A 144,179-nucleotide genomic window follows, 5' to 3' on the forward strand; every position below is an offset into this window, starting at 1 on the left:
GCGAGCAAGAACTGTTTGCTAATTTCATGTGTATTAAAAATCTGCAAAATTAATATATTATTCATACATGTGACGCACATTAAAAGAAAAAGAAGCGCAAACATTTATTGCAGCAAAAATGGACCTTGACGGCCATTAGAGAAATTAAGTTGCTGCCAAAAAATCCTGTTTTACAGTAATTACTCAAGACTATTTTACCTGGTCTCAAATTGGCCAGATGCAATTTAGTTTATAGTTAAATGGTCTGTGTGGAAAATTGACTATTTTTGTGGAAAATCTACTCATGGAGATAGAGAAAGCCACTGGCTATTAAAACTAAAGGGCAGGGGATGCAATCATAAATGAAAGAGGCATTCATTTGAATGTTGGGAACATGTTGGTTCAATCTGAAATTGTATGTTTAGCAAATGGTGCACAATGGTGTGTCGAATATAATGTTTTTCTTATATGCTATAATTAAGCTACTGTTATGCTGCAAACAACAAACATGCTAGTGTGCATCATCAAACATTATGTAGCCTGGCAAAAATTATATAAATAACATATAAATAACTATATAAATAAAGTATTGGAATATGTATTACACTTAATGATTAGGTTAGTCCCAGGAAAGCATTATGCAGAAGGTTGTTAGCTTTTCCATTGCTATAAAACCATCAATGATGTCTTGCACCTGTTACACAATCAACCTGTAATATGTCTCATTGCCTCTTTCCAGCCCCAAATGTACTGTTCAGCTAGAGATTTCAGAAGAGGTCCTCAAACAGATTATCCATAAATAAATGTTAATCTGGATTCCCGGCTATAAATGAGACCCGGAAAAAATCAGGAGATAAAGAAATGTGGTTTTGTAGAGTTCTGTCAAAGTATACAGTACATTCTTGGAAGAGTAATGCTTATTTGTCTCTTAGAAGTTGACGTTGGCGAGTGGGGTTAGGAAAATCGTAAAGGCTTAATAGATTTAAATTACCTCCAGGCTATTAACGTGTGCCTGTCCTCAGATTGGCACACAGTAATGGAAATACAAGGAGATAAATGCATGAAAATACTTGCAAACAGATGAGAAACAAATCTAAATGTGGCATGTCTGTGATAGCAGCAAGGTTTTTAGTACCAGTTACCTGTCTATAGTATCACACTCCACAGTGAAAATATAATTGGCTTGGACACTTTTACTTGTGGCAACTGGTGGAGCAAAGGAAAATGAACTTTGCACTTTCCACATCACAAACAGGACGGTTTGATGTTTTGGTTTTAAATAAAACTGTGTTTGGATGGAGGTAAGAACACAACGTCACAACACTGGCTCCGAGTAGGTATTGCTAACATAACAGGGTTCTGTAAAACTTAAATGACACAGGAAGTGTTTGTCGTTATGGGGATTTAAAATCCACTGTTAATGGTTCCAAACTTTTTGCGGTGTCACAGGCTGATCTTACTGATACAGCTGATTTCATGTCTAGACATGTGGATGCTTTATTTCATCTAATGCACGCTTTTAGTTCAATGCAAGGGTGTTGTTTAAAGTGTGTACTGTACTTGATTGTGGCATATCACAAATTGAAATAAATAAGTGTAAACAGCGATTTATTTATTGTTTCTCTTTCACAGCACATCTTGATGTTAAGTGGCAGATGCATTGTTTTGATATGACAGCAGTGGAACAAAAATCCTAATCAAATAATCGAGAGGTCGTTTGTTTACAAATGAAGCGAATGCAGGCTAGTGTCATGACGTAGGAGGTCCATATAGGAGCTATTCAATTCAGTGTTCTGTTTCCATGGTAACACAGGGTAGAATGTATCTTGTGATGGTTTATCATCATCCAGGAGGCAACAAGAGTCACCTCCATTAACCTTTCTGACACCTTCCATTCTGATTTCACACTCCCACACACCACCTGGCTGTTTGACTGCAATTCGTGGTCTGTACCCTAGCGTTGGGAGGATAGGTCATTGACACCTGGTCACAACAGCACAGCACAGGGAGCACTAGGCATGCATAACGCCTATCTTACATACCAGCCTGGGAGAGAATTATCTGATCTTGTTTGTGCTGAGATCCTGTCAGCTCGGAACATCTTAAACCAAGTAAGAGTGTTCTTTGAATGGTAAAAGTGTTCGAGTTTATTTCACATGAGGCAGTGATTTGCTGTCGAAGGTCCTTTTCCATATCCAACAATGCAGCTCCCACCGCATCTCCTTTGTCCAGGCTTGATTTAATTTGCTCCATAATATGAAGATTGGCATGTTCAGCAGAGTGATTCACTCCAAAGCCAAATTGGATGAGGGCATTAGAGCCTCCCTGCCCAATAACCACTTAACAGCTGTTTGAGCTGCTTCTACACAGGTCACAGAATCAGGAGGTGGTAACATGGAACAAAGCAGATGCAGATGCCTATAAATATGCACTTTATGGATTCTAGTTATGGTTAACACATTTATTGAGGTAAAACAAAACAGCAACAAAAAAACGAGATGTTTATCGATGGCATTTATTTAACAGAGGTTGTCAATGAATAGCAAATATACTATTAGGGAATGTCTTTAATTTTTGCTCAACCCCCTCCTCCACTTGTTGTGAAATATTGTTCCATATAGAAAGCAAATATATATTATTAGTACATATATTCATCATATATTGCAAATCCATATATTTGAAATGGATGGATGGCATGCACCATTTATATATATATATATATATATATATATATATATATATATATATGCGCCTTGACCAGTTTTACCTGGTCAAGGCGCATGTTGAGTTGATGTTGTTGTGAGTTGTTTTTCCGTACATTCCATTTTCCATGAACACGTTATATAACGTTCTGTTTAGTGCATAATTACACTCAGCAATTTCAAAAGGCATCTAACATGCAGAAGGATTATTTTTAAATATAGAAGACACTGTAACTGGGTCTTTTCTGGGTATATTTCCTGTCCTTTCAACTAAGCCAGTCTTAAATCAGCTGTTTAGATCTCTCCCAAATGAATAATAATAATGTAACATCAGGATAATGTTTTGCAGAACAATACACCAAACACAGTCGCTGTTCAGCCAGGAAAGTCAAAGTATATTGGTGTCAGGGGAGATGTGAGCACATGCATAATTCAATGGGTTTTTTTCATGCACAAAACTAATTTGTGTAATGGTCTAGTTTAAAAACTTTGTGGAATTTACATAATAAAGTACTTTAGTTTGTATTGCTTTGTATCCAGAGTTGAAGGCTGTATGCCAGTTTACAGACCAAAATCTACTTGTCTCTCCAAACGTGTGTTACTTCCCTAACCTGTTAGAGTAAGAATAGGACCCAAGTCTAATGTACTTACTGTGTGTTCGCTTCAGAACTGTTACTTATTTTAAATAAAATAATTACAATGGGAACATACAAATATTAATCTGTCTCCCAGTTAACCCATTAAGTGCCATTGTCCTAATATGAGGACAGGCTACTTCGCAATTTTTTGGAGTATTTTTTAACTGGCATCTACCTGTCATTTAAATTTTCTCTGTAACTATTTTGTTATGATAACTTGCTCTGATTTTGTTAACCGCAAAAGTTAAGTCTAAATGTAATGTATCAAATTACATGAATACAGCTTTTGTTCTGATTTTTTCTAAGATAAATGTATGCGGTACTTAAGGGGTTAAATCATACTCTACAATTAAAGACTAAATTAAAGACTAAACTAGATTAAAGACTACAATACGCTTACTGTACAGTTATAATGTAAATGTTATATTACTGCAGTTACAAACTTAATGAACATTACAGTTGCAATATACAGTGCCTCTGCTGGTTTTGTTTCAGAAACTATAGTAAATAGACAGTACTATTTGTGTTCCGCATTATTATTATTATTATTTGTTTATTTAGCAGACACCTTTATCCAAGGCGAATTACAGAGACTAGGGTGTGTGAACTATGCATCAGCTGCAGAGTCACTTACAACTACGTCTCACCCGAAAGACGGAGCACAAGGAGGTTAAGTGACTTGCTCAGGGTCACACAGTGAGTCAGTGGCTGCGTTGGGATTTGAACCGGGGGAATCCTGGTTACAAGCCCTTTTCTTTAACCACTGGACCACACAGCCTTCTGTGAGGAGAATGACATTAGGGGGTTAGTGAATAAAGGGCCATGGTAACACTGTGATATGAAGCATTATGCTGCTTCTAAATATATTTGTATATTATAAATGCCTATACTATTTTTGTCTTTTTTACAATAAACGCTCACTGAGTGGATTTATCTATTCATTGTTAATTGGTCACTGCCTACCGCATGCATGTTCATTCGTATGTGTCGGTCTTAAAGTAATATCTTAAAATACAATAGCTTCAATTCCAGTGGCATCCTATGCAGAGAAAGGTTCACAGGCACTCGTTCATTTAAAAATAAAGCCCTTCAGTGAGAAACTCAATTAAAGGATGAGCATATTTTCTAACATGGCACTGCCATTTCACAATAAGAAGTTTACTAGCAACCTCACATCCCAAACTCAATTAATGAGTGAGAATTTTTATTTTTCAGGCAGTACAACATATTCAAAAGTTGGGCGGGGGCTGAACATCAAATTAAAAATCACCGCACATAGATCAAAGGAGTGCAGAGGTGATTTCCCATTTTTGTGGGGATGCTGATCAATGATGTTTAATTTATGGATTGTCCAAGTATTGATTGATTGATTCGGGTCTAGGTGGAGTTCAATTGGTTTAATTAAACAATTTAGAACAGGAGTGAAATGGCACTCCAGGACTCTGCTTGGTCAGTCTTGAGGAGGCTGAGCAGATACATACACTAGTACTGGTAGATCTGGGTCTGAATTTGGCTAGTGCCAGTAGTCGGCAATGAATGATCTCAATTTGAATGAACTTTTGGATCAAAGCAATTCTGAAACATAATAAATACTGAACATTAACAGTTATAGACTACTTTTTATATGAAAACATATCAATACAGCAAGTATTGTTTGCCTCTGTGTAAGCAAATCAGTGGAATTATATAAAGATATGATAGGCCTAAACCTGTGGACCATGACAAAATCTTCTGAAAACTACTGTATGAGAGGAGAAATAACAACTAAACATATCCGTGAGATATATAGAACAAAGGTCATCTTGAAGGCAGAAAAAATATGGAGAGTGCACAATAAAAAAAATAAAAAATACAAATTCCTGACAATAATTGATGAAGCTCAGCACCTCCAGGAAAATCAATAGGGATTACAAGAGGTACTGTGGTGGTTTTTAAGAGGTTGAAGGAAATGACATCAGCCATCCGGTAAAGGATAACTGACTGAGTTTACTGTGTAGCATTAACCCTCTGTATTGATACAGGGAAATAAAATGAAGTGACAAGGTAATAGACAGACGGAAGACCTTATATTCTATTCTGCATGATTTTATTTTCTTAACTTTTTATAATAAAAATAAAAAATGTGAGGCAGCAGTTTACCCAATAGGATGACTTCCATAGTGCAACACATATCAATTCTGTGGTGGGTTGTAAACACACAGTGAATGTCGCACACTGTCACAAACCAGACAATTTATTATTTTTTTTTTCCAAAATAGCTGTATAGCTCATCTGGAACAGCAGGTAGAGTCAGTCCTGTATACTGACTCTACCTGCTGTTCCAGATGAGCTATACAGCTATTTTGGAAAATATATATATATATATATATATATATATATATATTGTCTGGTTTGTGACAGTGTGCGGCATTCACTGTGTGTTTACAACCCACTGCAGAATTCTGACTTTTTTCTTCCGTTGGTCAAATTAAATAAGATTGGCAGCAATGCACAATGTACCACTTCTGGTTTCATTTCTTTTGTTTTTCAGGGCGTTTAGAGATGGAAGTTGGCAGAGAAGTTATTATGATGGTGGGAAATTACAGAGCCGCCTCCTACACAAATGTCTAATGATACAAATTATTGCCTGTATGTTTTGCCATAATTGAAATGCATGACTCAGGAGTGGTTTAGCCTTGTTGTCTTTTGAAAGGATCTTGCTTCAATGATGTATTTTTTTGGAGCAGACCAATTTAATCCAATTTGGAAAAATTACTGTAGCAGAATTTTCTTTATGCCTGAAAAAAAGAGATAAAGTACAAAAAAAAGATCTTTCCATATTGATACTACCTAGTCATGTAAGAAGCAATTGTTTTTTTTTGTTGTTGTTTTACCCTTCTCTACAGTTATAAAAAATACCCTATACCACAGAGCAGAGTCCAACATTGTTTGGCTAAAAGAGTTCAACTGATGATCAGAAAGAGCCATAAAAACAAAAAAAGCAAAAAAAAAAAAAGGTACACACAGATTCAATTGCTTTTTGCATTTTGACCTGCTTCCATCAAAAACTACAGATTGCACAGCCTTCACCTTTAAATCAAGAGTCATATTATGGAACTCAATGAGCCATACATGGCTTAAGAGCCATCTGTTGGGCAGTCCTGCCATGGAGAGTGGAGCCATAGAAGATGGACTGTTTAATCCATTCCTTGTTGATTCTAGTACAGAACTGCCTTCTGGATTACCTTTTTTTATTTTAGCTAACTTGGAGATGAACAGTAATGAACCTTGACCAAATGTGCTCCAGCATTCTCAACCTTAATTATTCTTTACATTGAAACCTGGAATAAATCTGGTCACCAATGATACTAAACAATTCTGGCTGATTTAAGCCAAGTGGCTGCTTGTTCAGTGCTTCTCTGACCTGTATTTACTTGTATTAGGATTTTTTGCACTGCTGTTTTTTTAGCGACTGCATCACTTACCTAATGCAATGTTTAAATGCGGTTCTGGTACTCTGTTTATAGATTACTTTTAATCACTTAATTAAAAACCCATCATTTCAATAAAGGAATACAAAGGATTATGTATTCATCATGATCCATCGCAGTCCTTGAATATTGCCATGTGACGTCTGGACTAGATTGACACAGTAATGCTGGTTAAAAAAAAAAAAAAAACCCTTCATGTCAGGATGTTTTCAATTGCTGATCAAGCAAATCTCTGCCTCGACCCAACAGTCTAACAGGAATAATTTGCTACTAGAATGAATAATAACTAACATACTTCACATTCCTCAGGTTACACTTTTAGGTAGTTTTAGCCCTAAATGACTTTTTATAGGTATTATTACTGTAAATTAATTGATTTAAATGTTTCATTGGAGCAATTTAATAAATAAAAACATGGTCAGAACAAAAACTTTACTATACTATAATACTGTACCTGTACTATGTACAGTAGTTGTTGGTAATGGAACTTAACATACAGAGTTACCGATTTCTTCAGCCATCCTTAAAAATAATAAATGATAGCGCACATTTATAAATAGTTCTATTTGAGCACATTCCTGAGCATACCAGTGCCCTGTGTCTCTTCCCAGTGGTATAAGGGGCCAAGAAAGGCTTTCTGCGCACACACATACCTTTTACTGGTGATCTAAGCAGTTACTCACATTTCACGCTTTGGCTCATCAGTGTGAATGCCATGGTGCTCTGCCAAAGAGACAGGAATTAGTCACAGCACCTGCAGAAATGTGCTTCTGCACAGAGGAGAGGGGCAGTAAGGGAAAGTAAGGGAGCATGCATAATGCATCTAGATAGAAGTGTGTGTGTGTGTGTGTGTGTGTGTGTGTGTGCGTGCGTGTGTGCGTGAACAAGTGGCCTCCAGTGTAGCTGCTGATCTTTCAAAAACAAAAGAAAAACAAATACAGTACAGTAACTAATGAGCAATTATGAATGCAATGGGATGGTACAATTACTTTTTTATGTAAGCTGTAATTTTTCTATCTAATTATCTTTTCACAGCAGGTGTTGACTTCGCAGTAAACGTCTTATAAAGGCTGCAACCTCAGTCTAGTGACACCCCTGCGTGATACACCCACGCTGCTAAGGACTTTTTTCCCCAATAAAGCATGTTTATTAAAAGTGAGTTCCATAGTATTAGCTACCATAGATTCCCAAGCTGTTGCAGGTATCTCTTCTTTGGAAATTACTGGCTGAAAATAGCTGAACCTTAAATTGGGCTTACAATAGCGCACTCATTTTTCATTCTAGTAGCCGTCACTAATTTTAACTGATAATAAACAAAATGGGCAAAACATTTGCAGGGGTTGCTATTTTATTTTTTTTAAAACCATAATTTCTGTTCTGGAATGTGCTAATTAGCTGGTCTAATGAACTTCAAGGTATACATTAGAGTTCTGTGCTAACTATGCATTTACTGCTAATTAATCTTTCAATGCCTGGTGAAAATATTAGAAGTCTATTGGTGTGCCATGCTGATGAAAGCCCAGTTTCCACTTACATTTGACCTTTATGAAATCTGATGAAACTGGTTGAGTTTTTATATTATTTTAATATCACCAACAGAACTAACACTGATTAGGTGGTTTATACAGTGGTGGCTGCCACTTGCTGCCAGCTCTGACCCCAGACTAAATATCTCTTCTCCTTTAAATTAGCCTACATTTCCAATTACAAGGAGATCATTTCCTTTGCTTTAAATGACAAGATGAAAAGTAGAAAGGTTAGCTTGATCTACCAAAAAAAAAGTCTATGGCACAATGCTGTGCTTTTCAATTTTAAATGCAGACCTTGCTTTTGGATGAATCCTAACTGACATCCATTTGTGTATTTTTTTCATACTTCACAAACATCACTTAAAATTAAAAAAAGGAGCTTCTCAGGCCAGGGACCAAATGCGACCCTTCTGAACACACCCTCCAGACCTCTTAAAGCCAGAAACTGAAAGCCTGTCCACAGCCATTAACATAGTGTAAAGAAACCGATACAGATTATATATAATGCATGTTAAACACAGGATAGTGATCTGGCAATTTTGACGCAAGACCATCCTAAACAGTGTTGAGAGTATTCCTTCATCACAATTACCATTTTTCCCCATATGCCAACCTGACCCTAATTATAATAATTAGATAAACATATGGGCAAAGGCATGTGCTGAAGCATTGTATTACCAAACAAAAGTTGTGTCTGGTTCATAGTTAAGCTGACCTCTCTGTAGCAACCTTGTGTGGGCTGCCACCCAGTCATGCTCAGGCTGATGGATAACTACTGTGCCCTTTAAAGTGCCAGTCAGAATAAATTTATTCTTATTAACAACATGTTCCCTGATTCCTGTTGTGGTGAAGATTTTTTAAATCTTTTTTTTTTTTAAAAACTAGCAATGTAAATGGCATGCTGTAGCTTCCTGGTAGCCTAGCACTTCCTGTGCTGAAGGTCAGCTCCATGCTCTGCCCCCATGGTCCCAGCCTCTCACCATAGAAGTAAGACTGACGCAAGAAGTTATAGTGTAATAGGAACCTAACACTGTACATTTTCCCCAGTTGCAGTTAGGCCTCTGTCTTTATAGTTTAGTGCTGGTACAATTGCCTTTCAATTGCTTTCTAGCCAAGATTCCCATTATGGTTTACTCACTGATCGCGAGCATGTCAGTAATACAGTACTGTTACAGCAAAGGAAAGCAAATGAATGGAAATTCAGTGTTTAAAAAGAAAAACGTTGCATTTGTTGTATTTCATGGCTGCATAAATCCATGTCATTAAAGGGTTAAATCCTTCCAGTTTATTAATGTGCATGCAGTATCTCCATTAAGTTACAAGGAATGACTGATGTTTTCTTTAATAGCTTTGCAACGCTACACTTACTATATTACAAGCACTGTTCAGATTTACTACACAGTCTGTATCGTCCAGGGTCTCTCAATTAGTTTCAAACACATGGGGCTTATTTGACTTCAAATGCCCTAGTAATACAGAAATAAAATATAAAAAAAGACTAAAACAGCAACATTATTCTGTTGGAAAGCCTTTCTTTGACAATATTTAATATTGGTAGGGAGTGTAATACACTGTATCTTTAAACTCCTGGGTATGTAAGGAATAGCTTCATTTTGGCAATTGAAATCCTTTTGAAGCCCTGAAGATGTTGAGAGTGCACGTATTTCTCATGTTTTAGATGGTCTCTTCCTATAGAAAGGTAATATAATTATGAGAGGCTATTCCCTGTCAATGTCAGATAGCATTACCAGTATCCGTTTGTCTCCGGTCCTCAAATCATTTGGAGCAACGAATGTGCCAGTCTTCATTACACATTGATTGGAACAAAGCCCATTAAAACATGGTGCTGTAGGTTTTAATAAGAGAGACATGTTGAAGATAATTCAGCACAATTATACTGACACTCTTAAACCCAGTTGAAAATGATAAGAATCTAATTACAGTCCCATCAAAGGACAATTTCACACTACGAATCTTACTGATGGACTTTGTTTCTTAAAGTCACTAGTTCTGGAAAACAATTGGCAAGTTGAACTTCTTGGATACAGTGTAATTATGACTGAAATGCTTCCGCTTGCTGGGAAGGAGCTGGAAAATAACTCTAAACCTACACAGCACACGCCGAGCAAGTCAACTAATGTCTGAAGAAGTTTTTCACTTAATAATACCCTAAAACCAACTGAAGATTAAATGATGTAGTGTACTGGTATATTACACTTTGTAGGCACTCACTGGAAACACAATTCACGTCATGTACTGCAGTCCTTTCCCGCACACTGCCATGCCTTTCAGTTGAGATGCTGGACCACATTCACTTTATTTACTTTACTTAATAAAGAAAAGGCATTCCAAACGGTAGAAAAGGGTCCGTTTCCGTGCTGAGATTTGACAGCAGAGTTATTACTCCGCCAGCTGCAAATGATTGAGTTTCAACTAGAATACAACACATTTTGGAAGAGTTCCATTAGCATGGAATACACAGACAAGTTTGTATAAATTTACAGAAGGAATTGCTTGCAGCCACTTATTGCTTAGCATTCTGAGCATTGCTGCGGTGGGAACATATTTTTGAATGATTAACCTGCCTAGAAATGCATAATTAAATTCCACCCACCCATACCAATCACAATGACAATACAGAGTGACACTACTATGGTTCTGTGTCAATGGTAGCACAATGGCAGTTACAATTGTTCAGCCATTGCTAGAATGGGGCCGTTCTGATATTATGAGAAACCAATGCATCACAAGGAGAAATATTAAAGGGTACATAAGGACCTTTTTATTTTATTGTGTTACATGTTCCCATGTGTTGCTATGACTGTTGACCTAAGGTGTGTGTATTGTTTTAATTATTTTTTTTTTACATTTTGAACACTTTTTTAAACTTTTAAATTGCATTCCCTGCCTCAAGATGGCTTCACATGTACCCGCATGGACCTCTCAGAACTACATTTCCCATCATCCTCCTGCTCACATATGTAACTGAGATGGATTTACCAGTATGAAGCTTTCATCTGTACGGTGTTGCCTTAATAACTTCATCCAGGGGAAGAGATTAAATTGTGGAGTTGAAAGTGTAACAGTGTCAGAATCCAGAGACTTGCCCATGTGATCAACAAGAATAAACGGATGCCCATTTGTTGGAGATTTGTCTTGTTGAATGACAAGGAGTTGGGAATTCTGGAACTGAATTAATGAGCCCATTGTCACCAACCTACTGCGCCAGTAATGAGATGTCTCAAAGTCCCCTAGAAAAAGATTTACACTGACACATGTCCTGTCAGCTTCGCAAGAATCCCATGAAAATCAAGCCTGCCATTGTTTGTTATACTGCTGCTGCTTATTCAATGTAGAAATCGGTTCCAATGAAAACACATAGTATATTGCACAGTGTTTAGTATACTGGAATAGTATTTATATTCTGTTATAAACACACAGCTTATTTTACCATAAGCATGCAAACAATGCTATAAAACCTTATAATGTGTTACAAATGCACAAGTTGATGTGGCATGTTCTTAATTATGTCAGTAAATGCACAAGTCTAGAGGTGCTATTTATCTGCTTTACAAGAATGTTTAATACCATAGTGGTCGATTTTATTTACAAGTCTTCAACCGATAACATCAGCGCTACAATAATCCTTATCTTGGAATCTGAATGACCTACTATCAAACAGAAACCACTGTCAATAGCTCCTGGAATATCATGTGTTGCTTGTTATGGCAGGAACAGCAAGTAATTGGTACTATAAAACACTACATCTTGAATTGATTATTTTAATGCACTTTTTTCTGGTGTCCCAAAATGTGGGATATCCTGCTTGCAGCGTGTTCAGAATGCAACCACTAGAATTCTGACAAACTAGGAAAAGTGAACATATTACCCCTGTTTTGGCCTATTTACACTGGCTCCCTGTGCAGTATAGAATTAATTAAGATTTTGCTGTTAACTTACAAGGCCCTGAATGAATTAGCACCTAGTTATTTGCAGGATTTACTGACCCTGTATCTTCCAAACCGCACTCTGAGAGCACAAGATGTGGGGCTGCTGGTTATTACTAGGATCAACAAAAGCAACACGGGAGGTAGTGCTTTTTCTTGTAGAGCTCTGAAATTATGGAATGCTCTGCCTTCATTTGTCAGTGAAGCTGGGACCGTTAGTTTTCTAGTCAAGACTAAAAATGCACTTTTATAAAATATGCTTAGTGGGTTTTAATGTAACTTTAAAATTGCTGCTTTTGTATTATTTAAATGATCTGACTATAGCAGCTGTATGTGTGACATGCTATACAAATGTACTGTGGTTTGTTCTTTTTGCTGCTATGTACTGTACAGTGCTTTGCGATACTTTTGTATAAAAAGCGCTATATAAATGCAATAAATGAATCAAATAAATATCCAAACAGCTCCCTGGTAACTTAAATGGGATGCAACAATAAAATAATTTGTGAGTGACAGGTTTACCAACCAAGAATAGTTTTGTGTGTTTGTTTAAAAGGACTTAAAGCACTTATGATCAGTGTTGCTTGTGATTGTTTGAAACATTCTGAATAGTTTTATAGTAATACAAGCTTTTATAGCTACAAACCTCAAAGACACATCAGAAACAATTTTTACAAATTATTACCTGAACTGTAATTATTTTCTATTTTAGGCTATTTTAACAATTTATTATAGACAACTTATAAATGATGTTTCATAAAGAAAATAATTGCAATGTCTTATTTCAGATGAAGTTCAGTAAGTTATATTAATTAAATATATTTGTTTATGAAAAACCTTTTGCATCTGTGCAAATTTCACTCATTATTCTGTTAATTGTTACAACAAAACTAAGCAAATGAATAATGCATTGACTGCAGTTCATATGATCTGAAGAATCCTATTGATAAAATAGTTTATGTAATTTCAACCAGTTTTGGTGAACATAAAACACCAGTAATGTTGCAAAACCATCAATGATCTTAGATGCACTTACGAGTTCTTGAATTAACCTTCTTACCTGTAACATTTCACAAACAATGAAGCACATTGCAATCAAAGTGGATCTAAATATTTGTCTTATTTATAAAGCATTAGCATGCTAGTAAGTGCAGTATGAATTTTACTTTGTGGGATAGACCATTTCAGAAGATACATTCTCCTAGTTCTCCAAGTCTGGATCTTAGCATAGCGCTGTTGATCAATAGAGTATATAACAGCTTAATCCAGGCTAACATATTTAAAAAAAAAAAAAAAAAAAAAAAAAACACCACATGCAGGTATCATGTTCTTTTAGTTGAAAATATGCTGTACTCTGTGTACACTCGAACTGTGTTTTGTATGTCATGCGGTAAACCGATTCAAAGTGATAAGGAGCGTCATAGGGGTCCCGTCCAAACCCCAACCTCCCCCCCCCCCCCCCCCCCAAGAGAGTGAAGTTGATATTTGGTTAAAGCTAAGGACTAAACCCAGGAGAGCCTAAATTCAAATCCCAGCTCAGCAGTCCCTATACTGTACATTTTTTCTCAAACTGTTTCACTGCCTTTACTTTGCCATTCAATATAATAACAACTGCAGCATCACCTTTAAAAAAAATGCATGAGAAAGCCATTTGACAAGGTACACTTTAAAGAGCATGTGCATATATGACTTGATATTACTCCACGTGCAAGGTCAAGTCAAATTTAATTGGAGAAAACAAAAGCTTTTGTTGGCATCAAAGCATCTCCTTGCCAACCCCTTCCCTTGTCTGAAATCCTCAACTTTGTTCAGATCTTGATATAACAAAACAGTGCTCCTACTGTTTGAGGCTAAAGTGCCATGATTCAGCTCATTCCTATAAGTGGTGATGCCTTGTCTGTGCCTAGCAGCAGACAGGCTGCCCAAGCACTGGAGTAATCCATCATTTTGCAGCCAGCCTTGCTACTGTCAGACTGCACTGCCAAAGTGACCATCACACTGAAAATACAACTCTAAGCAAATGTTTATAATTATATATGTGGAAACATCAGTTACACAAAAGATTACATGCACCACTTTCCTGGAAAGTTATCAATATGATTTTTTTATTATTATTTTTTACATATCCCTTGTATGTCACTGCAGCTCAAATCTAGAATTACTGGAAATTAATTTACAAGGCAACTGCCAAGTCAGCAGGCCAGTTTGCAACTCTTCTTAAACCCAAATGATGAGCAACAGAATTCAAGGGCCACTGCCCTGTAGCCTTCAGAAGGCCTACATATTTTATTTACATAACTGCTTTACTGTATATAAGCACAATTCTTTAACAGAAGAATATTTTTGATTTCCAAAAGCTAGCGTGAAACAGCCCAATTAGGAAAGGAACAATGACTCTCCCTCCACTCTTTATTTAGGTGGCCAGCAATAAACAGACAAAGAAAGCTATAAAAGTGAATGACCATAAACAAAAACAGTAAAGGTGTAGAAACACAGGACAATCTCTTAAATGCCCACCCAGTGTTAATTTTGGGAGGCCCTTTGGAAAAATACGTATGTATCGGCTTGCTATACATTAACAAGGCACGTCGCATTAAAAGGTAACCATGAGCCATGAGCACGAGGGTCAGACTAGAAAGGTTAAAGCAGAACTAAAGTAACTGATCTAATTGATTTTCCACCAGGTTCCATTTCATGTAAACTCACACACAAACTATTATTCCAAGTGATTGTCTACGGCAGTTCATTGTTGGTACTTCTTTTGCCTTTTTGTGAGACACAGGGAACCAGAGCTGGACAGACCTCTCCAGTTTCATTAACTATAAGGAGTAGCAAACTGCACACAATGAGAGCCTGCTTTTATAAAGCGTAGTCCTTTAGAATTATATATTTCCAAAATCTAATTACATTATGTTAAATGTCCAGTAGGTAGGGGCTCCCGAGTGGCGCATCCAGTAAAAAAAAGCACTCGCTAGAGTGCAGGATGCGCTCTATGGACGTCGCGAGTTCGAGTCCAGGCTATTCCACAGCCGACCGTGGACGGAAGCTTCCAGGGGGCGGCGCTCAATTGGCCGAGCGTCGCCCGGGGGGAGGGAGGGTTAGGTCGGCCAGGGTGTCCTCGGCTCACCACGCACCAGCGACCCCTGTAGTCTGGCCGGGCGCCTGCGGACTTGCCTGTAAGCTGCCCAGAGCTGCGTTGTCCTCCGACGCTGTGGCTCTGAGGCGGCTGCACAGTGAGTTTGCAGTGTGTAAAGAAGCGGGCGGCTGACGGCACACGCTTCGGAGGACAGCGTGTGTTCATCTTCGCCCCTCCCGAGTCAGCGCAGGGGTGGTAGCAGTGAGCTGAGCCTAAAAAATAATTGGGCATTTCAAATTGGGGAGAAAATAATAAAAACGAATTGGCAACGACTAAATTTATTTTAAAAAAAAAATGTCCAGCAGGTGGCATTGATGTACCGTACAGTAGGCTGGTATTGGTGTCTTTACAAGTCTAGAAATTGTAAGAATGAAGCCAGGAAAGCAAACATAACAAAACAGCATTTTAATTCTAAAAATGCACCTGTACAACATAGTGGTAAATTGTAGAAGAAAATTGATCAAATAAAAGTTACAAAAACGAAAAAAAACAAACAAAAAAGAAATAACAGCATTTGAATGGAATACTAGCTCATTTTAAATCAGATACAGCATCAACTAGGAATTCATAAAATTGATAAACTCCTATATATACACATGCTGGAAATATAAAAAAAAAACTTAACAAAAACACACCCCTTGTAAACCAAACTATTTAATAAAGTTCTTATTATAATGCTTCAACCTACAAAAATATTATAATGTGCTTTATGTATATACTGTATCTCCCTCTGAAAGAACACTCCATCGGTTTGGAATCTTGTGCAAATCATCTTTATTAAAAATGTACACATGGCTCTAAGATAACTGTCTCTCAAGATGAGTAATAGAATGCACTGACAAGAACGGTCCATCTCCCAATATTAAAACGCAATGTAAGAAAGTATACATTTACACATCCGTTCTCTCGTCACTGGATAAAAGTACAATATGCTTATTTTTTTTCGTAGTATATTTACATGAGATTTCCTAGCAACATCCAGTTTATTCTTCAGATTCATATGCAAGACTCTTGAAACACATGTATTCAGAGGAAACTAATAAAGGCCTCCATCCACATCAGATACATTGCTTAATGGAAATGTTTTCCTTGGCTGCTTTTTGATGAGTACTTCCCATTCGCCCTGTAGTGATTTTATTGTTATAACTCATTCCCAGGACACGGGATTAAGGCTCACCCAGTGTACTGGTTTTTTAGCGCTAAATGCAATGTGTTGAAAGTAATAGCTCGTCCTGCAACAGAGTGCTGAGTGTGTTTGGTCCCTCTTTGTAATGTTAAGTGTTCTGTTGCTCAGAGAATTTTATTCCATGCAGCACATTGCAACGATGATCCAGCAAGGTGTATCAGCCGTAAGAAACCAACAAAAGCTCTACAAATCACTACAGTGTGAAAGGTAAAATGTAGAAACAGAACAGGCAGCAGACTGTTCTATTCTTGCTTCTCCCAGCAGAGGATGCTCATGTGCCAGACCTATAAGGGGCAGTGATATAAACAAATTGCGATAAATACCGATTGATTTTATTTATTTATTTTTTTACAAAAGATAAACCACTTAACTTGCATATACATGTGCTTTGCTTATCACTGAGAAGTTGCTGAGGACTACTGGCCAACAAGTACACATGTAAATCCCAATTGTTTCAGTGAGAACTATAAAACAAACAAAAAAAAAAAGACGACATCATTCGGTATGTCCATTGTCAACCTGGAATTCGGGTTTCTATTAGGAGCAGAAAGTCTTAAAAACATGATCCAATCCCCTGGCTGTGAAGCAGGTATGCTACACAAAATGATGTGTTTTGTGATACCATGTTTCTCCTACAGAATTCCAACAGCAATGCTCCTTATACGATTGCCGTATACTCAGCAATACTATGAATGGTGATTTCTTCCATGGTGGTTCTATTTCTGCTCCAACACTGGCAACCAAACGCTTTATCAAAGCTAGGGTGAGTGTTAGCAGGCCGACACAGCTCGAACTCCAGATTCCAGTCTTAACGTGGTTTACAACCACGGGTGCCAGGCCGGGTCCATTCGACAAAGGTTGTCCAGGCTGTTGGCTGCTGCCACCAGTGTGTTTACTTTGCTCTCGCCCCCCTCAAACTGGGCCAGGTTGTGAAGCCGGGTCATGATGGCACTGACAGCTTTCTGGACCAGGGACACAAGCTGCTGACTGTCCATGTTCTCCGGCTGCCCGGCAGCTGAGAGTGGCACGGAGGTGTCCTCCTGCGTCTTCTTGTGCCAGGCAATTATTTCATCACGCAGCACGGCCTTCAGAATGCCATCAACCTGCAGGAGAGAGAGAGAGAGAGAGAGAGAGAGAGAGAGAGAGAGAGAGAGAGAGAGAGAGAGAGAGAGAGAGAGAGAGAGAGAGAGAGAGAGAGAGAGAGAGAGAGAGAGAGAGAGAGAGAGAGAGAGAGAGAGAGAGAGAGAGAGAGAGAGAGAGAGAGAGAGAGAGAGAGTCATTATGTCAGGCTAGAAGGTCTTTGAGGCTGCTGGGGACTAGGGCGCCAGTTTGCAGCTGGTTTGTGCACTAGAGGTGGTCACTTGGGAAGCAGATGAACCAGCACCATCGTGGATTCCCGTTTCCCGTTACATCGTTTACATGTCCTTATTGAAAATTGAATATGCAAGTGATCAGTTACAGTACCCACAATCATTGAGACATGCAGCTACACCTCCCCCTTGTACACGTCTGTTGTTGAGTCGTGAACTATCGTGAGTTAAAATAACTGTGGCGAGCGCAGTAAAGAAAAGGAAAGTGGACTCTGAAAACTGGGAGTATAAAGAAGCAGCCAACTCAAAGCCGATGTGTTTAATTTGCAACAAATCCGTGGCTCTTATAAAAAGCAGCAATGTAAAATGCCATTATAGAAAAAAACATTGAAGTTTTGAACAGAACTACCCACAAAATTCAGAGGTAAGCTGCATAAAATGCTTCACTTTCTGCATCGTATCAAACTTCTACCAAGGTGCTTGTTCATTCTCTGACTCGAGAAAAAAAAAAAAAAAATGGAATCGGCGCTGAGGGTTGCTTGGATTTTAGGTAAAAACAAGAAGCCGTTTTCTGACTGAGATGAAAACTGAGATAATTAAATAATGTATGGCTGATGTTGTGGATGCTATGTTTGAAGGGAAACAGAAGTCAAGCTAAAATTAAGCAAATTCCCTTATCTGATTCTACAACAGTACGCAGAAGTGAAATTATTTCAGAAGACTTGCTTTCACAACTTTGCGGACTGCATTTTGGTAGCTGTGGATGAATCATGTGATGCTAGTGATAATGCCCAGCTCATGACATTTGTGAGATTTTACAATGGAGAGATTTCTATGAGGATGTACTTGTCATGACTGCACTTCATGCTCGTACAAGAGGTGAAGATATTTATGAAGCAATAACAGAACTGTTGAGAAGGCAAATCAGTTTGGAGTCTGTCATTTCTATTGCAACTGATGGAGCTCCAGCTTTGATCGGAACAGACAAAGGACTGGTACTGCGTTTTAAAGTGCACCATCCCAGTTTGATCTCATACCACTGCATAATACACCAGTCTATCTTGTGTGCTAACCTTGGAGAAAAATACTCAAGTATTATGGGGAGTGTTATGAAGCCGATTAATTTTCTCCATGTCTCTTCTGCACTTCAGCATCGTCTGCTGAAAGAATTTCTTAGTGAACTTGATGATGTGCTTCCCCATAACAATGTAAGATGGCCTAGTATGAGCAGAATTCTCGAGCAGTTCTGGAGCGTTCAGAAAGAGCTGGAGATGTTCTTAGCAGAGCAGAAGACAGAAAAAGCTAAAAGTGTTTTTAGCGTTTTTGCGTGACCATGACAAAATGGAGATTGCTGCTTTCCTGGCAGATATTACATTTAAATTATTTAAATGTAAAACTGCAGGGAAGAAATCAAACTATTTCTGACCTGACTGAAGCAGTGAGGGCTTTTCAGAGGAAACTGGAGGTGTTCCATTTTGATCTTCAAGACGCATTGCTTCACTTCCCAAAGCTTGTGGAGCACACCAAAGAAGCCACACGAAGTGTTACACGACCATGGTGGCTTCATGCAAAAGCTAATTGACCATTTAAAAGCTTGTTCCCAAGATTTCCGAGTTGGTCAAGAGGTCCTGCTGTGCATGAAATATCCATTTCTGGTGAAAGATACTGGACCGCTTGCTGCGGAGGCCCATCATGCTTTTACCTGGGTAAATGTTGCTGCTCCACAGATGGAGTTAATGAGCTTCAGGAAGATGAAGATTCAGGAAACAAAAAACAATAAACAATGACTGACTGTGACCCTATTCAGTTCTGGACATAAAATATTACTCCAGCTAAATATCCTCTTGTGCAAAAACTAGCAGTCCATCCTAACAATGTTTGGCTCTACATATACCTGTGAATCAGCATTCTCCACCATGAATATGGTGAAGAACAGATACCATACTCGGATCACCGATGAGCATCAGTCTATACGAATGGCCGTCACACCCTTTGTGCCTAATTTCAAAAGGTTGGTCAAAGACAAAAGGTGCCACTTCTCCCATTAACTGTCAACGGATGTAACTCTAATGTAAATAGTTCTGCAAAGTTTGTGAATGGATAGCTGGATGACATCTTCTAAAATGTTCCTTCAGTATTTCCTGCCAGTGAACACTGGTAAGTGGACCTTTACTAAAACTACTTGAGTAACCCTGCTTTATGCTCTTGGGAGCGAGCCATGACTGTGTCACAGGCTCTGCGAGCAGCTTTGATATATTTGATTCAGGTTTCGGGTCTTTAGAAGCAAATACTCATACAGCAATGGTTACATTTCGTACTGACCGATACTGCAAATTCAAGTCACCAGTTAAGATTCCTGTGAAGAGTTGTTTTAACTTGCGAGGAGTAAGAAAATACAGTCTTGCTGATGATTATCTTGCACACTTCCAGCTGGAATAACACTTGGCACCGGACATTCCTTCAGCCCCTGGTTGTTGGCACTCCCCCAGTTTACTCAACCCAACCTCTGCTTTACCACCAAACTCTGGAAAGGATGGCATGCCACATCCTTTCTTCCAAAATAAGCCCCTGACCACAACTCTAAGCAACGTCCTAAAGACTGGAACTGTAAACATGCCAAATGAATTCGAGTTCAGGCAAAATGTTAAGAGCTTTACAGGAATCTGTGCCATGACTGCAAGTTACAAAGTACTATCCAGCACATCATATATACACTTATCTAAAAAAGCTGGATGCATGAAAATTACATTTAATAACTTTCCAAAATATGTTTTTTTTTTTTCCTTTTTGTCCTTTTCATTTTTGCTTGACCCGCAGACAGGAAGGTGATATCTCACCACATCCTATATCCAGCTCTAGTTTTTAACTTTTAAACTAGGGCACCATATGGAGCAGTTATTTAAACATCAGGATATTAAAACGGTTTTAAAATATAAGCAGAAAAGGCTTGCTGCAATGTGATCAGAATTGTAAATCACTAGTCGGCTGTAATCAATATAAAATTACTAGAACTACTGTAGGGGTTTCAGTACAGCTCAATTTTTTTACTATCTTCATGGGTAAAAAAAAATTAAAAAAAAACACAAAAGTAACATGCATCTAGTGACAGCATCACGACACATTTCCCTTGCACCCCAAGGACACAGACCCTGGCTGCCCCCTACCACAGACTTACATTCGCTTGTGATAAGTCAGCCCTATCGGCATGGTTCTCAAAATGTGTTTTGGTCACACAGGAAAGGTTCCGCATTTTAGCTTCTTGCTAATCCTTCCCTTTATTGTTGGCACCTTGCCACGGAAGCGTTTTGGAATGGCTTTCTCTTCGGGCTGGTCTTTTTCCAGATATCCGCATTACAAGGGCCCAGTCCTGGTAGAAACTTGCAGCTTAACCGCCACACGAAAGGCTTAACAATCTGCTTACTTGTCAGTCCGAGCATATTTTTTTTTCTTTCAAAAGACAGGAATTATTAGCCACTACACTGGCTCTGTAAACTATGGTAAAATTATTATAATTTTTTTTTCTTTTAATTTCTCTAGTGTTGACATCCTTGAATTTCTGCTCTGCTGCTCTGGTTTAGGGTCAAGTGCAAACTGAGTATCTCTGATACTAATGCTTGAGGTCTTAGGATTTGAGCTTGTTAAGTCTGCTCTCTGGCTGGAGAGAAGCAGGCTCATCCCAATTTCATTACTTAGGAGGCAGCTGGCTCATACATCCAACCTGGCTACAAAATACCTGACAGGCCAGTCTGCTTCTTGTTCGATACACCCATATTATTTTACTATGGAATACTGTTCTTTTGACTCATTTCGCTTTCAAACCACTCTTACAGCATTATAAGACTGCAGGTTTGGCTTTCTTAAAAAAAAAAAAAAAAAAAGTAGTAATGATGAGGGTCTCTTGGGGTCGCGTTAAATATTTGTGTAGCCCGTCGATACCACCACCCCCCTTATTTATCACTCCTTTGCCGTCTTACTGGCGCTTCTGTCTGTACTAGGGGATAAAGGGAAGAATCGCTGGAGAATTCTCGCCTGTTTTATGCCCAAGCCTTTGTTCTGGCACTCATGAATGGTTGTGCTAATGAGGCAAAGAGGATAACTGTTCATTTGCAGACATTGCTTGATGTGATGTAGTTCTAAATCCACCACCTTGGGGTTATTTAGACTAAAAAGAAGCTATCTAACCGGTACGCTTGGGAGATCATGTGCATTATTATGGATTACTTTTGAAACTGCAACAAAGTCATGAAATATTAAAAGATGTCCTAGCAGTATTCAAACATTCCTTTAACGAGTATTAACATATTGAAAAGTTGAAGGTGAAACGGGCCTTTTTTTATAATAAAACCCCATTATTAAAACACATAAAAAGCTATAAAATGCTTCCCCAAGAATGTCACTCACAACATAATGCACCAAATCAAAGTCTATGTTACTGACTAGAAACCTCAACAACTTTCTTGCCAACTAAAGTGAAGTTTATGTGAAGTCGCACCTGGATAGCAGTGTGGCTGACTAAGAGCAGGAACACCCAGAGAAAGCTGAGAAAACAGATTTGAAACAGATACGGAATGACAACTTCTCACCTCACAGCTGCATACTGTGTTGAGTTATTAAACAAACCACTTGACAGCTGGCACTGTCAGCATTGTGACAAGGTCCCTGAAGAGCCCAGTTTCCAAGCTGATGATCACACCAAGATGTATCTCATGAACCAATGTACAAAAGTTGTCTCCCTTGTGAATGACGTTCCATCCTTGGGGGAGCCTATCTATCAACTCTGGCTAAAGGCATGCGAAGAAGCATACTTGAATTCTCCAAAATGTTGGGGTTCGGACCAAATTTAATCCACAGGGTAGAGCTTTAGCGCAAAAACACACACACACACACACACACACACACACACACACACACTAAAGTAATTTCCATCCTCTTCCATTACTCTTTATGTTGGTTTACAATATTTTGTTAATAGTTTTCTAATCTCACGGTCCTATTAGTGAACATAAAACAAAAAAAAATGCATGAACCTTGAGGGTATGAATTTGTAGTGCATATCCCTGCCTACCTTGAAGTTGGGCTGAGCAAAGCAGCGAGCGACGGCAATCATGGAGGCTGTGAGAGGGCCGGACACCCCGATGGTGGTCAGGAATTCAGAGATGTTGGGAGTCAACCGGAATGGAACAGGCCGGTTGGCATCCAGGTCCCCAGTGGCGTCATTGATGTCAAATCGGAAATACGCAACATTGAGCTTGCCAGTGTCCTGCCAGGGCAAAAACAAGCAGGGTGAGTTTTACTACAAACGTATTATAAAAAAATCTGGATTCCTCTCCCTACTTGAAATACATGTGTTGATATATACCAGCAGGGATTTACTAGTCGAACACAACTGGTTATCTTTCCAAATATATTGTGTTTAAATGTCACAGTACTGAGAAAAGGTTCAGATACCTGGCTTGCATAGTAAACACACGTGGTTTTCCTTTAAGGTCTGAGAAGGTGTTGCTTTTATTAAGATCTTTACTAACTTGTAGGGTAATGGCTTCGCTTAAATGTAGTGTTGTCTAGGGGAGATATACATGTACCGCTTGAAAAGCATTGATCGTTCAGTATAACATGGCTATTTAAAAAAGGCAAGCGAGTACAAAGACCTGACCTTTAAAACTGAAATCTGGGCTGCAGTACAGTACAATAATTACATAAAACCACTCTTCTTTTTTCAATAAAAAAAAAGATAAGGTGCTATTTGAAGGCGGCATGCCATTTTGACAGCTATATAAAAAGGTGTTTAATGTTATTTACCCTGCTGGCCCAGAGCTCTGTAGGTCAAGTGCTACCCGAGGAGACGCTGATAACAGGAATGTCAACTTGGCGTTGTGCTCCCAGCAAGTCGTCTATTAAATACCGAGCTCTATTAATGTAATAACTACAACAGAAGCATTTCACTCCATGAAACAGGATACTAAATGCTTCCCGCTGCACACGAAGGGGAGAAAATAAAAACTCTTAAATATATATTTTTCTGTTAGCTGAGAGTTTAGAAATGATGTAGCTGAATTGAATGTCACAAAAGTCCCTAGTAAACTGTAATACATAAGTTGCAACATTATGATTTTATTATTTCAAGCATTATTTTTTTATTTTTTATGAAATATATATCACTGGATATCCAATCTTTCTGCATTTAAAAAAAAAAAAAAAAAAAACTGCTGATTGATTGAATTTTAAATCTACCAAAGATGTCTAAAATGGTAACCTTTCAATCCACCCACGCACTTAAAAAACAACAGTGGTGTATTGATTAATTGCATATTGGGGAATTATGATTAATAACAACATAAAAGGAAGACTGTGTATTGCATTACACCACCACTAGATGAACTGCTCAGCGACTTGTTCTTGAATGATGATTGATTCATAATTTTTTGCTGATTGAAATGCATGTTTCACCACATCTCAAGGGATCTTATTACACATTACAAGTAATAAATCAGGGCCATCAAATGTATTACGATACCAAATCAACACCCTCCTCGCCCTCCGTCTTTTTAACTGATGCAACAAAACTCAAAAGGGTTTAATAACAAAAAGTTTGCAGATAAAGCGCTCCTTAACCCTACAATCTAAAACACTGTCTACTTCAAAAATGCACAAACCCTTGATTAGTGTTTTGTCTGAATGGAGTACGAGTTCTCGGAGGTCTCAGAGTGCTCGGATAGAACCCAAGATGGGGGCCAGTGTGAGCAATTGCACAACAAACTCTGTGTGCAAATTATACTTTGAGTACAAAAGCAGCACTTTAACTCAGTTTAGTATTCCACACATCATTAAATCAAACTGGGCTTCAGTGTTTAACAATGGAGGTTGCTACAGCTGTAGCGTTCCAGCTGGGTTCACCTTTGACACGTCCACTTCCTCCCTGGTAGGAGACAACGAGGTTGTAGCTAAAAATAGCACACCTATATTTATGGCCTAGAAATACAGGCCTTTGCTAGGTCACGTTTCAATCTGCTTGGCTGAGGTTATTACATATACAGCTTGATGGGGAGACACAGGTGTAACTTGATTACACCTCTTCTTAGGTCTTAGGGTATTATACAAAAGCTTTTTTCCGACATAAAACATATAGCACCTAATCGTCAATCATTCATGTAGCCTTCCTGTGATTCGTCTCTTTTTAATGGGATCTGTACCAAGTAATGCACTGGAAGAGGCTTAGTATTAAAGTCCAGATGCCCATTGCTAGCCAGTTTAATCCTCGGTAGCTGAAATGGATTAAGATCAGGAGCATCAGGATTGTTTGACAGTATCATTTCAAATAATTACTTTTAGACACAGTCATTGCCCAACAGGATTTACAGACTTGCGGCGAATGTACTTGTGTAGATGATATCTGGTATATTAATTCTGTTTAATTGGATCCTATATGGTTTCTCCAAAACCACATATTTTCAAGTAAATACATGCAACTATATATATATATATATATATATATTATATATATATATATATATATACATATATACACACACACACACACACACACACACACACACACACACACACACATATATATATATATACACACACACACAAATCTATCTATCTATCCACACATGCACACACATTTTAACTTTTTATTTTAGCCGACGAGGTGTTCACTTTTGGCAGCAATGCACTAGCAAGTCACAGGGCAGTGACATCAGCCCCCTAGCAATAAGTCTCCAATGTTGGGAATAGATTATTTCAATGCAGCGGGTTTGTGCATTTGAGGAGGGAGAGGAACTCCTGAAATTAATTGGAGACTTAAGTAGATGTGAAGCAATTACCCTCCGCAGTATGAATTAAAAAGGTGTGTTGCTTTTTTATACGAAAAATGAGAAAAAGCAAGGTTGCTTAGAGGATTTATATTGGACCCTGACGCCCCCTGATAAAATGAGGGAGTGGTTGTACAGTATAGGGTTGGAACAATAATCGATTATCGTGATATTATCGATAATGTTTTTGCATCGATAATTGTATTGCGTTGAAAAATAATTATCGATAATCATTTTATCGTCCGTTACCCACTATGATATGCTTGTGTGTAACAGTAACTCTGCATTGAAGCATTAAGACAGGACTTAACTGTCTGCGTGAGGCGCAACACGTGATCTGTGCGCGCTGCGTAGTGGGAAGTTGTAACATGTGACGTAAGATTCACGGAGTAAAGGCAAACGTTTGAGCTAATGGCGATGGCAACTGCAGAAACTACGAAACCTTCCGAAAAGATTTTAGAAAAAAGAAACAGCATCAGTCCTGTGTGGCAGTTTTTTTGGAGTGACAGAAAGTGATCCGCAAGGCAATAAGCCCGTCTGTAGGCAGTATGGAAAAGCTGATATTTTTTAATCGCAATTTATAATTTGTTTGTTTGTTTTTTTTTAAACACTTTTTTTGATAAGTAGCCTATATTTCAAAAGTTTAAAAGCTACTAAAGATTTGGTTATATTTAGGGGTCTACTTAAATCGCGGTAAATTTACGTATTTTTCACGGCTATGTTGCGGAATAAAATTAGGATTTCGAGGTCATTTCGCGGACCTGTTTAAACATTAAATAAACCCAAGTAGACAGTATTTCAGAACACTATAAAGCCTAAAAATAGTTGTACTTGCTTCATTTCTAAAACAGAGTGCTGTCATTTGTTAAAGGCGAGTATGCAGCATCCCCCTGCAGTTGACTTGCCCATACATTGAGACTGCGCTTTCTGCATCCACTGAATTGCTGGAAGTTAAGGCAAAGCCTGCCAAGTTATAAAGATGTGGAAATCAATTAGAAACAGCCCCAAAACTCGGTTACACAAGGGCATCTGGCATACTTTAATGAAGGCAATGTATGCAGCACGTTCGTTGTCATGTTATTTGTCCCAATAATTTATTTTATTAGTACCGAGTCAAAACAAAGAAGACGTGGCTATTCGGGTCTAAATTTCCAACTGTAATGTAAGCAGCAGGTTGAAGCGAGGTGGCTGTGCTAGATCGTTTTAGTACTGATTTAACTTGCAGACAGGAATACTTCTTGTCTGCACTGACTTTTCAGTTTGGTTTCTGAAAGCTGTTTATTTTACGTTTTGTTCAGCAGCCTCTGAAGTAGCCGTTTGTTTAATGCGTGATTTTGAAGCTATATAGCGATCGATCGTACTTTCTCCAAATTCACATTAAGATATGGAAAACAATTACCTCAGTCTGCATGTAGTTTCTTTGTGAAATATCTTTAAACGATCATCAGCCGAAATATACTTTGCTTTTTTTGTCGTCCATTTCTACTATTTTCCCTCCAATGCTGAAAACTAGATTTTTTTTTAGCAACCTAAATGAAAACAATGCAACTTTGTCCCGCCCCCTCCTGCACAGTACAGATCACATAAAATCAGTAAAGACGCACTGATAGGCTGAAAACTTTGTCATTTGAATAGTAAACAAGAACGTTAACTGCTTTGGAGAAATTATTTTGTAAATGTTACTTGTGGACATTTTTTTTTTTTTTTTGCTTAAGTGCAATGCACACGGGACGCCGAAGGAATAAAAATGGGCTATCTACAGAAGGAAGATACGTAGTTTGCGTCACTTGTGTTGTACAGTAGTTCATTTAAACAAGTTTTCTTTTTTTTTTCCTCACCGTACTTGTTTGTATGCATTGGCCCCTAAGAGGTGAATTTCGCGGTGACCCCTCAATTTCACGATTTCCGCGAAATCGCGAATTAGGTAGGTCCCTAGTTATATTATTTGTGCTTTTTTGTAACCAACCATTGTTTCATAACTTTTATTAAAGATGCTGTTTTTTTTGAAAATTGTCTCGTTTTATTTCTTCTAAACTCGTAGAGGCAGTTGTCATATATAGCTTTAAATTTGCTAAATTCCAAGACATTTTACATGTTATTTTTTCAGCCGATAATCATGATTATCGTGATAATTTACAGCCGATAATCGATAACTGAAAATGTCATTATCGTCCAACCCTAGTACAGTATTTGTTAGCGTATTCGATATACAGCGGATTTATATTGGACCCCGACACCCGCGATATATGGAGTGGGTGAGATAGATAGATAGATAGATAGATAGATAGATAGATGTGTGTGTTTCATTAGACAGCATTTTAAGTTAAAGATTTGTTGAGAGAGAGAGAGAGAGAGAGAGAGAGAGAGAGAGAGAGAGAGAGAGAGAGAGAGAGAGAGAGAGAGAGAGAGAGAGAGAGAGAGAGAGAGAGAGAGAGAGAGAGAGAGAGAGAGAGAGAGAGAGAGAGAGAGAGAGAGAGATGGTGACCTAGAAACTAAATCTCTCTCTATACAGATGGTGTGTGTGTGTGTGAACCTTATATATACATACATACATGAAACGATGCACAACACCACACCTGGGCAATCTGCAGCATCTCCGGGTTGAGCCGATTCAAGTGCAGCACAAACTCAGCTAGTCCGATGAGCGCTAGCTGGATGGTGAACATCTTGCGGAAGGTCCAGTAATCCGTGGCATTGGGGAAGGTGTGCAGTGCCCATTCCTTCAGCATGCTGCGTGGTACCATGTTCCCCTGCACCTCCTTCAGGATGTCCCGCAGAACCTGGAGACACACAGCGGGGCAATGAGAAACCAGTTTCTTTCTGCTCTCCTTCAAACATCCCTGTACATCTACATATACAGGGCATACTCACAACACTAGGGAAGGGTGATTATAAACATTCTCTTAGGTTGAACAGCCGTTTGAAGAATAAACTAATTAACCCTAAACAGTTACGTTTTCATGAACTGATTTTTTTTTAAATAAAAATGGTCCTGATTTGCATGTTTAATGTAATAGTTTTACCATCAATGTGAAAGCTGCTGTAGTACCTTAATTATAACATTACTTCAGCAGTGTATGACGCAAGAGTGTCTCTAGGGTATGATGAACAGTATCCTTCCAACTTGTGAAAATTGCTGCAAGCACTGTTACAAACTTCCAAAAGATTAATTTCATTTCAGGATTAAAACACTTGGTTATCACCAAGTTGTACATCCCTACAGAATCAAGGAAACAGATTTTGCGTTTCCAGTTTTTTTTTCTTCTACTATTCAGATACTGCATTTACAAAAGATGATGCTGTACCATAACAAGACAAAGGTAAAATGTATTAACATTATCATCTTGATAATAATTATCAGCCTCCCTGTAGCATCCCTCGTAGGTGACGCAGAAAGACAGACAGTCTTGATACTAACAATCAGAAAATAAATTCCTCTGACTGTTGGCCCCAAAGGCAGGGAACCGTGGAGAAAGGGTTGAGACTTGGAGCAGAGAGACGTGCAGATAAAAGGAAGAGGAATGAAGAATGAACAGAATCCCGTAGATGCAGGTATGTGGGGCAGGCTCAGAGCCACGATGCACGTATAGATAAGGTGGCAAGGGAATGAATTGCAAGCATGCCTAGCCTTCAGGTCACTCATCATACTCTTAGCCAGGCACAACAGGGGCTTTTTATACCAGAGGGCTGGTGTTAGACGGCCGGGGAAATGTGAACCGTACAAACCAAAAAAAAATAAATAAATAACACAGACAAAGCGGCACTGCATCAAGCTTGTGTGATTTGATACGGCTGTGGCTATTAACAAGGATTAAACAATCTTGTTCAACAGTGCAGTCGTGGAACTATTTCAGTCCAATTAAAATACCCTTAAAATTCCTTACAGGACACTCTGGAGTTTGAATAATTCCCCTGTCCCACAACAGGACGGTCCAGTATGTGGAAAGCATGCGGCAAGCTTCTGTGCAGCGTTCTTCTAAGATGGATTAGGACTAGAGACAACATCTATCTTTTTTCTGTTTGTTTTTGTTTTTTTAATATAGCAAGGGTGAAGACAGTTTATAGGTACGTAGTGCAATTTAAACCTACCATTAAGGACTTATAATCAATGATCACATAGTGTGTGTGTGTGTGTGTGTGTGTGTGTGTGTGTGTGTGTGTGTGTGTAGGCATGCATGCTTCAGGGAAGATCAGAAACCAGGCAGTTTTTTGTATTCCCTAATAGAATTACCAAGGCACTCTGGGATTGCCCATGCATTTTAACACTGGAGAGCAGAAGATGAGATTTTATCTGTGTATTGTGAATTGAAATACCTGGTGGCTGGCCTGCGTGCCTCGGGCTTGGACTGTAGCCAGCCTGTCGTAGTAGCGCGAGATGGGGTTGTCGTGCTCGATGCCTTTCTTGGCGCAGCGCTGCTTGTAGATTTCGACCAAGGAGAGCGAGGAAGGGTTGTCCTCAACAAGACGCATCTGGGGAGAGACTGCGACAACGCGGGGCACTGGGGAGGGGGCAAAACAAAATGAAAGAATTAAAATGTAACTTGTTGAATGAACTAAGCAAAACTAGCCCTCAAGTATATATATATATATATATATATATATATATATATATATATATATATATATATATATATATATATAGAAAAGGCAGTCAAACATTAATGAAATGATGAAAATAATCAAGTCGTGTCAACAAGAACGAGCCAATTCAATTTCAGGTCTCCTGGAGTCCAAAATCCCCTCTTGATCTCTGAGGAAATCAAGTCCTAAGCAAACACTGGGCCCCATGTAAATACACACTTGAGAAATGACAAAAAGAAGCAGAAGAGAAGTAGAACAAAAAAACTTCCTAAAAACACAAGATTCTCTTGAGCTTTAGGATATCATTTGTTTTTGTACAATATATACTTGACAAAAAGCAATACATTTTATTTTACATGCTGAAAAATATCAATAAAAGGCTTCTTCTTATGAGCGGACCTACGTATAGTACCTACATCTGGTATTTGCATCATACTAGGCATGTACATTTTTTTTTTGTTTGCAAACACTTTGTATTTAAATCCGTATCCACCCAGAGTATCAAGCAGCTGCTTTCTTTATTCTCGTGGCTTTTGTATCCTCCAGATAACGATTATTCGACTTGTCCCTGCTGTTTGCCGAGGTAACTAGGACTCGGATGAAGATTCCTGACCTCAATTTTACATTTTTGCTCATGCTTTATTAAAAAGCTCCCAGCAAATATGATATTCATGGCAAATGTGACCTGAACTGACTACTGGTAAAATTGCCATTCCTGCTAAGTCTTAAGCTGGAGCAAACGCTAAACCCCCCTTTGCATCAGAAGTTGAGAGGAGCCAAAGGTGTCATAATATAAAAAATATAAAAAAGCAGGTCTTTCTACTTCAAGAATAGATCTTGCTCCTTTACCCCTCTTGAGAGTCACAAGGGTACATGCCTTCCATGTCCAACATACCAACACACTCTAACAGCAAGCAGCTTACAGATTAGTTCTACTGGTTTAAATGCTATTTGGAACCCAGTACTGACAATAAAAGGCCCACTCATAACTTTGAAACTATAAATGTAGCCATAAAGAGTTTATACAAATGGCTCACTGGATTACACCTCCATGGATTGCTCCATCTGGAAAGAGTTATATTGTAAAAACATGGCAGAACATCAGGTGTAGCCATGAAAGCATTTTTAGGGGAATTACAAGAGGCCACTGATGTTCAATACTGACTGGGGAAGGTGGCTCACAGCAGTGTGAATCGCATAAGGGGGACACAACGAAAGGTGATAAACAGACAGCCAATGAGCAGTGTTACCTGTGAAGAAGAGGTGCCTCTTGGTGGTCTCCTTCCTCTTCTCCAGACAGGGGTTGAGCAGCCGCAGGAGCTGCAGGACTCGCTCTTCTCGACGGGACTCAGTCAGGCAGGCATCGTTCATCACCAGGTACGGGTAGATCTTCCCATTGTGGCCTCGGATGTAGAGTCTGCGAGCGGCCGTGTTGTGCTTCTGAACGATCTCCACTCTCGGCATGAACCTGGGAGAGAGCACATTAAAGTACATACCCGTCAAGAAAGAAAAAGAAAGAAAGAAAGAAAGAAAGAAAGAAAAATGGAGATCATTACTTGTTTGCAGTGGTGACCTAGAAACAAAGAAATCCCAAATTAATATCCTTTAGTTAATCTTAACGCAGCAGTGGCAGCTTGTGCTTACCTAGCGATCTATATGTGAAGACTGCCTGCCAGTCTGTCTTTACATGGCTGTACTGATGCAATACAGTGCTGTGTCTGGTCTTTACCTGGCGATCTTGATGTAGTAGTGCGTGGGCTTGGGCATGAGAAACTCCCCGGGGATCTCCACCTCGGCGGTCTGGGCAGAGAAGTTGCTCAGGAAGCGGCACTTCTCCTCGATGAGGAAGAATTTGGGCAGCTGCTTGGTCTTGGCCTCCAGGATCTTGATCCACTTCTTCAGCTTGGAGATGAGGTTGTGCAGCTTCATGGAGCCTGGCACGCTGAAATCAAAGTCTATCCATGGGGGAGAAGAGAAGAGAAAGGGGTTCATCATAACTGCTGGATCAGATGAACAATTGATCTGATCTTAGTCTAAGCTCACAAAAAATATATAACATGTGTGGTGTTCAATTGCCCAAAAATATACCTTGTGCTCCCTCAAAGTACTGCGAGTTGTTCGGCTTTGAAAAAAAAAAAAAAAAAAACGATCAAAGCGTCAGTGCTGACTCGTCCCTTACATATTGATACAGGTAATGCTGTTTCGTAGCAGATGCAGCACGTTAACACCAAGATATTTCAAATGAGCTGGAACCTGCAGTCAGTTTGAACACATAGTAATAATTTGTTGTGTTAAACAATCGTTTAACAAAAACAAATTGCTTACTGATGATAGTATATGGCCAGGAGAACAAAATAAATAACCAGTTTAGTTTTTCAGCTGAATGCAGACACAACCATAGCCTGCATCTCTGTAGTGCTTTCTTGCAATATTTGTTAGATACGAAAAATGTGGAGCCACACCATTCAACACAAATATAATTTCAGAGGATAAGTAAATAAGGGTTAGCTTCATTAGGTAGCTTTAGTTTTGAAAGTAAAGGAGGGCCAGATTATTTCAAATACGTCAAATTTGGAGAACCATTGAACCCTATTTGGCTTGCTGACTCAGCATGGGGATAAACGTGGATTAGGACAGGAAAACAATACATAATTTACTGCTAATGCAGCACAAAAAACGTATTTTGGTGGAAGCTTATTAATGGATCCCACATGCTAGCCGCAGACTGGGTTAAAGGTTTGCCTGTGATAAGGCTGTCAGTGGAGAGGTTGCTTTTTATTGCCTGCTACCTGTACTGTCCCAAATCAATTCTACATATATACTACACATTCAATGCTTTAAAATGATTCGACTATTGCTATATACTTATCGTGCACACCAAGTCTTTTTTACTTTGTATTTATTTTTTAAATGTCACACACACAGGTAGCATTCAGGCAGGAAAAGAAATCAGTATTTCCTCAAGCCAGAATCCTGTAGTTCATATCACATCAGCAAGCTGCCTGGCTACCTGTCAGACCCCAATATGGGAGGTCTCCTGATTCCAACTGCTCATGTCACACCAGGCCGCTGGTGTCACTCTGCATGGTGCTGTGCCAGGATTAAGCACTGCAATAGGTGCCCCTCAGAGTGTGAGAAGAATCTGGGTTGAGCATGGAGCCCGCGAGTCATCTACAGAACTCAGCGACACATCTAGCAGTGTGGTCCACAGATGTGACTCAGGCCTGATTTACTTTCAGTGCAATATTTAATTAGAAACTCAATGAGGCAGTTCCCCCTCTTAGGTTAAATGCATTTTGGCAAGGCATTCTATTCTAAACTACGTTCACACTCAGAAAAAAATAATAAAAATGTAGCAAATATTGCATTGTAATAGAACTTTTACAAAACAGGCCTCAAAAAAGAAGACTAAGGCAGCCACTGTAGGTCCTGTTCTCAGGAGGTGGCAAAAGTAAAAATACTTCTGGTGTCTGACAAGAGCATCTTCCATCATTTCAGAAACACAAAAAACAAATGACAGTGAAACAAAGTTGGCTTTCTGTGCTGAGCGCACACAGACCTCCCCCACTCCGCCTCAATCATGGGCAACAGTAATCTCAGTGGAGTATGTGTAGTCTTAACAGCATACATCAACACAGAACAACGCCTGGCCAAGCTTGTGATGAACGATGAACTCAGGAGTCTGAACACTATTGAAATCCATACCTAGCACTGAACTGGTTTATAAGACTGAAGAGAATACTGTCATCAATAACCCCCTGTCTTATTACAGACTCTTGTTGGGAAGCTTTCTGTCCAGTCGAATGTTTTGCTTTTGTATCAAATTAAATAAATAAATCTAAAAAGCATAAGAATAATGAATATAAAATGACAATTAACACAATAATAATAATAATAATAATAATAATAAAGCATATATATTTATCATCTTCAGACTAAATCGTCCAATTGTATTCTGCTTCAAACAATGTAAATGGATTAACCTCTGTGAGACAAAGACGCATGCAATTAAGTTAGAACAAAGAACTTGCTATGTACATGATACACCCCCAGGCAGTTTATCTGGAAATTGTAAAAAAATCGGCACCAGAAGCCTGCTTTGGAAACAGTGTAAATTAATTTCCAGATCGTCTTTAATGCAAAAAGGGAGTAGGCAAGGGCAAACTGGTACATTCACAGCCCAGGTTTTCATTTTAAAAGTTGATGGATTCTTTATTATAAAACACATTATTTTGAAATCAGGAAAAGAATGCTCTACATGGAGAATATTCATTCAGTTGAATTTTTTTATGATACGCAACTTTTTTTTTCTTACAGGGGTTGTAGCTAATAAAATGAAATCGTATAGTTTTTAACTGTTTTACACTTCCTAGTCACTACGTGGGTCTGTATCAGTTTTATTAGAAACAAATATTAACCATGAATTTTCATTTTTAGATTTAAAAAATTTGGTAGCATGCCAAGTTCATGAAAGTTCTGTGGCTAGCCTTACTTTCAAGTAGTCAGAAACACCTTGAGACCCGAATTAAAAAAGAACTAAGAAGTGCAATACGACTCCTATTGCATAACAGTTTCACCCATTCGAGGCTTTAATACAAGCTTGTTTAGCCACAGTGTATAGGTAACAACCTCAGGTGTGTCTTATAAAACCCGGATTGGATCAAACTGTTATGCAATGGGATCCTTATTTCCAGCCCTGAAGTGTAAGAGATACCTGAAATCAAATACAGTTTTCTTTAACCTATTATAGCACCAGATTTTTTTTTTTTTTTAATGAAAATATATGGGTTTACAATAACATGTGATTCTTTCAGAACAGCACATGTAAGACCTACATAGCAAATGGGCAGCTACGATTTCTGGAATCATTTCATTAGCTAGAACCCTTTTAACTGTAATGTTACACAATGAAAACTTACTGGTTGGCTATTGTAATGCTGCCCTATTTTTCTCCTCATTATAATCATTTTAGGAGAAGAAATTTACATAGCCTGAGTTGTCTTAATGAGCCAGGAAAAAAAATAATTTGCCATCCACTTACACACAAAAGCAGCTAATTTTTCATTTTCTATATTAATGCCTCCCTATATTAATACCCTTGAAGCTAGGACACCCTTCTGTGCTATACCCAGGGGGAGTGAGTATGATGTGAATCCCTGATGGAGTTCAGTTCATAATCTTAAAAACCAGTATGTACTTAAACTTTCTTAGGTGGAATGATAACACTAATGTCATGATATGATACATAGCCTGATATGCATCGCAATACATGCAATGGTCCTGATGGGCTACTTGTATGATGCTTGACACTATCAAATTATCATTTAAATGATGGACTATTTGATATGTATTCATACCAACTACAATGCATAAAATGCATTGCGAGAAAGTGAACAAAGTTCATGACATTTGTTGTAGATCCAAGTTACCCAAAAAAACAAGAAACCGGATCAATGCTAATTATTTGATAGTCATCATAAGACGATATTGTGTGATACAATGCATCTTTACAATAAAAGCACTGCAGCAAAAACAAGAGAGACAGCAAGCTTAACTGATTTTAATTTACTTAAAATAGACCTCACAGATTTTGTAGGACCCAGAAATTGATCTATTAGATACCTGGCTATACTATATTAAATAGTATTCACAAAAGCATGTTGAAATGATCACCATTATTGTCGTAAATCACGCTACTGCACAAGAACCCACCTTTGTTTTCAACTTCATTATAGCATGTCTACAGAATTTGTGCTCAATTAGCATCTGTGTAAGTTCCTTCTTCAAAGAATATAAAACCACAAAAGCCCATCGTGAGCATTTAATTTAAATGCCAAACAGACCTGGATAGTACAGAAGAAGTGACTCTGTTCCTCTAGACAGACGTTACACTGCACGTTTAATCAAGTTAAATAGCTTGAGAACGCAAGCTTGATATCTCATGAATACAGGTCTCTCATTATCATGCCTAAAATTTGGTGTGATGATTGGCGCCGTTAATTAAAAACAATCCCCATTCTTAAATAGTGTGATCTACAACCTTTAAATCACAATGATGGGAAAGCTATTAATGGCAGCTCCAGGGATTAATGCTGAAGTTTTGCCCGGAATACAAGAAAATCACCTGCAAATTAAATTTAGCTGACAATGAAGCATCCTCTCAATAATTCTACTGCTTTTAGCTGTAATAAATGAAAAGGTCACAAGACCTAAGCCTTTCTGGTGTTCAGGTAAGATTAAAAGAAAAAACAGGACAGTATTCCCCTGATGAAAATCTCTCTTTCACTCAGAAATTAAGTTGAAAGTATTCTTGTTGTGTATTCAAAAGGGGCAACATATGCATTCACAGATCTGTACCCTTCCAGGGTAGTTTTATAGCGATGGTCTTTCTTGGGAATGTTTTGCCAACTTAATTTTCATTTTTACGCAGATGACACTCAAATCTATATTCATTATAAACCTGATATTGATGCTGCTGCATCTGTTCTTACTGCCTGGATCTCTGATATAAAAAGTTGGATGTCGCAAACATTTTTACACCTAAATTGTAATAAAACTTAGGTTATGCTGTTAGGTACTTCCCATCAGCTACATAAAACCAATGCTGTAAATCTGTCAGTTGATGGTACCATGCTGGAGTTCAGATCTAAAATGAAACATTTGGGTGGGATTTTTTATCCTGGGTTAACCTTTGAACTGCATGTGTTGAATACTGTCAAGGTTTCACCTCCGAAATATAGCTAGACTTCGACTTATGCTCTCTGTATCTGCGGCTGAAAAACTGGTTCATGCGTTTGTTTTCTCTAGGATTGATTATTGTAACGCCCTGCTCGCTGGTGCCTCTAACAGCATTCTCAACAAATTGCAATATGTTCAAAATTCTGCGGCTAGAATTTTGTCTAGGTCACGCTCTAGGGATCACATTACACCTGTGTTGGAGGCCTTGCATTGACTGCCTGTTAGGTTTTGAGTGGATTTTAAAATCCTTCTCCAGCCCTACAAGGCTCTCCATGTGCTGGCTCCGCTTTATTTGTCAGATCCTTTAGCCTTTTACACACCCACTCGCAACCTCCGCTCCACAGATCTTACTGTTGTGTGTCCCTTCTGCTCGCCTGCACTCTATGGGCGACAGGGCCTTCTGTTGCTATGCCCCAAAACTGTGAAACTCCGTTCCGTTAGAGATCAGGGATTCAGCAACTTTGAGTGTTTTTAAATCTAGCTTGAAAACATACTTTTTACAAAGGCATTTTTATGATTTCCTTTTCTTTCTTTCTGTTTTTGCTGTTTTGTTGAATTTATCTTTGTTCTGTGAAGCGCTCTGAGACGATTGCTTTTAAGGGCGCTATATAAAGTTTATTATTATTATTGTAACAATAATAACTGGAGTGTATGCAAAGTGACTACAGAAACCAATTGGCTACTTCACACTGGACTACACCTCAGAACTGTGAAACCCAGAGGATCATCAACAAAACTGTACTAACCAAGCAGGGTGACAGGGCGTCTGCAGATGATGCCTACACACGTAATTGGATTAACTGCTCAATAAGGGATGGGTTCCTAACATTCCTACAAGGACACTCACCACTTCTTAACACCCAGCGTCTTTCAACTGGGTGGTAAATGTGCAGTCTGCAAGAGACTTTACAGCCACCCTGCAATACATAAACACAACCCCCATAAATAAATGCTCACAGGCATATCTATCCCCTTAGATGCTTCAATGAACCATTCCCTAAGCACTCTCACAATTGTTCAATAGTCAAGCTCCTCTTTATAGGCAAACATAAGAGACGAAACACAAAGAAGCACAAGTGCTGCTGATGCACGCAAAGCCAGCGAAGTCTGCCTGCGGGCTGCAACTCCATGTAAACAATTCTAGAGGCTTTCAAACTCCCGTCAAGATGAATAACAAAAGTATAAACAGAAAAGCAGCTACATTTTGATTCATTGCAAATTCTGAACAATCAGTGTCGTGCCAACCATAATGCGGTCCCTTCCCTGGCTTGGTGGCCGCTTCCCATTAAATTAAATCATACGGTATTATTTACTGTCAGGCAACTGTTGTGCCTGGGAGATAACATCATGCCAAACACAATGGACAGTTAGCTATGTAGGTCACGTCCACATTTGCAAGCAACTTTCCACAAATCCCATTAGATCTATTATTTTTGCACCACAGCTTAGCAGAAAACACTTACCTGTTCACAGTTGCCTGCTGCTCACTTCCTGTTTAGTTTGGTTGTATAATTTACAACTTGTTTAAAAAAAAAAATTGTAACATCTATAGACACTGCATCTAATTGGTCAATCTAAAATCAAACATTGCAAGTCATTTTTTTGAATACTTAAGCAGCTTATAGTTGCTTAGACACAATGCTGACTTTGGTAAGCCTAAAACTTGACTCGGAAGTCATGTCAGTGGTACTGAACTTTTTGGCACTTAGAATCTAGCACAGACGTTTCTACATTGTACTGCCTAGTTCCAAGCAATAAGATCCTGAAATAATGCAACAGTTTATCATAATAATATACCCTCTACAGTCAGGGTTAGCAAACTGTTCACTCTCAAGCATCTACAGTGTTTGTAGGAAAACAACCAGAAAGAAACACAGGCGCAAGTTGCTGCTTCACAGAGAAGCATTGTATAATAACGTATTAGGAAGATAGACCGATTGGAGACCATTATGGTCAGAAACGTTAATTGACCTAAATGGTGGCAGATCTAAACACTGATATGCTTCATATCAAGACAATCTGAAAAGCTTTTCATAGAAATTACTTTTCAATTGAATTGCTCAATAACCTGCAGATTGAAGGACTGAAATCTGAAGAAGTGTCTATTATGCCTTAAACATTTCACACAGACAATCCTTGTCTAAATACTCAGGGTTTGAAATCTCTCAATAACACATCCTTTTGAAATACCTGGCATGGTATCAAAAAAGAGGAAATGTTTATTTCCCAGGACTCCGTGTCAAAAGGTGGTCTGGTGCCATGTTTTGGTGGTTAATGATGCAACAATTAACAGCCTGAGAGGTGCTACCGATTACACAGCGGTTCTTGCACTTTTATTATCACCTCAGGGATAAAGATGCAACTGCAAAGAGAGGCGAAGCATGCACCTCAAACATTCCAGCATTTTCAAACATGTACTTGAAAGTCATATACTGCAACCCCACTTTATTTTTATTTTTTTAAAACAGGTTTCAAATAAGTTTAAAATTAGACACCCTATTTATTTATTTTTTTAGCAAAACAGGTTAATTGCACAGTATAACATTAACAAGTAGCAGCTATTTAAGTTAGCGATTAACCCATTAAGTACTACTGTCCTCACATGAGGATAGTGCTGGGACAATTATCCGAACAAATATTTTTTGATGTACTCAGATATGAAATTCAGATGTTAGTCTTCCCCAGAAATTACAAAAAAACCTTGCACTTATTTACCGCCTCACCAAAAGTTGCGCTACAGTTTCAAACATGGTGTAGCAGGGCGGTAGAGCGCCCTGTACATATTATTTATTTTTTTTTAGATCGGGGTCTCCCCCTCCGCCCCTGTGCAGTGTATTTTTGTATTTGTTTTGTTTTATTTATGTATTTGTGACGGCGAAGCGCCGCAGGGTTTGTTTGTTTATTTTAACAAGTGTTCTGGCAGAGGCGAGATTGGTGCTTGGTGGCCATCTCCCGAATTAATTAAGTGATTAATTTTGTTGCTAATCGGGTATAAAAAGCCTGTAGCTCTCCAGCTCGGGGTGGGTGTACGAGAGGAGCGTAGAGAGCGAGGAGAGAGAGGAGAGAGAAAAATCAAAACTTAAAAGAATATATACAGGAACAGTGAAGGCTACAGCCCAGCCTGACCTGTATTATTTATTATTTGGTGTTCGAGATTTGTTTCTGTTTGAACCTTTTATTTTGCTCTGTGAGCACAGTGTTTTTGTCTAAATATTTATTTTATTTTTGTTATTTAAAAATAAAACGGCATGCCGCGTCTTTATTATTTGAAAACTGCAGTGCCTGGTGCAGTGCTTTACCTTCCTGCTTCTGCCGTGACGTCACCGACTCAGCCATCCTGTCACACATGGCAAATGAAAAATAGATCTGTGTGATATGCGTGATTAATATATATAAAACAAACACAAAAAACACAGGATCAACACAGCAGCTCTTGAGCCTCTATTTAAAAGTTTTAGATAGCAAACAGTAAACAATCCAGATTATGCGCGTGCAAGCATAGTGCTCTCTATAGAAAGCTATCTGGGTCAAAAAAGCATCTCATGACAGAAAAAAGGCACGCATCATTCTGAAATGCCTTGCTGAAATAGTGCCCAACTTGCTGTAGTGATTTTTATATAGATTGTATATATATTATATATCTTTTGTTGAGACTTTGTTATGTGGAATGTTATAAACGAGAACCCAAACAGTGAGTCTTTTTGTCCCCTTCATTTTACGTCATTTCCACATTTGTTTTATTTGAAGTGTTTAAAGTTAAATTTCAGTTTTTGTTTGGTTTCGTTCAGCTACAATAAGGCTGAAGTAAACCTCATGTTATTGCTTAGTCTATAGCCACTGTTTACTGTGAAGCAACGGCAATGGGAAGGAATTAAAAAGAAAAAAAAAGAAAAAAAATAATAACAACATGAGGCAGAGGTCACACTAGCCTTTAAAAATGTGCATTTGTAAAAGCATACCATCTCAAAATCTGCATTTTCAACCATAACATCTGCATATTGCATCAACATAGTTATATTATTTTCCAATGTAACTATTTCAGATTAAGAAAGTTAACATGCAAAACAGTACACAGTATAAATAATGGTAGTAGAAATTACTAGAAATTGGTTTCAAATTACACAAATATAGCTTGTATTCTAATTTGACACTTAATGGGTTAAACCTACAACTCGAAACTAACTTACATTAAAAGGCACTAGTGGTTTGAAGGTGGTGCCGATAGCCCTGCTATATTTTCCACCATGGCTAAAGTGAGCTCTGTTTGAAAGACTGCTATTTTCTGACCTGTGGTGAACTGGCCCTTCATCTTCTGGAAGACGGGGTCCTGAGCGGTGGCCTGTGCCCGGCGTGCCAGTGACTCCGAGGCGGCGCTGGAGAACATGGTGGACACGTTGGAGACGTTCTCCAGGCCCACGCCGAAGGTGCTCACCAGCTTCTTGACGAAGTTGAGAGTGTGCGGCGTGATCTTGGCGTCCGACACGGCGCCGCTCTTCTCAAAGGCCACCGAGTAGCACTTAGCCAGGCCCTGCTGGAGCTGACGCAGCACCTGAAGGACATACAAAAATGTACTTAAACAAGCGAAGAACCAGAAGATGTTCAAAAGACCTTTGCTGATACTAATGAGGGGACTGTGAAACCTTGGTTACCACGCCGTAATAGAAAAAAACAAACATCTGCATTACACTGTATTTGGTTTTAGCCTGAAATAATCAAAAACTACCACATAAGGAGCATTAACAGATTCAGTGGTGAAGGAAGAATTCATGTATTAGAGATTGGAATTACAGCAGAAAGACAAGACCAGAGAGTTAACCATGTTGTCACCAGTACCTCCTCGTGCCAGTTCTCTCTGAACCACACCATCTGGTCCACGATGCCCTCCAGCGAGGAGAGCAGGGTGGGGTGAAGCTCCCGTTGCATGTGCATGATCCGGCTGCAGCGCCACATGGGTGCCGTCGCACGAATGGGCCCTGGGTCCGAGGCAGAGTGGGACTGGGCGCCAACCAAGCTGGGCTGCTGTTGCTGCTGCTGGCCGGAGTCTGAAAGAAAGGCATGGAGAGTTAATATAGGCTGTACTGTAGGTGCGAAAACGTCAATTCAAATTATATTTGCTCACACCCCACCCCTAATTTTGTTTGGTTTATTTTGGAGACCTTCAGCAAGATTGCTCCTGATTTTCCATTGAAAAAGAAACAAGCCATCAGTATAAATTATAAAAATTCAGAGGTTATGCTCTGTAAATGAGCAAAACATGAACAAACAAAGCTTTCATAAATCACATAAAAATGTAATTCAATTGTCTGCCAAGTTTTGTTTTCACTTAAATCAACAAAAACCCATTAAGAAAAAAAAACAAGCCAAATATTGAAAAAATATTAGCGCATGGGCTTAGTCCTAACAAATGTCTCAGCATACTTCCTTTAAAATTGTGACCCGAAGCAATGGGCTACTGCAAATACAGACAGTGAATCAGAGTATCTGAGGATACTTAGAGAATCTCTGAGGGTGGGCTCAGGGAGCAAGGAGGGTACAGCAGGGCCATGTGACACTGCAGCTCTGGGTCCTGTCATGCCTCCTCGGCCAGCCCTGCCCAATGGAGCCTCACCGCTTTTGTACCGCTCCCTCTGCTCGATCTTCAGTGTCAGGTACAGGGTCCGGATGGGAAAGTAGACGGCCTGAGGATACACGCGTCCAACCTACAGGGCAGAAAAAATGAAATGCAACAGCTTGAATTGATCTACTAGTTGCATACAAAGGAAGGGTGGTACACAATAGCTGTAACTGCAGTGAATACAATGGAAGTGTGAAGAGTTTTAAAGAAACGTCGCTAGCTTGAAGATGATAATGTGGCATCCCCAGACAAGGGGTGTCTCCCTGCACAGTAATGCCGAGCAGACCAGAAGGCTTCAGTCCCACTTGCTGTCGGATCGGTCATGTCAACAATCACCAAATTGACAAAAATGAAGCACTGTGTTAACTGCCAAAAAGATTAAGCTGCTTAAATGTAATATGAAAGAGCCATATTCATAAACCTTAGAATATACCTAAATTGAACTGCTTTGTTCATATATCAATTGTATTCCTGGATGTTTGAGGAAATAAAGCATGGCATGTGGGGTTAACTAGTATAAGACATCAGGATTTAAAACAGACTCTACCAATTTCAGACCCTAAGCTCAGTTGGTCAATTAAATACATTTCTTGTTTCAATCAATCCTCCCAACAAGGACAATGTACAAACTGCTATACCACCAACACCTTACCTGCAGTTTCATCTGCAAGAGTTTAACATGCTGCCTTAGGTAATGCAGTCATTCTCATTTAGGAAAATGCAGCGCAAAGCACAAAAGCTGGTTTATGTCAATGTTAAGACAGAAAGGGGCAGGTAGAATTGATTATGCACTTGCCAACTATTTCAGGTTGTGTCCTTAAATAGATCAAAGTGGTCTTTTTTGTTTTTCGTGTGCATGCAACAAGACATCCAAAAGGACAGCTAAATTAGAATCACGTGATCGTACTGCTGTATAATTTAAGAGGCACCATAATGTGAGAATGCCGAGCGCTGCATTCTCACAAAGCAGATAAAATCAGAGGGAAGAAACGAAAAGGCATAATGACACCAGCTAGTTTTTAAATCAGGACACAGCTCTGCTCAAATCGCAGCGTTGCGCCATGAATTAGCCCATTAGAGAGTAACCCTACACCATCTACTGGCTGATAGGAGGGTGAAGAACAGATCTTAAGGGTAAGAAGAACCACCTTTCATCAAATTGAGGTTTTACCACTCTTCAGAAAAAAAAGCTTAATGGAATGCTAATGTAAGGTTTTTAGGATGAAAAGACGTATGTTGATCAGCCCCATTAGAGCGGAGAAACTGAGCAAAGATTAGGCTGTGGCCTTCAATGTGATATAGGAAGTACAATCTCCCATTTGCACTCTCTCGCAAAGTGCCCCCACCTCTCCTTCATGAATATTTGAAAGCCTTATAGAGAATGCTTGGAGAACAAACAAATAAAAAAAAAATCAATGCAATAAATAGTCCACAGACAGGAACCACTTGTAGTTAATAATGAATCAGGATGAGCAGTCCTGAAGGCTGTGCTCACTCAAGCGTGACACTCTTGTGGATGCTGCCCCTTTTAGTGCCAACAAGCTATGCGATTCAGGAACAGGGAACAAAAAACTGGAAAGTCTACCAGCAACGTGGTAGGCAAGCAATACTTATCCAATGCAAATATGGAAGTACGGTTATCATGATCAAACCTTCAATGGCTCACACGGCTGGGTTCTACTACGGTGATGAAGGTCTCTAACAAAATTTGGGCAAGCCTTCAGGAACTTGTGATGAAGGATGTCCGTAGTGTTATTACATATTGATGAGCGGACCGACACGCATCCTATTTTGGATTTGCAAAAGATTAGATATACTGTATCCTCAGGGAAGGTTTCTCCACGTTATTGAGGTGGTTAGCAGAGTTACTAAAAAGCACAGCTGCACTTACTGTAGCTTCTTGCTCATTGAAGTTTGAGTGCTCTAAATCATGCAGAATGAATATGCTTTTATTACACTGCATGAATTAGTCCTTTTTTAAATTGAATTCCAGTGGTATGCTGCTGCGTGATATTAAAAATGAATTCTAGAGAGGAAAAAAATATTAAAACTGTCAAAAGGAAAATGGAACTCATCTAAACCCCTAAGTGGATAAATGCAATTTATTAAAAGAGCAGCTTTCTAAGGAATCAATGCAGTGTATTAATCTTGATTAGTGTCCGATGTCACACGCACGCGCACACACCCACAGACCTGACTGATGAGGTTCAGGAGTGGCTTGCCCTCTGATCCAACCAGGCAGGTGAGCAGCTGTGGGATCCATGCCAGCCACTGGATAGGCGGCACTCCAATGCAGTATTTGTCGACAGCATCAGCCAGGGTATTCTTATCATCGAAGCTGAGCAGCCACAATACCTGGAGAGGGTGGGGAAAGAAACAAGCAAGATGTAAATCACTCTCTATTTGGACAGCATTAAAATTAAAGATCCTGGTACTTATGGTTTCCCTCCCCCTTTTTTAAAGTCGAGTGTAAAGTGTAATCAAGAATAACCTGGCGAGTTAAGCGAGTAATTCATTATTAACTTTAAAAGCATGTTTATTAACTTTGAGAAAAAAAGCAAGTGTGGGGGTAATTTCCTTCTGAAGAATCGCTAAAGGAAAACAAAAATATTTGTTTCACTGAACCAAGATCCAAGAAAGAACAGTTTCTGCTCGACAGCAGAAGGTCTGCTGCACAAAGAATTGAATGCACTGAGCAAACACCCTCAACACTCCTGCTTGTTCGTGCTTGCTTGCTTCCTTGCTTGCAGGGATTCCTGAACGTTCCCATTTGTTTTTGTTGACGAGTCTTTGTAACCTTTTCCCTCCGATGCAGTTATACTAAACATCTAACCTTGCCCCAAGCCTAAGAGGCACCATGGCTCATTTGTAATTCCTGATAAATCGCAGAGCATCTCTCCTCATTCATCACATAGAAATTGCTGGGGTCAGTTTACACACACTGTTTTTCTACCTGTACACATCCAAATGCTCATTAAAAACTAGCCAAAAAAAAAAAAAAGGCGGTAGAAGCAGAAGGCATAGCGGGTTTATATTTTATAGTTGTTACTTTATTCTGTACAGGTCACTACATGAAAAAGTGATTGTGGAGTTCAAAGAGTCATGTAATGGATGTCAATGGGAAATTAAGCCTTTAGCCTCTAGGTTACCAATTCAGTTCCAGCAAAGGCTGATAGTTACTGAAATGTATTTCAATCTTGTAACACTGGGGGGTCTAAGTGAAATCACTGCTGGTGGGTTGCAGCCTAGTCATACACATCACCCAATCCTTCAGCACAATTAGCACAAATTGCCACGTTTGCAGGCGGTCTCTAAGGGAAGTCAAGGAACAGCTGAGCATGGAGATCTACAAAACTATCCTGACAACTGGCAAACTGCTCTGAACTGCAAACCTACAGGTAACTGGATAAGTGCAGTATATACACACCTACTGGCCTGCTTGAGATGAATAAACTCTTAAACAGTAATTCATGATACACAATAAAAAACTAATTATGACATGGGGGGTCACGTTGGCAAGTGGGTATTTAAATGGTGGGCCCCCCACTACCTAAACAATACTTTAAAAGGTACACTTGCAGTATCAGTATCTTTGGTGTTAACATTTTCAAAACGTTTACAAAGCCAGCTTTGATTCAGGATCCTGTTTTCAAAAGCTACCAAAGGGCCAACACAAGAGCTCAATGATTTAAACAGCCAGACACTATTCCCATGAATTACAACTGCACAGCACACCAACATACACACTGCAGACCACGATGAGGAGCACCAGGTATACTGCAATCCTCTATTAGGGACAGGAAAGACTACAGGAAAGCTGTACAGTACCTTTCAAAAAAAGATTATTCTGAACTAACTTCCTGTTTCTTATGGGGACAGAAGTAAGGAAAGCACTGGGGTACTGGCACGACTTGTTTTTCTCAGATGCATGAGAGAGGCTTGTGTGCTCTGCGTGGAGCATGTGAATGGCCTGCTCTTACCTTGGCCAGGTACTTGCGAGACTTGCTCTCGTTCTGGTGACGGCAGGCGTGCAGGTAGCAGGTGATGGCGGAGACGCCAAGGTGGAGCTGCCGGTCCTTCACAAAGATGTTCTCCAGGTAATCGCCCCACATGGCCCAGGCCTTCACAAGCACATCATGCATCTGCACTGCCGCAGAGAATGCCTTGTTCGCCTCTTCAGACCTGGAGACAGACAGGGAGCACAGGGGTTAAAAAGGGACTTGCAATGAACAAAAAACAGATGGAAAATACAGTGAAGTACAAAATGTGTTTTTTTTTGTGTGTTTTTTTAAACCACAATATATTTCACAGAACAGACCTTCTTTCAATGATATAAAAGGGAGTTCAAAATGTACGACTTTTTGTTGATGAGACAGTACGATCTTGCATTTCTTTCTTATGCCTGTTCTCTTCAGTTCTAGTAAGGTGAGGAATGCAAGAGGGAATAGAAACTTGAGTGGTTTGAAAATGCTGTGAAAAAAATCACAATTCCTCATGATGGCTGCAACATGCTTGTGTAAAGCTTCCAATGCTTTACTTCTTTCCCTTTTCTAGGTACTATTACACACTGTACCTCATGTCATTCATTACATTCACAATGCCTTTCCACGCACATGAATAGGGCTAAAAGCCTTTTGAAAGTACACTATGTGGTAATCATTCTGTGACAACAAAATATTCTCTGCAGCCAGGTTGCAATTAAAAAAAGCAGCTTGAGCCTCGTATTACTGTACAGTTTGATGGAAATATTTGTATATATTACTGTGTTTGAGAGGAGAGAAAAAAATGCATGCGGCTACAGATCTTTAAAAAAAAAAAAAAAATCAAGCACTTTCGTAGAAAGCCCTACCATTACCTATCCAAAACGCTTGGTTATTCAAAAGAGCAGCACATGTCACCATACATGCCCCGATAATGGCAATGTAAATTCTGCCAGCGCTTAGGTAATCTCAATGATGTCTGGTTCTGCTGGTGATATTCATGCAGAGTTAAAAGGAAATTATACATTAAACACTGCTGAGGTTAGGAAATGTTGTGCCGATACAGAGATTTTTACAAATGACTATAGAGTTGATTATTCTTCTATACACCTTTAATAAGCCCCTTCCCCACAGACCTGTAACAGTTTAAGGGATTATGAATGGACTACAGCACAAGCCACAAGGACCATCATTCAGTTATTCAGATATTCAGGGTTTCTAGTCAGGACAAAAACCAACTCAAGTCTTCAGGCAATATGAACTAGAAAAAATACTTGGACCTGTATTTTTATTGAGCAATGTACCTTGCTGCTTTGTCACATACTCTATCAGAATATATTTAAAAAGGACAGATCCACCTTGTTCGTTAGATGTTGTGTTCCCATTTACAGGGTGATTAGAAAGTAAGTTTACCACATCAATGATATGGTGCGTTGATGTGGTAAAGTTACTTTCCAAAATCACCCTGTATATGGCCATATGGAAATTACATATGTGTAGTGGAATTAAACCAGGTAAAAAGCCCTTTGTTAACACATCTGCCATTTTTTAAATAGTTCTGTGATGATCTGGTAGCAGCCCGGTTTTACTCTTCTAGCAGGTGCATCACTGTAACTGCTCAGAACCGTACCAGATCCGAAACATAAATGAGGCACTGAATTAATATGACTAACCACATGCTTAGCATTAGGCTGTGTGTTTACCATGTGGCTCGTAATTCAGTCTGAAGAAGCAAGTTTACTGCATGAGGTGTTGCTACAAGGCTCAGGAGCTTTTCAACAGAGGTATACTTGCTTACATTTTAATATAGCAATTCATATATTCAGACATTTGCAATGCTGTTCATAGTGCAGCTGGGAAAACACGTGTTGGTATTTCTCTTTTATTTCATTGCACAAAGAAGCTTTCTCTTTGTTACCTGCCTATTCAGCCCTGGAAACCACAAGTACCGCAAAGTTTGTCCACACAACTTTTAACATCCATCTGACCATGCAACCACCATAAGGAGAAAATAAATAAATAAATAAATAAATATATCAATAGGGTGCAAATTAAATACCATGGATGAGCAAGGCTGCAAATTGCTAATCGATTTGAAATCTGTTCAGCCCGGACTGCTCAAAGATTTTCATGTATTGTTATTGTATCTCCCATTCAACACGTGACTACCACTAACTTTTGTGGACTAAGAACATAAGAAAAAGTGCCAAAACGAGGGGCGTGCTCACCACGTTGCAATAAAAAAAACATAGAAATAATTGGCAGTAACTGGACATTCCACCACAAGCTCAGTAGGTGAAAAATGTGTGTGTGGTGAGTACTTTAGGACAGTCAAAGATTTACCTGGTTCAGTTTAGTAATTGAATTAATAAACTCGAAGGACAAGTAAGCCAACCCCGCTGCAAAGGCATTATGGCTGTTCAAAATCCATATTTCCTTTTGAGATACATTGTGATTCTCTTTAAAAATCTATAAGTAAAAAATAATGTTACAATGAAAATTTCATTTGAATCAAAAGTGTTTACAGAAATAACATCATAACCTGAAACAAGTTTGGTTAATATGAAGCCCAGTTCTGTGTGGAAAGATGTCCACATCACTGCTGAACAATATATCGGTCTCCAGACCAGGCACAATTACAGTGTGGCGCCTGTACTCTGAACACATGCTATCGTTCTGCTCTTTTATAGACTTTAAACAAAAAGACACACGCATACACACACAAATTTCCTGTGCCACTGGATTTCTTTGATCTACGCGTACCTCAACATGTTGTGATGAATTGCTTTTAAAATGCAGTGATTTAATCTGTACTGTAATAAGAACTCAAGTCAGATCTTCCTTCCACTAATGCGGATTATCTGCCATAATGGGGACTTTTTAGTGAGGTTACTTTTATTGTCAAATCGAAATTAGTAGTACTGCAGGACTCAAGCACTGCAGGCATTCATTACACTGTACAAAGCATAAAAAAAAATGATGTACTGTAGTGGTGGGCCAGCATGCCGCTGCTTTCACAACCTTGCTTGTCAAAACTGCAGGTTATAAAATGCCCATTTGTCCTATTTTCCAAAAATGTCTTTATTCATACCTTCCACAAAGCGCCTTCAGGTGTCACAGGCTGCAGAACGATGCAGATTACAGTGGCAGCAGCCTGATAAATGACTTGCTTTATCACCACCTTCTATTTCTAACAACTGGCTTTGTCTCCTGTCTTTGCCTCCTCTCCTTCCCTCTCACGTGATCTATCATTCTGACACTTCTGATGACTCTTTCGGCATTGTTTCTCTCACCTTTTTCACCCAGGGCCTTCCAGCGAGGGTTGCCATTGCAACCAAATGACCCTCCGGCTCTATTAGCCCATAGCTGGGACAGTGACGTGTTATCTGGTATGTAACTCGAACAAATTGCTGCATTTAGGCAGCATACTGTCTCCATGCCAGATATCTGTTTAAAGGACATTCTTTCCACATATTGTTTTATTTTTTAAATAATGAATTTAGGCAGGACAGCGTGACTGAAATTCCACTGCGGTTACAGGAGTTCCTGCTTTTATAACAAAATGTGACTGAATTACAAGATCAAGCAGGGGACACATGGAGAGGTGGAAAAACAATATGGGCCTTATGCTATGCATTGTGCATTGCATGTAAAACTACTAAGCGTGAAAAAATGCAAGTAACTCATAAAGAAGACATACATCCTAAAGACAGATGGTTACTTGCCATTATAAATATTTACACAACTTATATGCAATAGTTAGTACAATAGTACAATAGTTGCAGATGAACAGCGATTGATTTTTCAGGTCCAATGTTAATTGTGCTGCTCTGGTTTAAAGTACTCTAATTATTAATCTGCCGTCATATTGATTTTTAACTGCAGGGCAGGTTTGATAATTAATTCATGCACACTGTAACTAATCACTTGTCAGTGGCTTAAAGTAACAATGTTTATTTATCAAATGGATTTTAAAATAAATGATTAACTGAGGAAGTCGGGGCTCATTTATATCGAAAAACTATGCCGTTGATTGGAATGCAGTCAGGTAGCACCAGAATTATTATTTATTGTCTGGAGGCAATTAGTCCTGCTTTAGTCCTTTGAGCAGTAGTGGATCCATTCTAGGCAGGAGCGGCTTTTGAGGAGGGAGACTATTGTTTGAGCTTCAAAATCCTTTGTCTTTCTTTACCAAGAACAGACAGAGCCAGTGAACCAGATCAATGTGAAATGACAGTGAAGGGTCCCCATGGTCAACCAGGTCAAGGTGAAGTAAGACAGTGTACCCCATGCACTGAGGCAAGGATTTGGAAGAGGTTCAAATTTTCACTCCAAGCTACAGAGAATCTTAGTGAGAATTTTGCTTAGTGCGTATAAAATGTTGTAAATCAAAAAAACATTAGGTTATTATCATAATCCTGGGTCCCTGAAATAGAAATGTAACCATTACAGAATGGGCATTTACCTCCTACCTACCCAAAACCTGAACATTGTATACCAAAGCTGCTCTTAGGGGACTGTGACGCAGTCATGGTCCTGGCCCCGCCTCCTTCAAGCCTGATACAATAATGGACGCAGCGACCTGGGAGGTTAATGGTTGTATTTCTATTTCAGGGAACCTGGATTATGATAATAACCTAACGTTCCTTTTCAAGTAAGAAAGGTAATCATTACCGAATGGGTGAGTGCACCAAAGCTGTCGCAAAGGGCAATATTGCAGAATGACTGGAATGCTACAAGGCTAAGCCCAAGGCTGCCCTGTGTGTTACCATTCGGAACTCCAGAAACAAATAGCTGGGGTGAAACATTTGAGGGAGAGTTTTACCTCTATGCCTGTGTTGTAAGGGCCGACTGGGAAACCGCCCTTAACACTCTGGTTCCAAAACCAGGGTTTTAAGGATCCACGACATTCAGTCTGTAGGGCCTATTAAAGGTATGGGGAGTAGCCCACACCACTGCATTGCAGATGTCCTTGACAGATGCACCCTGGAATAAAGCCCATGAAGTTGCAAGGCCCCTGGTGGAATGGGCAGTGAGTTTTTCCAGAGGGGGCAAATTGGCCAGCCGCTGCTTAGACAGGGCTTGACCATGGAACTTCGCCGAGACTGAGGGAAGCCTGATTGCTAGTTAGCAAGGACTGACAGCCTTCGCTATGGTGATGCTAAAAAACTGTCGCCAAAATGGCATCAAGATACTGGTAATGGTTACACTTCATACTTGAAAAGGAACTATCCCCCGTCTATATAAAACGTTAAATATATTTGAGGACCTACTTGTTAATCTGTGAGAGGAACATCCCCTTGAGTGCGTAGAACTCAGCTGTCATCTCCTTGGTGAAATACTTGAGATTTGTGGATTCGATGACCTCCAGGCCCTGTAAGGAGGAGCAGAAAAGTCAGTGAAGAGCTGGGGAAGGACTTGTCTATTTATCAACTATGTCACCACCTGTCGGAATGGAGAACCTGTCAGCGGAGAGGTTCTGACCTGAAGTTATGCTTCACACAAGCAGAGAAGGGCTTATCACAGTGCACCTTCAATTCAGTTCTGAAATCCTCTGCAACACGTATGTGCTGAGGAGACAGAGAGAGGCTCTTCTGCTTGTCGAATAGCTTCCCTCTGCTATGGTATGAGACATGAAGGACAATGAGGATGGTCCAAACACACACACACCAAAAAGAGAGTAAAGTCAGCATTAAAATCTAACGACATTGAGGGAGACTGTTTGTTTAAAAGGCCAGCAAGCCTCTAATCTGAAAGTGTAACAGGCAGTAGTTGGAACTCCATTTCACAAGATGAAATCGGCTCTCCCTTGCGTAATGAGAGCTCGGTGAGCCCTGACTGATTAATTAAAACAGGAAGTCATTAATATGATATTCAGCTTAATAGGAATCACCTTTCCAATATAATTAGCTCCAGTTATTAACATCAGATCATTTTTTTCCTCTCAACTTTTCCTCTCAACTTAAGTACAAGAGTAAAATCCAATAAAAGGGGAGGCAAACAACTTAAATTAGTATTTTTTTTATTAGTATTTTTTTTATTATTATTATTAATAATAATAATAATAATAATAATAATAATAATAATAATAATAATAATAATAATAATAATAATAATATACACCCATCTGTGCATAATAAGGCTATAATTCTATTGAAGGTTTATGGTGACAAATCACAAGGGTGCGACTCAATGTCACAAGAAACAAGACAGAATTACAGCCTTATATGTACAGTTTTGGTGTATATTATTTGTTATAATTTATGGTGACATGACACAGAAATTGTAGAACTAGCAGTGTTTATATTGGAGAAGAGGTGTTGAGTAAATTTGGAAAACAGAATTTAAAAAAATGTAAAAAGTAAATTTTTTTTAAACAAATTTTTATTTTATTTTATTAACTTGTTTTGGTGGTGGGAGGCGCAGGAAAACGACATGTATTACTAAGAATCCGAGCAGAAAATTCACTTGGCTTTTTTGGAGAGTGGAGTTGGATGATTTCCTCATCACTCACGAACCTCTGCTTTCTGAGGGCTATCAGTCTATACTGCCTAACATCCCACATACTAAACATATGTTGCTTATAGTTTTTCAAAGAGTATTTACATTATTCTACACTTCCACACATTTTTCCCTGGTCTTCAAAGCATAAAACTTCGGCAAGCCACTGTTTGTTTTGGCATTGATGGTGTTTTATTTTGTTAATGTACTAGTGGTAGAATTTGTTTAAAAAATGGAGGTTAGCAATTTAAAAAATTTAGGTTAGCAGTCATGACCTTATTATACATGGGCATTGCGCCACCACTGTGTTTAAGACTATAAAATAGTAAAGTTTACAGAAAAATTATAATAATAAAAAGAAGAAGAAGAAATGTGCAGCAGCATTTCCCAAAGCAATCGTAACTTCGCACAGCACTCTTATGAAACCCTATGTATGCATGTATTGAGAAAAGTGAGTCTCATGCTAAAGTTTAAGCCTTTGCGGTCCAATGTCGGACCTGGTCCAACATTGCAATTTTCACTTTCCGGTCCAATGTCAGACCCTGTCCGACATCATCAAAAAGACGCAAAAAACAGGTTTTTTCTCTGGAAAAGGCAGAGAAAACCATTCAATGGCCGAGTGAAATTGATAGGAGCCGAGAGAAGCCGAAAAAAAAAAAGTGGCGTATCTCATGAATACAGATAGCCCTGGCATCACATAGATAACACGGACATAAAACAAACAAGATAGCTGCTTCTGCATCCAGCGCTCACAGAATATCACAGACATTTGCAAAGCTTTTTTTAGATGTTATAGTAATAAAATAATGACTTGGATCGCATTATTGAGGAGTTTGGTGATAAAACAAGTGATCAGGAGATGATTTATCGGTATGCACTACTATCAAGAGGTATGTGAAAAATACAGCGAATGAGGGGTGGGGCAGGGCTGAAGATGCAGTACTGAGTGTCCTGTTGATATGCAGTGCCTTTTAAACCTGTTTTACTGTGAAAAAAAATACTTTTAAAACAGCACGTCTAAAATAAATTGCGCGTGTGAAAATAAATTGGACCTGACGAGACTGAGACGCGCTGAATAAATGGACCGCTAAGGGTTAAATGAGTACATAATTATAGGCCATGCTACTTAATCTTTAATGAGCACGAAAGAATAAGCAGCCGGGTTCCAAAAAATAGTTACACATCCCCAAGTGTTGCTACAACTCTTTAAATACTGTACCTGTAATTTTTCTTTTCATTGTTAACATCCTGACAACTTTTTACACTTATAACTTTAAAGTCTGTTTCAAAGCCCTTTTCAAAAAGGCATGTTATGTAAACAGTTGTAGCAACACGTGGGGGCGTGTAACGGTATATTTTTCAGAACCTCGCTACTTGCCCTTTAAGAGACGCTGCACCTGGCTTTGCTGCGGTGTAACAGCTCATACCTGCATGCACTCGTTCTTGCCCATGACTCCAGCCAGCTGCAGGTAGCACTTGACCTGCTGGCGGATCTTCTGGAAGCAGTCGACGATGGGCACCGTTGGGATGGTGTGGATGCGGCTCAGGATGTCCAGCGCCACGTTGACCAGCCCCTGCTTGCGCCCGATCTTCCCGTACTGGATGATGGCAGAGGCCGAGGCGTGCACCCCCAGCATAGCGTTGTTGGAGTTCGGGTCGTGCTGCGAGCTGTCCTCATAGGCCGTCACGATGGCTTCGGGGTTTAAAAAGAAGCACTTTACTTTGTTACAAAAGCTTTGCTAGTTCATGAAAGTTCAGCCAAATTGTCCGTTTCCTCGTGATATTCGAATCACTCTCAAATGTATTTTAAGAAGAAACCGTTTGCACAGCTGCTCAATTCCTTGTGTACCTTAAAGGGTTAAGATAAAAGGCAGGCATTCCAATTGAAAATTCTTTTCCTTCAATACTGTATTCCAGAGGATTTTGATACCTTGGTAGTGGTGCTGCCTCCACATGAAGATGCTGCTCCAGTGGGACAGGTCATCCGACACGATGGGCAGCCTGTTCCTCCAGGTCTTCACCACAGTCTTCATGTCGTGCAGGCTGGTGTTCCTGCCCAGGCTGGCAGGCTGCAAGCCAGCATTGATCTGGGCAGCTTCCTGGAGCTCAATTATTTGCTGAGCAGCCTGCAGGAACAGTAATGCAGAGGTAAGTAATTGAAAATTCTCATAAGGGCAACACTTGCACAGCCATTATTATCAGACTAGCGTACAGACAACAAGAGAGTTAATCACACAGGATTTTAGACGAATAAGGATCTGGTGCCTGGAAAGTTCAATGGAAAAGCAAAGTCTGTTTAGATGATGAATGATCAGAAGAGCTTCCATACAGGTTCATCTCCAAACACTTGCAGGAGACATAAAAGCTTAAAGCTACTGGCTAAAACTGAATGGCCTTATATACCAATAATGAGCTTAGGCTGTGTTAAGAAAGGCAATATTGTTCATATAATCTGGAGGATGAAAAAGTTGGCTGATAACATTGTATTCAATTCTAATCCATGCTTTAAAAAGATAAAATGTCCTAAAATCAGGCCCACATTCACAAAATCATATTCCTAGAAACAAAATAAATGAGTCAATATAATATTTTTCACAATTACCTGTCAGCTCATGCAATGTTATAACCTTCATTGTCTGCTCCCATTCATCATGCCAATTTAATTTTCTTGCAGGTATTTAATCAATCAGTATCGGATGCAGAAAAGTAATTACTGCCGCTCTAAACTTATTGCTGTAATATACAGTCACTCACGGCTCCTGTCTTTTCAATAGTTTATATTGGAAATCCTCATAAACCCTTTTATAAAACCCCACTTTAAAAAGGAAGAGACACGCACAGCACATGCTTTTCAGCATTAAAATGGCTTTTAAAAAGAGGGAACACTATTAGGGAATTGATTACTCATAGAGTGTTGCTTAATACAGGACATGATGTGCCTACGATGGAGCATATTACTGGATTTTTATTTGTAAAATAAGAATTATTAGTTATAACAAATTTGATTGAAGACATGTAATGACTACTCCTTAAGTAAGAATCCTTAAATTTAAAGGCAAGCTACAATCCATTAGCCTGGCCTCTTATTAGCTTTAACAAATCTGTTAATTGATATTGCTAGTGTTTCTGTTGAACACAACGTGTTCTCTTTTTCTTTTGCTAAAAAGCAGTAGCACGGTCGAGGGGGTGGGGGGCGGGGGGGAAGAGGTGTTAATGACGATTTGATTGAGTTTGGTCCAGAAGAAATTGTTCCTGCACTCAGGTCAGTCTTGTGCTTTGAGTCTGCAGCTGTTGATGCTTTTACGAATAAACAATAAAAGAACTCGCTCTCAAAAGTAATGAGTCAACTGTATTGATAGAGAACTGGGAGGCTGGAAATACCAGAAAGGTATTTCAAACAGTAATAATGAGATTTTATTTTTTCTGCAGGAGAAAAAACAAGATGTTTCATCTCTACGGACCATTGTTATAGAACCAGAATATCACAAGTTTCTGGAGATACGGCTGAAGACTAAATGCTGAAAGGGAAATTGTTCATTTTTACTGGACAGTGCCTATAGTGAATCATAGAATACAGCTGTGCAGCAAATGTGAAGGCACCATCTCAAAGTATGCGACAGGGAAAACGTTATGCTGTGTTTTGATAACCCGAAGAAGCTACCTCAAAAGGGTCTCTAAATATATGGCTGAGATTTATAATTAATAGAACCCATTATCTAAGAGTTAGTGGAGAGAAAAATCATTTCATTAGTCTTTGCAGTCACAGCAATAGTAAAGGACTTCGAAAAACTCAGTGTACTAAGAAAGATTAAGATGAGAGTTAATGTTTTACCTACTAGTACTAGAGTGGTCTTTCAAAATACACTTATTATCCTTTCCACTGTGAAGAATGCTGTATTAACAATACTAAATGGAAAGGTAAAAAGAGGTCATGTCCACCCTTGTATGCAGCATAAAGGAGATTCAAAATCAGGCTGGTAACATCAATATGGACTGGTCCCATGTGGGCTGACAGTCTGGAGCAAAGCAGGGGTCTTCTCCTCCTCCTCCAAGCTCCCCAGCATCCAGAATAAATACTCTGCGGCCCTCTAATCTTTTTTAAATTTTGTAGATTTACATGCGTGTACATATTAAACATGAATTTAACTTTATGGTTATCCAGTTGCAAAGATAAAAGCAATCCAACCGATGTTTTTTTAACACACTTATGCAAAAATATGTCCATGCATATTTACAGTAGAAGGTTTCTTAAGGTAAAACACCAAGGTTAACATAGTGTAGTCTTCTGAAAAGGTACAGCAATGTTGCCTACATATCAATTTGAATAAAGACTGACAGTTCTCCCTTATTTAACCTTTGTTATTCTGTTGCAGTTGCCAGAATTCCAGATCTGCAAGAAGAACGTACATCAAATGCTGAGCCTTTCTATCGTGCGTGGCAGATTATGTTCATGATAGAAAGGCTCAGCATTTGACAGTCAGACTTGCAATGCATGATGAATTTTAATAAAGCTGGCTATTGAAAAGAACACTGCTTTAGTCATGATTATCTCCTGAATTCATGTAGGAGCATAAAAGTGAAAGAAGTGACTCGTTGTAAAATGGTCAAGTATTGCATTACTTCAACAAAACCCTTGCAAGCAATAACTCAGTGTATGAATTAATTAAAAGTAAAAAGGTAAAATGTAGAGGTAGCACTGAATGCAACATTAAACAGCATATGTTTTTACTTTTTTTTGTACTCAATTGATCAAAAATCAAGCCACATCATTCCTATCACAAAACACCCTCTTTTAAAAAGTCATATAAAAACAGGAAGAGATTAAACAATAGGGATTTAGCCAAGACTTTACATCAAATACAACTCCTCTAGCTAGACTGCGGCAAAGTCTTTTCATTTCCCCCAGTGCAGATATCTTTTTGATCAAACCAATTTTCCTTCAAAACATATTTTACAGTGAATACAGAGCTATTCACTCAGGTTCCACTGAACTGTGTAGGAGTACTGGGCCAGAGAACGCAGCAGTGATTTAAGATGTGTTGAGCAATTAAAAAAACAACACACGTACAGCATTTAAAATGCGCAACCTCCCAGAGCATGGGTAGGAATCACTTTGTAACTCGGAACAACTAAACTAGCCACTGTTCTGTTAATTCAGCTTCAAAAAGGCAACTAAACAAACAAGGTTTTAAAACTGTCAAAATGGTAATTTATATTTAGTTTACTTTAATTTTCTGCATCTCTGATAGGACTACGTGTTGATTCTCCAATTCGCTCTGCTACGGACACTGAGCACCTTTTTAGAAATTTGATTCCACTGTCCTGTAGTTTCAGTGAAGCCGGGTGACAATGCTTTTCTTTTGAGCGGTTTTGACAGGAAATGTGGACACATGTATTAACATCAGGGTTGGGGTCAATTCCTGATTATTATTTATCTTCTTGTTTTTTTAATTCCAATTCCTTTTCAAAATCAATTCCCAATTCAAATTCCTTCAAAGGAAATTAAATTGGAATTGATATTTTAGATGATAGTTCAACTGTTTTCGTTTGAAGACAATTTAAATGGACCAACAGTGACTGCAATTTAGGTAATTTGTTGCAACTGTGAGAAACTTGCTGCAATTTTGATCAATGTAGTGTTGGAATTGACTAAAACGGAACGGGAATTGGAAATTGATTTTAAAAAGGAATTGGAATTGGAATTTAAAAAAAAAACACCCCAACAACAAAAACACACAAACAACCACCACAGGAATTGACCCCAACCCTGATTAACATGGACTACAACAAGTTATCTGCCACCCTAAGCTGCAAAAGACAGGGAGTTTTTGTATTTAGTTGCATGTTTTTTGGTTAGGATATACAAATGCAGAGCACTTGCTGTGTGCGTATTGTTGTGCTCTAACCTGCAACAGGGGGGTGTGCACGTGAGACACGATGGGAGGCAGTCTCCTCCACTCCCGGATGACCAGGCTGCTTGCCATCTCCACCAGCCGCTCAATGAAGTTCAGCTGCTGCTCCTCAGGGTGGCAGATAGCCAGGAAGCCCCGGTACATGTTCACTTTCCAGGCCATCTCTTTGGGGCAGCTCAGCTCCACCTAGTGGTAGGGGGAAAAAAACAAGTTGCTTTGTATTTATTTGACATTGCGCTGGCTTGGAATGTACAGTTTTTAAAATGACCTTGTGGTATAAGAAATGGACAAAATATATTACTAGATATTTTATTATTATTAAAGTATTGCGGTGCTTTTGAGTGATTCTGCCTAGCCTGCCCCACAGGTTGTGTGCAGTGTTGCACCGCTCTTTCATTCACAGTCTGACACAGAGCAGGTACGCTCTTCGTGGTGATCCGCAATGAAAGAGTGCCTTAAGGATCAGGCACGGATTCAAAACTCAGCACAGATCACCGAGAAAGAAATATTCATTGCAAAACACAGAACAGAGTCAAATGTGCCTCTTTTGTTAATCTCACACAAACCAAAATGCAGATGTCACTCAACTAGTAGAGGAAACGACCTGGGTGCATGTAGGATGACTTGAATGAACATGTTTAACCCCAGTTCCTATTTATTTATGATATTCTTCCTTTAAAATGTAGCTTTGGTGGTACAACCAGAGACTGGACAATGCACTCAAAAGGCAAGTGGTTTGTAATTTAGTCTTATGGTTAAACACCATTTACTCACAAACTAAAAGCCAGAGTGTAAGTAAGGGATCAATCCTTCAGCAAGCAACATAGATGCTGATGCAATAAGAAAAACTGTATTTGTACACTTTCTTTGCATAGCCCATAGATAGTATTACCACAGATATAAACACACACACACACTACACGGTATCCATAACTAAATCCTTAAAAAACACAGCATCCACCTAATAATAAACGGCCATAAAATTCAGCGTGATGGTCCTTCAACAAATCTAAATCTAGAATCAAGGCAACTAGTGACATTAAAGACTGGGATAAAGGGTTAAGCTCAGAATTGATCAAAGGGCTCCCTCAGCCAGCTCTGATGAAGGGCTGATTATGCTTTCAGTACTTCTCTTTACTGCATTAGTCAACACCTCATTACAGAGAATGTGATTCCAGGCAGCGCAGCCTGAAGAGGGCTGCCCGTCACCGGTTGCTGTCACTTTTACTCAGAGTGCAAGTCATCACCAGCATAACCTGTCAGGCTTGATCAATTTTACCTGCTTCAAACTCAAGGCCTTAAAACTTATTTCACAATCTCGACCGTGTGCCTTCCAGATGCTAGGGAGTCTATCTGGAGTAACAAATCACTTCCAAGCAGATGTTTGGACAATTATTCAAGGACTGATCCATAAATAGTAGACACAACAACAAAAAAAATTATAATAAAAAAGGGGGCTATAAATGTTGCCCTGGACAGAAGCTGGAATGGATTTTGCAGAATTCCTTGAACAGCATACTTAAAGACAGAACTTAAATGTATGTTCTGTCTAGTCTTCTTTTTATAAGAACAAATTAACCTGGACAGAATCTTTAAATCCCAAGTTCATAGTAAGTGCAATCCTCATCTCAATCCATTTTTACACATTTATAATGGGAATGGGGTTGGGGAGATATAGACACACACACACACACACACACACACACACACACACACACCTGTAGTCAAAAGTTTACATACCCAATGGAAATTTATAATTTATAGCCATTTCTCAAAAAACAGTTATGGGAAAATCTTTTGTAGAAAAAGTTTTGCTTTTGTGGATGAGGAAAAAAAAAAAAAAAAAAAAAAAAGTTACAAGAAACAGATGTCTACAATTATTTATTTCAGCAATTTTTTTTCCCTGACAAGGAAAATGAAATTAATAGATAGTTGAGGCACCTTTAGCAATAATAACCCCTTTTAAACAATTAGGATACTTGACAATGAGCTTTTGGCATAATTCTTTAGTGATTTTTGACCATTCTTCAACACAAAATTGTTCCAGTTCATTCAAATTCCAAGGACTTCTTGTGCTCAGCCTTCTTCAACTCATACCAAAGATTCTCAATCAGATTTAGATCATGGACTTTGACTAGGCCATTCCAGAATCTTGACTTTATCCTTCTTCGATGTGCACTTTGGATCGTTGTTGTGTTGGAACATCCAGTTGCGCTTTAAACCAAGTTTTGTAGCGGAGGGTTTCAGATGATTGGCCAGTATCTTTTGGTATGCTATGGAATCCTTGTGACGTTTTCCTAAGAGTGGCTTTTTCCTTGGCCTAAGACCATTGAGACCTTCACCATGCAATACTCGACCTATGGTTGAAATGGAAACCCCAGTCCCACTTGCAGCCAATTCACTTTGAATATCTTTGGCAGTCAATCTTGGATTGACTGCCAAATTAACATTCCTCACAATTCTTCTACTTGTTCTTGGTGAAAGAACCTTCTTTCTTCCAGACCGAGGGAGCGTTGTGACAGTACCATGGAGTACTTCTTGATAATAGAAACAGTAGTTGCAATTATGATACTCAAATGCTTGGAAATCATCTTGTATCCTTCTCCATCTTTATGACAATAAATAATTTTCTGCCTAAGGTCTTTACTTTTTCCCATATTGACATATTGGTAATGACAGCAATCATCCTATGCTTTTATACTCCAAGAATGTTCACCTACAATCCAGCATTTTCTAGACTTTTCTAGAATTAGGTTCTGCATTATCATATTGAAATTAGTAGACAATACTATCATAGCATCAAAGGGTATGAATACTTTTGAATTATCATTTTTGGAGTTTTGCAAAAAAATTGCTGAAATGCTACAAAACATTTTTCCAAAAATTCTTTGTTAGAGAGAGAGAGAGAGAGAGAGAGAGAGAGAGAGAGAGAGAGAGAGAGAGAGAGAGAGAGAGAGAGAGAGAGAGAGAGAGAGACCTAAGAATGTTAGTTTCAATATGTAACCCAGTTCCATGTAACTTTCCTTCTAGTTTAGCCAAAATATAGTACGCATCAGCAACATTTATGTGTGTCCGAAGTTGTATTTATTGTGCAATTACACTGCACCAGCATATTCTGAAATGTTTAAAGTAGACTGCAGTAAATGCAGTTTGCAGAGTATCCCCAGTAGATTTCAAGCTGGCCAAGGCTGGGCTCACAAACATTTATCAAGCATATGGAGCCTGCGGATGAGTACTCTCCAAGGTGGAACCTTGGGAAGGACAGTAGCGGAAGGTTAAGTGATCCACAAGTGTGCGGCATTCAGTGAAAGGCATTAGGGCCAGAACAGAGTGAGTAGAAAGGGGGTGGGCAGAGATAATGCACTCTAATGCATCATGGCGCCAAAAAGCAATGTACTTAAACAGAAAAAAAGCCTCTGTCAATGCCTGCCACCCACGGCACATACTTTTTATCCATTTCCTGCAATTATAGGTGCAATCTATTGTAATAAGTACAATCAAACCTGGTTAATAACATCCATCTAACATCAGTAGTTTAGAAAGTCCAGTACAGAGACATGCAGCCAAGTCTTTGGTATAGTAAGGAAATGTAATGCTGACATGCAAATGGGGCAAGACAGGCCATGGTAAGCTGCACAGCAATATTGTAAAGCAGTTACAAAGATGAGGGGGAGAGGTTGGATGTCTCAAAATCAAGGTTATCAGAGCAATGTCAAGCTCTCTATCTGTGTCCTTGTATAAAAAGAGACAAAGTGTGTAAGGCAGCTGAACAGAACCACCACCTCCTAGCACAGGGGTGTCCAATCACAGAACCACTCGTGGATCATTTTAATTAGCAGTTTTTAAACTTTAAATAACCTGGCTAAACAGCGGTCAGGAGTTCAGTTCGAAGCGTCTCATCTCCCGGAGAAAGCCGCAGCTCCTCTCGCAGCAAGAAAGTAAATACATTAGGAAAGATAACCACGTAATAGGCCTAATATTTATTTAGTTATAAAATGAATGCTGAATATGATGTCTGTGTTATAAAGTGCCAGCGCAGCTTTTCTTCAGTTCAGATACAGTATCAAAAGGGAGAGACAGAAACGGAAGTTTGACTGAGAAGTTGTTAATACTGTAGTTTGAACAACACCGGTACTGTATTTACTGTAGAAATACTGCATGAATCACTAGTATAGGGAATTGGGGGACATGCTGTAGGAGTGTTATATACAAGGCACGTTACAACCGAGAGCCTTATAGTGAGGAAGCACTGTACTTCAGGGTCTGGGTGGAGGTTTAATTGGTTCAAAACAGGGTTGGAACAAAGACCAGGACTTGAAGAGCCACTGTCCTAGTAGCTAATGGTTAGCTATAGTAGACCTGAACAAATGAGTCATTGCCCTTCACCTGCACCAAGGCCTCTTTCATTGCTGCCCAGTTGGAGACTCTCCAAGCACACTCCAGGACCAGGTAGGGGTTGGTGTGGCCTTTAGACTGACCATACTCTGTCAGGGGCTCCCATTGGTTCAGCTCCTTCGAACACCTGTGCAAACAGGATGGAGGTGGGGAGATTTCAGTTAGCTGTGTGCAAATGCTAAGGCTGTATACAGGTGCTAGGAGTCCCGTTTGCTTCCATGCAGGCCAGGAACAAGGCAGCGGCACTCACCGCACCCAGTGATCCTCCCACAGCTGGTACTCCGGGAAGATGGCAGGAGAGGCGTGGTTCCTTTCGTGTTCTTTCCGAGCTTTCTCCATTGCCTTCTCATAGCTTTCTTGGGCCTTATTTATAAATCAATCAATCAATCAAATCAATCAATCAATCAACAAACCACCCAGATAAATGTTCATGGCATTCAACAGATTCTCCTCTATGCTTACAGTTTTGTAGACAGTAATATGGCTTTGTCCTCTGAGGATTTATTTATTTGCTGTAAACTAAAAGCAGTGAAAATCAAGCACAATATAGGGTTATTGAGTACCACAGTCTAGACTATTAAAAGAGATTTAAATGTGTTTCAATTGTACCTTTTCAAATCCCACACTTATCTGTATAAACAGCTCTCTCGTCAACAATGTTTTAATGCAGATCAAAGGCTCTCTCCAGCCACTCGGGCTCACAGTAAACAAACATACCTGTTCGAAGAAGCCGTGCTGCTCGTACGCGATGGCTGTGGCAGTCTCTGGGAACTTGCAGCGCTTCTGCCACAGCCCCGCCCACATGTCCTCCTCTTGCAGGAGCGAGTAGAGTTCAGCCAGGGAGTCCAAAATCTCCTTCAAAAGGGTGAGAGTTGTAAGAGAGCAATGTAAGGGTCTACCAAAAAGATCCATTGATGCCACAAAAATACCATTGCTTTTACTACACTTCCCTGCTAATACAAGAGGGTATGGTGCATCTTACCCAATCTACCAAACTTTTAGGCATATCTCATGAAAACAGATTACACAGATTTTAAAAGACAGAAATTTAATATATAAAAACAACATAGGGCACAGTATCAAAAACCAAAAATGAAAAGCAAAAGAAAAGATTCTTCATTATAAAAGTAAAAGCTTTTCAGTTTCAGGCTTATATGTTGAACCTACTTGCCATCCACGTGGTTTCTTTGACTGTAGTTAAAAACAGTTGTTAAAACGATGGCTGTAGCTGACCTGTTGTGGCGGGGTTATGCTCTCCTGCTCGTATAACTCTGTGGACTGCTTGGCTTTGATCTGCAGGCTGAGCCCCTTCTCGAAGGCCTGGTGCTCCAGCATGAGTGTGGAGCGGAACCACAGGTTGTGGGTCTTCCCCAGGTACTTGAGCACACAGGGGCGAATGGGGATCGGTGGGATGCACTGGGACATGCCCTCCACGAAGCAGTTGAGAGCACTGGGCTGGCAATCCCTCTGTGCCTGGTGACTGCCGCTGCACAGGAATGGACTGATCTCACCGGACAGTGCCTTCAGGAGCAGAAATAAACACATAAAACATAATTCTTACTCTGCCAGTTCTCCTTACTGTGCATTTTAATAAACTTATCCCCCAGCTCCTCCTCCCAAATACCAATGTAGCAGGTCATCTTTCCCGTTAGTTTATCACTAATGCTTATGAACTCTGACCTGAAGGACCACGCTTGCTAGTCAGCCCTGGACCTCTGCCAAACTGTGTGGCGCTCTTGTTAATTAACTAGTGTTCATGGAAAACGCAGACCTCCAAACCACTGTTAGACTCAAACCCAGGACTCCAGAGAGAAAAGGCATCCTTGCCAGCTCTGTTGCTACATTCCTTAGTATTATTACTCTTACTTACCTGCCCCTAATTATGAACAGTCAACTGTTGGTTAGCACCCCAAGTGGAACCTTGGCCTCCAGGTTGTTATGCATGATAACCATGTACATCAGTGCATTACCTATGCTGGCTTATTGAATACCTACTACAAGTTTCAAAATGAGGTCCTCTAAAAAAAGCCTTGAGCCAATTTTTTACTTGGCTGCACTTAGCATAAATGCATTCAATTTCCAAAACAAGCTTTTTTTTTTTTTTATATAGAATATGGATATGGTCAATAATTCATTAAGCTACAAACAAATCTGTACCACTTATTATGCACAAGCAGAAATACCTTCTTACACAATTCACTCACCAAAAAAAACCCAAAAAAAAAAAACCCTCAAAGCAGTTTTGTTTAATTAATTTTCTTCATTTTTTGCAGTTATGCATTCAATTCAGGAGTAATATGCAAAACTAACAGCTGCATTGTTTATACAGAGTGCCATTCATTACCAGTGCTGTCAAATCTAAAAGGGCAGGCTTCTGTTTTCTTATTTAAGTGTATTTAATATTTAATGCCCTTTCTAAAAGCCTAGCACAGACCTGAGACCATGAGAGATGAGAAATACATTATCATAGATGTGTGACCTAATTTTCAGGACATGCAGATTTTTTCACATCAATAAAAAACAAAAAGCATGAAAAGAGTCTCCTTCCCTGTATCCTCGAAAGCCACTAACCTAAAGTATCTCGATGAAACTGCCACTGTTAAGTCTAAAACCATGCTGCTACGATCAGGGTAAGCCTGGTTATTTCAGACTGATTTGTGAGACAGGCGACAGTCCATGTTACATACGAAACCCCAGGTACTTAAATAATCACTGGGTAAAGATTATTTAACAGTAGCCACAGGAAAGGCATTTTGGGGATGTAACAGCTGCCTCAGCCAGCTCTGGTGAAGGGCTGATTATGCTTTCAGTACTCCTCTTTTAGTCAGCTATTCATGCCAGAAGGGGCAAAACCTAATTTATTTAACATATAATTCATAGAAAATGTCTGTGGTTTCATAATTATATATTTTTAAATATTCCCATTAAATGTAGAATAAATACATTGAACTGTAACAAATGACAATAAATGCAACTTAAAATCCTAAAAGGGATTCACTAACGGCCTCTTCAATAAGGAGATCTCCATTACCCAATTTCATTATTTTAAAATCTCGTTAGATTGTTGCAGCCATTGGGTGCTCTATCTGTACGCGAATGCCTGTTAAAGCAGTTTACAGTCTGATTAATGGCCAACTCAGGGATCAGTATGTTCACAGGTTGTTGACTTGATGTTCCTCTGTAGAATGTGTTCCAATGGTCCCAGTTTAACACCTAGTATTACAACCAGTATCTACATTGCAACCTGCCAACACAGCTCCCAGATACTGACATCAGTCAGCAGCAAGGCATGAACACTGTGGTTTAACCGTTTTGAAAGCCAGTACAGTGCAGTGTGATAGTAAGAGTATGGAAAAGTCTGCCCTTTAGTTACCTTTGCCAGACATGCTCAACAGACAGGCATGTCAACCTGACATCCCCCACAAGCTTTAAAATCATTACTTAAAGAAAGAACATAGCTCTTTCAATGCTTCAAGGACAGGCTGTAAAAACAAATCTCACCTGTAGTGCTTTAAAACTCTGTGCAGGTACAGTTTCTTTAATGCAGCATATTTCAATGATAATCATATACTACCTACGCGCTATATATTTTCACACAGATACCGATACTGAACTGAAATAGGCAGCAATACTCACATGCTGCTGCCGATCAGACTGAATTTTCCAGAGTCTGGGCAAAAGCTGGACCCAGGTCTTTTCAGCTAGCGGAGTGGAAATATGACACAACTGGACAAAGGCGTTTAGCAGGGCTCCTGTCTGTTAGGGGAGGAAAAAATATGACAGGCCTCATTTCAGTATACAGTGCTTGATGATGTGCCAGTATCGCACATCACCCACCGCTGGCCAAATTATGCAAATGCAGTAACATTCTTAAAGTCATCCCACCCAAGTCGTCTCAGCTTTGTGTAGAATATTTAAATAACTTTACTGAGAAACTGACCTTTACTTCTCTGAGAGAATCCAGAAACTTATCATGCCTGTTGGTCAGCATGTGCAACTGGTTCCCAGCATCTTTCTCAGCCTGCTCCTTGGTTTTGGGAGTGCTAGTCTGGTCTCCTGGAGCCAGCTCAATGTCAATCTCCACATCCTACAGGAGACCGGGACCATTAGCCATGCAGGGACAGGAACACAGAGCAGCACAGACACAAGCTTCTCACATCTGGGTCATCTAATCTATTTTAAGTGATGAGGCTTATTTACATGATTAGGTTAGCATAATTATAACACTGTCAACCAGATCTCCAAAATACAATTCGCTTTTTGAAATGCTGTAAAACGTGAATGCAGTCCAGTATCTGTAGATAAAGACTATGATTTGTATGCAGAATCTCTTCTGATATAAAACAATGACCTGATCTTGGTATTTAGGTAAGTTGTTATTTATTTATTTTAAAAACAATGACTGTCAGCAACACTGGTAATCAATGTGTTAATAGAGATCAAAGCAGAAAAGCCTTGAAAGGTCATGCACCACACACTCTAGCTAGAGCACAATGGGATCTTTTGCTCTAAACAGTAGCAGGGGTCCTATTTTAAATTGTTTCATTTGTAATTAACTAGGATCAGGATCCCAATATGTCCATCTAGGCCAGCAAGGCTTCTGAGGTGGATAACAGCACACTTCTCTGTCTTTGCTGCCGCCGAGGATTAATCCCAAAGGAGGATCTCTGTGCTGGTAAATAAGCCTCTGAAGGAGAGACAGCGTGAGCGTTAGTATTACCTCCTCCTTGGTCTCGCTGTTCTCCCTCTCCCGCGGCTCCTGTTTGACGTGCGTTACCATGGCGAAGGCAGCTCGGTCGTGACTGTCAGCCAGGTTGATGACATTAGTGATTGACGGCAGCATGGCCCCCTGACAGTTTGTCCCAATGGTGGTGCCACGCTCACACACAGCAAGGAGCAGCTATGAGAACAGGGGAACAAACAGAAAACCAATACAACAGGGGGAACTTAATCTTCTGCACTCAATCCCACTGTATGAGATATGAGAATTCTGGTAGAGCCTTGTCAATGTATTAGCTATGTGGAGATGAATGACCTATAGCAGCATTGATACATATAAAACTTCAACTAAATGGACTACCATACAAAGATGAATAACTTAATAAAGAGGTGACAAACAATAACCGTCTGTTTAATGATAAGATTAGTTCTCTTGGAGAGAGAAAGAGCTCAATCAGATGGTGTTCGAAATCAGCATTCGTTATTAAATGGCGATCAGCAGCATTGATTGTGGCCAAGACAAATGTCTGGTGTTTAATATAAACTTCCAGGCACAGGGAAAAAGTGCGCTGCACAAAGAAGACTGGACCTTTGAGAGCAATCAAGATTTACCACCCTTGTTGCTAAAGACCAATTTCATTATGTCAATGATTTTTAGGAAGACTGAAGGGGAATGTTATAAAGGCAGTGGAAAACTGACAGCGGTTACACACAATCTCCTAAAAAAAAAAAAAAAAAAAAATAGCCTAGGCTACTAAAAACAATACCATAAAATGTTGTGAGAAAGTACCAGTCTGAGGAGGCTTATCCCTATCTAGCACAGCTCAGTATACACCTGGTAAAACCACTCCAACCAGTCAGAATTCTGTGTTACAATGGGCTCCGCGTTTCGCCATTCAGAACTTTGTGCCAAGCTTCAAAGGGGAAACAGCAGTATTTAAAAAAATTAATAAAAAGGAAAAGTGCTAGATAGATAGATACACATGGAGTAAAATCTGAAGACCTCGATGCATTGTTTTATCCAGAAGTGGTTGCCCATTGCCTCCCAGTTCTGGGAGCAGGTAACGTAGAGAAGCCTCTCGTAGACCTGTCGCTTGATGGAGCCGTCGAAGACGTCAAAGAACTTGGCCCGGATGAGGGGTTGGGAGCAGCGCAGCCCGGACAGGAAGGCAGGCTCCAGCTTGGAAGTGATATCACTACCAGACAGGTTCTCATCCCTGGGGGGGGGGGCAGGAATGAGAGAAGATACGGAAGCCAGTCAAACAGAGATACTGCAGCTGCAGGACATTACAGATTCCACCCCATAGCACAACAATTTAACATGGCTCATTTATAATGCCCCACCTCCAGAACTCTATAAACTCCATTTGTGATCGGATTATTTTATAATGTGAAGCAGGCTTGAGAAACCTAGCTTCAGTAGAGAACAGGGTGTGGGGGTTACCAGTGCCTAAAAAGAAGGTAACTAAAATGACAGATACAGGAGATGATGTGCTATTACCATAAGGTAAATTTTGTTTACAGAGGGAGAGCTTGACAGCAATAACTTCAATTGGGTTGCACTGCAATCAAACTGTAGGGCCCGAGTAACTTCAAAACAGATTCAGCTAACAGACTGTGTAGAAGACACTATTTATTACATACTGTATGTAACAGAAATATAAGAGGCAACCCAAACACTTCCAACATAAGTAAATGTTACCACCTACTGTGTTACCTTACCTCCCGTTCGTGGATGTTGTGACTAGGTTAGGCTTATCTAGGAGAGACTTTCTCATAACCGGAAGACGAATTGCACACCTGCATGGATGAAGCAATATAATGTGCCTCTTGATTAATTGCTGTAATTACCTGTAGACATAGTTAACGAGGTCTAAGAACTGGGCATTTAATTCAAGGTCTTCTGGAAAGCGCTTTTCAATGTAGGTCATCATTTTCACCAGCAGAATGGACTTTTCCCTTAGATTCGGCATCTGCGTGGAGTAAGGACATGATTTATTTTCCCCCCATTTATCTTGAATCCATTGAGGGACGGCAGATCACTGTGCGTTTCATGCATCTGCCCTACCTTCCCACTTCAAAGGGTTTCAAAGTAAAAGAAGCACCTTTTTAAAGCAAAAACCACTCAACCAAAAGGCCAACTGAGGAATGTGTACTTTTGGAGTCTCATAAAAGAGCTCCAATGAGACAGAACTACAATAAGTTTTTAATAGATGCATTTGTGTAGGTGTGTATAATATTTAGAAAACAAGCTATTCCTGTTCAAGCAAGAGTCCCTGTGTGAATGTACACAGGCTTTCTTTCCATCTGGATGCTCTTCATCAGGATGTATAACCTTGTTCTCTAAATTAAAAGGTCACAGAATCTTAATGAAGGCTAGGCAGAGGTAGCGCTTGACTTAATCTTGTTTCTATCAATACTATTCCCATTGTGAGCTACCACTCCTATTTGTATGCTGCCTGTCTTGGGAGATGATTACAATGCATTGCATATATTGACCTTAGCCCATTCTGTGCCATTGTCCTCATTTGAGGACAGGCTACTTTGTCATTTTTTTGGAGCATTTTCAAGTGGCATCTAACTGTTATTTGAATGTTCTCTTTAACTATATTGTTAAGATAAACATACTCCAATTAGGTTAACTACAAAAGTCTAAATGTAATGTATCACATTACATAAATACAGCTTGTGTTCTGATTTTCTTCAAAGAAATTTAATTTGGTATTTAATGGGTTAAGAACATTTTGAGCTGAAACATTGAAAGGCTCCCTTAACAATTGGTATCGGGCACTACGGAGAAAGGCCACATCAGACTACGGCTAAAATCACTTTTCCTTTAATACATTTTCAGAAGAACAGCAGCACCATACCCTCCTCAGTCTCATCAGTTTAAATAACGAAGGGATTTTCATTTATAAGGTGATACGTGGAAGCTGAGATCTAGAATGAGTATTTCCTGAATTTCATATATTCAAGGTACCGTCTTGTTAAAAAAGAAAAAAAAAACTATGTATGATTTATATGCAAAATCATTCTAAAAAAATCCATTGGTTTTATTAAAAATGTGGTTGATGTTGCTCACCGTTGATTCAAGTGCATGAACTTCTAATGTCTATGCAGCTAAGAGAGTAACTGAACTGAACTGTTCTTAGCCACTGCAGCAGGCACCAATGGTGTACCTGGTTGACAGCCATGGGGGAGTTGTTCTTGACCCACTCCTCCACGATCTTCACCACAGCCCTCAGGATTTTGGCGTCGGGCGACTTCTCGATGAGCGAGGTAAGGATGACCTGGACGAAGTTCTTCCTCATCTCCATGCTCATGACGGCCAGCCTTGTCTTCACCAGGTCCAGGCTCAGCATCACTAGCTCGCTGGTCACTGTCACAAGGAAACAAGCACAGCCAGCTCTTCAGTGAACCAGGCAGGGCCAACCACTGAGAACAGGCTCTCATTGTAGCAATGGGAGGTGGGCTAGGGACTGGGACTGGAGAATTATCCAAGACAGGATATTTCTAAAGATATCTAAGATAGCAATGTTACCCATTATTAGTAAACTCCATTAGTATCACTATCTGCTAGTCCCTTTGAATTCTGGACAGCTCCCTTTACTATGGCCAGCTCAATTAATCATTCCACTTAGTTCTTTTGTTGGAGGCAACATAGGAACTCTACTGTATTTTCTTACATGAAGCAGACATTGTAGTCTAAGTGGAGAATCAGAGCAAGAGTTTAAAAACAAAGACCCTGTTTGATGCCAAATAAGTAATTACAAGGTGCTAAACGCAGATAATAATCTTCTAATCATTATAAGCAGAAATGAAACCCAGTGCTGATTAAAACTCCCTTAATATACTCAAGCTAAACAAAAGCTTCTTATTTCAAATTGAATACCATTTGTGCTTAATCACATCCACCTCACACTTATGGGCAGCAGTGTGGAGTAGTGGTTAGTGCTTTGGACTCTTGACCGGAGGGTCATGGGTTCAATCCCCAGTGAGGGACACTGCTGCTGTACCCTTGAGCAAGGTACTTTACCTAGATTGCTCCAGTAAAAACCCAACTGTATAAATGGGTAATTGTATGTAAAAATAATGTGATATCTTGTAACAATTGTAAGTTGCCCTGGATAAAGGCGTCTGCTAAGAAATAAATAATAATAATAATAATAATAATAATAATAATAATAATAATAATAATAACAACACAGGGAGAAGCTTGCCCTGCAAGGAGTGTCACATTTTTGCTTGTAGCACCACCTAGTGGTTTTCACTGTGAACAACACACCTTCATCTTGTAGTCCCAGACCTGGCATCAATGTTTTTCTATTGTTTTGAGGTGGACAAAGGTTTTCATTTCTAGTAGTAATCTGTCTTCTACACCCAGTCAATACCATTGTTTGCTGCAATGTCTGCAGTAATCAGAGAAAGATTAATGATCTAAGCTTTCAAGAAATGTATAAAAGCTGTTTCAGACAGGTAAGGAAGTGTTCTAGGGCACCAAGTTAGAGGTTGACAGTCTGTGTAAAATGGCAGATGAACACGTAGCTGTCTTGTCCACAAAAAAAAGTTTATATTTTGGACATTTTGACAGGAAAAGTAATTTTAGTATAGGAATTAGCAGAGGAGGCTGTAACACAATGTTACTTACATTGATTCAGTAGTAAGAAATAAACCTAAAAAAATTAAACTCCTAACCAAATTGAAGTTTTCCCAGCACGTTGTGGCCCTGTTGCTTAAAGTAAAGCTTGTGGTTACCTGTGCTGGGCTCGACCGCTCCAGGAGTGGCCTGTGGGTTCAGGTGGTCCCGCACCATCTTCTGCAGCGAGCGCATGAACACAGAGATGAGGCGGTCGATGTAGCTGGGGTTGTTGCTGCAGGCAGACTTCAGGATCATCAGGGTACCTGGAGCGAGACAGGAAATCAATTCACACAACACAGTCCTAGCTTTGAGTTCAAAATGAAACCCTGCTACGGGAGAGGAAGACCCCTTGTCAACGTCCATTAAAATGAAATTACCCAAGACAAGACAATGCCTCAACCATGACCAGGGCAAAAAATTGGCAGGCAAGCATGGAGACACATCTGGCTTTAGAAAATGGAAAGGAGAGGCTGGAAAGCTTGTAAAGATTTGGACAGCTTTAGCTTTCTTGGTTAGGGAGTCTTATCAAGCATCCTGACACCTGACAAATTCCCCAAGTGAAATTACATCTGTTCGCACTAAATCACACAGTCCAGTTGTGAAGGACATTTTGCCATTTAAAGCCTGAAGCTTTTCAACCTTCAGGGATCTAGAAAACATTTCAAACTGTCAGTGAATCTTGAGGTTCATCTAAACGGAGTAGGTCTAAAACAATTTCAATAATTTGACCGGGTCATTAACGGTAACTCTGGAGTTGTAGACGATTGTCTTGCTGAAACCAAAGTATTTTGCCACACCACAATGGAACTATGACTAGCTGCGAGCCCACCGAAAAATTATGAAGTGAGAAAAAGTACAGCTCAAGTATAAAACTGACAAATAAATAGGACTTACCAAACAGCTGAGTAGAATTAGCAGTAGTGGCTTTCTCATAGTTTGTGAGACCTTCATATATAACCTTCCCAACTGCAGCATAGAGGCACTCCAGCTCTTCATATTTAGAGGCCACGTTCGAAGTGCCTGAAAATACAGAGAAAACACCACATCAGGCATTGTCAAGTGTGAGTTTTAAAGATACATTACACAAGCAGGATAATTCTTCCCAGCATGTACATCGTGCTCTTGATAACTGAGACTGCAACTCAGGCTAACCATCTTGTTTTTAATAGAGCCCTAGGAGTATTCAGTCAAAGTGTCTCTGTAAATAGTTGAGGCTCCTGTCTTGCACTCACTGGGCTCAGTGGGGAAGATGCTCATCAGGCGTGAAAGCAGGGTGTGCACGGCTCTCAGCACCTTGGTGTTGCTGCAGGTCATGCAGGCTGCAATCCCGCGCTGCAGCGGTTTGAAATGCGACAGGATGGCGGGGGACTGCAGCACTGTGAGCAGGAAGCTCAGCACCTCCAGACCCGTGCAGATGTTTGCAAAGTTTGCCTGGCTCGGTTGTTCCTGTCAAAGAAAAAAAAAAAAAAAAAAAGGAGACCTGTTAAATCACACTCGCACAAAAGAAGCATGCCAAACGAAGACGTTACCCAAGTTTGTTTAATTTCAGTCTATTGTTGTGTCTGGTACGGAACTTGAGCAGGCTGCATTGAAGGGGTTGTTTCTGGAAGGAAAGCATAGGGTAGGACCTACAAAATAGAAGTAAAACCTGCAAAATAAACGTTTTTTTGTTGCACATCTATATCCAATTTCAATACCTCATTTCTTCATTGCAAAAGACCATCTCATTAAAAGTTCACCCAAGTTCTTTTTGAAAAGATGGAGGAGATTGTATTACAAAGTAACAGTAAAAAGTATGCACATCAACGCAACAATGTATCGACCGTGCCAGGAAAACAGGAGGTGCCAGACCTCCTAGAGAACAGTCAGTCCCTTTACTTTTTCACAACATAATTGCCTAGGCTACTCAAACCAATTTTAGCAATGCATTCTTCATTTACTGATAGCCAAGTACCACTAAATGGTAAAAAGCAATCTGATTTGGAGGGTGGTTCATTCGCTCTAATCAGCGCAATATTAAGGTAGTGTATTTTCTCCAGGGAACAGCAGGGGGTCTGATTACAAATAGCTGTTTGTAAGAGGGTCCCAGGTGACTTGCACTAATCCGCAGTAACAATGCAATCCACTGGCAACTGACACCAAACACAAGATAACCTTCAATAGCATTAGGTGATGAGAGCCTGTTTAAATTTGAATAATAATGAAGATGTTTAAAAATGAACATATGTGTAACCAAATTAAAATAAACAGAAGTGGAGTTTGTGTGGAATGCAGTAGCCTATTACCCTGTACACTTACGTCTCAGTTTGATGCATTAGTGCCGTCTCAGCACTTTAAAAAAATAAATAAATAAAAACACAGCAGCCCTCAACAGTTTTCACCTTACTGCAGTTCACAACAAATTACGGCATTGATTTTTGTGCTTTTACTTATACTTGCATTGATTTTGTTGGCTTTTTGGATGACAAGACCCCTTAACACAGACATGACATAATACACAGATTCCCGCTGCATAACAGTTTGGGTACTTACAGGTTTTACCGTGTGCTTTTATATATATACCAGATACCGATACACGCAACTAACAACTAAAGTACAAATGTGTGGCAATGTTACCCGTGTACCAGATTAATATAATCTTTATCAAAGTGTGTGCAACTGTAAAACTACATCGGGCAGAATGAAACTCACCACTGTCATAAGCAGCTTGTCGAACCACTGCAGCTTGAGCTCTGACTTGGGCCACATGTCGGGGCGCAGGGCGGTCTTCATGAGAGAGACGCAGCGGCGAGACAGCAGCTCTCCAGGGGAGCCCGCCGTGTTGGCACTGTCATTTACCTGAGAGAGAGATAGATTGAGATTAACAGGGACTGTGGAAGTGGGGGGCATTTTAACATTCACCTGCTGGGAGGGTAACTTATAGCTAAGTTAATACCATGCTGTGAATTTGCACCCGGTTAGAATTGCCTTTTGATGGCAATACACCTTAACCCAAGATGGATGCAGATGGAAGCAAAACAGCAACACAAGCTGCACAAATTCAGACAAAAATAATAAAATAAATACAATGGCTGGATTTTTTCCTTACCTGGCAAGCTATCCTGATGAGGAAACTGACCACCGTGTCAGTGTGCTGTTTCTCCACTGGCTTGGTGAGCAGGGCATCAGCACCAGGCACCGACTGACTGCGTGCAAAAACCTGCCATTCCAAAAAAAAAACAACACATGCAGATGGTATACTGCAGCAGCAACTAAACCTCAGTTAAAAAGACCCTTTCAATGCAATACAGTAAAACATTCCTACAAAAATATTCTGCTTTAAAAGCGTCAACATCCCTTCTAATAAAGTTAAAGCACTCAAATAAAATATTCAAGAAAATAGGAATACATCAAAAATAAGCTAATTAAAACCTACTCCCAAAACAACTAAAAGGTAAACAAATGAGGTCTCTTCTTCAGATGAAATTCTTCTTTCACCTGACGACGAGACCTTTGTGGTCTTGAAAGCTTGTGATTAATTATTGTTTAGTTAGTCCAATAAAAAGGTATAACGTTTCCTTCTCTTTGACTATGCATGTGTATATAATTAATAGTACAATTTAGCAGCAGGTCACAGAATGAAGTGCCATTACCGTGCTCACAGCTCCTGCAGCAGTGCGGAATCGCTTCACGTCCTGTCCGGAGTCCATGGAAAGCCCCTTCTTCATCGCCCCAGTAGCGCCACTTGTTCCCTCACCGCTGCCACCAAGATCACTCTCCGACTCGGGCTGGTGGGAACAAGGAAAAGGACCAGCTTTAAGCACAACCTATTCTTTTTCCAACAGAATGCACAATGCAGATAGGAAAAGCAGGTGTAGCTCCAAAGAAAGCAACACAGACAAGTTACAACTGGGTCAGGTTACAATTAACATGCAATTCAGCAATCCAGTTTATACCAGCTGCTCCTTGATTCTCTGCAGCTCCCACTTAATGACCACCTCCGCCAGATCCACGGCTAGCTTCCTCTGCTCGATGGTGACGCTGGGAGTAAACCCCAGTCTCTGCATGGCGCTGACCATGTGCTGCACCAAATGATGCCTCACCGGATAGTAAACCTAGAAGGGGGAAACACTGTGGTGTTAGAGTTCACAAAACAGTCATTCTCTGTCCTTATTGGTAAAATTTTTTTTTTAGAAATTTCACATATAGATGGCATCTTGGACATAATTCGCCATTATTTAACCCTTCTTTTTATCCAAATGTCAACACAGTAGTAAGTTAAAAGCCAGGTGGGTCTAAAAAATATCAGTTTATGGGCACCTTTGGGCAACTGTTATACTCTTAAGAGAAAGAGACCATGCCATATACCTTTAATAAACCAGCTCAGATACAACCCAGAAGAAAATTAAACAAATTTCACTAATCAATTCCTTTTGTCTTTTTTTTTTTTTTTTTTAAACTCTAAATGAAACCATGCTTGGACTCACCCTGAAGTGCTGTACTATGAGGTGTAGTATATGGACCAGCTGAGGGACTGTGTGGCCCTCCTCCACGATGATCTTGCGTGTCCAGTGGGTCAGCATCTGGTGACCATCCTCCATGCGGGCTGGGACGGCCGGGGTGAGGATAGCCATGGCCTGCCTGACGATGGCTCTGGCCTCCATGGTGTGAGCCTTCAGCAGGCTGTGGAAGACCTGCAAGAGACAGGGCGCAGTTATTAAACGTAGTCAATACGTCCCGCTTCAAAATGGTTGTATTTAACAACACAAGCATCATCGTAATAGTAACTGCAAACTCATTTTGGCCCCTCTGCGAGAGAATGCTTACCTGCAGGACGATCTTTTTGTGGATGGCGAACTTGGCGATGATGTGTGCCAGCAGCAGGTGGCCGCTGTACTTGCAGGCTGGATCCACGCAGGCCTTAGACAGCAGGCAGGGCCAGGCGAAGGTCATGAGGCGGCGCAGCTTGCTGTTGCGGCTCTTGTTGTTGTCGTGGATGTGGTGGGGGGCGTGCTCCACCAGCAGCGTGGCGAACTGGAGTAGGTAGATCCGCAGCGAGTCCAGAAGGTCATTCTGCTTCTCTGGGTCCAGCACCTACAGGCACAGGAGCACAGGGGGCAGAGAATCAGGACTATACACCCCATTTGGGTGGTTACAAGGTTAGGCTGCCCTAAGGTAAAAGAATAATCCCTTAGTTTTCATGTCCCTGTTCATGGCGGTTACCTTGGTGATGAAGACGCTGGTGATGCTCTCAGGATTGTCACCCTCTGGATTGGGAGGCCCCAGCAGCTGCTCCCCCTCCCCCTTCTCGAAGCTGTGCAGGAAGGCTGGGTTCAGGATGTGCTGCAGTACCTGCGGAGACACACAGGTGTTATTCACATGTAGAATAAGGCTTCTTCCCACATAGGAAGCTGATCAAACTCAAGGAAACCATGTCGCTATTTCCCTGCAACAGCCACCTTCGTCTTGAAAACAAACTTAAATTTACAGCCACAAGGCTACGCTCCAGACAGCAATATGAATCTCATGTTATAGATAACATTTCACAAACAAGACAGGCACAAGAAACTTTGAGAAATGATTCCTGCAGAAGTAGCATGAAGTTCTGTGTCATTTTCAGCTCCAGGTGCTCCGTCCTGCCACTGCTTTCATCAGTGATTAAGATGAGAAATTCCAGTAGGAACACAACGAAATTAACATTATTTATTACACCTGCAAATAACATGTTCCTCTGTTGATTGCTGTGCCTTGTGGGAAAGGTTATTAGCACTGCCATTAGATTTACCAAGACAGCCCCCTCCCCGAACGCATCCATCAGCCTTACAAGACAAGCCAAAACAACTCACTAATGGAACTTTATATGCTGAGACACAGCAAAAAGACTAAACGCATTTCTCTAAAAAAGGGAAAATAAAAATCCTTCCAAACCGAAGCGGAATAGACTGCTGAGGTGTATATTGATGAAAATGCATTGCTGAGCTCTGTAACTAAGCAAACACACATGACAACCTAACAAGTGTTGAGCTGCCTTCCCCGGTATGGCCTTTTCACATAAATTGTTTTGTCTATTATTTAAAATGTCAGCAACAGCATTGCAAATAAAATTACAAACCTCTGCACACCTGAGAGAAAATCTGAACTTAAAAACAACTCTGCAGACATTTTAACAAGCACTGTACAAAATGCTTGATGCAGACTTCTCCCCCCCCCAAAAAAAACAGAACTGTCCTTTAACTGCTTAGTGCCTGTTATATGCAGTGGTTGGCAGGAGCAACATCAATTTCCATCCAGAAATATGCATGTTTTGATGGGTTAAAAGTGTGACCTCAAGGGGTCTTGCTGAATTTGTTGGATGGTCTGGCCTTTTTTTGCTGGAGTTTGAATATGTTCAAAATTCCTTGATTTGGTGTAAGTTCCCTGTCAAACAGATGGGCTGCGAGTCCTGCGAGTGTGGTCTCATTGATTTAGCGTGAAGTCCTCACCTTGGCTTTCAGCTCGTCCCCGAAGTTCGGGTCATTGATCTCGACGAAGCGAAAGAACAGAGCCCTCTTGTGGACGATGCCGTAGTTCTTGGGAATCTCCTCCTCCATATATTCCTTCAGGAAGGTCATGTTGCACAGGAAACGGCCCGTGAAAGCTTGCAGCAGCTGGAACAGCAGCTCAGTCTCACCATAGTTGCGCCTTGAAACAAGAAAAAGTACAAACTGGGTCCATCTACACTTCATTGAACAATTATAGAAACCAGAAGGATCACTTCCAACCCAATCCTGTAACAAGTTACACTATATATATATATATATATATATATATATATATATATATATATATATATATATATATTTATTTTCTTAATCTTCTTCAATCAGCAGAAACAAACTACCTCTGTCCAACCCCCACAGAAAAGAAAACTAAGCTGCCCTTACTTGCAGTAGCTGAGCAGACAATAAGCAAGTAGCTTGGGCTCCTTCCAGTTGGTGGCAGCCATGTTGTCTTTGCGGTGGCGTTCCTGGAAGGCTTCGCTCACCCAGACACGCCTCAGCTGGCCAACCAGAGAGTGCTGCCCTGCCAGCCAGGCCTCGTCGTGCTTCACAATGATGCTGATTATCTGGGGGGGGGGGGGGGGGGGGACGACCACGACACAGACACATATTAAAACTGAACCAGAAAAGAGGGATATGTTTCGGCACAGCTCTGTTTACTTCCTAGTGGGAACACAAATCTTTTAATGCCGTTATTAGTTCAGGGACTGCAAAGAACAAGGTACATAACACACTACGCATCTGCTCCAGTACAAAGTTCACACATATTTTAAAAGGTTCCAAAAGGATACTAAAGCTCCTGAGCAAATATTTATACTCGAGCAAAACTGCATTATTATTATTTTAAAAATGGATGTGATCTTATTTCCCGGATCCGGATCTCCAGCATTGGGCTGCCACCTACCTTGATTGCCTGGAACTGCAGGTCGAGCCGCATGGTACTGGTGCTGGTGCTGGTGGAGGGAGAGCCGGGCCGGGCCGCTGCCGGGAGCAGCAGGGTCACAAAGCGATTGGGGTTTGAGGCCAGGACATCCCGCAGGGGCTTGGCGTCCTTGTGCTTCAGGAAGCTCTGTGAGAAAGCACAACACCACAGCAGCATTAAGATGGGTCCACTCTGGGTTGTTAAATTAGTCTATTTTAGACTGTCTACTGTGGTCTAAGGAATTAACTTGCTTGCAGAGAGACAATTATTAGAAAAGGTGGTAAAAAGAACAGGTTTCAGACGGGAGTTAGATAGTGGATACAAAGCCTAATGCAAAGATACACTGGTAGAATTCAAGCCTAAGTTCACATAAATATTTTGACCAGCCTGGGTCTGGGGTTTGACTCGAAACAGGCAGTTTGGGAGAAATTATCTTTGAAAACTAGTCTTGTGCTACGACATTCAAATTAGATTGCAAAAAACCCAGAACTAACCTCACATTACCACCTATTTCAAGATCTTCCAATCTACTGATAGATCCATCTATCTCTTTAATAGCTTTCTGTCTTATCAATCTCTCAATCAACACCTTCATCCACCTGCATTTCTTTTATTAGCTTTTATCTCTGCTTCAATCTACTCTCGTCTCGGGATGTCTTTCATTTTTAACAGGATGGGAAAGCAAGACAGAAAATAAAAAAGCGATATAAATCCCTGCTGACTCTCAGCAAGAACTGAATCCACAACATGTATTTTGAAACATTTTATGTGGGGATTTTCAGCAGGCACCAATTAGGAGATGTGCAAAAAAAGAAAAAGAAATCTGATGAAAAAAGGCCTTTAAAAAGGTTATTGTTCAACTAAATAAATAAATTAATTATATATATATATATATATATATATATATATATATATATATATATATATAGCACACAGCACCACTTAGTGGACAGCTTTTGCAATTGCATTTTTGTATTGTTATTTTGGATAACTCTGATGAGGATTTACAGGGTGAATCCATGGAGAATGTGGTTCTACAGAAATCACTGTCAGGTGGGTCGATCCTCACCATGAACATCCTGCTCCACTGGGGGTCATTCAGGGTGGCTTCCATCATGAACAGCTCCACTGTCTGTGACGGGTGACGCGTCAGGAACTTAATCAGGGGCTCCCTGAACGGGCTTCCAGCCTGAAGACAGCAATGCAGTAAGGTAAACTCAACGGCAAGCCTTGCCATTCATACACAGACAAATTAGCAGTCATTCCAACACATTTGGATTGATCTGTCAAGGGTTTACACTAAACTCTAAATATGCAAAATGTTTGTGAAAAAAAATCTGTTACTTTCAAATCTTGAACTGAACCTTGAAAGTTGCTTGTTTTATGTGTTTTGTAATTTTCCTTTCACATAAAAAAACAGATTACAGTAGCCTTTAACTATGGGATAATTTGACAACCTGTGCTATAAATTGAGACACCACAGTGTGCTGTATTATTGAGAAAGGATCTTAAGCTCTCTCATTGACAGATCGTTCCAGCCAGCTTAGGGCTACTAGGCCAAGATCTTTACTTTTTCAGCCACAACTATTCATACTAAACAAGCTTGGCTGTAACTTTGTCACAAATTATGACACCCTGGACATGGCACCTTCTCCAATTTCGATAACTCGCTATGTTGGATGCTTTTTATTTTAAATTTGATCTAGAGAATTTTAGGTAACATTTCCTTGGAAGTACCCCTGTGAATTCATCAAAATGTGTTTGATTCCATAAATAAACACTGAGTGGAGTACCAAAAGAGGCTGTGTGGTCCAGTGGTTAAAGAAAAGGGCTTGTAACCAGGAGGTCCCCGGTTCAAATCCCACCTGTAACCAGGAGGTCCCCGGTTCAAATCCCACCTCAGCCACTGACTCATTGTGTGACCCTGAGCAAGTCACTTAAACTCCCTGTGCTCCGTCTTTCAGGTGAGACGTAATTGTAAGTGACTCTGCAGCTGATGCATAGTTCACACACCCTAGTCTCTGTAAGTCGCCTTGGATAAAAGGCGTCTGCTAAATAAATAAATAAATAAATAAATAAATAAATAAATAAAAAAGCAACAAAATCAGCATTAAGTTTTTTATTTATGTATTTTGTAGGCAGAAGCACTGTGTGGGCTATTTAAAAAAAAAAAAAATTAAAAAAAAAAAAGATTGTTCATTTGTTATCAATGCACCAGAAGCAATTAATCTCTCTTAAAATGCTGAATGAACGGGTTCACGCTCCAGTGGATTAGTATTACCTCTATTAGCATGGCTCGCTCCGTTTTCATCACCACCTCCAGCAGCGGTTTGACCAGGGTCTGTGGGGCCGCCGGTATCAAGTGGAACAGATTAATAATCGCTGAGCAAATTTTCATTTCCTATTCAGGAAGAGGGAGGAAAAAAAAAAATAGGCAAACCTATTTGCATCTTAAGCTACCATAACACGCCAATTGTCAGTTCACACATCTATCCGGCAGGATTCAAACAACTCCTGATAACAGCATTAAAAATATGTCTAATGCAGTAGCATGTTAAGTGAGGAGATTAGGCCCACAACGCAGACAAGCATCAGATTCCTTAGAGAGAAAAACTTGTCCTGTTGCAAATAACAATATATTTTATGTGTGATACGCGAGTATGTGAGGAATATTTTAAAATCTATTTACACAAACAGCTGATATTGCCGGCAGTGTATTTCAAATTTAACAGACACTGCATAACATACTAATTTCATGATCAATCCCTCGGATTGAAAAGTTAGTAATATGGTTAAAATAATTAAAATGTCAGATATTTTACTGTAACAATATAACTGGTACTTGTTCCCTAGCTCGATTAGCTGTTGGCTGACCTAGTAGTAACAGTATCTTGTTTCTTTAACAGTACAGATTCACTTCAGATACTGTGCATGCCAGGTCTATGCATATCATTGATGACAATTACCTACCACCTACCTGTTGGGACTGGTATATCATCAACCACAAAACAGAGGGTTATCACAAAAAACATTGCCCCCCAAAGAACTAAGCACAACAGCGTCACAAACTACACAATACAAAACTACCACCACAACCAGAAACAAAAAATCACCGCAAAAAACATTAAAATAAAACACCAAACAAACGTATTGCTTGAAGCTTGACTGCGATTCTCACCTCCACACCACCTTCTACAGCAGGCTGAGCCGAAATAAAAAAAAAAAAGAAAGAAAAGAATGCAGCATGAATAAGGGTATGGATATGAGCACAAACAAAAAAAAACAACTGCAAAAGAACAAGAGCCCTTGCACCAAATCACCTTACAATCTTATCAAAGGGCACAGTTCAAAATCTGAAAAGAAACAATATACAATATAGACAAAACACACACAATAAACCGTCTAATTTAATAAGTTATATGAATACACACACATACAGGACTTTGGAAATGCTTTTGTTTGACAGCATAAATGGGTTATTTTATTAAATCCAATTTAATACACATGCATGTTTGTCTTGTACAAGAGACAAGAACTAGTCTAAAGGAAAACTGCTGTCTGTAATTACCATACCAACTCTATCATTAGGGTTTTCTTTATGTAGTGTATGTTTCGCAGTACTACAATTCAGCAAAAGGCCACTGCCAAACTAGCGATAAGAAATACAAGACGATGGACCAGAACATGTGCTGCAAATGAGCTCAACCTGAAATTGAGCAGTCCAGCTGTCGGAGAGCTAATTACTTTTTTAGGGTGATCAGCTGAGGTTGGCAACAAAGACTGCTTTCGGCAGCGCAGAAGACCTTTGCGGGTCACTTGTAATTTATTAGCAGCATCTCAGGATTTAGTTGCAAACCACCAGGCCATTGATCTTTGGCCCTGTAAAAACCATGGGTCCATTTTGTACCAAATGAAGCTGCTGCAAAATGCAACTCCAGCAGTCCTTCAAGCTATCCAAGGTCCCCATTGCACTGCAGTTTAAGCAAGAATGCTGGTATTAAGTGCGGGATAAACAACGATAAGTCTTGAATCAGTAAAAATAACTTATTGTTTCAAGTGCCGATAGGCACAAGAAACTGTTTATGCAACTTAAAACATTTCTTCCTAACTGGTACTTGTTCAATAATGAGATTCGATTGATTGTTAATTTTGTATTTGGATTTGGTCTTTGCTCTTTTGTTACGCTGAGTTCTAAACAGTTAAAATGTTTGTCTCTCACTTTGTGGAAATGTTGTCAAGAGTTCCTGGGTTTGAAATCCCACTTACACAAACAAAAGTGCATGTGAAGTGAAGATAGTAGCGAGGTCTAAGTTTTATATGTAGAACATGAAAGTGGCATTAGAAAAATAAACGCAAAAAACAAAAGGAATGTCAGCTAGGAACAGAGAGAAGTTAAATGCAAGTGGGCCGTAAGCTTGTTTGAACAGTGATTAAAACGAAAGAAATGCAAAAGCTATATGAAATGCTGAACTGAAACGCATCGATAAATATTAGAACAATAAAAGTAATAATAATATATCTATGAATCTTTTGGTTCTAGGTTTGGTTTTAGAACATACAAGTATTTCAAATACAATTGATCTGAAATCCTTGGTCATCACTTCTTTAAATTAGCAGTATCCAAAGTTTTGGAAACACAGCTTAAGCATCTATCCAGTTACACACAACCAAACCCCCCTCCCAAGGAACAGCAATTAGGCTTAATATAAATCAACACTATAATAAACATTCATGCTCACACTCCTATTATCAAATCCTTAGTTTGCATTCCTCTTTTGATGAGTTTTACGACCCCCTGCCACCCATGTTGCAATTCTGCTGTAATCTGCAGTCAAACTGTTTGCATAAAATAAAGTTAAAAGGGCAAGGAAGAGTGGATATTTGCATTTAATTAGAAGATTTAAAAAAATATATATATATACATATTTTTGCGCAGCCGAAATGTTATGCATTTATTTCACCTTTTCTTCTTTTAACAAGGTTATCTGTCAGGGAGATAACAAGTAACCACCGCGAGTCTCATTATGAAACACAGCCACAGGGGCCCCTTCCCTAATTAATCATCGATTGCAGCAGCTCACACTTCACACGTACAGGGAGCCAGTGCTGGGGAGGGCTTTGCGTAAAACATCAGTATGCAGACCTACAGAATACTGTGCATCCTCATTACTGCTCTGTCCATTGAAGCCAGAGCACCATGGGTGGTATAATGCAGCTGCTTTTATGAAGATTTACTGCAGCTGAAAAGCCAGGTTATTTTCAGACTGTCACTTTTGGAGGAGTTACTTATTTAAAAAAAAATATATATATATAATTACTATATTATATATACCTTGAGATCCTGAAACAAAACAAAAAAAAACACATCTTGAGAAAGCTGTAAACATGTCAAGATAAAGTATTTTAATGATTATCTTGCATACTTTTAATATTTTGTTCTTCAGAATATCGATTCAAGCTGTTTTAATGAGAACTTGAAATGAATGTTACGATATTGAAGGCATTTATATGGAAAATATTTGCAGCAAACCAAAATCACAAAACCCTTTTGTTATACCTCACAGTGGGGGCCAAAGCTATTGTAACACAGCACAGTTAAGGCTAAGGCTAAATGCTTTACTTTGGCTATCCATATCATTCAAAATCAAAATGAAAGAACATTTAAGACTTTACTTACACTTCCATCGCTTCTCTGCCCTCCTTTGTGATTGATCACCACCACTTCCATCCATTTCCGCAGGTGTTGCTAGAGGAAGGAAACACCCCTTTAACAAGCACAACTACCAATACTGTGATAACATTTCAATGAATAAAATAAACTCATGGGTCACCATGAAAAGTACCATCCCTATATTGTCATTGCTGCGGTGAATAATTACAACCTAGTTGCAACGATGACTTATAGCAGCTGCAAGACAAATATCAAGAGGTCCTCAGATGAGTCTGTTGCCCGAAAGGCTACTCACCATCATCTGGTCGCAGAACTTGTCATTAAAGGAGTTGGGGAACAGCCGTGTGACGGAGGTAAGGCGGTTTACAACATTGAGAGTCAGGCTGCGGTAATCGCCCAGCATCATCAGCAGGGGGCGCATGTGGGTGTGGATCTGATCCACCTCAATCGTGGCCCCTTCCAGAAACTGAAATACACAGGAGGCACAGGATTGCGTTACACCTGCAACTACCACACTGCTGCTTGGCAACTGGAGAGATACCCCCAGAATGTACATTGGGGAGGCACAAATAACAGCCATATCAAAGTTGGAGGACTACAAGGATTAAGGGACAAAACGTATGAAGCAGATCTTTACCAAAGGTGCGGCGGACAAACTCTGCTTCATCAGCATGAGAATAATTACAGCATGGGAGAAGCAATCACAAAAAAAAAAAAATACAAAATGTTGTACAGTTTCAATAGTAACTTACTTAAAAGGCAATTTAGAAGAGCTGGCCGCTTCCCACACAGCTCTTCACTCTATTGTGATTATAGATTGTTACTGTACCATCTTAAATCAGGAGTGTAAATAACACATTCTGCGCATCCAGCATTGTTTAAAATAAGGTTACGTACGGTGTCTCGTGTGTAGCAGAACTGATCTGCATTTTTAAAGAAACTTTTGGATGACAATGTATTTGGATGTTTCCAAGCAAATTTTAGTTGCATTTTGTATTTACTTCGCATCAAACAACCAATAACAATAATTGATGCCTCTTTTTTTGAAGCATCATATTTGTTCATTTGTAGCTCATTTTGTCCACTGTAGCGCAACAGATATTGAAAAATTGGTGGCTCTAGAGCATACCCACCTTCCTCATGCAGGCCTCCCCGGCCTCCTGCAGTTCATTATTGGTGGAGTTAAGAGCCTTGAAGAGCGCTGCAATGATTTTCTCTCTGGACTGAGGCAGATAATTACAGGCGGCCAGAGCATCTGGAAGAAACACAATAATGAGTCGCTTTCATGCCCCAGTAAGTAGCGGTATTACTGCTTCGAGTCGGCGTCCAACTTCTGAGATTCTTTTTGAAAGCACTCTGTTTCTGTTCCAATACACTCCCCATGGATAATACCAGCCTCTTTGATTTAGGTAGTAGAGGCTTTTTCAGCAGTTGGGATCAAGCTGAATGGACTGCAGCTGGCACCTGGATTAATAAAGCTCACACAAAAACACACTTATCCCTTATGCCGAGATTAGTGAAAGTTAAAGGGATGGGGGCTAGTACGGTATCTATGGGGGCACTCAGGCCGTGAAATAAAACTTAATGACAATCTCTGATCCAGCTCCTACTACACATAACAATTATAACTGCAATGACCTGGCTGAATTCCCCAAAGGAAACCTTTTCACTCTTTCATGGGCACCTGGAACCTTTTTCAGACACAAAGGGCCTCATGAAAACATGGGTGCCGCTTTACTTACTCAGCGCAGCGATGCGCAGAGGCACTAGGGACGGCAGACTCTTATAGCATGGCAACTTCACCAGAGCAGCATCCTCCGCTTCACACAGGTTCAGCAGCTGAAAGAGTTAAACAAATATACACAAAAGTGAACTTGCCCACACACACACACACACACACACAAAAAAAAAAGACACAAGCCAGTCTTTAAAGCCATCTGTGATTAGCAGCTCACCTCTGTGTAGAAGACCTTGTGTTCCACCACGTTGAGGTCCATGGTGAAGAGCCGGGGCTGCAGCGTTGTGCAGAAGGTGTTGCCCTCCATCAACCCGATCTGGGCGTTGGCTGGCTGGTGACGGAGAAGGTGCTTCTTTGGGGGAACCATGTCCTGCAACACCTGCAGGGTGAGGGAGAAAACAGCAGGGTTATAAAATCAGTTATATAATTCATATTAACTCTATCTAATTAGTGTTAACATAAAGTGTTTATGAATATAGCAAGGCATTTCTAAAATGACTATTCCAATCATCATCTTCTTGCGGGGGGTTATAGGATCTGGTACCTCTTTGTGGGGCTCCATGATGACCGTGACGCTCTTGCTCGTGACCTGCGCGAGGACCTGCAGGGAGTGCATGGCTTGCTTACGGACAGTGGAGTTGGGAGAGGTGACCTCACGCACCAGGTCGTGGGTGACATGGTGGAAAGACTTCTCCTGCGCGACCAGCAGCTCCTCTGTTTTCTCTTCGTCCTTGAGTGGCGTAGCACAGCGCACCAGCAGCTGCTCCAGAGTGATCTTCGCCATGGCCACCGCCCCGTTCGACACCTGCAGGGAGCACAGCTCAGCAAAGGGGAGACCTGCAGGTCTAAGTGGCTCAGAAGAAAGTAGACTCCCCTTTGGGTCAAAAGGTTATAAAAGTAAATTGAAGATACTGCTTGGTTCAACTAGATACAAACAGAGACCCAAAGCTTTTTCAGGATGTTTTTAGTGAAAATGAATGGGGTAAACAAAGCTGCAAAGAAATGCTGTTACCTCTCCTGTGAGATCCATCATGACAAACAGCAACGCCTTGAGGAAGGTCTGCTGGTTCTGGAGGACCCAGATCAGGGGCAGCCGCTCCATCAGAAACTTGATGGACACCACGCCACCCAGCTTGGCATACCAGGCCTGCTCATAGCAACAGGCACACAGACGCTCCACGATGTAGGAGAACAGAGGCAACTGGCAGGCCTGCAGAGGGGAAACACAAATTGATGTAATTTCTCTTTTGTGATACTGCATTTTAAGATTGTAATTGATCCTAATTAGACGACTTTATAGAGATGTACCTATTAACTCTTTAACTACTACTGTGGTAAAAAAGGGTTATTTGAACCCCCCCCCCTCCCCCCTGCAACAGGAGTAGATGACGTATCTGGATGCCTCACCCTCTCCTTGGAGCCCAGGATGATGCTGGCCACATCAAAGATGACTGCCAGCGCCACCTCTCCGATCTTGCACAGCTCCTTCTCCTCGTAGGCCATGCAGATGGCGATGGCGTCAATCAGGACCAGAGGATCCATGCCCTTGGAGCCGTTCTCCTCGCTGTGGAACATGGCTGTGCTGGGCTGGCTGCCGAGCTGGTAGCACTGCAGCAGGAAGGGGCCTGGAGGAACAGAGACAGCTTACAAGTCCAGCAGACCCCATGCAGCCTCTCTCTCTGTCGGCATTAAAATCTCCTTTTTCATCACTTTCCGGCTTTGCCATCTATGCATTTCCTGATTTATTAGCAGAACTATCAAAATGTAACTAAAATAAAATATTAAAGTTACAGCACATCTGTAATACTGGGAATGAGGAGGCAAAATGCTACATAATCCCCATAGAGGCTACATCCCATCACAAGCTTTAAATGGGCCACAATATGTTTTTGTGCCCGCAAAGCTTTATGTATGCCGATCAGCTAGCACCTTTCCTGGAATACAGCTACAGCTCTTCATGCAAAACAATGATGCTTTGTCAACCATTATGTAAGCAGGACGTGGATTTCAGCTGGAAGCCTGATTCACATGTGAACAGTGAGAGCGGGGGCTTACCACACTGCTGAGCCACAGCCACCATGGTGTAGTGGCGGATGAGGCTGGCCACGAAGGGCAGGGCGCTGGGCCGCAGGTCTTTAATGACAGCCGACATGAAGGCTCCCGTCAAGGCCTGCTCGAACGTCTTGCGGGCAGGTGTGTCCTGGGCTTTATACCGATGTGAAATGATAACACTGGGGATCCACTTCTCTGAGAAACTGCAAGGCAAGACATACCCCTTAAACCGGAGTCCTAATACAAAAACACTGAACGGTGAAGCTTCTCTTCATGTGTCAGAGGTTACCCTTGATATCATCATCATCATCATCATCATCATCATCATCATCATCATCATCATCATCATCATTATTTAAGCTTGGGTACAAAGACAACTAGCAGAAAGCGATATCACATTCATCCTAGTTATACCTTCTAAAGCTCTGGAAACACTACTAAGAAGACTTGACTACTAAGACTAAAGTCTTAATATGGTACAGCTGAACGGAGAAGTTCAAAGTTGAAGACATTGTATATGCAAAAGTTATCCATTAAACTCTTTAGTGTACAGAGGTTGGCCAGCGATGACAGGCCAAGTGTAGCTATCTACGACTGCATTTGTAATTCAGAAAGGGGTTGGTATTAATGTCGGTGGCTGAATAATGGAGTCATGTCAAGTCCTTTTATTTGTATTTATGTTTTTGTTTATATTTCATATTGTCAGCTCAGGTGCTGACCTGCGATCGTGACAGATTATTCAATTTTATCATCAGTATTTTGTTGGGGTGGGTATTGGGACTGAGAATCTGTACTGTAATATATTGCAATACTGAAAACAATATTGCGATACATATTAGAATTCAATGCCAAATAATGCTGATGTTGATTTTTTGCTACCAAAATAAATCTACATATATAAAAACTGTGCTTTTTGTAATTTTTATGGAATTTAAAGTATTTGAATATAATGAGACAAATTAAACCCTCCACAGTAACACATTTTTGTTGGATCTTCTGAAGCATGCGCTCCCATTTTGAAAAATAGAAAAACAGTGCTGGTTTGAAAGCTATTTAAAATTCTCTAAAAACATTGACTTTAAATGTTAAATTATTTAACATGTTTTTCAAAAGTGCATCCTAGGACTGTAGCCATAAACACGGGTTTAAAGCTGCTTTATCGGTCAGTGCAGAGACCCAGGGTTTAGAATAAACGACTGACCTTGCTTTTAAGATTTAATATATATTACAAAAGCATAAATAAGTGCTACACATTTATTTAAAAAAATACTGGTAAGTAATGTTACAATCTATTTATTTATGTAGATGTTTTGCTTGTTTTTTTCTCACAACTTACAGTACCAGAACTGCTGTTTTTTTTATCTGATGAGATCAAATGCAGTAGATCCAGGGGAAAAAAAAAATTAATTAAATAAATAAATAGATAAATAAAACCTATTCAAAATATAGTGTAAAATTACATTGTCCAGTACTGTCGGCAGATTGTTTTTACATTTATTTAAAGACTATTAAAATTGCACTGATGCAGTTCTTAAATTGGTGAAGAATAAAAAAATAACTGTGCGTTTGTGTAATTCATAGTTTTATTGGCTGCAGAGCTCCAGAAAAAAGACAAGGAGGAGGACGTGATAAACTATACAGGGCGTTGCGGTGACTGAAGTTCTGCGCTGGAGACAACTTCATAAATTGAAAGGAATAGAAAAAAAAAAAAAAAACCATGCATGATAAACAGTCAAAAAATAACAAAACCAAAGACAACATTCACCCGCTAGATGTTTTCAAAACAAGCCAAATTTGGCTGCAAAACCGCCAAATCTGGCAGCACTGATCAAGGGGGACTACCCTAAAAGTTGCATGCACTGATTTTAGCTCAAGTTCAACGTACAAACATAATGTGAACTAGTATAATTTGTTTTAGAAAAATCTATATTTTATAATTGCAGTTCGGGTACTTTAAGATATAGGACCACTGTATGTAAGGTTGGTGGTACTGCCAGCATATTTTACTTCAGCCTTGCATAAATATACCGCAATGTTTGATCCTATACAGCCATCTCCATGTGCTTCTGCCATCTTTACTTTTGTGTTAGCACTGCTCGCATTACGAGTTCTCATGCAAAGTGATTATCACGCGACATAATAGGCAACATTTTCTAGTAGATGTTTCCCTGAATCGGTTGAACAAAAAATACCGGTATTGTACTGCCTGATGAATATCGCAATATACCGCTATATCGGTATTATCGCACGCCCCTGGTATTTTGAAACCGGCAGTTCAAAATGAGGACCAGATATATTCCACATAATATACGTACTGGCACTTGAATAGAGCTCAATTACAGCCTGGCATTTGCAGTTTTTCAAGTGTTTGGATTGAAAAGTCTTTCCCGATGAAGACCAGCGAGCAAGAAACAACGAAGGGACCTTATAAATCAAACTGTCCGACAACCAAAGCCACTCTTTCCGAACCATAACCGATACACTTATTTGTGCACCACTGCAAATGACACTTTCAGGATAAGCAGAGGAAAGTCAATTAGTCCCAAACAAGGGATCAATGATCATAATGCAACCCCCCCCCCAGTTAGTGTAAGTGCTTCTGAGTAATTACTTCATTCTCCACTGCAGACAATTCAAATCAACTGGAACACATGCATGAAATAGGAAGCGATTAGAGATCTTACATACAGGGAAGTCAGACATACTGAGAATAGGAGTACAGTTTAAACATACAAGGTGGTTGAACTTGCCCACACAAAGACACATCCACACAGCAATGAGTTTTTTCTTACTTGGGGTGAGCCAGAAGCTGGTAGAGGGCATGCTTGTTGTCATCCAGGCTCATCATGGCCACCAGGAAGCACTTGATGACCTCCCAGGCCTGTCTGCGGTAATACGGCTCTGTGTTGGCACTCTTCAGACAGTCCAGAGCTGTTTCAATAGCCTGCAATACAGACGCAGAAACCCATGCATTTCACATACGGTAAACAAGCACAGCTGTCATAGATTCCTGTTACCAAGCATTAAAATTGGTCAACGCTTTTGCTAACTTTGAGAAAGAAAAGTAAGGGGAATTCGTTTAAGCAAAAGCGTTATATATGTGGGTCAATCGAAATGTGCGATGCACCAACTTATAGAAGGCAATCTATGAATGGAGTGTACACTTCCTTCTCCTTCTGTCCAAACAAAAGGTTAAACAGACATTGTGAGCACACTTGAGAATACTGTGCTCAAGTACAGCTGTAAGGTAAGCAGTCACGGGAGGATGTTTTCCAACTCAGGATACAAAGGAATAAGGAATTGATAGAGTGGGATAAATTTGACCTTGTATTGAAGGGATGTACGTTCTGTGTCTGGAATAACATTGTAACTTGCACCAAGAAACTGATGGCATATAGAAAAAAAAGAGTGTAAGCAGAGTTCAGCTTCACATTCACGCAGTTAGGCAAGAGATATACAAGACCGGCACTTGAGAGTGAGAAAAGCTACCCGAATTCCCTCCTGACAGACTACCGTCGCACCTGAGATTTCTCCTAGAACATGTGCTGTTGATCACTTTCTGACTCCTGTATATAACTAGGTGCTACAGCGTTGTGTCTAACAAGAAGGTTTCACCTGACTGTCTTCAACTTTTTCAATATTGGAATCAACAAATGAAAACTTACTAACATACAAATTGGCATTGTATGCACTCAGATTAAATTTCCTTACAATTCTGTACTGAAAAGTTAAATCTTAAATGGTTATCAACTCATTTCAGTAGTTGTATTGAATTAAAAAACAGAGAAAGTGCCCGAACAAAAAAGATTCTAAAAGAATGATTAGACCATTGTGACATGAAAGCCAAGGTGTAACAGAGGCAATTGTAACTATATAACATCCTGAAACTTAAATTTACAATCCAAAAAATGTGTTTAGAATAATTCAGAATGATTAAAAGTCGTACTGATGAAATTAGATGCAAATGACACATAAATATGTAGTGCACGTAAAGTGCAAAGTGATTTAAATCAGTCCATGCACTGTTAATGACTTTTATATAAAAAGCGTACAGCTGTTAAACCCAGCTAGATTATAGCTTGGAAAAGCAAGTAGCGGTATTACAATACACTTCAAATTAGGGAGCTAAACTGTCACAGCACACAATGCTCTCCAATTAGTAGAGAAAGCTTAATAAAAATGTATACATGTTTGGAGGCAGTGCTTCAACAGGTAATAAGACAAGAGAGAAAGCACAATAACTCTAGAGGGAAATTAAATACCAGCCTCAATATGCTTCAGTAATAAATTACAGGTTAGAGAAGCAATAATTTAGAGTGTTGAATTATATTAGCAGATTGATACTGTTGCAGGTATTTTTAGGAAAAGAAAATCAAATGGATTATACAGTCTTACACTATTACAGGAAGAACATGAAAAAGCAGTCTGCCTGGAACTCATTTAACATAATTTCCTCCACCAGCTTCAGTATTGTTTTCTATTCACTCGCAATAATTTCACTTTGTTTCTTTTGTTTTTTTGTTTTTTTTACATACAGCAGTCCCTATGCCTTGCCCTTTATTAGGATCAGTACCAATTTCCATTGTCTGCTTTTTGTTTTAGGTATATTTCTTTTTTGAAAAAGGCACAGCTTTTCCCCATCTGTCATCCAGTCATCCATGCATTCTTTGCTTGCACGCTCAAGGAAAAATGCCAGTGATTGGTGGAAACCACACTTCCTGAAGACAGAAGGAGAAAACTTCCACCGTCTAGTAAAATGTAAATCCAGTGGAAGGACTGAGTTGCACATGACTTCAATACAGAGTCGCTATGCATTATTCAGTAAAAGCGAAGTTCCAAAACCTTAGTTAATACAAACAGACAAACACTGATTCAGCTCATCATATGCAGCTGTAGCTTGTAGCTCGGAGTTGCTCATGCAAATGAAGTTAAGTGGCGCAGGGAAACTGGGACAGCATCCATCTTTCGGGGCGAACACAATTACGAAGATGACAGTTTATGTTTCCCCATCAACTGCGAGCGGTAGGAAGACCTATTAGCGAGTGTAAATAATTACATCGGTCTCTCTAAAGATTGATTAAGGCTGGAAGATGAGCACAGCGTATAGCTTGATGATCTGTTTAATTACCTGGAGAGGACTCTGGTTCCTTTTGCGTTTTTTTTTTTTTTTTAGATGAGTTTTCATTGTAAGAGGAGAACTGAAGCTGTTTTTTTTTTTGTTTGTTTGTTTTGTTTTTGTGTTTCAAGAGATGCTACTAAAGTGCAGGTTTTGAGATACAAGACTTATAGGAACGTATTCACGGAGCTGAACTGATTTATCTCCTCTGAAGTTTAATTAGAGCCGAGAATATCGGCAACAAGAAAAACATGAATCAACTAAATAAACACAGTGCTTTAAAGCACCAGTGCCCACAGTCTTATTTCATTTTTAATGCCCAATTATTTTACCCTCGATTTTCTCCCCAATTATTCCCCCACCACAGCTCAGTGATGGTCCTCCTATCCCACAACCAAGCCAGTTTCCTCTTTTACACCCAGGAACTCAAGCTACCGGCCTGGAGGACAAAGGCCATCCTTGCAGGTGTCTGCCTGAGCTAACTAGGTGCCTGGAAAGCAGGGTCTGCTGTAGTGGGATGAGGAGAAACAGTCCCTGACTGTTTTGCCTCCCTAACCCGCAGTACTGCCAGAGCCAATGAGATGTTCTCTCCAGAATCTCCAGTGAAGACCATGCTTGGCACTTTCCATTTAAAAAGCCAAAGTCACCCTCCATCTACTACCCTGGCAATAGACGGTTATGGATGTCATCTATTAGTTTTGTGACATTACTGCCATTTCCCTTTCACACAGTTTAGTTTTTACTCCGATTAGGAAGGAATTCAGGGTTGTCCTTCAAGAGTACCTGTAAAAATAGGCTACACTTGTTAAGCTCATTTTCAGGTTTTTTCTTTTTTTCTTTATTTTATTTGATAAGGAGAGCTGTAGGTTTTCAGCCTTCTGAGGTGTTTATCAATGTGACCCTCGGTGGAAAACTCATTTAGGAGGGCATGAAATAAGAAATTTCATCGGTTGACTTGCTGCGAGCTGAAATCCAATCACTCACACATTAGACAGTTAATATGAAATTATGTAGATAAAGTGACCTTTGAAGAGCCCTACCTATTGAATGCTAGCTGATTTTGTGAAAGAAATATATATATATTTTTAGACCCTGCATTAGCTGGATCAACTGGCAGCCCTTTTACACCACCCTATCAAGGGCTCAATGAGAAGAACAATGGCTTTTCCACAGCCCACTGAAGTGGAACTTTTCTCGTCAGCTCCACGAAATAAGAGATGGATTTCTTATGTTATAACTCTCAACCCAGCCTGGCAAATCCATTTACTGCAGAAACCTTACCCCCAGCAACAGACAGAGTGGACCATTTTTTTGGGGGGTGGATATATAAACCCTAAACGAGAGAACACATCTGCAAATAAAGAATCCTGTATTAAAATGTTTAAAGACTACCAAAGGTATGAACATCTGGTTCCAGAGACTTGTCCCTAGTTATTTAACACAGGAATACAATTGTGTTTGTCAGATTTGCTGGTTCATTCACAGCAGCATATCCCAGCGTCTCACTGAAGGTAAGAAGGCAGGAAGGCAGGTTCCACTCAGGCTTACCTTCTCCATGGGGAGCTGAATGGAGGCCTTGCAGTCTGAGAACTCGGTGGTTATGCTGGGACCCGGCACCTCGGTCACCATGAACTGCAGCTTCTGAGACTCCTTCAGCATCTTGCGGTTGCTGCCGCCGAACTTGCCCAGCACGCGATACGCCACATGGGAGATGGTGTCTGCCGGGTTCCGGAGAGTGCGCCACAGAGCCTGGTGAAAGAGAAAAAGGGCTTGAATTGATACCAAGAGGTATTCTACTACAGTGCTTTTAAAATGACTTCTCACGCTAGGGACAGGATGCAATATGTACGGGTCCTGACAACTTGAAACATTACAATACAAAAACACATTTAACAAATGAATTAGTGTTTGCTTGACATAGAAAAAATTCTAAACACTGCATGAGCGCTGTGTGTGTGAGATGCCCTCTAGTGGCCCTGAACAGAACGACAGGGAGCCCGGGCCACACCGTACCTGCATGAGCTCGGCACGGACGGGCTGGATGTGGTCGTAGAGGAAGTCCGGCTGCAGGTTGTCCACGCACAGCTCCAGGGTGCGAAGGCCCTGGCTCACCAGCGTCTGGGAGCCGTTGAGGGCCGACACCAGAGGGTCCATCAGCATGGGCAGGTAGGGCAGCAGGGAGCTGAGGCGAACTGGGACCGTTAGGCACAGCTCCACAAACAGGTCCTTCATGTGCTGCTTGTGCAGGCCGCTCTGCAGCATGTTCAGACCTGCAGATGCACAAGGACAGAGACACCGGGTTACATTCCCAATGGCTGATGGCCTTAGATTTGTCTGTATAGTCAAGCATAGTAGACATTAGACAAGACATAGCTGATCACTTACATTGTCGTCGGATTGATCAGACAGCACGGCGATATGCATATATATAATGATGTTCAGAATAAACACAAACAGAAGGAAATGGCTTTTTTTTTTAGCCTACCTTGCAACAAGTTTGGCAGCAGCGGCAGGAACTCCTGGTAAAGCAGGTCATGGCTCCCGCCCCCAATGGACCTGAAGAGAGCCCTGAGCAACAGGAAGTAGTTGTAGGGCTCCTTGGCAGACTGGGCCAGCTCCATCGAGCTGTTCACAATCTTGTGCAAATGAGGCTGCAATCGAGAAAAGCGCAAATCAGCCTAAACAATGACTGCCAAGACCACTAAAACAGTCACATAGAGGTTACAGATAATATTAACAGAGTCACAGTTTGGTTTACAATGCAGAAGAGCTTGATTAGCCTCAGTGTGTAGGTAACAAGCTCAGGTGCATCTCATTGAACTCATAGTAAAACCAGGAAAGGATGAAACTGCTATGCAAGGAGTCGTATTTCCATCCCTGGAGTTCAACTTTTTCTTAACTATCATGAGACTGACGTCGGTCATATTCATGAAGAGTATGCATGAGAAAAAAGGGAGTCAAAGCACAGCTTTAACCAGTAAAACTTTTGCAGTCAGCTAAATATACACCCTGTCCTAGGAAGTCACAATGGCAATGATTTTTGTCGGTTTTTTGTTTTTATTTTATTTGCTAGGTATTTGCATTACATTGCTCTTGTCGTCTTGTTGGAAAAGTGCACAGGTTAACTCAGGTCTACATCTGCAATCTTTCCTATACTTTCCTTTTTTTGGCATATCGTGGTTGGCAACCAAACAATAAACAAATGTCTTGGCAAGAGTATGCTTCATTTGAAAGCAGGTTCTTCCCAACTGATCATCACAGCTCTGCAGTCGTAAAGCAGGCATTTCACCATACAAATAAAATCTGTATTCCCAAGGCCAGCGCATCAGTACAAAGGAAGAAAAAAAACACTAAAAACGCAGAGTAACAGATAAAAGGAATCTTTACATCAACACTTTTTATTAGGAGATACAACCATTAGATTTATGCAACCCTGAATTCGAACACTAAGCTATTGAGAAAAATGAAAAGACGTGCTTTTATAAAAAATACTATTTAAAAAAACGACCTTCGCTTAAAAACAGGTTAAATCTTCAATCCTGAGGAAAAATGCCATTGCCCGTCACAGATTTGACAGAACGTACTTAATATTCATTCTGCTAGAATTCTAATTCCACTGCAGGAATAAGACTTGTCATAACAGTGCAGTGTGGGCTGAACTCAAGAACCTGTGCCACTTGAAGATACTAAAACAAACTGGCTTACAAAATAGTCAAAATCTGTTATGTTTTCTGCATGGATTCACAGGCATACAATCAGAAAGCGAAATTACACTTTGGTCTAACAGTCTAAATGACAGAAGAGCTGGTTCAGGGTCAAGTCAAACAACTCCTTTATTAGTAAACTTGGAGGGGGGGGGTATTCAATCTTATATCATAGAGGACTGTTGTAGATGAAAACACACACAGGTACAGCTACTTGCAGGAAGAGGGAGGCTGGAAGTGATCTGAAACTATTTTTTTAGGTCCAGGTTGTGTACCATTGATTTATAGAAGTTTTGGACCCCCATTCAACAGGAGTTGACAGTGTGGCTGCCCTCACCTTGAGCATCTGCTCATTCTCTGCAGCGAAGAGGGAGACGGAGCCGAAGACCAGCTTGAAGAGCTTGAGGTAGAGGTTGGAGAGTTCCACGTTGGAGCCCATCTCAGGCAGCCTCTCCAGCAGGTACTCCACCAGGATCGTAGCGAACAGAGCAGAGGTGGACGGGTTCGCCAGGAAGGAGTTTGCAACAATCTGGGAAAGGGGCAGAGACAAGAAAGAGGGTTACCACGGCATACATTAACCCTTTGCGGTCCTATGTCGGACCTGGTCCGAAATTGCAATTATCCCTATGTGGTCCAATGTCGGACCCTGTCCCACATCATCAAAAATACGCAAAAAACGTGTTTCTGGTCGTTTTTTCTCCACAAAAAGCCGAGAAAACCATTCAATGGCTGAGTGGGAGCGACAGGAGCCGAGTCAAGCCTAAAAAAAAGGGCGTATCTCATGAATAGTCATACTTGCCCCTGGCATCAGATAACGGCGGCCATAAGGAAACAAGCTGGCTGATACTGCATCAGCGCTCAGAGAATATCACTGACATTTGCAGAGCTTTTTTGAGATGTTATAGTAATAAAATAATGACTTGGTATGCGTCTAAAATTAACTGCGCGTGTGAAAATAAATTGGACCCGACGTGCCTGACACGCACTTAATAAATGGACTGCAAAGGGTTAAAGATTAGAGGTGTGCAACACAGCTCAGTACAGTCCTCCATACGAGATTGACAGCTGGTGTTACAGTACATGCTTCCCATTAATGATCATTTTGTCAGCTTCATTCAGTTGAAGTTAAGGGTGCCATACTTAATTATAAACATAGGAATCAGCCACTTCAGTCTGGGGTTATTCGCATATGTAGAACACACATAAAAGCAAGTGAAATACAACACATCGCCACCTGTAGCGCATAGTTCTTGGAGATCCTGTCAACCATGTAGGGCACAGTAGTCTGGAAGATCTCCTTGAAGGTGAGGGGGTTCATCATGGTGAAGACCCCAGCGAAGTGCTCCAGGACCTCCTTCTCCTCCTTCATCCGCACCGTCTGGCAGTTTGCTACGCGGATGTATGTCTGCCCGTTCCCAGCAATCTGCACCTGCAAAAAAAAAAAGATTTTAATATTGATATCAAGTCCTTTTTTTCATATCTTACAACCATCCTGGCATGCACACAAATTAAATATTGTTCAATAATAAAAAAAAACTGTCCTATGCAAGGCACTGCCACACAACCACAGAATAAGGTTGTTAGTCACACGTTTTTCAAAAATTAAATAAGGATGTCACCACCTACCTGGTAAATATCCAAGGCCTGCATGGCGTATTTGACAAGTTTGATGTAGATCTGAGTTTCTTTCGGCTGCAGCTGTTTGTTGGGGATGAACTGAGCTTCTGAAAAACAAAACACAAGAAAAATGGTCAGAATTCTCTCCTTAACGGGTGAATGATTTAAAGCTCAGTTATCTGGGTTTCTTTACACATCCCAAGCATCCCTCAAACAGAATGAGGGAGGACTGATCTGGGAGCACGCATGCATTACCTCCAGGGGCTTTGCAGGAGGTGATGCCCCAGGTGATGGTCTTGACTCCACACACCAGGGTCTTCACCAGGCTGCGACAGTCTGACACCTGGAAGGTCTGCTTGTCCTCCTTGTCCCCCTGCTTGTCGAAGGAAGAGGTGGGGGGAGCCGGGGTGACTGGTGTGGGGGGTACATGCGGGGGCAGAGGGGCAGGAGTGGTGGGGGTGGTGGGTACCCCAGGCAGGGCTCCGACATCCACCACACCCAGCTCGGACTGCGGCTTGCACTTCTTAAAGATGGTGACCAGCTGGTAGCGTGCAATGGTGTGAAACTTAAGCACGAACACCTGAAACAGTAAGAAGAGGCAGTAGCCAGACTTTTCTTGAACTAACATACAATACAGCAATCACCACATTTGCCTCCTGAGCGGCACATGTTTAGGAAAATCACATGCACAATTACTAACAGGTGGTGATCGACACAATATTTAAAAAGCATTTAAAAGTGGATGGCAATTAATATTAACTAATCTCCTTTACTAAGACCTGGAATATCAGACACTGCTATTCTGTTAGTCTTTAGATTTCTGCTCTTCCAATGCTGGTCCTTTTGGTACGACACAAAGAAAGCTGGCTGAACTCGCAAGTAGAGAGAGGTCCCTGGTGCTTGGGCCTCACAGTACCTCCAGCATCCTCATGAGGATGTCCCGGCCGTTGCCGTTCTCCTGCTCGCTCTTGGAGCGGATGCAGTCCACCAGGTTGAGCAGCAGCTTGCAGGACATGGTCTGGATGCTGCTGGGCAGGGACTCATCGTCTATGTTCTTGGCAAAGAGCTGCACCGCCAGGGAGAGGTCGTTCAGGGGCAAGTTCTGACGCACGTGGTGCACCAGGTCAGCCAGGGTGCTGTAGGCCAGGGGTCTGACCAAGAGAACACACACACACACACACACAGTTTGGTACAGAAGTTTAAACAAATTTTACAAGATAGAAACAGATCCGGATAAGCCTGGTAGAATTGGGAGCGACTGCGGTGTATTTAAGTTTCTTGACTAGCTCGTGGAGAGGGTCTCACCACTGTAAAAGGAACAAGTTTTAAGGTCCGTGTTATCAGAACACAATTGAACATTACTGCTTCGGCACCGCTCACAACCTTCCTGCAAGACGGCTTTAAAACATGGCCTAAGACACGGTGCATCTGCGCATATTCAAACATGCTTATTAAAAGCAAAATGTAATCTCTCCAACACCTTTAAAAAGATTAACAAAGAAAAACATGGGCTTTTTCTGGTAATGGCAACCCAAACTGCAGCTTCACACACACACACACACCTATATCTACATATGCATACACACAGTGGGCCATGGAAAGTTTCCACGTAAACTTGTGGTAACTCGAGGCAAGTCACATTAGACTGCTGTTATCAGGCAGTGCAGCTTGAAGTGTATAAATATACATATACTGCTAAATTTAGGGAAAAGAAATGTAATTCCACACTTTGAGTCTTGCATGAATTTCAGCGACTGTCAAACACGACTTTAATACTTGGAGGAAACAGACGTTTTGTATTTGAACTTATTATATTTATAATCAGCGGTTGCGGCCTTTCATTTAACATTAATTTACACAGCGGTGGTGAAATTACGGCTCTCGGTTTTCTCAGCACAAAAGGAATAAACAAACTGACACAATGCATCAGCCAACAGGACCTTAAGGGTTAATTAATTGAACAGCCAGCACGCCAGGCTGTGGGGTGTGCGGTCATGTGTGCTGCAGAGCTGTTTAAAATGAATTCTGAAAAGGGTCTTTCAATCTCAGTATTAAGGGCTGATTCAATTAAAATAAAACCAGATGAATTTTACCCTCAAGGAAGGTGTCAGGATGACAGGGCTGGAGACAGGAGGCCTCTACCCAGGGAGCAGGTAATGAACAGTGTTTCTGGATGAGCTTTCAGACACGACGCCCTGACAAGAAATGTGATGAGAAGCCAACCCCCCCCCCACCCAGTGCCTGATAAACTTGAAGACCTGCTATCAACCAACATAAAAAAAGAAATTACACTTGAGAACAGATTAGCCTAAACAGAATTCTACTTGACTTGGCTTCTAAGTGAAACCTGTATTAACTGGTACAAACCGTGTATTGCTACTTAATTGTGTACCAGCCAGAATGAATTTAAGTGGCCAGATAAAATTTTTCCTATTTTATTTGCCATTTTTGGATCCTTTTTTTCCCCCTCCACTCCCTTCAAGTTCAATAGTGACAGAGAAAAAGAAAAGTTTTCTGCTTTCACCATCTTCACATTTTGAACAAACAAGGTTTCAGTACCTTACCTCAGGGTCTCCCGGGCCGTGTATCCGGAGCCTATTAGTATGGACTCATCAAACAGCTTATCCATGCATGGAATGAATTCTGTAATACAAATTGTCTTTGTATTACGTACAGGATCACCACATCTAAAGCAAACATGACGTCAATGATTTTTTAAATCTTAGCCAGATGTACTTTCAAAACTCCAAACACCTAGAACAAGCAGGGGGAAGAGCTCCTTGTTAAATGTTTATCATAGCAGTTTAGTTCGTGCTGTTAAACTCTACAGAGTACAGACACCAATTAGGAAGAAAGCTTAGCTTGGTCTCTTCATTCATTCATTCATTCATTCATTCATTCATTCATTCTCTCTCTCTCTCTCTCTCTCTCTCTCTCTCTCATCAGGTGCTGCAAGGGAAGGCTGCATTTCACACAAAGATTCTACAGCTTCACTGACGTCAATGGGATTGGATTTTTTCCAGTCGGGACCCTTCGTCCCTGTTTGGGGAGTGGGATACGTACGGCTGCGCAGGTCAGTGGTGAGGATGTGCTTGGCTGCGATCAGGAGCTCCTTGCGCAGGTGTGCCGTTTCCGAGGGGCAGTTTGACAGCAGCTGCAGCATCCCCTTCACCATCTGCTGGGAGTAGTTGGCCACCAACTCCTGGAATTAAGGGAATAAAAGAGTTTTCTTAAACACCAAGAATCGCAGAACAGATAAAGATAAAAGCAGTGTGATCACACACACATCAATGCTACGTTACACTATCTGTGTCTACAGTATGTGCTCTTACCTGATATATTCTGATAATATAGGCCAAGAAGGAAAGGGTTTTGATCTGAGCTGCAATGAAATCTGCATAGAGTTCTTTGTTGTACAGCTTATGTTGCCTAAAATGTAAAATATTGGATAGTTAATTCAACAAACAAAAAAGGAACCATTTCCTTCAAAATGGTTTTAAAGGTAAATTATTGGTAGCTTATGAATACACCATTAACAAAAATCATGCCACGGTTTAGTAAGAACACCTGAATTAATTTGGAAGATTACAGATAGATTTGTAATATTTCGTCTCAGTACAATAAAAAACAGAATTGCAATTTCCCAGCTGGAATAGCAGCAGTCTACAGCACCCCCTTGTGGTAAGCCTTTACCTTGCCTGAGGAGACACTTGAAGCATGATGGTGTTCATGATCAAAGGCACAAACTCTGCAACCACGTTGTGAATATTAAGTTTGTACAGCTAGGAAGAAGAAAAATAAATTAATTCATTAGTTAATTAAAAGACCAGCACTACAGGTGTATCTGTGCAGAAAAATGAATTCTCTTGGCTACAGCTATAACAGAAGCAATCAGATCTTATCAGTTCTACTTTCACCGCCCAAAACTGTGTTGTTCATTCAGACTTCCGCACACACACACAAGTTTACACTCACACTCACTCTCACTCAAACACATTCAGGGTCTAAAGCGTGTTCATCTCATCATTTTGCTTCTCTTGATTAGAACATTTTTATATTAGTATTTTTTACTTTAAATCCATCTTTACATTGATATAAAAAGCCACTTGTGACTGGTATATACCATATTCACAATGCATGATCATCAGGATTTATAAACCTGACTGAATAAACACAAAGACCCACCTGGTACATCAGCACCACGATGATGGGCAGCTCAGCCAGAACCTTCAGGGAGAGAGAGCCTCTGGGAATGATCGTGTGCTACAAGAAAGAAAGAAAGAAAGAAAGAAAGAAAGAAAGAAAGAAAGAAAGAAAGAAAGTAAGTTTCCCATGTGAGCGAAGGGCAGTAAAGATGGGAGAGAAGGAGATAAGCGTGGTGTAAAAAGGCACAGTGACTGAAAACGTACACTCACTGTGCGGGTCTCGCTGTCCTCCCGCTCAGGATTCATCTTCACCACGACGCACGTGATCATGCCCACCATCTCCGGTGATGGCACTGTGTTGTCAGGGACAACCTGCGGGTTCTCAAAGTACCGGGTCTGTACAAAAAACATACAAACTATACATGTAACGCAAAAACAGGAATCCATCAACTGAACAGTAACAGAAGGATTTCTGATCTCTAAAAGCAAGATAACTAAAAATCTAGTCCCTCTTTAATATGGACCAGAAGCAATACCAGAAGCAATCAGATCTTATCAGTTTTACTTTCACCACCCAAATTACAGAGGTGTGTTCACGCACTCGTTCACTCTCTCCCTCACAAGCACACGCTCACTCACTCACTAACACACTCTGGGGCTAAAGCTACTTGTTCTCATCATTTTGCTTCTGATTTATAGAAAAGTTAACTTTCATATTTATTTTCATAACTTACCACCACTTTGGGCAACTCCTTGTAGATCTGCTTCACAAAGTCCAAGAAGTGATGAATCTGTGAAAACATTTATGAAATCACCTAGTTTATAACGGTTTGGACTGGTTATGTATATTATAAAGCTTCATTATATGATTCATTACCCGCTTGTTATGTTTTGTCCAAGGTTATATTAAAATGACAGTACCTGCTACTCATTCCACCATCACGATAGACAAATAGTCTCTTAAACAGTATTGTTTTAATCTTGCTAAGTTATTACTGGTTTGTCTTTCCTGCAACTGGTGAATGTACACCAGTATCTCCAGGAAACCGAGGCTTAATCTTGGTGTAGAGACCAGATCAATCCTGTTTGTTGCCTACCTCCTGTGTGATCTGTGGCCTGAACTGTTTGTGCAGTTCAATGATGACCCTCAGGCAGATAAGAACATTCTCCTCACTCTCGATCTGCAAGGAAAGAATCTATTATTACTCTCCTATCCTGATCACTCACAGCATTAGAAGCACATCAGATAGCAAGGTTGCTAGCTAAAACTGCAGAAAGCACATGCTGGTGTTCTGCATTCATTTTACACTTCACTGGCACTTAAGATGCTGCTAATATTCTTTAATTAGGACTATCACAATTAATGAATAAGAGGGGTTCTCTTTCTGCACTCAAACTTCTGGCAACCTGATGCTGTACAGTTTATTATCCTGTGAATGCAGGCAATAGCCAAAATGTTTTCTTTTTTTCCCCTCTCGGTTTAGTTTCTTATGGCTTAAAATCTAAAATATGTTTTGATTTGAGTGTTTAAAGTTATTGGGTAAGAAGTTTATTAACACAATTCTTAACTGTTTAATTAGTTCAGGCAGTTGATTACAGAGAAGCAATGAAGTCTAGAACTCACCTCTAAAAAGCGGAACATCAGAGACAGAATGTTTTTGGTGTGTGGTCGGAGATGTTCGTTGGTTGGAATTCGGTGAATGATTTCAAGGACCAGCTTTCTCAGTTGCTGCAAAGAAAACACATGTTGTGAGCAGGTGTATGTTTAAAAAAACTACCAGTACTGAAAATGTGTACAAAATTTAAAGCAGGGAAGCCACACAGACTACCTGGGCTGGTTTTTCTTGAAGAAACTGAACCTCTCCATCCTGCAGGAAGGTGAGGAAACGAGGAATGATGTGTTCTAGAAAGGTGGAATACTGCGGCGAAGATGTTACATTCTGACAAAAAAAAAAAAAAAAAAAATACAATTAGTAATACAGTCCTTCAAGAATCACGTAAATATGGACCAAAATTTCAACTGTGCGGTACATAAAACAAAATTGATATTTATGTGATGTTTATTTACTTACTTCAAAATTTTCACTGACTTCTTGCATCATCTTCAGCTTGGTTTCATCAGCTGCAGAGAAATTGTGACCAGTTAGCACAAGCCTGTATACATAGCAGAGCAAAGCAAAATGTGTTCATTCACACTCACACACACACACACTCTAAAGCCTGGTGTTCTCATCATTTTGCTCCTGTTGGTTTCTAATATATACACAAATTTTCATTTACTGGAACAATGTACTTTCACATCTATATAATGTCATTCTGAACATACACATGCTAATATGTTTACTGTCTTATTGACAGTTCCACCAATGCCTTCCTTAATCCTGTACAGTGAGCTTCCCTCTAACCCTGCTGTATTATTATTATTATTATTTATTTCTTAGCAGACGCCCTTATCCAGGGCGACTTACAATTGTTACAAGATATCACATTATACATTATTTCACATTATACAGATATCACATTATTTTTACATACAATTACACATTTATACAGTTGGGTTTTTACTGGAGCAATCTAGGTAAAGTACCTTGCTCAAAGGTACAACAGCAGTGTCCCCCACTGGGGATTGAACCCACAACCCTCCGGTCAAGAGTCCAGAGCCCTAACCACTACTCCACACTGTAAGCCTGCTTTACTTACCTGTGTTGTTGTCTGTGAGTGCTGCCACAAACTGCAGGTATTTCTTCATCAGTGTGGTCTGGTCCACCACAGTGGGGCTGGGTGTGGGCACGAAGGCCATGGTTCAGCTGGGGGGGGGACGGGGTACTGTATTTACAGGTCTGGGATCGATGTTATTCTCTGGAACAAGTTCAGAGAGATCTCATACAAAACCATCTTTTCACCTGAAAATAAAGGCGACATTTTTAATAAGTACTACAGCTATGGCCAAAAAGTTTTGCATCACCTAGAATTTTTGGATTGAGGAATCATTTTAAAAAAATCGATATGAACGTAAGATTAGATATTTTATTTAACATCATGTAATCAAAGAAACTACAAAATTAAATCACAAAAGGCTGTCGGAACCCATAGTAGTAGAACAGTATTTCATGTTAGATTTCGAAATGTCACATAATCAATTTGTGTCCGTTTTTCAATATATGGAAAACTACAAAGCGGTGCCGTAGTTCAATATGTTAACGTAACAGCAGGTTTCATTCGACTTTATGAAGCAAAATTACTTAATTCTATAGGATAATGCAAAACTTTTGGCCATAGCTGCAACTAGTTGGTCCAAATAAAAATAAAATGACTACAGAGCAGGAGTCAGTGAATTAAATAAGATTCATATTACACAGCAGTTTCACCCACTCCAGGTTTTAATATGTGCTTGCTCAGCCGGTGTATTGGTAACATGCTCAGACGTGTGTGATTAAACTCAGTTAAATCAGGAGTGGATCAAACTGCTATGCAATGGGGCGCTTATTTCCATCCCTTTAGGAGGTAACATTTTCATTTGTCAATAAAGTTTTGTTTTTTTTGACAAACCATTATGAAACCAGAACTTTACAAGCAAACAGTCGAAATGCTAAATTACATTACAAGCACTGTCTAGTATCGAAACGCACGCGTTACAGGTCCAAACGGACTGTAGCAGATTTTGATGGGAGATAAATCCAATATTTAGATGTGCCTGCCTGCGTTATTTAATTTGTGATTAAACATGATACACCGTGATCAAAGTAAACCATGCACCCAATATCACGAGCAAACGGGTTTACTGTGCAGTGACAAATAGTGACCATTAGATCTCGTTCCTACAAGGAAGGCGTGGCATTAAATGGTGGGCTTTTGTAATAAAACAGTTGCTTGAGACCATGTTTACATCGTTTACCGAGAACATGCATCAATAAAACATTGTAATGCAATCATTATACGAGAGAAGACGACTGTGAAGTTACTTAATCGTTGATATAGCATCTGTGCAAAACAGGCGCTTGTGCGTATTGCATTGAACAAAAAAATATATATTATCAAAAGAAAAAAAAAGGGCTTTTCGGAACGCAGTTAGAAAACATACAGGCACTGGTACCACAATAATCCGAGTGGCATGAACAATCATAATTTCTGTCACCTTGTATAAGCAATACTCAAAACCAGCTACATTCAAAACCAGCGCAGCGCGCAATGATGTGCACAAGCCCCTCACGGAATGAAGACCGCCCTCCCTCATCACAATAATCTGATATTTAATTTACTTTAAATCTTGAGCCAGAGGCCAATGATGCACCTAAAAACCCAACCTATATCACAACCACGACCACCTGCGCGTGTAGAAATAACAAATCATTCTCAACTAATCCGGCTGCAGAGGGAATGCTCTGGCCCAAGGCGTGATTCATATAATCAATCGCCGCTGAGATCTACATGCATGTTATTACCTAGGCTTCCCTGTGTTAGATAACTGCTTATTTATCAGGTAATTCTAACGTGCACCAAAAGCAGTTTGTATATATATTTTTAAAAGTAATGATAAAAATGTAACTTACCAAAGCAACTCCTACAGGAAAAGCCCTCCTCTCACTTCCGAGCAAGCGCACAAAGAAACAGCGCGATGTTAAAAAGTTCTGCGCAAAGAGAGGCTTTATAAACACATTTTATCTGCAAACATATAGCATTGTGATCTACACATACGAAATACTGAACTGGTTTTCTTTTGCTAAACATATGAAACTGTTTAAATAAATAAATATTGCAAGGATCTATGAAATGCTTTAAGACCATCGTTTTTGATGGGCTTAGTGTGTCTTTGACGTCATCACAAAGGGACAATTTAAGTAATACAGCATCGTAAATCTGTGCCGCCTACAAACTCCTGAGGGAAGTCGTAGGTTTGTAGTTCGGTACCCATTCTCGGGTATTGTTTAGAGAAAAAAATAATCATTGGAATGTACTTTGCTTTTCAGATATTGCACTGTGCATTTTAAATGATATATTTTTGGGCATGTGATACTATGCCCTTTTTAATTGAAGTAGTATGCCACATTAGTGTGCATGTATGTATGCTAATAGTTCATAGGGTACCGTTTGTTCTTAATTTGATTTGAGCCTTCTGTTTAATAGCTTTATACAAGATTGCCTTGAAAAATTGGTCAATCTGTGGCTGTGTCAACTCCTGAGACGAGAGACATTTTACAAATTTGGTATAAAAACAAAATCTTGTGTTTGATATGAATCGTTTAGTTTATGACCAGAGCATACAATTCAACATCTGCCCATAGTTATGCAGTACAGTATGTGGTAACTAGTGAAATCACATTATTACAATACAATAATCCCCGCTCAGACGTTGCTCTTGAATTCCAGAGCAGTACCATGTGTTCCCAGTTTAAACCCCATTAAGATGGGATTAATTAGGGTAGAGACTTTAACACCAACCCCACAAAACAAGCAGTTGTTAGCTGTATGGAATGGAATAACTCCCCAAAAACATTTTTCCAAAGACACTTTCCATACAGTACCCCATATGGACTGTGTAGGGTTTTGGGTTTGAGTGGGATATCACAACTAATGTGTTGAAGACATTTGAACCTAAGAGATAAAACCTGTATTTCTACTGATTTATTTTTAGCTTGGGTAACACATAAGATCTGTATTATCTGGAGTTTTGCTTGCTTGTCAGTGTCAGAAGCTTATTCTTTAAAGCTTATTCAGATTTAACAGTTCCACTGTGATGTGTAACACATTCCACAGCTTTATCCCAGGTTTAATAACTTTATTGACAGGTTCCTTGATCTTATCTTTCCTAGAAAATGTGTTATATAATAGATTGTGAATTCCTTATTGGCCAAATTGTGGAGCCCAATTGTCTCCCCCCCCCACAAAGCAAGTGCAAAATTAGACCTGTCAACCAACTAATGGACAAGGCAGCCTGACAGAATGCCAAATCATCTTGTGAGTTACAATTGTAATTTCAGTACCACTCCTCTGTCCCGTCATGATCATAACACTTCTATTGTTGTAACAAAAACGCTAATGTTGGGTGGGATCATATAAAATATGATCATTTGATAACACATGGATATTTAGAGCGTGACATTACTTAAAGTCAAGATCTTTACATTTGGGCCCATTACTTAAAGTCAAGATCTTTACATTTGGGCCCATTATCTGTTTTGCAGATAAACAGTGGACTGTTTAATTATGTGTTCTCACAACATGGAAAAAAACCAGGACTTCCATTTTAAAAGCATAGTAAATTGGTTAACTGTGGCTAAAAGAGTTGTGGATTTGTAACATTGTAAGTAGTAGCTAGTGACATTTTATTTGTTGATACCCCAGTCCTAAGGTAATTGCATTAGCCTGTGTTTTGGCTCCCCTTCATAAGCCTGTGTTCCAGAACAGACTTTCCCTTCCACTTTAAAGCAGAGAGAGAGAGCTAAAACGGCAGGGAGCTTGTTAAATTGACTGGCCTTAGAAGTTAAAGAATAATGAATTTGTTACAGCTTTAACTGGCTTGTGACTTGGTGAGCTCAGCACCAGTTATAAATAATAGCGTGATAGCCTGCATTTAATACCAAGTTGCAAATACGTGAATTAGATAGAAAGAAATGTATTATTTACAGATCTAAGATTCAATTTAGCAGAACAGTTGCAGACCTAAACACCGTTGTTGTGTTAGACTTTAAAATGTGGCCACCCCGTACCATTTTAAAGGGAAAAAAATCATTAAAGAGATTGACATGCTGTGTTGGGGGTGGATTTCAGAACATTGATGATCTAAATGTCAGCATGAGAGTCAATAGCTCTGGGTCACGGTGTATAATTGGCTTCAAATAGAATTATATAATGTAGTACAGCAGTAACACCTCCACTTCTCCCTAATTCACATCACTGAAGAATTCTTGATTGCACAGTTTAAGTTTGTCATCAGTTTAAGTTTGTCATCCTTCCTCATTTATAAATATCAAATACACATTATGTATCCGTGACCTTTGATGTTAGTTTGATTTTGCAATTGAGTGTCAAATACTGCTTTTTTTACCCTTAATAATCTAGTTTATTGTTTTGGCACTTCCCACTACATATGGTCAATAAGACAACATTCCCATTCCCACAGAAAGATCTTACCTACATACCTTTACTAGAACTGCAAAATCCTCGCCAGCTTGTGCTTTCCCAGCCATATGATTTCTATAACCACCAGGGGGCAGTTGCTTTCCTCTTAACTGACTGAAATCCTAGTGTGAATCTGGAAACTTGAGGCATTATAAATTTAAAGTTTGCTTCTTAAAATTAGAAATACCATACAGATGTGTGCAAATGTATGATGCACTATAAGGTCATTCTAAGTGAAGTGACACATGATGGAGAAAGGGGTTTTAGTGTGTGTTGTGTGCATGAAAAAGGTCATGGGGAGAACATGTGATGATAGTCAACAAATGGCCATTTTGATGTCCTTTATATATTGTTAATGCTTTTTTCAAGGGCTTTCCAACAATAAATAATAAAGGGGTCAAGCCCCCCCTCTTGGTCCACTCTCGAAGCTACAATGGCCCTATAGGATAGTGGATAGACAGTGTCTATGACTGAGGTTTAATGAACACACTGCTAAGATGTTCTTGTTGGTTCCTCTCCTCAGCCACACACCGGGTCTTGTTCATCCTGCCCTGAGTGGCTCTTATTCTCATCTGTCTGGGAATCATCACCTTCTCAGCCTTACGACCCAGCAGTGTGAGAATGAAGCGTTTGGTGGAGGTAAATACAGTTTGGCATTTCTGCTTTTTAAAAAAAATTTATATCCCATGAAAGAGGTTTCAGAGGACACTACCTTGCTACAAACCCACATAAACATGTCTGAAGGAGTGGTACACATGTCTCCTAAACCAGAAGCAGGATGGCCCACATGGACTGTAGCTCCCAACCCTGATCCCACTCCTAAAAGACAAGGTATTTCCTGTAGAATTTACAATGGGGAGCCCTAGTGCCATCAGAAGCCCAGCTCCTGGTTTATAAAAGCAGTCCACACAGGAGCCAGTGCTGCAACTTCTGTAATTAACAATTAGCTATGTCTGTCAGCAGTGATCTTGAACCCTGGGGACCCTGTAATGCGTTTGCGTTCATTCTAGATTTAAAAGAAAAATGATGCACTACAAACGACCCTGTCTTATCATGCTTTGGTTAAGCATGCAGCACTGTATGAAATCTCAATGCTGACGTGACACATCAGAAAAGGTGTTATGTAAGAGGTGAAAAGAAGCTTGAAATTTAATGTAGAAAAGTAGACCGGGTAAGCCCAATTCTGCCTGAAGTGTGTATTATACTTCCTGTCTTTGGGGGCCATGTATTAAAACAGGATGCTTGTGGTAATGAAGGTGACATTGGAATTCTTTAGTACAGACAGGAACAAAATGCCTTGATGCAAACTTCACTTACACACACATATGAAACAATAGAGACATTTCAGTATTTCATTTTGAACTCGTTCAAAACATAAAACAATAAACTCCACGTTCTGAGGTAAACTACAAGTCGGTTTGACTGCTAAATGCAGCAGCTTCAAGTTATTATATATTATGTTGGATCTTTACGAAGTGCCTTATGCTGTTTCAGGTATAAAGCCATTTGTAGTATTTTATTATAATGCCCTTTGAACCCTAGTATCCGGAATGTGACGATAACAGGCAAGCTAATAGAGCTTATGTGGCTCTGGAAGTGCTATAAAGAAGGCAGATAGTTCTGTTTACTGCAATGCCATTTTTTCTTCTGTGTTTCCAATGCTGTTTGTTTGTGCCTGTTATTTTGCGATATGTTGTTCATAGAGTTTATTTTCTGTTATCCAAAAAAGTGAACAAAAAGAATATTGTTATAATGCCTAAAATTAAAAAAAAACACACATGTTGGCTAAGAGGTACCTCCATTGAAGTGTCTTTTACATGCTCTGTTTGGTTCCCTCTAGTTTTGTTTATTGATGCACCTTTCTGTATTGTGAATGTTTAGAAAAAAAACAAGGCACGTAATCTGTGCTTGTTTTGAAAATGGTGAAAATGGAAAATAAGCACAGCACCAATTTTGAGAGTCATTTAAATTCAGTTCTCTCCCTTTGGTTTTGAGACTGTCTGCTGGATTGTGTGGAGGCTTTTAATGCAGACTACAATTCACTCTAGCCTAAGGTAAGACCACCAACCCCAATTCACCTGTGCCCGGATTCTAATCGAAGGCTTCAAAGAAGAAAGGCTGGTGTAAGTACCGTCTGTACTTCCTATCCAAATTATTTAGTCTTCAGAATATCAAGATGCTTCTGGCTAGTTCTACTGCTGAAGCTAAGCCATCAAGTCACCGCTGGAGGTCACATGGCAGGTGACTACAGTACGGGCTGTTAGTTTCTTTCCATAAAGGTGATGTCCAAATTGGGTTAACTGTGAGCATCAGCCCTGACGGTTGCCTTTCTTCTAACTCAAACCTTGTAAAATTAAAAAGAAATCCTTTCACACAATCATTTCAGACTTATGAGAGGTTAGATCATCTGAGAGGTTATATCATCAGCAAGCCAGGTTTGGTGGCTTAGATTCATTCCCCTAATTGCCTGCCACATGTGCCCTCCCATTGCTGAGAGGACACCCAGCTGTCTGCTATTTAAAATGTTAACTGTTTCAATATGGTGTTATTGTTTACTGAAATTGAATTTTCCTACAGAAGCATTCTACTCTTCACAGGGGAGCCTGCATTCTATCCACACATTCTACACACTGTACAAATCTTATATAGACACCGTGTCATGCCGTGGTGTAGTCGCGTCGGAACATCGTTCCTGTACTTTTGTCTATAGACAGAACCTTGACTTAAGAATTTTTGCCGATTTGTTATGCAAATTCTTATATGGTGCCCGACCGGTCTAATTCTGGTGCCTGGGCACCAATGAAGCGATCTATTTTCAGTGGGGAAAAATTAGTCTTTCCATTAAATATGCACTCAGAACCAAAATCAGTGTCTGATTCCCTCTGTTTGCAGAGGTGCTGGTGGGCTTGAATATGTACATGTTTTTTACAGTGTTGCCAGATTTTGGAAGTAATCAAATTTTGGAAGTAATCAGCCAAAATGAAGCCACAAAAATGCCAATCTGGAGGCACTGATCAAGGGGAGTAGCCTACGCATGCATTACCTATTAAATGTTACCTCAAGTTCAATGTACAAGTACAATGTGAATTCGTATAATTTGTTTGAGAAAAATCTATGTTTTAATTGGCATTACGGTACTTTAAGATTTAGGACTACACCACCGTTGTCATGTAACAAGTTTAAAAAAAAAATCATACTTAAAATAACGTAATGCCTATTTAGTCAAGTGTGCATCATTTTACATAGGAAACAAGAAAATGGCAAACTTCTAACTAATGATGTTGGCATGTTCCAGCTTAGATTTGGAAATGCAAACATTAAATTATCTAAAAGCCCTAAACATTTAGGTTGAAATAGTACTGTTGCAAAAAAAAAAAAAAAAAAAAAAAAAGTGGTGTTCTCATGGTTCATTAGCTATTCTGTTGAAAGGAATTGCTAATTATTCTTTTTTGGAGAGTATTAATTATCCATTTCTCTTTTTCCAAGTGACTCAATTCAGGGATTTTAAAGGAGTTTTAAACCTGAGTTTAATAATTTATATATTAAAATATTAAAATGGTTGAACCACAGAGATGAATCATCTTGTTATCAGGGGCCCTGTCCAGGAGATATTTCAATCCATGCCTCCATTCCTCTGCTTAGTGAGTGACTGTGGGATAAGTGTGTGGGTGTATAGTCAAACCATGTTTTTAAATCATTATGCAAAATCTAGGTCTCCTTCCTTAGGGTAATTGAAACTCATTGGTATTCAATATGTCATATTACTCTAACAGTCAAAGAGGTACTGTATAGAAAATGACATTTTTTTGTTGTTGTTGTTGTACTCGCCAACTGAAGGCTCTCTATAGAAGTTACATTTAATAATAATAATATTATGTGAAGTTAAACAAGGGACACATGACAGTTTATTAGTTGTTTTTCGTTTGTCAATAGCTGCCAGTCAGTGTTTGGCTGGTTGTCTAGTGTGTTGTTCATCTTGAATTTGGCATATTTGACATGCATCTAGAGACAGTCTTTTTCAATTGTGATGCAATTCCATTTGGGCTTTTTGCAGCATCGTCTATCATTATGTCAAATTCATATTTGTGTGCATGCTGTGGATCTAGGTCTCTTTGATTAATGTTTTAATGTAGCTCTAATATGCAGTGAATGTCACTGACTTGCTTGTTGCAATGAGCTGAATGCAAAATCCCTCCAAACGGCACAGGAGCCAATTCACCAAGCTAGGGGAGAGAGGATGAGGTGCATACTTTGTAATAAGGTGTCAGAAGATATCCTGTAATGAGAACGACTTGCATTTTCAAGAATACTCCACCCCAGTGGGACCCAGACAATTTGTCTGCAACTGTGAGGTGTGCATTTCAGTGATCTTAACAGGATTTAATGTGGTTAGGAACCAGGACATAGAAGCTGGTATCTGATCTAGCAGTATGTATAGAGCTTCTTAATGAGGATGGAGTACATGAATAAGAGATGAGACTGCATCGCAGCATGGCTGAAGCAATCACTGCTGGACTGAGGAGCAGTGCAGAAGAGAATACTGTTTCAGACTAGAGATTACTTCTTAGATCTCTGTTCTCATGTTGTCTCCTGGTGGAACCACTAGAGACACTGAAGTCCTGCATCAGCGATGTAATTTGACGTCAACAGTTATGACTGCCTGCCTCAGACACTGGCAGAATCATCAACCTCCACGAGACCTTGAAAAAAAACTGCTGCGGCTTTTGTTTTGTGAATTAATATGGCTTTTTGTTTTAATATAAAAAACAGCAATAAATACATAAGAATTAAAGTATATGGCAACTTTATTAGCAACTCAGTCTAATCAGATTACTGTACATTTTTAATGCATTTGGAAGATACACATTAATTTGTTTTTACTAGCAGGAAAAAATTTCTATACATGATAAGTTCTATAAATAATATTAATAATAATAATTATGATGATGATGTAAAACATGATGTCTTACCTTTTAACATCATCACTTATTTAATGTTAACTCCTATCGTATAGTGTGAAAAGAATGGCATTATTTTCGATGGATAAAATAGTGATGTATAATTTAAATCTTCTGGCTGTTTGCAAGCCTATATAGAATAATAATCTGGTTCAGTTAGAGGATTGCTTTGATCTTCACTGCCTTGCAGCACATTGCATCTCCTAATGCGGTTCTGCTAAATCATATACAACTGGAACTATACTATACTGTATTCTGTTGTTTGTTTATTCTCCAAATCTTCTTGAATATTACATTTAGTATCCTAGCATTTCCTTTCTTTTTTGTTCGTCTGTGCTTTTGTGTCTGACAAAAGCCATTTGGTATGTTTCATGAATAGCGCCTATTAGCCCCTGTGACCCAAGCCATTACTACTGTCCTCTTTCCATTCTCTCTCTTGCGGATTGTGGAAATCGATGCAGGGTTCATTGTCTTCTCTCAGAGGACTAGCAGCAGCGTAGCAATGCTGGAGCATCACTAATCCAGATAAGTAGGATACAGCAGCTTCCGTATTTCATATGGTACTTCACAGTTTGTAAGGAGTAAGCAGAGGAGCAGTTAATAGAAAGAAATGTTGCTTTTAGTACCCTGTTAAGTGATGCAAAGCTACAGTTTCTGGAAAGGCTGACCTCTGCAGGTAAGATGAGGTTTTGGAATGTAAGCCCTATTAACTGCAGAATCTGCAAATGTGACCCTGAGACATTCATTGCACTCTGTAAAAATCTGTAAAAATGTATTCTAAAAAACATCTGTAAAAATGTATTCTAAGTTCCCCTAATAACATGATTTCCTGCTAAATCATTTAATTCATAATGAAATCAAATGAAATAAACCACAATTAATTATTAGTACTTTTTATGGATTAAATTGTAATTATTACTGGTGATTAGTTACTATATACAGTTATTAAATAAGATTCAATTCCGTTTTTTTTATTTATTTTGTATTTTTTTTATTGTGTTTATTTTCTTCTTCTTACAAAACCCTGGTATTGCACCCTTATACCAGCTCTTTCAAACAAATAATCACAGACACTCTGCCTGGATTTTCACTATGGTAACATGACTCAAGGTTGTGTGAGCTTCTCAATAGCCTTTGCAGGCTTTCAAAAGAACTATTTTCTATTAACCTGGAGCCTGACACATGTTTAAAAGGGCTGCTAGGTAAAATAACAAAGGTATCATTAATGTAAATATTTAAATAAAAAATAGAAGATGAGTGCACACGTTCACTGGAAAAAGTAATGCCGTTACAGTGCAATTAGTAGAAAGTGGATAAATAATTAAGTGTGCACAAGAATACGTGTCCATTAATATCTTTGAAAACAGAATAACCCCTTGTTAAAGTATTTTTGCACAGCATTTTTGCACTTTTACCAAACTTTTTCCATGATTTTTAATGCTTTACCATGCCTCTCTGTGTTTTACCATGTTTTCACTATGCGCTATTACACTTTGTTATGTTATGCAATTTTATAAAGGACTATTATCCAATAGTTCAGCTGTTTATTATTTGCTAAGTTTTTGCATGTTTAATTTATTGCCAGAATGTGTGGTGGGATTCTAACCCAGGATATTTTTTTGAGTCAGTAATTGGTCAGAGTCAAAATGATGTTCTGATACTAATGAAAAAGTTCATTGTGTAGTTTATATTAAACTGTCAGAAATTGACTCATTTGTACGAGGTAGTAATACAAAGGTAAGAGGGGAAACATATATCATGTTGTTTTAATGATTTATTCTTCCAACGTGGTTGTCTCTCTTTTTGTCTCTGTTGTACTGTATTCCATAAACAATAGTTTCAGGATAACAGTGCTGGGGTAATAGTCTTGTCCATGTAAATAAAACAATGTTAAGTACAGTAACAAGGGGCTGTAGTCCATTTTATATGCCTCACACTCACCTTTTACGATGAGATTTTGAAACCTTATTATAGGGACCCCTCATCTCATCACTTTCATTCCATTGAAGTTTATTGTTGCATTCTTTGTATTGCAGCAGCCTCTCTATCTCGTTGCTTCTTTATTCAGCCTACAGGCACGAGAGACTAGCTTGCCCTCTCAATGTTCTGTCAAGACTTTTTCATTAAAGAGTCCTTTCCAGTATGAAATTCATCAAAGAGAGACGAGCTGCACGTCCAGTTTGGGAGGCTACAACATGACTTGAAACATAGTCCTAAAACATTTAGATTTCCACATAACATCTAGAGAGTCTGAGTTTGAGCTTGTATACATTCCAGGAGGCCTGAGTTGGATTCCTGCTTCTTATTACATACTTGTTTGTTGATTAATTAAGTGACTGATAGACTACTATTTACTGAGAGGATTATGGGGAGAGATGATGTCAGTATTCTATGTCCAGATGGCAACCTTCTCCATAGTATCCCCTCTAAATGTTTTGTTTGATTCATGTTTCGACTTCAAAGTCAGTTTTTGTTACTACACCTTAGCTTTCAGGATCAGAGCATGTTGTCTGTTTTATTGAATAAAATGTTACGTGATGACCCAAGATGTGTCTTTTTTGTCTACCAAAAAGATTGAAATCTGCATAATTGCTCACTTGGTTTAATATAAATGAGAAACACACACACCACTGATAAGGCAGTTCACCCCATTGTCCAATGAGCAGTATAATACATGTTGCTTTAGTTAACAACATAATTGAACTCAAAAGTAATCAATTGTACCTTAAGGGAGATTCGACCCTCTGACCCCCCCCCCCCACCCTGATTATTTTTCATATTTGCAATTTGTTTCTCCAACTGAATTTCTTTTAGTTTCACAAATCCAATAACCATGGCTTGCTGCTTCCCACTTTTCCCCCACCTGTTTCATCTCTCCTATATGATTCCCTTCTTACTGTATGATTGTGGAGCTGATGATTACTGTACAAAGCGAAGGGATGGAGTTCATTAAAAGGGCAACACTGTGAATCAGGCAAGCACGTGTAAGGAACATGCTTCTTTAAACGCAAGTCAAAGACTTTTATTTGTCACCCATGAAACCCCTGACCTATCCAAATCCACTCATTTTTACCCCCAGCCTGTAACTTATCTCATTTTTTTCATCTTTTATTTATCTGATGATTTAGAAGAGGCTGTCACAGAAACAGCAGCCACATATGGAGCCTTTGTACCTTCAAACGGCTTTGTCACCTTTCAGATGTTTTAAACTGCAAGACAAAAGGGGTCATTTTCAAACAGGCATGTGTGTTTGCTGCTGACATTAACAGTGTGGACCTGCGCACTCAGGTTACAGTGTAGTAAGTATCACTGTCCTGCAATTTATTTCATAGGCTTTGATATTAAAAGATGCAGAGGTCGATGGGTGAATCCATGCATTGGGAATGAGATGCAACTGACAGCTATCCCAGCTTGAAGCCTTTCCTCATCACGTCTCAGAAGCTAAGGCTGGAGGTCCATGGAAAATCAAGTGCTGTGCAGAGAGCTGTGCACAATCAAGCCTTTCAATAACCCCGCTGTTGCCAGAGTTTACATAAAGAGCTTATATAGCTATGTAACGGCGATGTTACAGACGTGTGTCATCACTAAATAATACTGAATCAGACACAGAGCAGTGGGTGTTGACACGCCACACAGGCGCGCAGATTTTATTCAACACAAGTACTGCCACTAGGGTACAAGTCATGGTAGTCCTAGTGTCAGATTTAATAAAGGAAAGAGAAGAAAACAAAGCTAAAAATAAAAGTTTGCCCACAAATGGCGAGCGCTAGTCCCACAAAAAGGAACGACCAGCTCCAGGAACCTACACTATTAACACTCACTGTACATAGTCTGGGATTAAATCCCCTAAACTGATCTACTTCTGGGCTCCCGGTGTCCCGGCATCTTCATGGCAACTCTGGCCTCTTCAGACAGCCTCGGCTGGACAATGCCGTCACGAGCACCATCTTGGAGTGGAAGGGTTTCGTGGAGTAGTTCTCTCCATGAAGCGGAAACTCTCCTCCTCGATGTCAACGAGCACAAGCTTTCACTCAGAATCTGCCTGTGTGGACATGGCGTTGCAGTTGCCTCGAAAGTTTCCGCTGCTGCCTTCTTGAACAGGTGGAAGCTCCCCAGGCACGCCACCCCAGCCAATCAGGACCTTCCAATCAGCTCAGCTCTAGGCAAGCCTTCTTGTTTACCAAAGCAGCAGCGCAGCTGAACCAGTGACAGGGTCCTCCCTGTCACAAGCTACCTTACCTGCCATGTGCCTTTTGCTTGAGTGGTCTCACATGTGCAGTTTTGAAAGAAGCCCATGTTATAGTTATATGTATTTTCATACAATGATATATTTACTAGGTTAAAGAAAGCTATCAGTTTGCATGTCTTGCTCTTACGTAATCCAATTTCACTTCCTAGGTGATTTCAATGTCCTTTTAATGTACATCATATATATTTTTTTAACCAGCTGTGTATTTATAATGGAACATGCCAGTAAATTAAATTTTTAAAAAAAGTAGCGAGGTAACTAATTTTATAGCAAAGTCATATAGCCTGCTTGTGCTTTTTTTTACCAGGTCCAGGTGGGGTTCCAGTGTGCTGGGGAGGTGAAAAAGTAGTGATGAAAAGATCCTGCCAGGATCCACGCAAAGGCGTATAGAGCTGAACTCATGGAACTCACAGCCCTTTAATTTTGTGTACCTGTGAAAAGAAGCGTTTAGTCTGTTTTGATGTCTGCCGAATGCCAGAATTGCCATCTGTGAAACTGGAGCAGACGGGATGGGTCAGAGAACTGCAGAGACACTTGGCTTCAGAAGCAGGACTGCTTATTTCACTACAGCTGCTTGCATCAGAACTTCAGGATACTGTATACATATTTAATTATGTATTTGTATGCATAATTTACTAACGAGAAGTTTAGACAAATATGAGAAATATGAGAAATATAATATAATAATGTCTCAAAGATGCCCACAAGTTGGAGTGCAAGCATGAAATCTTTACCCCATCATACACCAGACACCGAACAGCCTATCAAACTGCCGTGCAGCAACCTGATCCAAAAACCCAACATCTCTGATGGGCTGTGATCGTGACCTTGACAAATGAAATGTCAGTTATAAGATACTGACTTAAAAGACTTTGATGACACAAGATGACATTACAGTACAGCACTTGCTCTGATTGCTTCAATGGCACCATCACTCTCACAACTTATCAAGTCATTTGTACTCAAACGGCTGTGTATTGACCTTGATAGCGACTTGTGACCTTCACTCAGCCCAGCTGATTTTGTTTCTCATATTAGTAGATGGTAGGTGGTCACCCTGAGGGGGCTTCATTGAAGTTTCTGTTTTTGCAAAGAACCGACCAAATAGAGCTGTCTGAAGCAAGCTTACTTCTGCAATCAACATTTATCCAGTTGTGTGTATTCTACTCATCAAGTCTTGGTAACATCATTAAAACCCATTTTAACTAACCAGCTTGTCTCTTATGTTATTACAAGGGGCTATTTTGGGTGTCCCTGTCTTTCTATAAAGTACCTCTTACATGCACAATGCTGATTAACAGGAGTTAGATTCACTGACGCAGCTTCAGGCAACAACTCAGACACTGTAAAAAAAAAAAAACTGCCCTTCTGATATTATAAAAAGAACCCTCTGCTGTCAAGGTTCATGTTGAGTAAAAGCTAAAATGAAAATAAAAAATTACCACTTTGGTCTTACTGGATACAAAAGGTGGAGGGATAGAATATAAATGAGAGATTTCTGTGTCTAATAAATTGATATACTGTATAAATTGCCACTGATTAGACCTGAAAATGTAAAACATTTACTGGCAGCTAGCACAGTAAGAGATATCGAAGGGTTACCAGTACGTATAATTAGGCTTGTGCCACAGTCACATTAAAACACAGTCACTGCCATTTTAGAGAGTGTTAACAGAAAGGGTACTTGTTCACCATTTCCCTTTTTTCAGCAGAGATTGATGTTTAAACCTGCTATAGATGAACTCAATGCGATGCTAACTGTAGCTATCTAGTATTTCAATCTGCATAATTCCACCTTGAACATGGCCATTGCTCAGATACAAAAGAGTATAACCCACATTGACCAAGTTGTTAAAATATGCAGAATCTCAAGCGGTAATGGAACTCTAGAAAAATGAAAGCTGAGCTCTCTGCTCTTTTCTTTTTTTTTTTTTTTCAATTTTCCGCAGTTGATTTTCTTGAGCAGGTTCTGCTCCATTTCTTCACCAACACAATTTGAACAGAATCCCGAAATACTCATAGATTATTCATTAACTCAAATCTAAAATAATATTAACTAGCTAATCAATATCTAATAATTGCATATATATATATATATATATATATATATATATATATATATATATATATATATAATAATAATACTCTGGTGTTCATTGCTAGAAAGACTACCATTTAGTTTTTTTTAGTTTTCTACTTCCTTTCCCCAATAGCTTGGGAGTCAAAGCTTTGTGAATATAAAACAAACCTGCTTATTTTATTCTTCAGATCTGCATTGTATAACACATGTACCTTACCTAACATTATCAGTGTGCCTTTTTATATATAGACAATCCTTTACTGTAGTTGCTGGCTATTGAGACAGTATTAATGACATCTGGATATTTTGTTACATAAAAGGATTTGTTTTATAAACAGGGAAACAAAATGAATTTGATGTCTACTTACTAGAGAATCCGCATTAGGTGAAATGCCAACACACTCATGCTTATTTTACCATGCTCAGGTGAAACCCACAGTGATTATAGTTAACGGTATTTTCATATACCATTGCAGCTAATACATCTCAAAGTTGTTTACTGCATTGTGTAATTTTTCCATGTAGATTCCAGCTGCTTTTTATTGTGCATTATATGTAGGGGTCTGCTGATGCTTGTATTTTCAGTACCTTTAAGAAGTATTTATCGGCAGTATTAAATAAATGCCCTTCCCTAACCTTTACAATATTATATGACACTTGTCATGTATTAGAAATAACAAGAAAAGCATGGATTCACTTAGAGACAACCATTTCCCTAGCTAGTATGAAAAAACCTGGACTTTATCTCAGATGTGATCTCAATGCATCCTGTATTTACCACATAAATAACCTAACTTGTACGGGCCTGTATCTCTGTTCAGGGATTATTGAGTTACTCTAATTAAAGCACCCAGTCACATTAATATTGCACATTCACAAATAATAATACTTACAATTCTTAATTCAAGACGTTTGAGAGGAAACCATCTGCCAGCGAAAAAGCAGTTAAAAGCAGGAGCAATCAGATTCTTCCCATCAGCCCCCCATAAGCATCTTATCATTAATTAACCTAATTTCACAAATTAACTTCTAATAGGCACTTGTCTAATCCTGGTTACTTCTCTTGCATGATTTCTGACAACTAAATAATAATAATAATAAAAAGAAAAACAATTTAATGTGTGCTCTTTTTAGTTTATTTAGTAGCTCTTGTGTCTTTCAATGGGGCTCATACTGTTTTTAATACTTTTATTAAACAATGAATTGATCCCAATGAACGTTACAGAAACATGCAGCAGGACCCATTGTGCTAATGGTAAAACTGCATAGCATCTACAAATGACTGTTTGAGAATTTAAAAAACAATATTATCGAGATTCTCATGAGAGACTGATAGATCTGTCAAAGCCACACCACAGAAACTCGCCAAAGAACTTCTCTTCAGGGACACTTTCTGGCTGTATTTTCCGTTCTGACCTTTACTGTCTAAAACGTTATTGAAAATTGCTGGTCCATGCTGCAGAGCCTTGCTTCGGCTCAGCACTGTCACACTCATCAGCTGTTTGGAGATCGTTTTTATTGATTTAATTTTGCTTTAAACATCAAACCGTTCAAGGCACTAGAATATTTATGGGATAGATAGTACAGGTAATATGACAAAGTATATATTCTGACATTACTAAATGAAAAGATTCAATTACCTACTATAAAAATGCATGTTGCATCATTATCGCAAACCTCCATGTAAACTACAAACAGAACATTAATTAAAGAAAGCAATCAAAGAGATTTGCTAGTGCAATTGACAGGGGACTAAGGTGCCCATCTACGAGTCAATCACTGGGATTACAGATTATATGATATTCTTGTTAATGCTGCTTCAATTTGCTTTTAATTATCCTTTTGTATGTGTGTGTGTGGGGAGGGGGGTACATCAATTAATGACTAATGTAGATTTTATATTATGAATTCAGAAACCTATTCATGTCTACACAAACAGCGCCTTTGTGACTTTTGAATGCCCTTTGATATACCATCATAACTAATCATTCCATCTGTAAAGAGATACCAGCACAGTGATTTGCACAAAATTATACAGTCAGTAGGATGTGGGTGTGCCATGGACAACCAGAATGACACAATATGGTTCAGCTGCCGGGTTTTGAAATTGTTCCGGAGAGATGTGACACCAATGCTGGGTGCTTACTGTCTCCATTTCCTTCAAGGAAGTTGGGGTTGGAAATCTGCAGCAAAATCTGTTCTTCCAGAATGGCCACTGAGTCATCACTTTTGAGGCTGTGAGTTGAGAAACAAACATCGATAGTTTGTGCAGTCTTGGATAAGGAAACATCTGCCAACCCAAGCATCGGCAATCAGCCCTCTATCAAAGGCTGTCGGGTCTGCTGTTTTTGCCAACGTGACTGAAACAGACATATAACAGCTTTTCTAAGTTACATGTTAGGAATGCAGTTTTACCATTTGCAAAAAGTTAATTAAAATAACTCAGAATGAATCAACTCAAAAGTACCTTGTGTTCTTGTTCCGGCTGTCTGGACTAACATGTTAATTGTGTGCTAAATGTAACTCCTCTGTCTCTTGTGAACAAATCATCACACCTTCTGTCCAGTTTGGAGCTATTGAGCATGTGAGTGGTCACACATCCAACACAAAAATCTCCCAGAAAGCAACCTCAGAAAAGTAAAAAAAAAAAAAAAAAACTTTTTCCGTATTTTTGCTCCGGTCCCAGGTCTGTTTCAATGCAGTATTAAACAGTATTTGAAACTGAAAATTAAGAGTTGTTACAAAATCTTTTCAACTAGCAGAGAAAATGTCACCTTCATTATCCCCCCCCCCCCCATCCGCCCTCCCCATCCTTTCTATGAAAACATTGTAATTACCAGATTTTTCAGAGGAAGGACATTTCTGTATGCAAGCGAATGTTTAAAATGTGTTTACATCTCAGGTTTTTAGTTTTTGCCCTTCTCTGTGGGGTTCAGCAACTGAGACTCCAGGTGCAGCTTGGCAAAGCAATGAGGTCAGCTGCGGGCGTTATGATTGGTGGCGTGTGGAGGCGTGTCTCAGCTCACACTGCAGACATAGTCCTTGTCCCTCAGGGGAGCACAATGTTAAGTGCTCATCACCTTGTTCTCAGTGGATTTCAGGAAAGCATTTCTTGTAGATGCTACAGTACTTTTACATGTTTGATGAAGTAGGAAATTGTATATGTAAATGTAATGCTGGAAATATCTTTCCTTGTCAAAAATGAACAATGAAGAATCCTGCTGTGTAATTGTATTAAGGCTAATCTCCACACCATAAATGAAATAATTTAATAAAACTTTATTTTGCGTGGCATGAAAAGTGTTTGCATGCATTTAATCATATCCCGATCATTGACATGTTAATAGGCCGTCAACTGATATGCAATAATAGTGGTTATGTGTGGGCCATGATACTGGCATTGCAATTTTTATGATCATATTCCATATGTATCTTAAGTATGTTTCTTATGACTCATTGCATGCTTTGGAATAACTCTGATACCTTCTCATTTTTGTATGGATAAATCAATGTACCTATTGGGTTATTATTGATTGTTTATTATGTGACTGAACTTCAATAAATGGTTTTAATAGATGGGTCCTTGTTAAAGGAGAGGAATTCAACCATAATGTTATATGTTATACATACTGTTTATGTATACACATTTCTGTCTGTCAAGAGGAAAAGAGCAAACAAAACAGATTCATTCACTCTGGGGATAGCCTTGAGATCTAAAATTATAATTAGCACTTATTAATTATTACACACTCTTTAAATCTGCTCTTTAAAAAAGCCCCTGCAGTGAATTTGCACCTCAATGTACAAATAAATAGCAGCTCCTCTGGCAAAGGTCAGGCTGGCTTTGTAAGCACACGGGAAGGTAATTGGAATATCGAGAACCAGGGTGGTAAAGCTGAAGATGAAGGACTCCAATTGCAGGCACAGCTGACAATTGTTTGGAAAATGCAATGTGCTTCGTTTTTCAGACATGCTCTCTTTTCCAATTAAGGTCTGTTTGACTTGAGAGAGACAGAATGCACCTCATTTCTACAGAGAGGGGGGGGACGATGGAGTCCAGACTGACATGGAACAAAGACACAGAAAGGGCCTTCACACATAACTACGTGATTTTTTTGGAACAACAAAAGGGATTTTGCATTACCCTTCAGATCTCAGTTTTTGTAGAATTTCGAGTTAAAAAAGCAACAGGATCTTGGTTTTATATTAAATGGAAACGCAATTACCCTTACCATTATTTTAGTGTTTAACTGTAATAACTGTTAAAAATTATTTTAAAAGGATAGGGTAATACAATGAAATTATTTTAAATTACTTAGTAGGCTACTGTATCTTATAATAATGATAATCACAGGAACTTTTTTGTCTAGTTAATAGAAAGTGGACCCCTGATGTGAATCCAGCCTGATCTACTAGAGGAAAACCAACAAGAGCCCTGCCAAGAGACTGATTAACCCTAGGATTTCAAGGTAAGGAATTAGAGACACTGTCTCGACTTTGAACCTAACATGAGAGCAGCTTCATCAACAGAGCATTCTCATGGCAGTAAGACGCTTATAGGCCTAATATAATACACAGCAGTCACTGGTGGCTGTGAACTCCATGTAAGAGGCACATGTGATCAGTTTATTGTAAATCTTATGCACCAATTTCAATGCATTGACGCCCCCCCGACCTGCTTTGAATATTTGTATATGTATAATTTGTGCACATGTTGGACTCTCATTTTAACATTAACAGGCACTAGATATGGGATTCATTTGTGTTTTAAAGAGATTTCAACTGAAAGCGCCTATGCATCCCGACATAGTGAACACAGTCACCCTTTATTTTAAAGACCACTTTATTAGTGTATTAACTGTTGACAGCTAGTTTACTGACACGTTAATAACAAATGTTGCTCATTTTATGTTACTAGTAGTCAGTTAATTCAAAAAATGTATACTAATATAAAACCTGTCACAAACACGGTAACATCTTTTATAGTGCCTTTAAACAAATGTAACTGTATTCCATATGATTGACTTGGCATTAATAATCAATCAATCATTCAATTGTATTTTTATATAGCGCCTTTTGCAACAGGTCGCCACAAAGCGCTTTACAAAGACAAAAACAATCCATATTACTGAACAACAGTAAGCATTTAAAAGAAAGAACAGAATAAAAACAAAGCAGGATATATAAACTGTATTATAAAAATATGATTTTAATCTAGATTAAAAAATAATACAAATAATAATAAAATAAATAAAACACAGTGGGAACAATATGGGGGCAAGAGGATATCAGCTCATCTGGATGAAAATGCCAGGCTATAGAAAAAAGGCTGTGTGGTCCAGTGGTTAAAGAAAAGGGCTTGTAACCAGTAGGTCCCTGGTTCAAATCCCACCTCAGCCACTGACTCATTGTGTGACCCTGAGCAAGTCACTTAACCTTCTTGTGTTCCGTCTTTGGGGTGAGACGTAATTGTAAGTGACACACACCCTTTTCTCTGTAAGTCACCTTGGAAAAAGGCGTCTGCTAAATAAACAAATAATAATAGTCTAGACTTGAAGACATTGACTGAAGGGGCTTCTCTAATTGTGATGGGCAAGTTGTTCCATAGTTTAGGTGCCATATAACTAAAAGATCTGCCACCTGAAGTTTTTTTTCTGAATAACAGGCCAGCATCCAGTGATCGGAGCAGGCGAATGGGGACATAGGGCTCCAAAAGATCTTTAAGGTATGGAGGTGCAATACCATTTAAAACCTTATAAGTTAGCAGCAACACCTTAAAATCTATTCTAAAACTAACCAGTAGCCAATGCAATCCCTTCATATGGAACTGATATTTGCCAAGTTTATATTTAGGTTACTGTAACCATTAACCAAATAGGAACAATGTGTTTGTAACCTAGTTGTTAAGAATTAATAACACTGTACTCAGGGCTGTTATCAGGTCTCAAGTGGTTTCAGTGCTGTCAACATTTCTGTAATTGAATGCTTTGGTGAGAAAAATCTGATTTACTGTCTTTAAAGGTTTGTACTTTGACAGACTAAAGTATCTTGCCTACAATTCCTTACAGCCAAAGGACCTCTTACAATCATAAATTGGTTTTGGAAGCAAACTGTGTTTCTCGTTGTCTTGGGCACTTTTTGTTTACAATAATGCTTCAAAGCAACACATCAAAGCACACATACTGGACATTATTTAGCATTGCAAGAATGATGGTCACAGGGCACCATAGTAACTCTCTGAGATGCTGTAGTAAATTGTAAGATAAATTAGACCCTGATATTTTATTGTTCGTATTGCAGAAATCAAAAATAAAAATGCCTCCTCCTCTCCCTTCAGCTCTGGCCTCCATTAGCCCATGAATCTATCTGCAGTGTTTCTTCAAAGCCAGCTTGAATCCCATGGGTTTGTTTTGGATCTTTTTACACAGTTGTGGATTACAAAGCTTATTATTTAATCCTCATAGTTTGATGAGGTTAGTTGTTTGAGCGATTTTCATCACCGCATTTATTATTATTATTATTATTATTATTATTATTATTATTATTATTATTATTATTATTATTATTATTATTATTATCATTTATTTCTTACTTTACCTGCCCTCTGCATCGTTGCATGGGGATTCATCTGCCTGGATTAATAAGAGATTTAAAACGTGCAGATGCTAAATACCATTATCTTTTTTTGTGGCTTGCTTCCAGACCTGTTTTTCAAAACCATTATAAATTGAGAGTTAATTTTCTATGAACCTTGTATTAAAAGAGAAAATTGAAATACAAGTTACCAAACAATAAATAAAAAATAAAGAATTAAATATTGCTAATAACAATTTTATAGTAAAACAAGTTCTGGCTATAAAATTAAATGATGAAGTGTCAAAAACTTGAGTTATACGCAACTAGAATTTCATACAGTATATGCGAAATTGTTTTTGCTGGTGGGGATGAGCTTACAGATCCAAGCCAGTGGAGCTTGTTATCAAAAAGCTTTGCATGCACCTTTTTTTACATCCACTTCCCTTTCAGGCATTCTGCGCTGTGACTCCTGCCTGGGAGCCAATTATATTGGCAGGAATCGATGCGGAACACTCCTACAGGGAGACAGGCTAAGAACATCACACTGCATTCCAAATAAGCAACAAAGTAGCTGTCAGAGAGGCAGGCTAAAAAGTTCAACAAATTAATACAATGTCAAAGGTTTTAAGTATTTGTGTTTTAAATGAAGTGGTGATGGTGACCTATTGTGTGCTGCCCCTTTAGATTTCATTATTAGAGTAACAGAAAATGTTATCTCTACCCTCAACTATCTCATCCGAGAGTTGCAGAAACTATTTTATTCAGAGTAAAAAACCTTTCAGTTCAACCTTGTTGAATCCAAAATTGATTTCCTCTGGCTCGTATGTGTCTCATACAAACTTTATCTTGGTTTGATCAATAAAAAATAAAAAAGAATCTTCTAGGCTTGAACTTCATTTATTTATCTACCTTTCATGTGGTTTAGTCATCATCCTTACATTCCTTGCTTGTTAATCATTTCTAGTACTCATCATAATGTAGTTGAATTTTTTTTACATAACATAATTAACAATACTGTTCTTGCATAAACATTCATTCAGAATATGGTGCATTACCCATAAAGCATGTCCTAGTATCTTTACGAAACTGGTTGTACCTTTTAAAAATCTGCATGAAATTTTAGATCATACTTCCCCTGGGATTTTGTTTCTTTATCTGTCTATAGAAACAGTCATGTTCATGTTGGAATCTCTTATATAAAGAATTACATAAAACACATCAAAAATGTATTCTTGTACCAACAAATGCGTTCCCAACCCAATTTGTAATCTTTTAAGACTGGGATCACACATGTTAAAGCATTTATTGGATCTGTTTTTGAATTCTCCTGCTCTGGCATCAGCATGCATCAGATACCACTGACTAGCCCTGGCTGTGGTAGTTTACCAGGTAAATAGAAAGTGCGAGTGTGCCAATACTCTTACATTCCCACTAATTGCCTTTAAGAAGTATTTATCGGCAGGTATTAAATAAATCCATTCATTAACGTGTTGATTTCAAAACAAGAAAAGCTGTCCTTCCCTCACCTTGACAGCTGAGTACCAATTATTGCAGTTAACTTCCACATTGAGTATTTTAAAAGCAGATTGGCTTTGACGTTTTTACTTCTGTACTGCTGTACCGAGGTGTGTATATTGTTTGAATGGCTTCCCATGTACCCGCATGGACCTCTCAGAACTACATTTCCCATCATCCTCCTGCTCACATATGTACCAGAGATGGATTTACCAGTGAGAAGGAGGATGATGGGAAATGTAGTTCTGAGAGGTCGTTGCGGGTACATGGGAAGCCATCTTGAGGCAAGGAATGCAATTTAGTTTTAAAAAGTGGTCAAAATGTAAAAAACAAAACAAAAATTAAAACAATACACACACCTTATGTAAACAGTTGTAGCAACACATTGGAACATGTAACACAATAAAATAAAAAGGTCCTTATGTGCCCTTTAAACTGACCATGAAAATATTATATTGCAAAACTGATTTGTCACGTAAATGTCACCCTTCCTTAAACGCTCAAGCACTACCGCTGTGGAAACTGGGATGTATATTTTTTTGCCAAGTTTAATCAGAAATTACATCTTGCCCAGGATTACAATCCCACAGTTTATTGTAGAGAGGATGCATTTCTAAGGCAAGTGAAATAAAATATTATTTCAAATCAAAACTATTAAAGAAAGCTAAGACAAATAATCACATATACATATAGTTAGTTAGTCTGATCACCACAGGTTCTATATTAAATAACACTGTTACATTGTTATCGATTGAAACTCAATAATTGCACAAACAAGGGAAACTGAGGGACCGCATTGTTTTGCATTGAGTAATTAACATGTTTTATTACATTTTATTAATACTTAACAACTTCAAATTTCTTAAAGACAATTACTCGGATAATACGAGTATCAGCACACCCCTAATAGAAAGAATGTCTTCATCTGTTGCCCATCATCTAAATATCAGCCAGTTTCATTCACTAAACAGCGTCAGGTGCTTTTCAGGTAGTAGCCATGCCAGATTGTGTGGAACAGAGGAATAGCTGACCCTTTGAGCACATAATCCCCAGAGGACTTCAACAGGGCTAATAGGAGATTGCGTACTTTATGATAATCCTGGCAAGCATACAGCCCCATACTCATAAAAAAATTTAAAAAAAACTCTGCCACACAACACTTAAACAGAGCTTAGCAAGATGTCAGTGACACTCTGAAAAATCTGTTTTCAATAACATAATAACTTACTAACATGCGCCTTGACTCCCTGATTTATTTAGTTCAGTTTGTTCTCTGATAATCCGGGTTTGGAGAGTGGTGCTGTAAATAAAATCAATGAACCAGGGATCACATTAATGAACATTCCCCTTCAGAGGAAAATATTTAGCAGAGTGATCGGATTTGCTTCACATCTAGATGATGGATGATCTTTGAAGAAGCCTGCTGGTGTGCAAGAAGCCCTGCCGTGCTGTTGATAATACCCATCGACAGGGTGTCTCTTTATTACTCAAGCTATGGGATCGATATGGTCCCCGAAAAAGGAGTTTCATGTTTTGTCTGTTACAACATATTTAAAATTGGAAAGTTGCTGAGCATGTTCACTTAAGCCTAGTGCACATGTTAATAATCTAACTGATAAGACCTGAATGTATAGGAGTAAAATTTGTCTCATGGGACACAACCTTCTGGCATGCCTCCTACTATCCTTCCAAGTGTAATGAAAAGCTTCTGAAATCCTATCTTGATGTTATGCAGTTCCTTTTTGGACCCAGATAGTATACCTCATGCAGGTTTTATCGCACAGCTTAAGAAGAGCGACAAGCCTTTTTGAAACTGTAGTAAATGAAAAGCAAACAAATATGTGAATGGCTAGCTCGGCCAGGAAGCACATTATTGGAAACGTCATCAGATATGCAGGAAGAGAAAGATAGATCAAAGAATCCCCACAGACTAACTATAGCAAACAGCTCTTGGCATGACCTACTGAGGGGAGAAATGTACTGAGGGGAGAAATACAATATTTCCCTGGACAGTCTGACAGCATGGTCTAGAGAAATGGAATCCATTGCAAATAAGTGGGCAATGATATCCTGATTAGTACTGAACTGACTGAATCATTTCTATTTATACCTCTTTGCCAACCACCTACATTAATGAGTTGTCTCAAATGGAACACACCTTGAATTGATACCATCCATATGAGGTAATTTATCTTGTAAAAAACATTTATAGTAGTACATCATTCCTGTGGGTAAAATTGGATTGCCATTATGGAAGCTGCTTAAAGCTAGGCAATGAGAGGGGTGAGTTACTGATGTGATTATGCAGATGACATCGCTTGAGGTGTTTAAATTGGTGAGGAACCAGAACCTACATGAGCTGACTGTACTGTATAAGGCGTTTTAGCTATAAGAGAGCATTTCAACATGTTTAAATCCACCAATAATATTAAAGAGGAATAGAAAACAGGAGTGGTTGTGCAATCCAATGTTATCCACAAGAACAGCAGCATGGATTGAAGTGTTTAGTATAGCTTCTAGTAATTTATGGCTGTGAGGTGCAATGTAAAGTGATAATCAGGCTTCTGTCTGCTGTTCGTGGTTTGATATGCAATCATTTATGAAGATAAAAAATTGACGGAAGCATTTGACAATACTGTGTAATACTGAGCTGTGCAGTACCAACACATGCAGTTTTGTTGTAGTACTGAATGTTTAACAAATAACACACTTTTTTTAAGGTTTATGGTGTAGTTTTAAATGTGAACCATCTGTTCTTAAATGCAGTAAAACTTAAACTGTATAACTTCCATATTCAAAGTTCTAAATCATAAAACTGGCTATATTTAAATTTACAGTATGGCCCATATAACACATATATGAAACATACATCTTTCCATATGGGTTTCCTGAAACATTTACTTGGAATATCAACTGTATTGTAATAATTACTTTAATAATAATTACTTTAATAATAGTTGCTTTGGTTGACCCCCAGTCCGCCCTTTCCCTTCCCTTCAACAGTTTCAGACATCATGTGTGCGCAAAGCAGTCAACATTACATTAAACCTATTGTGCTCAATGAGCAGTCAAAACAATCATTGAGCAGCATTGTAATGACCCACAGAGATTATGTTAAAAGACTGCAAGTCTGTTGTGCCACATCAAACCATATAATGGGTAGTGTGTTATAGATCAAAACACAAGTCACACAAGTCAGACTTGAACCAAGTGGACTCCAAGGTGGTAACCAAGGTTTTAAGGTTGGCCTAGACAGGGAAGCCCCAATACAACTGGTCAGACTGAAAATATATGTATACTGTATAACTAGTCATGTGTCAGCATTGGCCCAGAAACACAGTCACTATTTTACAGTCACGTTTACAGTCAATTTAAGAGGATGAATGCTGCTGAGGAAACAAACAGTAAGAGACTTTTCTGAGTGGAAGTCACTGGATGAGTCGTCGTCGTCCCGGGTAGAGCACATTAAATTGTTTTACAGTCGCCTCACTGATTCTGTTGTTTCCTGCACATTCTCCTGGGGGCTTATGGGTACTTCAAGGTTTAACTGACCAAAGGAAAGTGAATTAACTCATGAATGGTTTCCAAACAGGAAAGGACAGAAAAGAATACATTTCTTTATTGATTTTTTTTGTTTGTTTCAAAGTAACATCATGTAAAATGCTGTTTTCTTGTTTTCTCTGAGGTCCAATTAAAAGAATCACTTTTCTTTTCTGAACTTCTGTGTTTTTTTTGGGGGGGGGTGGGGTTTGCATGTGATCCTAGAACTGGTTCTGAATTATAGAGTATGCTGTCTGCTTTCTATGTGTCAATACTTATTGAAATATCAGTGTTTGTCTTTCAGTGTATTTCTTATATACAGTGACCTTGAAGAAACCATCCCAACCTCCACTGGTATTATTCTCCCTGCTGTGTACAGTTAACAATTCTACTACATTTTTTTGCATCTTTTTGCCATCTGCATATGAGGCATTCTACCACACTCTGCAATTAAGCTTTCAGTAAAACACAGAGCACACAATAGCGCCCAATTTGGTTCCTTGAAGTGAACCCTTAATTATTTCACATCATCTTTCTGTTTGTCTAAATGTGAATGCCGAGAGTGTTCAGATGTTTACAACACAAAGCTAAGAGCTTAGTGTTGATGCAACTGTGCCTTACAAAATAAAATAAAGACTATTATTTTATTTCACCAAGCAAAAGGTTGATTTCTTTCATGGGCTTCTTACTTCAATGCAAAGAAATATTCCAGTCTTTGTGGATCTAAACAGAAAAATAACGTAACAAATATCTGTTATACTATAGTATATGATACTATAGTATATGATATAGTATATGGTATACACATTATGCACCTCATTGCAGTTTAGTGTTTCTAATGGACTGTAACAAAGAAAAACTTATAGATATACTACTTCTGCCTTGGCCAACTGCTCACATCAAGAGTAACAACGGTAGTAATGCTTTTTAATGGCACTAAGGTGATGAACAGTAGCAACAAGGGTTGTTGAAGGTCAAAGGAGGTAAGAGGAAGCAAGGTTTACTGCATTGATCTAATCTTAATAAAGTTATGGATTATGTTTAGTTTATTTAATTTAGGTACATCCTGGGGGTGCTGCTGTTTCATATCTTTTCATTTGCTTGCAGCAAGAGTACTTTGTGCATCATTCTAGTTTAGAGACATATATTATTTTCCCATACGGATTACAGAGGATTTTAAAAAACAAATCGGATTAGTATAACCCAATTATTATTATTATTATTATTATTATTATTATTATTATTATTATTATTATTATTATATAACCTCTACTTGTAAAAGAGATTACTCTTTGTAAGTTGGAAAGGCTTGCTTCCTTGTTCAACAAAAAAGATAATAATAATAATAATAATAATAATAATAATAATAATAATAATAATAATAATAATAATAAATACATATGAAAGGAAAAATCATTCAGTGGTTGATTACACAATCACACAAGAAGAAACGACTCAATTGCATGAGTAAGATGTACTGGAGATATATCTAGGCTTGATGTTCCAATGGGACATCAAGACATTCTCATACTAGGAAATATACATAACATTTCAAGGCATTTCACCACTGAGAAGCTTCTTGAAGACAGATTAAGCTTATCAGAGATTACACCTCAAACGACCACTTTATTTTCCACTATTATTGCACTATTTATATCTTGTCCTTCGTCTGGTTATCACTTTATTTATTAGAGAACAGCAGGTAAATCCAGGTCAGGTTTGAAAACACAAAAACAACAGCAGCTGCATGTCGTTCTTTAGACCAGCCCCTGCTTTATATGCTTTGCATGTGTATGGCCTTTAAGCCGCACACACCTTTAAATCACATCTAAGCCTCTCTCTTTCTCTTTCTGAATTTTACTGGAGCCACTTTCTCTAATTGGTCTCCTCACAAAACAAACTGTTCTTGCCCACGAGAAGTTCAAGAGAGGAATGTTTCCCAACCGCAACAGGGCACAGATTTCAATGATGTGATTAAATACTTAATGCTGGATGGTGGATAAGACAGCTGTACTCTATTATATGGGGCACTAGAGCATGTCAGGTAATTGGCAATCGCACTAGTCCTGTGATTTGTACTGGCAGATGACAGTATTTTAAAAACCGTGCGTAGAAATAAAATCTACTTAAATATTACTCCGACTTCGCTCCCCTGAATTGGGCCCTCAGCTTGGTTTGCAGCTTCCTTCCTGAAAAAAATGATGCTATGAAGATCTGGAGAGAAGCTTCTAAATGGGATGATGCGGCATTGTTTAAGTAGTGTGAGGGTATAAACGCTGCTCTTCAGCAAAGCTTGACAGAAGATAATAATTAATTTAGGTATACAACAGGCAATGCATATATATATATATATATATATATATATATATATATATATATATATATATATATATATATATATATATATGGCTGTCAGAAATAGCGTGAGATTTTGAAGGACAGTGGATGGGAGCGGTCGTTCATTGCTGTTTTCTGACCTCATGGTACCACTTAGGAGCCCTGATCCTTTAAACATGATTAACACTGCCCATTATCACTTGTTTATATGAGCTTTATTCCTGCTTAAATGTGCTTTTGTTGCCAGGCACACAGTGGGAGGTCAAAGCATGATCTATTCATCATCCATTTCATTTTGATAGTAATTAAATGACTGTGGGGCTTACAATGTACTGCACACTATAATTAATAGAAACAGGGGGCAAACTGGTGTAATTAAAGGGAATTGGAGCCTTTTTCACATTGATTGCCATTTTCCTTTGCCATAGGGCTGTTTTTAACTAATTCTGCAGCTCATAGGACCCTGCGGTTGCCAGTGTTGTTTTGTTCATACAGTAGTTTCGAGATCATTTTGTAACACTGTGCCTGTTTGAATGAGAGATGAATCTTTACAGGGGGATCATTTTTTTAAGATAAATTAGTATAAATGTAGCATGCGCCTCCTGCGATTGAAGAGTTCTGTTAAACAGGCAGTAGCCAAAATATCTTTGTGAAGGATAATTCATGATTTAATCATTTTTTTACACCATGTCCTTTCACCGGTTTAACAAAGGGTTCTGTATACACACACTTAAGGGGTAGTTTAACCAGACCAAAGCCATGGTCTGTGTATATACATTATAGCCATGCTAATGTGTATGAATCTATATAATCTTTTATCATCCTTTAGGAGTAAATTATTAGATGTGTGTTTTTCAACAGTACCATCTATGCTGGATGGATAGTAGTACCTTTTGAGTAAATTATATATATATATATATACAACAAATAATATTCATACAGTTATATTGTCATCACATATGCTTTATTAATTAAACATGAGTCAATAGAACCAATATTCCCAGTTGTCATATACTGTAAGTAAGGGTGTGTGAAAAACATTTAGATTAGACATGCCTTTGAAGGATTTTAAATCTCTTTAAACATAATAGCACAATTACATTATACAATATACAGTAAGTAAAAAAATCCCATTAGAATCAAATGTAAAAAATAACATCTTAAAGTGACATCAGACACAATATTTACTCTCTTCTCACATGCCAATCTATAAATGCAGGCTTCCATACTCTTCTGTATTGTTATTTCCTTATTCTTTTTATACAAAGATGATTAAAAATGAAAGCAAAAATATGCAAAGCCTTAATCACGAAGGGGTAATCTTAGCAGCTAAAAAACTTTAACAAACACGCATTCATTTAGGAAATCAGAACAACAAAAGCAGAATGAGCATTTTAATTGATAGACTATACTACTTTCATTGGCAAATCAGGAGGTGTTTACTTTTTCACAAACCTTGAAATCACACTTTGGCACTTAGTGCTGGATAAAGGCCATTCAGAAAGGAATGAAAAGCATTGCCTCTGGAATTACTATTTAAAAACAGGCATTCCATGTGAAACCAAACAAACTCAAGACACAGTTCAGTAGAATATACATTAGTCTTATTTTTCTTTCTTTTTCATTTTTGAAAAAAAAATTGTAAACAGAAAGCTAAAAGATTATCTACAGAAATAAAATAATCTCCACCGGACAATTCCTAAAAGTGTATATGAAAATATTTAATAAATATTACAGTATTTAAATAAGGGTTAAATAATCTTTTTTTTTTTTTTAGATTGCCAGAAAAAAAGGAAACAATTTATTCATTTGGGATTATGGAAATGTTAGTACAAGCTTTTCCCCAGATGAATTCCTTTTGTAATGTCTTATTATTCACTAAAAGCCAGCCCAGGTGTTGAACCTGAGCTATGCTTCCAAGTACATTAAATATCCCCCCCCCCCCCCCCCCCCATAATAGCTCTTCACTAGTTTACAAAAGTACCCAAATTGCTTTGGATGTTGAGACATGATCTGGATTGGATACTGCCACTGTATGCTGTAATGTGTTGAATGTCCAGAAGATGGCGATGGTGTATAGTCTTATTAATCTCCTGCTAGAGGTTTCATAAATACATACACCAACTCCACTGAAATAAATATGTAAAAATGAATGGTGGATATAATGCAGATCTGGGTACCTGTGTAAGTGCAGCTTATAGGAAGGTTCATATTCCAGCTGTGTGAACGTCGCTGAGTGTGAAGTCTAGTCTCTCTAGCTGTGTCGCTGTCTGGCTATCAAAGAGAGACTGGTGGTTAGAGCTTTAATTTTTCTCAACTGAAGTATGAACAACCCTTAATGTATATATCACCACCCCTTTATAATCCCTAAACTTTTATTCCCATTTTCTGCTGGGTGAGGTCTACTTGTTTAGTGTGCATCTTGTGGGTACCTTAAAACAAACACAACCAACAAGGCTGTATTTACTGGAGCATTGAAATCTTCCAAATTAAAGAATACACAAACCTTTAAAAAACTCAAAGCTTGTTCTAGTGCTTAGGGCATTCTGTGTTAATGCCTGTTTTAATGTATTTGATTGCACAGTACATGTTTGATCAATCTAACACCATAACCCCACCACAGGCCCATTGCCTCACTCCCTTCCCAAACTTCAGGAATTCATCTGGAGAAATCTGTGCAGGGCAGACTTCGAGGGAGATGGTCTCCTGGAAAAGAAGGGCCTGGTGAGTCCCTCCCGCGGTTAGGAGTCGTACAGTCGCTCCTCGCACATTTCCAAGGCCCACTTTGTCGCTCCTCCGAACACATCTACATTGTTGTCGACCCAGGGGATGACGTTGCCAGGCATGTTGGAGGAGCAGTTTGCCATGCTCATGATGTCCTGGGCTTTCAGGACCCGGTCCCAGATGTTAAACTGAGTCATCTCACCAACAAAGGCTTGAGTGGCATCAAACCTCCCTCCAACAGTGTCCTGTGGGGAGGGAAAGGATACATTGTATCCACTCTGGTGTTAGGAACGTCTACTAAAATGACGACTGGCCAATATATTTCAGAACACAACGGAAACTAATTTAAATATCCAGTTACACACTTACAAAAAGCTTGGTTCCGTTCCAGATTCCAGTTTCCATTTATAAACACTTACAGCCTATGTTTTATGTTTTATTCCATACACAGCCTAAATACTAATTATACTGTGCATGTGTTTGAGTCTCCTTTATAAGTTTTGTGTGTCGGTTTTAACTGTCCTGTCCTTTCAGCATATATTATTTTCATTTGTCTGCAGCTTTTCTCATTTGAGTATACAGTATTTTCACAACAGTTGAAAAATAAGAAACCTTTTATTCTTTTTACTGAGGAAAGTCTATGATGTATGCAATAGACTTCATCTTGTGTGAGCTTTTTGGCTTACTTTAATCTTAATACTGTTTATTCATGCCATTGCATATCCTCTATGTCAATACAGCATAGAGGCAGTACACAGAACTGCATCACATTTGAATAATTCATCATGTTTATAAAGACAGCAAGTGCTTAGGCAGGCAGGATTTAGGTTGCGTGACAAGACATTCTCTCTATGGCTTACTAAGCTGGGCTCCACCCAGGGAAAACATGTTTGCTCTCTATTTGCTTACCTGTTCCTGACCCAGGATAATAACTCCTCCAGGTTTAATTGGGTGCCAGGGGGCCAGATTCTCCCCTGAGCCAAGTTTCTCTCCATCCTGGTACGCTTCCCAAAGACCATCCCTGGTTGTCCAAGTGATACAGATGTGATGCCACCTCCCATCACTGACTGACAGAGGGAGCTGAGCAACCTGTAATAGAAATGATGCAATGAGAGATAGCAGAATACACACCAACCACCACATCCTGCTAAAACAGGTTATTGCTAGGATCTTAATATCATGGGGAATGGGAAAAATGTTGTTTATAAATACTTAATTGACATTTTATATATGCTTAATACATTATGCAAAATGTATTTAGATTTTATGCATTCATTGCCCCTATACTAAACTTATTAAAATGATTTTTTCAAGCTGCTATTTATCTTTGTTATATATTATTTTGGAATCTTTAATATAATGGTGTAATACCACAGAGTGCAAAGTCTCTCGAGATATCATTTGCAATTCTGACGTGGCTCACATGGGAGCCGACAATGGCAGTGCTTTTCAATGTATTCATTATATTCATTTTAGGCAAGCGTACTGCCTACCAGTCTTGCTTTATAAATGTGAAATCAAGTCGCATATCAATCTATGAAATCTGTGTTAAAGCAGACAAGGCAAGGCTTTTGAATCTAGCTGCTCCCTAGTGCTTGCTTCTGGCTAGATGCATGGTGCATATCTTTTTCAATTTAGCATGAATAAATAATGCTAAACCACAGACAAAAAAAACACTCTTAGCAACTATCTCTATCCAAAGGCACAGACACAAAATGAAAACAATTCATTAGAATTCAGAACACTGTAGATCCAACATGAAATAAAACAAGCATAAATACTGTATTAGCAGCACCAGATAGTTATAAACGCTTCCTATTGGGCTAGATATTGGTATTGAGAGTTGCAGAATTCTTTTTTCACATCCCTTATATGTGATAAAAAGAGTGTGATATATACATAGATAAGCCAGCAGGTGGCACTGGTGTATATACCGATATTCATTTAGAAAGAATCAAAGATAAAGAGCAAGGGGTGAGTCAACCACTGTGTGAAAAACAGCCCAGTACTGATAACTATCGACAATGATTTACTGGACACAATACTGACATGCATATTTGTAAGCTGCCATGCTCCATGCATTGGTGTAACAAGTGTATTCAGGGTTAATTAAAAGAGCAATCCAATAGGTATGTTCTGATTTAAACGGTTAATGCAGTTCACACACTGATTGGGCTGGTGGCATGGAGTGGCATGCATACCTTATCATTAATGAGCAGCTCTATCGGGTTATCCCCCCACTCAATCAACACAATTTCATTGGCTTGCCCAGGAACCCCATAGGAGAATGGGGCCCCAATCCCGGGACTGGTGCTGGACTTCAGCCACATGCAGATGGTGAAGGCGTACATCTCTGGGAGGGACTTCTTGATCCGCCCATAAAGATAGTTTGTGCGCAGAGGCAGGGACACCTTGAAATCCTCAGGAGACTTAAATCCACTGTTACCTGCAAACGTGATGAGAAAATCACGTATTACATTGCATTCTGTGTGCTGACATACAATGTATGCTTTTGTAAGGTTTTGTTCTTCTAATGTGTTCTTTTCAACTTTTTTTGAAAATAATTTTAAAACAAAAATTAATGAAAGCATTAAAGTTTTTTTTTTTAAATACAAATTAATTTTTATCCAGGCTTGAGCAAACACATAACTCATAAACCTAATAAATTGTAGGGACAATGTTTGCCCCATCAAGCCTATGTCTTTGTTTTAATCCCCTAGCTTCCTCATACTGTATATACACTTATAAATGGTCCATGCTGTCTGCTTGAATAGCTTCTTAACTGATGATTTATATCATGTGTTTATCAAAAAAGTACATTTCCCTGTGCATGTTCTCTTGATGTTCACTATGAATGCAGTCCTTGCGTTAAGGATGACTAAATGTCATATTCCACTGCTCTATGGCTGTTTTAAATTTACAACAGCTCACTCCAAATACCTTTTTCTAATTCATGAATTCGTTCCAGCAGTGTATTTAGGGCAGTGTCTGTCCTGTGGCGATGTGCTGCAGTCTCATTGTACAACATGGATTTCTCATCCTCAAGTTCAGACACTTTATTCAAAAGCTGATTTTCCAAATCTCCAAGTCTTCTCTGTAGAAGGTCATGAAGCTCATTAGGAAAAGCTGCACCGGACATATTGGCTCGCATCTGTTGTTGCTGGAAAGAGAAGAAGAAACAAAAGCATGACTTAAAAAGTTGTTATATACATTACACTGAAGAGCCTTTTCATTGGAATGAACACCATTGTCTGTCTTTATATTGTCATATTTTAACATCAGATGTCTTTATTTCAAAATACTTAACATATTTCAGATTTCAGGACTGGACTTTTAGTGATTGAAATGTGTTATTAAAGGGATCCAGGGAAAGACAGTCATCTGAATCTCTGCACTACCAATTCATTTAAATGCAAGAGCCGGTTCAGACTAAATCATTCTGTCTTCTTTTATATTTATAGATTAGATACAAAATAAAAAATGTAATTAAAGTTGTTGCTGGCTCTTTGTAAACAGACTATGATTATTCCAGAGGGTGCAAACCCCAGGTCGACAGGGATATGGCAGAAAGAGGCATTTGTTTGTATTTAGGCATAGTTTCTATCTCTCCAATAATTTGGTTAACAATGGCACCTACAGCACGGCTTGTTCCAACAAGATCAAACTTTGCATTGGCATTTGTGGAAGTTATTCTATATACTGAGAGGAGCAGCTATCAGTGATGTACTTATTCAAGCTACTGCCACTGAGAATGTTTTAACCACACACGACCATTGTGACAAAAAAAATCAACAGGAAGATGCAGCTTTTACATGTTACAGTATAGTGTGATATAAATTACCCAGGATTCTGTGATATCACCCTTTTACACAAAAGTATGTTCTTCATATGGTAGGTGTTCCTAATCTTTTGATAAGAAAAGTAAATACAAATCGGGTGTATATCCCAAACTACTTCGTTTAATTCTTTCCTCATGGGAGAACCCCGCAGTAATAATGCACTGCCCTAATACAAGGGCTCTGCAGTGCGTTAATATTAAGTTCTGCATAATAGCGACACATATTGAGAACAAAGGAAGAGCCACTGCAATTTCAATTCTCATCTTCAATGCTGTTAATTCTGACAACAAACAGTTAAATAAATGAAACATTTGTCACAGCACTGTATTGTGTACAGTTTCCATTCAGTAATTCATCAAGCATGTTCTGCTAATATTTCATAGACGAGGATTGCTATGTCAACAGGTTTAGTTGTTGGGTTAACACGTGTTTAATTTCAAGAACAGCGAATAATAATGATGATCCAAGCAAGTAAACAATGGACTACTGACACCTAGAACTAAAGTGTCTGTAAGGGTCATGAATGGTATGAATCCAGTCCAGCTGCTCATTTCGTGTTTCACTTTGGTCAGTTTAATAATACAAATAAATATTTGTTTTTTATATGTGCATACAGGTATATGTCACAGTCAGCTTATACTCCAGTTTAGAGATTTATTTTGCACTTCAATAAAAATAATGCTGAAAGATCGTACTAACGGTAAATCCTGTGTTAGAGATTAGTAAAGCTGTACAAAGTACTTTGACTGGAAAAGAACATACGCATATTTATGCAACCAAAGTCTCTTACAACGGATAATTTGAATTATGTTGCTATTTTCAGTTTGTCCAACATGAGTTCAAGCGAATGGACTATTAGGCATGCTATGGAAAATACAATCGCTATCTCCTAAGGGAAAGCACTTGGTGCAGGTTTAAAGGTATGTAGTTTAAATTCACATCATCACGCTTGAATTTTTTTATTATTTA

At 39.3% G+C, this 144,179-nt stretch overlaps 2 protein-coding genes across 15 annotated transcripts in view; both read right to left on the reverse strand.

Moving 5' to 3' along the window:
• Positions 1 to 16,011: 16,011 nt before the first annotated feature.
• On the reverse strand, positions 16,012 to 109,055 carry LOC117418401 (transformation/transcription domain-associated protein-like). Of its 13 annotated transcripts, none has more exons than XM_059035515.1 (72): positions 108,824 to 109,055; positions 106,974 to 107,176; positions 106,346 to 106,395; positions 106,103 to 106,213; positions 105,898 to 106,002; positions 105,371 to 105,454; positions 105,008 to 105,064; positions 104,544 to 104,669; positions 104,314 to 104,391; positions 103,822 to 103,910; positions 103,461 to 103,557; positions 103,192 to 103,330; positions 102,693 to 102,771; positions 101,045 to 101,279; positions 100,384 to 100,708; positions 100,138 to 100,235; positions 99,746 to 99,940; positions 98,849 to 99,040; positions 97,293 to 97,458; positions 96,821 to 97,077; positions 96,356 to 96,556; positions 92,484 to 92,635; positions 89,695 to 89,894; positions 89,047 to 89,264; positions 88,652 to 88,849; positions 88,184 to 88,444; positions 87,857 to 88,018; positions 87,644 to 87,740; positions 87,035 to 87,156; positions 86,197 to 86,367; positions 85,908 to 85,976; positions 83,409 to 83,432; positions 82,512 to 82,631; positions 81,300 to 81,419; positions 80,213 to 80,377; positions 79,693 to 79,874; positions 79,252 to 79,450; positions 77,993 to 78,121; positions 77,597 to 77,863; positions 77,257 to 77,463; positions 76,726 to 76,884; positions 76,423 to 76,557; positions 75,879 to 75,989; positions 75,482 to 75,628; positions 74,023 to 74,236; positions 73,685 to 73,810; positions 72,907 to 73,053; positions 71,331 to 71,530; positions 70,003 to 70,124; positions 69,155 to 69,368; positions 68,153 to 68,332; positions 67,373 to 67,519; positions 67,069 to 67,188; positions 64,666 to 64,953; positions 64,150 to 64,287; positions 63,683 to 63,795; positions 63,424 to 63,559; positions 59,032 to 59,223; positions 55,056 to 55,251; positions 54,553 to 54,818; positions 51,898 to 51,998; positions 46,625 to 46,826; positions 44,838 to 44,999; positions 42,639 to 42,729; positions 41,864 to 42,072; positions 41,318 to 41,579; positions 32,022 to 32,247; positions 31,543 to 31,760; positions 30,026 to 30,210; positions 28,264 to 28,491; positions 22,963 to 23,157; positions 16,012 to 17,690 (listed from the first exon to the last, which is right to left on the reverse strand). In XM_059035515.1, exons 2-72 carry the CDS (start codon positions 107,071 to 107,073, stop codon positions 17,406 to 17,408), a joined length of 11,562 nt encoding a protein of 3,853 aa, XP_058891498.1. In that variant the 5' UTR covers positions 107,074 to 107,176; positions 108,824 to 109,055; the 3' UTR covers positions 16,012 to 17,405. The 13 variants fall into 13 exon arrangements, with proteins under 13 accessions (XP_058891498.1, XP_058891494.1, XP_058891492.1 ...); XM_059035511.1 differs by having other exon boundaries at positions 88,184 to 88,513; XM_059035509.1 differs by having other exon boundaries at positions 88,184 to 88,513; positions 104,538 to 104,669.
• Positions 109,056 to 137,595: 28,540 nt separating this feature from the next.
• Positions 137,596 to 144,179, reverse strand: part of LOC117418077 (neuronal pentraxin-2-like) — an 8,028-nt gene continuing 1,444 nt past the window's right edge. For both annotated transcript variants that reach the window (XM_034030648.2, XM_034030649.3), the window contains exons 3-6: positions 142,312 to 142,531; positions 141,573 to 141,817; positions 140,281 to 140,460; positions 137,596 to 139,616 (exon numbers count right to left, since the gene is read on the reverse strand). In XM_034030648.2, the coding sequence (XP_033886539.1) occupies positions 139,389 to 139,616; positions 140,281 to 140,460; positions 141,573 to 141,817; positions 142,312 to 142,531 (873 nt within the window). In that variant the 3' untranslated portion in view covers positions 137,596 to 139,388. The remainder of the gene's footprint in view (positions 139,617 to 140,280; positions 140,461 to 141,572; positions 141,818 to 142,311; positions 142,532 to 144,179) is intronic.

The sequence above is a fragment of the Acipenser ruthenus genome, chromosome 13, assembly GCF_902713425.1.
Source record: "Acipenser ruthenus chromosome 13, fAciRut3.2 maternal haplotype, whole genome shotgun sequence".
NCBI classification, from domain to species: Eukaryota; Metazoa; Chordata; class Actinopteri; order Acipenseriformes; family Acipenseridae; genus Acipenser; species Acipenser ruthenus.

Bases quoted from the DNA above. Each gene is read 5' to 3' on its own strand.
- LOC117418401 (XM_059035508.1), bottom strand. From the start codon at position 107,073: ATGGCCTTCGTGCCCACACCCAGCCCCACTGTGGTGGACCAGACCACA. The intron at 103,558-103,821 runs GTAAAGGCTTAC...TTTACATTTTAG, and splicing joins CAAGTGTCTCCTCAGGCAAG to GCAACATAAGCTGTACAACA. The intron at 83,433-85,907 runs GTAAGTAAAGTC...ATTTCGGCTCAG, and splicing joins GGCAGAGAAGCGATGGAAGT to CCTGCTGTAGAAGGTGGTGT.